We start from the raw sequence: 144179 nt of genomic DNA, 5'->3' as shown, positions 1-144179 counted from the left end.
CGGTTGCTCTCGCTGCGAGGGGCTCGGATCACCCGGGGCCTACGGCTGGGCAGAACGGCAAACAAGCTGGTAGATTTATGAGACGTGTGTACGTACTGATAGATGAGGTAAAAATGCAAGCTTCAGGGCAGCGGCGCAGCAAAACACAGAAGCGTGACGACAACAGAAACAAGCATTTCTATATCAAGGCGTTTTTGGAGCGAAAGCACAGGTGTGCTGAAGCTTAATGGACGCCGGGTCCTGTTTTTGCAACAGAATAGAGAACAAAGTGTAACTTTATGAAAAAGTAGAAATATGGGTAGTGTTAAACAAAAAGGATAGTTCACCCTAAACAAGTTATCATTTATCAACCTTGGTGTCATCCAAAAACTCTATATTACTTTTTCTTCTGTGTAACACAAAACATATTTCAGAAACATTTGCAGTGTTTCCATACAATGGGAGTCAATGGGGGACAGTGTTGTTTGGTTACCAAAAGTTCTTCTAAATATCTTCTTTTATGTTCTGCTGATGAAAGAATTTCATACAAGTTTGGAAAGACATGCGGTTGACTATATGGTGTTATTTATGGGTGAACTATCCCTTTAAAACCCAATGGGAATTTAAGCTACAGTTAGTTGTCTTATAAATGTATGCATTTAAGGTGTAGTGTAAGTATCTATACTTACTTTCTAGTTTTTGTAGCTCTGCTAGTACAGCTTGGCACTCACATCAAGGTCACAGTTATCTCGCAACAGACAATATGACACAATACCAGCTTCTGCCAAATGTAAAATGTTTTTATCACACAATGAGACTTAACCTTCTGAGGGTTTGCTTTTCACCAAACTTGGACAAGATAAAACAAAGTTCAATCTAAATGTTCTTGCTTCAATAAAAGGCAAACGTCAGAGGACCTTATCATCAATGTACAGAGACCTTGTAACAGACAGAATAAAAAAACTCTTTTAAATTACATTTCTGCAAATTTACGCCTTTATCCAAAGCAACTTTCATTGTATTCAAGCTGTATGTTTTTTGAGTATGTGTGTAACCAGGGATTCAAACCCCTGACCTTTGCACTGTTAAAGCACTGCACTACCAAACTACGCAGGGATGCTAAGTTTTATGTTAAAATTAAAAATAAATTAATTATGTAGAGACTGAAAACTTGACAGAGACACAAAAAAAAACAATTTTACAACGTATCCTGTACAGTTTAAACAGTCTGTAATTATAGCATCTGTATTATTAGTTCTGTTATAGTTTTACTAATATTTTAAATTAATTAAACATCATTAAAAACACAATGTTTCATTATGTAAGATACATAAAATATACACTGGAAAAAAACATGAAAAAACAAAATGATTGGACATAAGGATATATATTTAATAGTTTTCCCCCCTTTTCTTGTAAAAATAAACTGTAAAAAAAGAAAAAGCTGCAGCTGGGATGCCAGAAATAAACATTAAAATAACATGTTTTCCTTGTGAAATTACATCCCCCTGTTTTTCTTGTAAACATTTGCGGTCTTTTTGTTTCATTTTGCGTTTTTTGACCTGTAAAAAAAAGTAAAACAGAAAATGCTGTGAGATTACTTTCTTTACAGTGTAGTTAAATCAAATCGAATCAAATTACTTTATTTTCACGTCACTAACTGCACGTGTGCCGTGGAGAGTAAAAAGCTTGGGAGCGTGCACCAGACAGTACAGAATACAATTTACACATTTAACAAATAACATTATACACATTGAGACATTAAATAACATCATATTTTCATATACAGTATATACACTAAAATAATTTAATAACAATAATAAAAAAAAAATACAAAACATAGAACATAATACACATACAGTAATACACAATGCACAGAGTGGTTGTAGATGTAATGGTTGGTAAATGGTGTTGTCAGAGTATTATTGTGTTAAAGTTAAAGTACATGCTGAATGGTAGAGACAGAGAGGTGTGCTGTGTAAGTATCAGTTCTGAGTGTTCAGCAGCATGATGGTCTGAGGGAAAAACCTGTCACTCAGTCGGCTTGTGCGTATTCGGATACTGCGTCACCGTCTGCTGAGGGCAGCAGAGAGAACAGTCCATGGCTTGGGTGGCTGCAGTCCCTGATGATTTTATATTATCTATAATTTATTGCATTTTGGTCAATAGATCCTCCAAAACAATGAACGATTGTCCTTTACATTTTTCCAATCATTTCTAGGTCAATGTTTGATTTGATTTCAATAAACAGAAAAATATTCAAAGTTCCAATTTTAGTAAACTAACTCTACAAAATATAAAGACAGCTGAAATGTGATAAATACCAGGCTCATTTTCTTGTGCAACCACATGCAGGAGTTTGTTAGTGAGGCATCCCAGCATCCAAGGTCCAGTGGTTTTGGTAAAGTGCTGGGCTGAAGGCAGACACGAGAGGGTGGGGTATTGACAAGCCGAGCAGCAGGCAGACAGACATGATGTACAGCCCGGCATAATCAGTTCCCAGGCTCATTAATCTACAGCTACTGCTATTCTTGATGAGAGAGTGATGCATGGGGAAAACAGCTCGCTCCAATGTCACCCTGAACCGCTCGGAGCTCCCCGAGTGAAGCGTCTGGGTGTTTGACACATTATAATAAGTGCATCAGAACCAGAGAATCGAGGAATCGCTTTTGAGAACAAAAAGTGTACATTTCATTTAAACCAACTGTTGGGTCCATATTTATACTCAACACTTTGAAGTGTAGTGGAGCTCTTGGAAACAAAAGTGCATCAGTAAATTATTTTATGATACATCACAGTCTAAAACACAAAATCGGTCCGTTACAGCTTTCATACGTCTCGCTCGCTGACCTGACAAAAAAGCCCATTTATGATCATGAATCATAGTGAAAGGTCAGGTTTTCACGATAATAACATCTACATCGCCTCTAATCTGGAGGAAGAGAGCCATTAGCCTCTAGGGTGCTCCAGGAGCTTGAATCGGGGGCGGGGGGCGTCCCAGAGGAGATCAAGAATCTCGAGGGAAGGACAGGACAACATTCGGAGGCACACTCCATCCGGCCAAAGGTCACGCGGGAGCTTTTTTGGTGTAATTGTAACATCTCCCGGAGGACGGGCGACATGAACGACGGCCTGCTCCATCATACTTCTGCGTGTTTATTTTCAGCGACGGACGTGAGTTTCAATCAGAGCTCCCCCATTAGGTTTAACCAGCACGTTTTGGGTCAAGAGGGAAGCCACTTTTTCACCGGGAGTAGGATTCCATTTGGAACTCACTCCATTTCGGTCTCGGGGAAGCGATTGCATCTTCAACGAATGAGCCGTCAAATTACAAGAAAGTGAGAAAATTGCATGGCCACAGGGGTTCGGATCTTGGAGAGCGCAATTACAAAAATAATACGGGGCTTCAATGCAATATGGAATGGTGTCTGTCGAAGTGAAAGGTGCACATTAACTAGCAGCCACCTTGTTTTTCCAAGGTCATCAGAAAGAAGTATTATTGCCAACAGCTTCCGGATATTCTCTTTAAGCGAGCATACACTGCATTCATTTATATGGAAATGGAGATCATCAGCGTTTCTATTAAAGACGAACCATAAGAGTCGGCCGTGAGAGACGAGGCAAGGAGTCAATGGGCCTTGCAGCGTGATGCAGAGGTCCGCCGCCAAAAGCGACCGTGTGTGTTTGCAAGCACCCGTAACGTTTCATGAGCCGACCGAGTGACAAACGTGATATGAGAACGATATTTTCTGTCAGTGCTGTGCACATCAAGGACAACAAGGTCGTCGAAACGAGGGTGGACATCCTCAACGAGCGGTCCGAACGGCAGCTCGTAAAAGCGGCCATAAAGCCATCTGCGGTCGGGCTGGGTTATGATTCTCGCTGCGTTGCTGCCTTATGAAGTCTAGAAGACAGACAAGATCAGTTATACTTTGGTCCATATGTCACGGGGAATGTTAGCTTGAACACAGGCAATTTCAGGAGCTAAAATCAGAGGCGAACTTTGGAGTGAGATGAGACCATTTCATATTAAGCTTCAGCTTTTCTGAATTTAATATTTAGGTAAAGTGATCATTTTTGTTTCATTCTGTAAACTACAAACAATATTTATCCAAAATGTGGAAAGACCCGAAAGTGAAAACTGGAGGAAAAGGTCAAATTAACAACAAAAAAATAATATATTCGCTATTAAGCAATGCAACAGTATTTGGACATGCTTTTGAGAAAAGTTCAAAAATTGTTTTGTCAGTGATAACCTGGATTTGTATCGCAGTTTTCATGTGTCTTGTCATGCTGTGTGTTGAAATTCAACAGAAACTTGACTGGCATGGCTACAATAAATCTGGTAATAATAAACAGAATAAAATAAAATTTGGAGTGGTCTCTTAATTGTATCCGCAGCTGTAACACTATGAGGTATAGAAGAACAGTAGCAGTATAAATATATACACATTTATATGTAAATCCACTATTTATCCCACTATTTATGCTTTGGTTTTAACCCATGGACAAGAAAAGCATTGCTTCTTTGTTTTACTGTTGAAAACAGGACAACAGTACCACCTAGTGTTAAAGAGGAGTCACACACTTCAGGTTATTGTGTGTTGTTGCCTATTTAATAACTGAAAAGTATAGTTTTAATAATAATTATTATTATTTTAATACTGAAAAAAGAGAGAAATTAAATGTTAAGATGCCCACCCTCAACCTTTGTATACAAGTTAGTTTATAGCTTCTTATGCAACACCAGTCAAAGCTAATGAGAAAGATGTTAAAGCCATTAGAGTTCTCTTTCCCAAAATATTTAGATAAGTCATGGCCCCTGTTAACTTTCCATAGGGGGATGGTCAAGTAAATGGGGACCATATTCGGGTAAACTATTCCTTTCATATGCCGCAAATACGAGTTTTTCTGTGTCTTTGGTGTGTGATAAGTTGCCCATGCATGCATTAGACACCTAAAATTGCAAAAATTACGGAAAGTTTCGGAACAAAAGATGCATTCTAAAAAGTGAAGGCTACCCGTGCCTGAAACGTCTCGTGTAACAACACCCCCACAAATCTACGTCAGTTCGTGGTACGAACCAAGAGACCGCCCAAATGTATACAAATAAGGTGGGCGTATCTGTCAGTACAATTGCTTTTGAACCTGATGTTCCAAATATGGTAAGAGTCTTTACATTTCCGTCACACTCTTGCAGTATTCGACCAATCACCACGCGCTGGTTAACTGGCCAATCATAGCACTCTTCGCTTTTCAGAGACTTTATGTGGGAAATACAGCGTTTTTAAACCTTTACTCGTGTACACACATTGCGTTACATCTGAAACAACCGATAATATTCGTTTTATCCGTGTCATATGACTCCTTTAAGGTCCTAGTGGAGATCCAGATTGACTCATTGGATTCATTAATTTTCCTTCAGATAGTTATTTTGAGTAATGACGGAACTGCACTCATACAATAAGAGCTGGCATTAAACACATTTTAAAAGCTATGTAGGCTACAGAACAGCCCGTGTTATGGTTTAATGTGTGGGCAGCGTTACACCGACAGTATTCACACACAGATGGTCATCTCAAGATCTGCTCACCCTTGAATTTCATCGGTTAAAAACTAAGATGAAGAATTGATTGACATAGCTTTGGCATAAAAGGTCATTTCATTTCAGATTTCTGTGAATCATGAATTGCCACTAGAGGGCATCAGTTGCTTAAACTCGACACTCTCTTCCGGTCCTTAAAGTGAGCTTCATGAGCATTACATCCCTGAATATAACTATGTATATACTAAAACACATATACATGCATTAGCAAGGGAACTCACACTGCAAAATATACGTATTTGGTTTATTGAAGTTGCTTCAAATGAAAACTTGTCTTCTAAATGTACATAAATGTACATGCACAGCCGCCTTTAAAACTGGCTGCATTAATATAAGCACAGACTATATGAAGCATAATACAAAAAAGTATTGCTTATAAAAAGAATATGTTTTTTTTAGTTCCCAGTCCAAATAGTATGGGTTTGACACCCTGTGACCACACATCTTAATAAAAAGTGTATTATTTTGTATAAACAGATCATGCTTTAAATGAATTTGCTACACAGGTGTAAATGTACAGTATAAAGTACAAATATTATCCAATGTAAACGCTGAATGACACTCCAATGCCAACGGTTCTATTCTTCATCATTGTGTCTTCCAGCGGCCGTGTCCTGACACCTGCCCACTGAGTGTATGAGAAACACAGCAGCTAATCGAATCAATCTACACGGCAGTCCGTACTCTCTCACGCGGCCTAAAAACACAGCCTGCCCTTTGCCAAGATGTACTTGTTCTCTTGGTCCCTCCATCCATTTATTCGCAGTGATTATCTGAACACAAACACCATTAGTGTTGCAGCTGACCGCAGCGGAGACTCAAGACGTGACACATTCAATTAAACCGTGCTTATATTGATACAAGAATTTTAATTTCACACAACCTCGAATCTAGTGCTGTACACACTACCTTATATAAACCAAGCATATAATGGTGGGTTACAGCATGTGGGCCTGATCTCTATTCAACGGCTCATGTTCCAGCTACAGATGGCCAGTTATCATCTGAAAATCTCCTAGAGCTTCTCATGCCTTCAGTTAATATGACTCACGGCTCACTGAGCATGAAAGAGATGTGAGGAGAGACAACAACAAACAGGCATTTATGATGATAAACAAACATCCCTATTGCTCCTGTCCATCTATTGTGAGCAAAAGAGTTTTAAGTTGAGATGTACGGGCATTCAAAGCCATCAGTAAAACAGATTCATGGAAGCACGTCTGGCATTAATATCTCAAAAGCAGTACACTTTACAAATTGAGCAGTACGACAAACGTGCGTGGGGAGTTTTTCTGCTCCGGGTTTGTTTTGAATTGGTATTGCACAGCAGTTCCTCGCTATGAAATCCATCAGCCCTCCATTTGTCTCCGATTGATGGCACAGGTCGCGTCTAATGGCCGACCGTGAACCATTTTGGTGATGAATCCTCGAAATAATCTGGAGATGAGTAAAAGTCTTTATTGTGCTTTTGCTTTGTGGCAGAAAGGCATTTTTGACACATATCTTGAGCCAGGAATCAACAATATGCTGTGTGGCAGAAAAAATAATACTGTAGAAACGACTCCAATTACTTTCCTAAAGCAGGACTTTTAATGGTTTGTTCCTTTTTATTTTGAAGTGCACTTCAGGGAGAGTATATGAATGTAAAGCGTTTCACATAGCAAGTAAGTGGAGTATATTACGGCAAAGAACCCTCATAAGATAGTATTCACACTAACAAAATTATTCAATTTAGAAATTGATCTGTCACTTGGTAGAAACAAGGCACTTCAAGGAGAAATGTGACATTCTCAAGTTCAAAAAATTAACTGAACAATGAAGAACCAGACTATATTAAATATAGGTTCGGTTTGCATAAAAGTGGCAACCTAACTTAATGTCAACCTGGGTCTTTATATCTAACCAGCTGAAAACCACTATTTAAAAAATTATAATCTTTATTTTGTGCTGTGCACTTTCAATAAATCGCTTCTGTCCTTCTGAAACCTCATATCTCCATATTGTGATTTTTATTTTTTGCCATATTATTAGTCACACATTATGTTTGTCGCTTGGTTTTGTAAATATCTAGCCAATAAAAAGTATTAAAAAGTGCTTGTAACTTTGACAACACAGTATTTTATCATTTATAAAAGTACACTGTTTTTCTATTTCCTGAAAAACAGTGAACTTACAAGTATGTGGAAGGACAGCGACTTTGATGTGCATTGGGATTACACATCCTCACGTACGTGTACCATGACCTAAATTAATAATTACTTATTTTAAATTGAATTTAATATTTTAATATTTTATATGATGTTCAATTGTGCTTTTGTGTATTCTGTCAGTCAAACGTGGGTTACAAGTGGTTGGATTGCCAAGACTATTGAAGTTCTTCCTTCAATAAATTTAAACAAGACGGACGTAGAACACAGCTTCTAGACATGATGCACTTGCATGACTAACAAACGACAGTGTTTGGGGAAGGAGAGTAAAAATTTTCGTGGCAGTCCCAGCAAAACGTTGGCTGGGATCATTTCTACCGCGGTTAGGGACTCGGACTAGATCACATCTCGTATGTGTGATTCATAGTCGATTCCCTTTTTTACAAGCCAATAACTCATTCACTTTCAGACTTAAAACTTGGCAGACTGCTTACTTTCAAACACGGCAACATAACAGACTGCATGAAATGTAATTTCATGATCTAATGCTACTTACTCTTTAATATAATGTGGACTTTAGAATTATGAGACATCTCTTATGTCTAGAACTTTGATTTCATTGAATTGGAATTCATCTACTTCACCAACTCACTCCTTGCGTATTAGATATTTTTACATTCAATCATATTTTTTGATATTTTTCACATACAGTACATCAATCTAGAAAAAAATGCAGAGACAGCTTTGAGTGGCTTGTCTTAGAGCTAAAGGTTATCGTGTGAGGCACGCATCAGCCGACAGCTCACCTTGACGGGCAGTTGTATCACAGACGTGAGGGTCTGAGGTGAACCACAGGAGCTGATCAACAGATGGACCTGTGTCATATACACACAGGTGCCATCACCTCTACTGCTCCTCTGCATACGGCCAGAACTCATAACACTGAAGACATTTAAAGCACAGCCCAAACTGAGGCTTAAAACAGTGTTTCACAGTTATGTTGATATTCAGTCATATTAAACCTTATAAATGGTAAAAAACAGACTGACCAGATAGCTTTCTCTGCGATTTATGAGACACCCGAGCATGTTTGTCTTGTACTAGTTTTAATAGTTTTGGGGGCAACTATAACTTTCTAAAAACGAATGCATTTTTTAATGGAACCCAGATTGGACATTTAAGGGAACAGTTATACAAAAAATAGCATTGATAGTTCACCCAAAAAAAAAAATTATACACCCCAATGTCAAGAAGATATTAAGAAAAATGTCTCAGTGGTTTGTGTCCATACGGTGGAATTCAATAGGAGTTTGGTTACCAACATTCTTCAAAGGGAGCATGCAATGGTGTTTTTAATGCATTCTGAGTTATTTACAATGTTAAACGTGGCGTCTTCTCATACTTGACATGGTCATCTTGTCAAAAAACGAGTTGGACGTATATCGAAGTATTTCTGTGCTTAAAACAGTCCCCCACCATTCGTATAGGTTTCGGAAAGAATATTCGAACATAAAAATCTGTTTCGTAACAACTTTTCTTAGTCCATAATTGGGTATTTCTCGCGGAAAAGCAAGCAAGGCAAGAGAAATAGCCTGCTCACACATCAACCGACGAGCGAGACCCGCTAACCTTTAAGATTGGCTGCGCTGCGTCAAGATTGGCTGCACAGTGGTCCTGCAGCTGCAGCTTGTTACTCTTGCGATAGTGGGAGAAGTTGAGGTGTGTTTGTTTGTTCACGACATTTCAGTGATGGATGTTGTATAAATGGTGGATATAACACTGGATTTGGAGATAGTTAGAAACTGATAGATGGAGCGGTCCCAGCTCTAAAAGATGGCGGACATGAACTGCACTAGGTAAGTGAAACTGAGTCATATGTCTGTGTTTTGCTGGCAATTGGTGCGCACATGCTTTAGTTCAGTCCCTAATCCCCCCCGCATGCGTCATATGTTTTCGGAAATAATCGTACAGCTGTATTTGTCTTTTATAAATGTGTTTAAGCTAAAGACTCCACAGATATTTGAAGGGTGCGATACTATGCTGTAAGGACTCAAGATTATTGCTACTTAAAAATATCTTCTTCTGTGTTCTGCAAAAGAAAGAAGTCACACAGGTTTCAAATGAGATGAAAGTGAGAAAATGGTCACCAAATTTGACCGTTGAGGGACTGATGCAATCTTAAAGTTTTGTTATGTATATTTGAATTGAAATGTCCACAGTTCAAGTTTTACATGAACAAAAAACAACTGTTTTTGCAATACATTTCCCCAAAAGTCCCTTAGTCCTTTGGCAAGGTACATCTAGTCTGTAGGTAGCTGTGGGTAGATATCGCATTATTTATCTCTAACACAGTTGGCGGACAGCGGTGCCCTGATTCTGCTGGAGACCCTTCTCTCTGGACCACTAGCTCATCCAGGCAGTAAAAAAAGGCAGACAGGGATACAGATGGTCTTGTATATACACACAAACAACAACTGGCTTATCACGGCACTATAAATGCCAGGAGCAGCTGGCTAAAGTACTTGAGAACAGGGTAGCAATGAATACTGAGAGATAGAGAAAGAGTGAAATCGTGTGGCGTTTATGTGTGCTGGTCGTCGGCATACACGGGTGTTTGTGGAATGTCTGTACTTGTGCACGCGTGTGTCTCACACAGGGTCTGTGGGGAGAGGATGCATCTGGCTTGAAAGCTGTTTGTGGTGTTGCAGTCTACTGATAAATCACACTTTCTGCAGCATCACAAATTACCAACAAACCAGGTACTATCAAGATGTGTAAAATAATCAATGATGCTGTTTAAACAACACAGATACATCTACTCAAAGGTGTGTGACTTGACTTAGACGTATTTAACATACATTTGTCAATTAGGAAGCCAACACTTAGGTAAACAAATCAATTGTTATAAAATCTGAGTAAAACATTGACGCTTGCCAAGTTAACTTCTGGTTTGTGTTTATTGTTTGGTCTGACTAGTGGCTTATAATATAACTACATTTAATATAAATAAATATTTTATTGTATAATAAATGTAATGAATAAATAATTTGTTGCATTTGATGGTATATTAATTGTATTAAATAAAAAATTTGTTGAGTGGGTTGTGTAACTTTGTCGCAATTAAGTAGCGGTTCTTCTACTAGGAACCCAAAAAATAAAGGCTAAAGACATACTTTTAATTTGCTAGCTAATGCAATTTACTTGTTATTTCTTTTGATTATCAACAGCGACCTGTTAAAAGACTCCAAAATCCAGAAAAATCCAGAGCAATAAACTACAAATAATTTAAAAATCTCAGGAAAACATCTTAGTATGATGTTTGTTCACACTGTTCCCGAAGTACTTCCTGTTTTAGTTTTTAACACTTCAACCAAGTGAGCATTTATTACTGAATCCAAATGTTAAACGAATATACTTAAGATTTAATTTAGTACGTAGTATGTAAGATTAAAAAAATATTTAAATGAACCTGGAAGTGCTTAGACCAGTAAAGTGGTCTGTTGTTGAGTTTTGGTTGGACAAGCACATTTTATATTTTGGTTTCACAGTTATTATTACGATTTAAAACACACTGATTTAAGTTGGCAGTCAATAGTGACTCTTATAAAGAGGATTACAAGTTTGGCTCATGATTAGCTATGAGGATTAGCATGAGTTTTAAATGCCTCGGTCCAATTTAAACATCAAAGACAGCTTGATCGGTGGGGAAAACTGCTAAATTATCATGTTTGCTTAATGCTTTAGAAATAAATTAATACTTGTGCTCCTGTGTGCAGACACAGAAACACACATATTGCATTCACTTTAATTTTGCAAGTATTTGTCTTTATTTTAATTGTATTATGCTGAAAAAATATGCAACAGAGTACAGCAGAGATGACGTATTTTTGTATGCGAAACCCAGTCGGGAATTAGCATTTTTGCACGCTTGGTCCGGAACATAAATATTATCAGATTTAAAACACAACCGTTTTTTAAACGTGCATTTTTTTGTTGTGTCTTGAAGACGGCAGTTGCTAACAAGTTAATGAAAGCCACTTCATCCTTTGGCGGGGATAATAAAGGCCGTAACGCATAGAAATCTCCTAAACAATGCAACCTGAGCACAAATCTAAAAATATAGATTTGTATTCATTCACAGAGTAATAACGTAGCAGGGAATACTTTTTAATAAAGTTTGAAAAAGTTGTCGGAGGCTTGGTGGTAGTGAGGTTGACATAGAGCGACCGTCTGCTTGTGTTAGCTTTTGACTTCTGGCGATTGTGTACAGGCCTAAAAAATAGCAAATATTGTGTTTGATTTTAAAGATAATCTTGATAGACAGAACATGCTAACATCATGTTTCCTTTGTTGGAGCCTATTTTTGATATCTTCCAAAAGTCTATGATGTATAGAAGTGTAATGTAAAGAACTTTCCTCAAGGGAACCAGTGCGACGCAAAATTCCGGGTTGGCCTAAAAATGACGTAATCTCTGCATCAGTCTCTGTGTAGAGCAGACTCGGGGTGATGGGCCAGCCCTACTGGAAATCCATATACACTTCAAACTATGCAAAGCCTACAAAATTAATAATAACAATGAATAACAGAAATTGTGCGCTATTATACATTTTCACACAAGTAATTCTAAAATGTGCCTTCGCAAAAAAACTGACATTGAAATACATGGTTTGTTAACAAATAAACCGTACATGTGTCCACAATCTCTCCTATGCTATTTTATATTAATATAAATATATATATATATATATATATATATATATAATATCAATTAATATATTATTAACTATAGGGCTGCATAGCGATTCATCGCAACAAATCGTTTGCAGAATAAACGTTTTCGTTTTCGTTTACATTATATATGTTTATGTACTGTGTATAATAATTATATATATATTTTGTTTACATTATATATGTTTGTGTACTGTGTATAATAATTATTTATATATATATATATATATATATTTGCACACACATGCACGTATAATTTGAACGAGAAAATACATATTAAATATTAATATTTATAAATAATATAAATCATCTATAAATCTAAAATGTATAAAAACATCTAAATATTTTTTTTATATATACATGCATGTGTGTGTTTTTATATATACATAATTATTTTACAGTACACAGTACACCGACATATATTATGTAAACAAAAACGTTTATTCTGCAAGTCGCGATTAATCGTTATGCAGCTCTGTTATTAACTGTTTTTTTTTTCTAAATGTTTGCCGTCACATCACATGACACATGATAGCCTGTGGTTTATTTGTCAAATCCATGCAAAAAAATATACAAAAACTGTTTCTACACAGAATGGCTCAACTTTCTCTACTTCCACACGACAAAATCCCCAGGATGTTCCACACAATGATGGAAAGCATTTCCACCAGCACGAGCTCAGACGTGAGAGGCTTTCCATTCCCTCCTTCAGCTAAGAGCATCAACCTGACACAGAGCCACGGCGGAGCCAGAATGGCCAGGTAACGAAGATAGATTTCCTGTAATGCAGTTAGTCTGCGGTTACAGCGGATGAATGAATGCAGTCATGGCTGCACAAACGCAAGGCACAACACACCTACCCAGCCATTCCTAAACATATGGAGCTGAAACAAACTGACTTGACATTATTAAATGTTATAAACAACAGGGGACACATGGTTTTGGGGAATATAATAAGACGGTCATTTGATTTGTGTTTCACAAAAGCCACACAAATGTGGGAAAAATGATAGTGGTTAGAATGAAACTGCTGGATCATTGGTTACCAGGAGCAGGATTGAAAATCCCGGTCATAAAGGACGTTAGGGGATTCTGTCCGCACACAGCGAGACTCAAAGTTCCCAGTTGTCCCCCATACAACGACCTTGTCCAGTTACATTTAAGTTCTTTGTGAAGAACAAGCTTCAGTGGTGCTAAAGCAGAGCTCAGAGGTTGTAGGTTTGTCTCTTATATCCCTGAACTGTTATTGAAAGCTATTCATCTTTGCTTGTTTTGCAAAGAAAGGTATGAAAGTGAATAGTTCGCCCAAAAAATAAAGCATAATTTTCATGTGGTTCAAAACCTATGTGTTTTCAGTGGAACACAAAAGAAGATATTTTGAGAAATGTCCCAGGGGTTTTGTGTTAATGGGGTTACCAACATAGAAGAAAGAAAGGCAAACCGGTTTGGAATGACACGAGGGTGAATATATGAGTCGAATTAATTTCTGGTTGAATTTATGGTCTAGTGAGGCTTTCTCAAACCGTGAGGCTGAAAATCTCAATTTACTGTCATAACACAAGAAAAACTTTAGAGAAAAAATCATTACGCACCAGACAGGTTTTATTCCTACGACTCGCACCAAAAAATAAAGCATCAACCACGCATGGTAGGCTTCCGGAGCAACCTGAAGTCAGCTTTGTCAAATAATTCACTCCAGTTAAGCTTCACCACATCCCAAAGGTTTGTTCTTCTGCGTTACATTGGACTCGTTCGTCTCTATCGCCCGTTGCATATTTTACTTTGGCATATGCCACAGTTGAGTTCCATTAATCAACCCGTATGAGGTCTGAATGTTAAAGCCTCACGCCGTCCAACTCTTTGCCCGACTATAGAAAAAAACAAGCCGGTATTAACCTTGTAGACGGCAGCGGTTTGCGCGTCAGCGAAGCTTGGCAATGAAGCGAAAAGGATAACTTCTCAAATTATTTTTTCAGCCCGGGCTGCATGAGTGTATGAGTTTGTGTGTGTGAGCTCCCAGCTTCACTATAAATAAGCCGGACGGCTGGAGAGGTGGTAGTCTGCTGAGGCTCTGACAGCAGAGGGCAACGTGGCCTTGTCTCCCTGGGAGACGCCAATTACAACTGGACCCGAATCCAAAGTGTGCAACCGCACGGCAGCTACTTGTGAGAATGAGAAATGAGTTTGGTGTGAAGCACAATCTGTGCGGTAAAACGCTAAAAATGGTCATTTGAAGAGTTTTCTTTCAAGAAGCACTTTGAATATGGCAGATGTACAGTCAAACAGAGTTAAATCTATCATTTGGGTAAACAGTATTGTTGCTGATTATTTGATCAAACAGACGTTTAAGATAAGCGAAGACATGCTGTTTTGATGAGCTGAGGCTATTTCGTCAAACTGAAATAATAAATTCTTCTTCATATTATTCTTTTCAAGCATCTTATTAACCTTTTGAAACAAACCATTCCCGAACACAAGATTTAAAGGTGTAGTTCACCCAAAAATGAAAATTCTGTCATCATTTATTTAGACTCAAATGATGCAAACCAACTTGAGTCCTTCTTCTGTGAAAGACAAAAGAAGATATTTTGGAAATGTCTCAGTGTTTTTTTTGTCAACATGATGGAAGTTGGTTACTAACATTCCTTAAAATATCTTCTTTGCGCTCTTCAGGAGAAAGAAAGTCATACAGGTTTGGAATGACGTGAGGGGGGTTAAAAGATGAAAAAATATCCATTTTGGGGTGAACATCTCATCATCACGAAACAAACAATGTGACATAGCACCACACTAAGCCAACCAAAGAACACCTCCAAAATGTCAATTATTCCGACCTTTTGTTTTTGTGTGTGATAAACACAAAAATGATGTGAGACGCAATGGTGGCAACCATCAAATATCACCATTAAGGCCTGACATCACAACCACAACAAAAACAAAGGTCAGCTCCAACACGCATGTCAAATTCTGCCGTGAACTTAACAGATTCACAACGGGTGAGTTTTTTTGCAGAACAAATACCTTTGTAAGTCAAAGAATGCTGAAAACATCCATGCCTACCTTGACCTTGAGCGTCAATGGAGTCTATGCAAAGGATCCACATGAGAAAGATAATGAAGAGGAATGAAGGCCCTGCCAGAGCAGCAGAACGTCTCCCTCTCGCTGGGATGGAAGCCATGACACCATTGGTTCCTGGCAGAAAAAATATAAAATTCAGTTTTTCTGTTCTGTTCTTTAAACAGCGAACCCACAGTATTTGAACAGTGCATCCGCATAATGTCATTGGAAGCACTAAGTATGTCTTTGAGAAGTAGGCAAAGTTCACGCAGAAATAAACATTTTGTCCTCATTTATCCCCCCTCATGTCATACATAACCTGTATATGATTATTATTTTCTGCGGAACACACAAGAAGATATTTTGAGAAATGGGCTTTGTCAATGGAGGACAGTGTTGGTTACCAACATTCTTCAAAACATCTTATTTTATGTTCCGCAGAAGAAAGAAGGTCAAACAGGTCGGAATGAGTAAATGATGAAAGACTTAATTTTGTGTGAACTATCCCTTTGTTTTTAGAATCAACTCTCAGAATCAACTGGAAGAATTAACATTCACATTCAGTCATTTAGCAGACGGTTGTGTCCAAAACGACTTACAGATGAGGGAAACAATGGAAGCAATTGGAAAAACATAAGGACAAAAAGCATACGTGCAATAAAAGAGAACTAGTCTCATATAGCCTTCCACAATATACAGAGCTACGTTTTTTAATGTGTTTCATTTAAACATTTAAAACAACGTATTATTGCGGAGGAGTGTGTGGTTTTTCATATTTCAAACAATAAATAAATGAGAGTACAGTTCCTTCCCATGTTGTGGCAAAATTATGGCAGTAGCTCAAATTGAAAAGCCACAATGATAAAAAAACGTTACAGGGACCCATTACAAAATGCAATGTCATATTTCTCAGCATCTGAGGGAACATTAAAAATGCCTGAGGATGAAAACAAAACCATCCTGACACGGTTTGATACTTCAAAACAATATTTATTTAGTTAGACACAACCAATATGCGATTATTTCAAAATCCAAAGACTAATTCAGAAAGCCGAGTGCAATTCATCACAGGCGATGTTCTTCACGCAGCCAAGCTTTCTTTTTTAATTCACTCAGAGTAAGACGACCGCTATGAAATATCTCTCACGGCCCATTCATTAAACACAAAGCTTTTATGAAACAACAATTCATCAAATTTTAACGATATATTTGTAGAGACGCATTCAGCCTTAAAATTTATGAAGTTACCATTACACTTAATAAAGTATTATGACTCCATGATACCAACGGCTAACAAACGTCCAGCGGTTTAAGTGAAGAACTGGCAGGACTCGCAGCTGAGAGTTATTGCTCTGTAGTACAATATGAAATGGAGGTTACTGTACATAATGGATGAGACACTTCTGTGTCCACCGAGGCATTTCAAACCATAAACAATGCTTATGCTTCATAACATGGTAAAATTATTACGGTTAATGCAATGCAAATGAAACACGCGGAGTAGCACGCGTATCAAGCTACAGCACAGTTCCATTTGTTATGTTCTTAAAAGCAAATACATTTTATCTTATTGATTTGCTATCCATGCACTAGTTCTGTTTGGTGGGAACCGCTCCATCCTCCAGCTGTCTGATCTGAATGTCAGTTTGTGGATTGATCGAAAATTTCTTCATGGATATCCGGTCTGGGCCAAGCCAGATATCATTGATTCATGATGCCTTGCACTTACATTTCATAAACATCTTGCCTTTATTTTTTCACAACAACCCATTAGTTCTCTTACAGCTGTTTGGCTGAAAATAAATCAATGCAAACGGATTAGTTTAATAAAAAATAAAATGAAGAAATACAATAATAGCAGGAGTACTGTACATCTTTACCTATTCTTCTATTCTTAAAGGGTGCCCAAAAATGAAAATTCTGTCATCATTTATTTACCATGTAGTTGTTCCGAACCTGGGTTAGTTTCTTTGTTCTGTTGAACACAAAGAAAGATATTTGGAAGAATGTTAGCAACTTACAGTTCTGGGGGGAACCATTGACTACCATAGTAGAAAAAAATCCTACTATGGTAGTCAATGGTGCCCCACAACTGACGGTTGCTAACATTCTTCCAAATATCTGTCATTGTGTTCAACAATACAAAATATCGATACAGGTTGGGAACAACTTGAGGGTAAGTAAATTATGATGGAATTTTCATTTTTGGCGGAACTGTCCCTTTAAAGCTACAAACTATAACTTTTCCTTCTCTATTAAAAATAAATGTGGATGTTACCTTAAGAACTATAGCAAATACGTAATTGACATTTACAATGATATGTCAACTCGACAGCTCAATTGTTGGGCAATATTTTACGTTGCTTTTATTTTTTTATTTAAAAAATAAATCATTGTTTTATTTTTAATCCAAAATATCAAGGCTTACAGCTATAAATAGTGAAACGTGTCAGTGAAACCCAGTACAGTCAATCACCTTTAAACCATTTAATCAAACCTGCTTCTTCATTGATGAAGCAGGCGCCAGAAAGAAGCTTTATTCCCCTAATCAATATCTCTTTCCACTTTCGGCTTCAGTTCAGCGCGGATCACGGTGGTCAGTGACTCTCGCAGAATGGGCCGGGGCAGTGCTGGACACAAGCCCGGGAGAGACAGATTGGTGTAGACCGGGATGGCTACGACCAGGCGCCTGAATTCCTGTCACCCCCTCCCCTCGGCTTGATAAGCACGCACCGTGGCTCCCACACACAACAACCTGTTTGAGATTAGCCAGCGAATGGCCTGTTCTGCATAATGCCAGCCCTAAAAGTACATCGCTTTTATTACGGTGTCACATCATTGAGTAGGTGTCAGTAGGGAGCTGTCCGTGGTTCTGAATGCAGTACGAGCTCACGCTGTGAGAAGGTGGGGAGACGGCGGACACCCTGTCCATCGTGCTGTCAGAATGTAATTACGCAGGAGTCACTGAGTGCCAGGAGAGAAAAAACAACACAGTTGAGGTCTTGGAGGGCAAGTGGGACACTGTGGATTGCAAACGCTCTTGCATGGCAGGCCTCTGCCAAATCAGAGCATTACGAGCTAGGTGTCACCCCACGGAGACTAGATCTTAGATGGTGATGCTGACACACACCAATTATACTTTTCTCTGCTGTACGCTTGACATGCTGTGACCTTTTATTATCATTACAGAACAATTTTTGATTTACTTGCCTGAAAGCTGAACTAACTGAGTGTTAGTCTGTTGGGAAGTCAGGGATCGAACGCATCAACAAACAACATCAACAAATTGTCCTAAAATTTCTAGGAGAATTTACGTTTTTATTTAAGTCTTACATGCCGTCATTTTTTCCCAAGAGTTTTGAAGTAGCGACACTAGTTCAGATTTAAGGTCATACACCACTTTTATACTTTAATTTATTCACTTATATAAGTTAATTAAAAACTAACTAACTTCTGAGCAAATGTCTCAGTCTAACCATAGCGGTGTGATGCCCAACACTCCCTGTCCCTGACGCACTAAGACTGCCTGCCAAGATGATCCATATTTTCAAGATTTCAGAATCATTTAAAACTAGGTATATACGTATAAGTGGTATTTAATGGCACATAATATCCATTCTGGAGTGCACTCAGTAACGTAAGACTAATGCAGAAGCGTTTTCTGTCTGACTTCCATCTACACCATGTGACAAACCTGTCTCTACACACACACACACACACACATCCTCTCCCGCTTGTCTTACCTTTATCAGCATGCACCTTCAAAGCGCAGCTTGAAAACGCATTTGCAACGTATTTCCTGGGAAGCTGCTCCACTAAACACAGATGGAATTCCTGCTCTCTCTCACAAACAACTGGCAAAGCTCTCTGCCTTCCTCCCTGGCTCATCCCATCTGCAGAGAGAGAGAGAGAGAGAGAGAAAGAGAGAGAGACGGAGCATGAGAACACAAGAAACTCAGTGAGGGAGAGAGAGTTGAAGACTGTGAGAGAGAGAAAGAGAGAGAGAGAGAGAGAGAGAGAGAGATTAAAGACAGTGTAAAGGAGGAAGAGAGAGATTGTTTGGATAATGCAGATTGTCATAAGAGAACTGTATTCCTGGTAATGCAATATAAGTGAAGTAAAAGCTTCTGTCATTTCAACAGACTTAATGAAAGCAATTGGATTAGGTGGCCCTGCATCTGCACAGCTTCCTTCGCAGTCATTGTTTAGGATTTGTGCCGGCCCGTCTCACTCTCAAATTAACTTGCCTGTAATTTATTTATTGTGGACTTGAATACCTGCGTGGTTCTGACTTTGAACGGTTCAGCTGAGGATGTTCCTCAAGTCAAACTCAGTTCAACTGGTAGAGCACCGGACACACAAAGGCAAGGTCATGGGTTTGATTCCTATTGATTCCTGATAGCTTCGAAACATGTTAAATGTAAAAACAGAAATAGGTTAAATGAAGGGAGGTTCTTATAAAATCTCACACAATCTCTTCTGGCTTTTCTCTCTTAAACACTTTAAAAATCAGTAATTTGGTAATGCAATGGTAAAGTGAAAAAACACGGTACTGGAGCCAAAATCATTGACTTCTTATTTTGTATTGTCTATTTTTAATAAGGCTCTTATTAAGAGTATCATGGTCAGTGTTGGGTGTTACCAGTTACTAAGTCATTAGTTACAGTACTTAATTACATTTCCCTTGAAAAAGTTAAGTAAAGGATTGCTCTGATTATTTCTGTTATTTAACTACAGTTACTACTGATGAAATCAAACTAAAAACTTTGTGTAATATATGTGTGTGCAATAGTGGAATTGACATCAATATTCCAAGTCTAACTTTAAAATCTGTTAATGTATAATTCTCACATTTGTAATACTTTGGTCAGTTAATAATACTACTTTATATAGCTTATATATTATTTATTTGAATGAATTAAAAGAGCCGTTTCATGTCTATCCTTGAATTACTAAACCATTCAAGGTTGATATAGAATATAGAAAGTAATTAATAAACAATTTAATAGTTTTTGGAGAGAGTAATTTGTACAGTAATCTAATAACACTATTCAATATGTAATTAGTAACTAGTAATTAATTACTTCGTCAGAGTAAGTTACCCAACACTTACCATGATACAGGTATATGTCTAAGTAACATGCCTAAAATAAAGTCCTCTGTATCATTATCTCTCTGCAATTCTCTGCAGAAGTTGTTGAAATAACAAATCCCGCCTCCACCAAACTACTTTTTAATATGAACTATCAGTGTTGGGCAAGTTACTGTGAAAAAGTAATTAATTACTACTAATTAAATATTTAATAGTGTAATTAGATTACTGTACAAATTACTCTCTCCAAAAAGTATTTAGTTACTTATTACTAATTACTTTCTATATACTATATCAACCTTGATGAGTTCAGAAATAACTGTAATTAAATTACAGAAAAAATAGAGTAATCCATTACTTTAATTTTCCAAAGGAAGAGTATTTAGATTACAGTAACCATTTAATAAGTAACTAGTTACACCCAACACTTTTATCTACTATATCAACTATAATTATTTAAATAATATTTTAAGTAGGCTTAGCAAGTGTAACGTTAATGGACGACTACACTTGTAAAAATAAAGATGCAATGCCACTTGTTTTCCCAAAAAAACTTTTAGACAAAGATTCTTAAAAATAAAAAAGTAATATAGTAATTATTTTTACAATATCGTATAAAAGACTCACATATTGTAGTCAGCTAAAACTGGACATCATGATGTCAGTTTTGTTGCTATGTCACGTCATCCGTGCAACAGAAAGCGTCTCCACTTTGTCCTCTTTAGGTTGATACGTTAATCAAAATGAAAGCCATTATCCCCGATTTAACAACAGCGACAAGACTGGAAAATCAATTTCTCCGATAGACCCAACAGCGTAAAGTCATGCTTTAAACATGTCTCATAATGTTCATGCACGTGTGCAAGCTGTGGCATTTGTCATCATTACCTTAAAAACCAGACTGATGGTGCTACGATCCAAGTAAATGTTATCCAATTAATGAGAGCGCCAATTCAATTAAAACCACTGGCTGTAATAAAGTAGGTAAAATACTGAAGGCCTCTTGTAAAGTGAGTTGACTGAATTCCTTAAACCTCTTACCAGATGTAATGTATAGTAAAGTAATCATTGGCTTGCGTTTTGAAATGATCAGTATATTTGAGCATCGAGGGGATGGTATGCACGTCAGAAGCTGACGAATGGCCGCTCATTAGAATTGCCGAGGCAGAGCGGCCCGTCGCTGTGAAGCGTGTGCTCCCAGACGGAGTTTGACAGGGCCACCAGACTCCATTCAGGTAATTAATTTGCCACATTGAAAAGGACGTAGGGTGTACTTCTCGAAATTAGGCTGGTAAAAAAGTGCCAAGGGGTCATGATCGATGGAGTAAGGTGATGAGTGAGATGGAGACGGCTCAGGGCTTGTGCTAATGCAGTTGCGTCTCCGTTCCTGACATCCACAGAGTCACTCAATATTATGTAAAACAGTGATAAATACATTACATACTGTAAGTCTAAAGGGTGTATCCGCACATCGTGTCTAGTCGACTCAACTTTAATAAGTAGACACAGAATTTCATCTCCAGCTCGTGGGCAGGATTATTTGTAACCAACGTGTTATGTAATTAGATGTTTTTTTAAGTGTTTATAGAAACGCACTGCTGTTATGTGTTATCTCATCCACTGAATTATAATAGGCCTACAGTGTGTCATGCAAAGAACGAAATTAGGACTTAATTGTAATTATCTAAATGGCATGTACAGCGGTGTACACAAATGAGTGTTCTCCCGGAGGACCGTTTCTGTTATTGGTGCTGAGTGGGTGGTACAGGCTTATTCCCAGAGAACATGATGATACATTAGTAGAGAAAAACAAGGGTTGCACAAAGGACAAAATCATTAAACAGGTCTAGGAGGTGACAACAATATTGTTTCTCTTTGCTTTTGGGTGAACATATGATGTGAGAAGGGTCTTGATCTGAAGTGCTAGGAAGAATATGGATAACCTCACGGTGAGTCTGACTTTTTTATATCTGTGAAAACTTGTTGAAAATGTCAAATAGGGGTTTGGATATATATTTTTTAAAGTGTTGAAACATGTCAAGATTTTGACATGTTAAGTTTTCAAGTTTATGTGAGATCCGAAAGATCAAAAGATGTTTATTAGCTTGAAGAGTTGTATAAAAATGTTTAAGATTTACGGTGAATAAACTATTTATCTGTGTGTGAATTAGCAGGACTTTTAATTGATTTATTTTTTTATAAAAAGAAAATCAATTATGTTTTAATTAAAAAATAAATAAGAATAGACTTTAAAAAAGAGTGCTAAAAGTGAAAGGAAAATTGAAAAAGCTCACTGACACTTTAAAATAATAATGATATATAAAAGTGTCATTCCATCTTAAATACTGAATATAAACATCATGTATTGACCACACAAATTTCCTGGGAGCATTTTATCTTTCGATAATAGTTTCACTGATGTTTATCATGTCTTCTGTACCCGGTCTCTATGAGCAGAGAGACGACTGGAGGGAGATTGTGAACAAAAAGCTTCACTTTCCGCCCGAGTTGATCCTCGCCATCCAAGAGGGCAACGCTGCCTGGGTGGACAGTCTCCTCTCGCTTGGGGATGGGATCATTCGTCAGCTCGACGAGTCTGAAGATCGGTTATGGAGGGAAGCGCTGAACCTCTCCATCCGGCTGGGCAGAGAAGACATCATGTCATCCCTTCTGCTGGGCGTTAAATTAGACTTCCGTCAGATCCACGAAGCTCTGCTGGTGGCCGTAGACACCAACCAACCTCAAGTGGTCAAAAAGCTCCTGGACCGTCTGGACCAAGAGAAAGGCAACAAGATGGACGTCCGTTCCTTCAGCATGGCCATCTTCGACCACTCCATTGACGATTCGCAGTTCGCGCCCGGAGTGACGCCACTCACGCTGGCCTGCCAGAAAGACCTTTATGAGATAGTCATGATGTTGACCCAGAAAGGTCACGATATTCCTATCCCGCACACCATCTCCTGCACGTGCTTGGAGTGCCGGAATGCGCGTCAGTATGACTTGCTGAAGTTCTCGCTGTCCCGCATCAATACGTACAGAGGCATCGCAAGCCGCGCTTATCTGTCCATCACTTCAGAGGATGCCATGCTCAGCGCGTTCCGCCTCAGCCGAGAGCTGCGTAAACTCTCCAACAAAGAACCAGAGTTTAAGGTGAGCTCAGATTCAGACTAAAGAACTTAAACTCACAGGTTATTCATGTGTGCTTGGAAAAAAAAACGAATTTGATTCTGTTTGATAATCACATTAACCTTCACATGATCATCTTTGGCGTATTTGCATATCTAAGAAGTATATAAGTTATGAGAAAAGTACTTAATACTTAATAAAATAGTTAAATATTTGAATGTAAATTAAAAGAAAAGACAAATGTTAAATAATTTAATTTAATTTAATTTAATTTAATTTAATTTAATTTAATTTAATTTAATTTAATTTAATTTAATTTAATTTAATTTAATTTAATTTAATTTAATTTAATTTAATTTAATTTAATTTAACATGTAAATACTATTATTTATTTATATTTGATTACACTATTGTCAAAGAAATCGAATGAGATACGCAATTGATCATAATGAGAAATATCAAAATCTGTAACACCCAGATATCACAGAAATTTGTAATTATTTTACTTAGTGTGTGATATGTTTGTGTGAATTCTTATGATGGGACTTTTATTTCAATAATTGATCTAAACAATTATTTAAAAGAGCAATAAGGACACTCCACCCCAAACCTTACAGTCACTGGCTTTGTATGACATCATTTTTACATTTGAATTACATTTTTGAAATTGAAACAAAAATTGTGTTAAAATTTGCCATACGATTGTGTTGCAGCAATTTGTAATACATCATCGAGCACCACATTTTGCAGAACCATTACGAGTCTGTTGACTTCGATTTAGTGCCGTTTTGAGGTTCTCAGACATGAACTCACGAGTATGACTTCTGGTTTCTCAGCCTGAGTACCTCGCTTTAGAACAGCTGTGTCAAGAGTTCGCCGTGGAGCTTCTGGGAATGTGCCGGAACCAGAGCGAGGTCTCCACCATCCTAAACAGTGCCGAGGAGGACAGCGAAGATGAACTGAATGAACAGACGTTTGAGGAAGGCATTCCAAACCTCGCTCGATTTCGGCTCGCCGTCAACTACAATCAAAAACAAGTATGTCATTCTCCGTTGCAAGTGACCAACAAGTGTTCAAAATATGACATACCTGGATTTCAGGGTCTGTGTTGAAAAAGCAGTTACATTTATAGTTTCATTTATCTAGTTTCATCTGCATGAACAGAAAAGATGTTAAGCAGAATGTAATTGATAAGAAACCCATATTAATATTCATACAAATGCTTTTTGTTTCACTTGCTGTATATCTTAACATTATATTCTAGTTTAAAACCACACAGGGATAAATCTGCTATAAATAGTCAGTACAGAGTGATGGATAGATGATAGAAAAACACAGGGCACGTGAACATCATCCGCAGTCGCTTGACCCCCGCACTGTTGCCGTATGGGACGGCTGGTTGATTGACAGTTGGCCAGGAGACTTACTGTTTGCTTCTGCTCTTCTAGTTTGTGACTCATCCCATCTGTCAGCAAGTGCTCTCCTCCATTTGGTGTGGTAACCTGTCTGGATGGAGGGGGAGTCGGACGTCTTGGAAACTGCTGGTGTCTTTGGGGATCTTCATTACTATGCCAGTCTTGTGTCTGGTTTATTGGATAGCCCCCAAGTCGAAAGTAAGTTTGACTCACGTCACCTGTGTATATATATGTCCAATTTTTAATGTGTACATTTATTTGCAGTTGCCACTCGATGTGTTATTTGTTACTCAAGGCAAATAAATAATGCCAGACTTCATGTTTTTATTACAAAGTAATTTTCTATCAACCAGTGTCCAAATACTCTGTCTTGATTTATATACAGCAGTGACCATGTGATGTCCAACTTTATACAAATGTATGTCTTTACCCATATATTGAAATAAAGGGCATTGAACACTTTGTATGCATGTTGCATTGTTGTGTCGAAGCTGAACGCTTTTTAGAAGAATTTAAGGAGACTCTGCAAAAAAATGACAGATTACATGCAAGTTTACAGAGTAATGAAGGAATTGCTGCAAAATATAACAACAATACAGGATCAACATATATTATTAACATTAAAAGTATTAGTCGTACGCTGCCTGCTTTTTGTGTGCTATTCCATTATTGTACATTCAAACCAAACAAATATTCCCTGTAGCTTGCTTTTTTTTAAAATAATTTTGTAAACATTTTTATATAGTTTTGGATTTGATTCATCTAATCTGACCAAGCATTAAAAGCAAATATAGTGCCATCTGGACATCGCTTTTGCCCACTATTGCACACGCTTAAGTAGAACTTTTACCTTGTTTTGCCAGCTCGGCAAAATGTTGAAGATCCCGGTGATCAAATTTCTTCTGCACTCGGCATCGTACATGTGGTTCGTCATCACCCTCCTGGGCGAGTCGATTTTCATGGAGATCTACCGCACAGACTTCGCCTCCCGGAAGCAGAACCTTCTCCATAACTCTCTCCATATGATATGGGTTGTGGGTAGGTTACACTGCCAAAAAATAGTCATTCATATTCAGTAATTTAGTTCATTTATATTCGGCAAAATATAAAAATGTATGGTGTGGATTCTGCGTCTGAAGGTTTCTTCTGGTTTGAGTGCAAGGAGGTGTGGATCGAGGGTTTGAAGGGTTACTTTCTGGATTTATGGAACATTCTGGATATGATGGTGCTGAGCATGTATCTGGCATCTTTCACGTTACGAGTGCTCATCATGCTGAGGGGAGTTTTCCTGTGTGATGACCCCAGCACGCAGGAGCTGTGTGACTACTTCACCAACTCTAGTGAGATCAATATAAAGTTATTTATCCTCTCTGCAAATATTAGTCTTTTAGTTTGTGATGCGTTGAAAATGGGGAATGAAAAATGTGTATATTTGCTGTGCGTGTACAGTACGTGAAAACTGGAGACAGGAGGACCCTCAGCTCATTGCCGAGATCCTTTTTGCGGTGACGAGTATGTTGAGTTTCACGCGTCTCGCCTACATCCTCCCGGCTCATGAATCTCTGGGAACACTGCAGATATCTATGGGAAGAATGATAGATGACATGATGAGGTGTGAACGTCATCCGCTTTGAATTTAAGCTTTAAATGTTGTGTTCCAACATGTTTTTACCATAAACTAATATAAGCAAATGTTTTTCTTTCTCTACAGGTTCATGTTCATCCTCATGATTATTGGAACAGCATTTCTATGTGGAATAAACAACATATATGTCCCTTATGTGGTCTCCCCACACCTCGGCAGGTGAATAACAATTTGTTTTCCAATTGTTTTTATGTTTTTAATTCAAGATGCTTTCATTTGAGAACCAAAAAGACTTGTTTTAAGCAATTCAATTCAAGATTTAAAAAACAAACAAGATTTTTCTTATTTTTCTTACAGTTCTTTTTTTCTTGTTTTAAGGATAAACACTTTTAATTTTTATCATTTGTATCATTAGTTTTTCAGAAAACAAGACAATTTAATGTCGCAAACAAAAAACAAAAGAGTAAATGTTTCTTGATTTGTGACCCAGGACGAAAAGCACAGTCTAAGGGTCCATTTTTCAAAATTGAGATGTTTACATCATATTAAAGATGAAGAAATAAGCTTTCTATTGATATGTGGTTTGTTAGGATAGGACACTATCTGGCGGAACAGAAAGTATTTACAAAGCTGGAATCTGAGGGTGCAAAAATATTGAGAAAATCGCCTTTGAAGTTGTTAATCTGAGGCACTTTAGCAGGCCATCCACTCACAAATAAAACGTTTTTACACATACACATACACAAAATATAAAATATCTTCATGGAACATAATCTTTACTTAATATCCTAATGATTTTTGGCAAAAAGATTTTTATTTTTACCTATACCATGTATTTTTATACAGATTTCTAAAAATGTTCCCATGCTACTTAAGACTGGTTACGTTGTCCAGGGTCACATTTAAGAATGTCTCAATAATTGTAGAGAATAAAGAAAATTAATTAAAAATAAAGAGAAAGAAAGCTTTTGAGATATTAATTTTTTTGAGTGCCTAAATGTTTTACCTGATTGGTTGATATGTCATGTGACCAAAAAATGCCACTTCAATCTCTTGTGTCTATTTTAGATTGAACGAAACCTTTAACTTCCTCTTCTGGACCATGTTTGGAATGGCCAGCCAGGAATATGTGGACATGCCTGATTTTGTTTTGGCTGAGTTTGTTGGAAGGATCTTCTACGGGATCTTCACTCTGCTCATTGTCATAGTGCTGTTAAACATGCTTATCGCCATGATCTCCAATTCCTTTCAAAGGATCGAGGTGAGCAGAACAATGGGATTTAACACAGAAATAAATTGTGTTTAACCTTTAAATTTTATACTGTACTCATCTGATAACATTGTGTACTCATGGTTCATATCGGCCTATTTCTAACAGGATGATGCAGATGTCGAGTGGAAATTTGCTCGCTCTAAACTCTACCTCAGTTATTTCAGGGAGGGTCTCACCATGCCAGTTCCTTTTAACATCATTCCTACTCCCAAGTCTATGTTTTATGCCTTAAGGTATGAAACAATTCTCAGTCCTACCAAGATCTGCAAAGTGACCAGATAATTGACCAGATAATTGAGGATTAAATGCACCTTCCTGTTCCTCTGTTTAATGCAGAAGCATCTTCCAAAAGATATGCTGCTGCTGCAAGAAAAAAGGCCCAGAATATCCTCCCATCACATCTATGGTGAGTATCTGGCACTTTCTCTATTTCCATGTTTCCTGCCTAAATTTGGCTGATGATGTGCTTTTCATTGCTTATTAGTCTGGCAATATGCTGAAAGGTCAAGGGGAGGGCAGAGCGCCATACCGCCTGCAGGTGACTAATGCGCTGGTTCATCGCTATATCGAAGCTGCACGTAGAGAGTTTGAGGAGAGTAAACGTAAAGGTGGGTCATATCATCCAAAAACAATGTTGTACTATCTAAATATCATTTAAAAACGTATAAAAAACTCAATGGTTTAATATTACCTGTTCAAGCTGCTTTGTTTTCAGTTGGCAAGATACTTCACAATTTCTAACAGAAATAATGTCAGAAATAAAAATATATACAGTATATACTCTATATATATGTAGCATTGGAAGAAAGTGTATAATGTTCCTTACCTTATATATAACTTTTCAGGCTGGAAATGTTCATGCAAACATACATATAAGCTTTAACTCTGTTAAGCATTGACTTGTGTTTAGAAAATGTCTTTAAACGTGTCATTCCAAATGCCTAACTGCAATGTTGTGGTGTTCAGATGTGGGGAACAGAATTACCGAGCTCAACAAGGCTGTCGGACGAGTGCACGCAGAGATGCAGGACCACCATCAGAAGCTAAATTGGCAAAACAAGGGCGAGCCAGACCAGGCCAACATTCTGGGCAAATACATCTTGGGGGCAAAGAATAACTTCCGTGACTTTAATATAAATGAACCCGTCAAGTGTGAAAATACAGTTCTGCAAATCAGCATGCACCAAAAAAAGGAGGAGAAAGAAACAGATATTCATGCAGGAGGGGATGTCTCAGAGGAGAGAGAGGAGGAGACAGGGTTTGAGAGCCCCACGGAGACGCTCCCGGAGGAAGAGATGACTTTTGAGACCGTTAGCACTCATGATGAATCAGAAACAAACACCAACGACTAGAGTAACAGCATAATACAGCTTTAAAATGAAAACATCTCATTTGGATTTTTTTTCATAGAGGTCATAGCACTTCCAGTTTTTGGTAAATAATTCAACCAGAATGTCAAATGATTTTGAATTTTCAGCACTTCTGTTAAACCTCATAAAACTGATCGATTTATGAGATTTGGATTAAAGGGATATTTCATCAAAAAATGAAAATGGTGTCATTATTTATTCACCGTCTTGTCATTTCCAACCTGTATGACTTTCTTCTGCAGAACACAAAAGAAGATATTTTGAAGAATGTCGATGACCAAACAAAAGCTGTACCCATTCACTTAGCAAAACAATAGTGAATGTGTACCGCTGTTGTGCGATTATCAACATTTTTCAAAATATGTTTCTTCGTGTTCTGCACAAACAGGTTTGAAATGACAAGTGTGCGAGTAAATATTGACAGATTATTTTTATTTTATTTTAAACTAAGTGAGACTGTAGATGCATACAGATGATTCATCTTTCTCAATTTTCATGTACAGTAAACATTTGTGCGACTGCATTCATCACCCTTGATCATTTCATCTAGTTATCAAAGATTTAATGAATGTTGTGACGAAAATAACCAAAGAAACCTTAGCTTTAAACTAAGAGAAATAAAAATTCATCAAGAATTATAAACCAACATTTGGTACTAAACTGTCTGATATTCATGCACCCAAAAGATGGGTAACAACAGCATTTGCTAACTTAAAGGGGTCATATAGCGCGAATACCTGTTTTTCTGTGTCTTTGGTGTGATGCCCATGCATGTAATAGACATATAAAATTGCAAAAATAAAGTATCTGAACAAAAGATGAATTTCATATAAAAGCAAATGCTCACCCAGACCTGTGTGAAACGCCCCTACTCTACGTCAGTTCGTGGTATGACTAAGACCGCCCAAATGTATAGGTGGGCATACCTTTCAGTCCAATGCTTTGGAACCTGATGTTTCAAATATGATAAGAGGCGTTACATAACCGTCACAAGCTTACATTGTTTGACCAATCACTTCACACTGGTGAACTTGCCAATCATAGCACACCTCGCTTTTCAGAGCGATGAGCTTTGTAAAAAAGCAGCGCATTTCAGAGAGGCGGAGCAAAGAGGAGATACAAAAATAACAATAATATTCGATTTAGCCGTTTCATACGACCCCTTTAATACAAATGAAAAAGCTCGTAGTTTACTTTTCTGTACTCGAAGCATCCCCGTTTACAGACCTAAAAGAACAAAGCACTTTTTCTAAAAGCTGCAAATCATGTTCTCTACCTGATTCATGAAATACAAATCTCACACGACGGTTATAGCATGATGGATGGTTTAAAAAGTTTGACTAAAGGATGTGCAGAGATGAACACATTCACAGAACATTTATACAAATCTCTTTAATGAAACATTTACATTATGTACGCTATCAAAAACTAGCTTTCACTGTTAATGTCTCGCTGAGAGCTTCGCATTATTTTAATTTGAACGCTGTGAGATTCCCGTCCCCTTGACACTGTGTGGTGCAGTCCCTCTATCAGGGGATTACTCAACTTTTGGGTGTTGTTTTAATTAAACGTGTGTTCCCGGGGCCCTGGGCATATCACAGCTTGCTGAACACCTGCTGTTTGCATCACTCTACACACAAAACCGGGAGCGCTGCACACACTTTCATTAGAAGCAGCAAGAGTCGCCCCGCCGGGACCCTCTACCTCCAAGAGAGGGAAAAAATTTGTTTGTCTAGAGACACTGAAGTGATACTGCAAAAGCTCTATAAAGGAAAACCTAACAGAAGTTAAACAATTTAAAATGATCACATTAAAATCACAGCAAGAAAAATATGTTTTCTTATTAAAGCGTAAGTGAAAAGTCAGAAAATATCTTGGTAAACCTTATTTTTTAAAAAGCATTTAGTTAAAACCTTTGAGGAATGACATGTGTGGATGTGTTGTATGGTTTCAAAGTCTCGTTGCCTGATTATAAATGAAAGAATATGAATTGTAATACAATTCGAAATGTTACAAAACTTCACGATTGTTCATAAAGTGCTCTGTATGAAGAAACAATCATTAGGTCTAAAAAATAAATATCATCCAAGGTTTTCAGATTCCTCCTCTTGGTCTTGGGTAGATGATTGTGGGGGCTGGCGGTGGTCCGCTGTCCTCCGTTTAAAAAGTCCAAAAACAAGAGACAAAGTTCCAACAGCTGCCGAAACTGTGGCGATGAGCTACAGGAACAAATAAAGATTAAGAGTAAACATTTCATCCAAACCCTCATCATTTGTTCATCTAAACAGTCTGAGCGAATGATCATCACGATGTTAACACAGTAACCACAGAAGTTCCCCCATGAGGCCATTGTGCAATTAAACTAGCAACCAGGAGTTCATCCATGCGGCAACTTTTTTCTTTATTTGACTTTTACAATTACCAGCATTGTCTGTGATGTCTATTCGGACCATTCACACAAAGAAATAAATCATCTGAAGAGAAGATTCACACACACCTTAACTGCTGTATGTTTATCTACTTGGAAGGATGGAAGGTGTGCGTTGAGGAGCGCTAGCGTGCACGGCAGGTATGCCTCAACACTGTTTGTCTCTATACATCTACAGCAGACAAAAAAACAAGCCGATTCATCAGTACATTTCTTCAAAAAACACATTCTGATTGGATTTTATTGGAAGCCATTATAAAATGCATAGAAATATACACATAGATGCCTGAATCTGTATAGGCAAGTCGGCCTACGAACACTCCAGGAAATTGTGTGTTTATTTGCAACCATAATAAGTATCATTTATGTTTAGTCAGGGGCGGACTGGCAAGCAAATTCGTGTGCATTGCCTAACATGCATACGTGTCCGACTCGCTAATGCTTTCCGGTTGCGTCAATTCGCGTTTATAATACGTCCGCCAGTCCACCCATGGTCGCGGCCGTAGGCCATCGGTGGGATGGCTGTTCTGGACTTTTGACAGAATGTCCTACTGGTCAATCCACCCCTGTGTGAAGTCCAAATATAATGGCTTAAAGTAAACAAAACAACAAGACGAAGTTATAAGCTAGCTAGCAACAATAAAACGTATATATTGCTTTAATAAATATAAAAACACAACCCAACACATTCTCGTCTGTGGGATTTTCATGATTTAGAAATCTTTTTTTTAATGGCATCTACATACAAATGTTTATTGTAAAAATAAAGAGGGTTTGTTTAGTCTCACCTGTGAAACAGGTTGGTGAGGAGCTTCTGCTTGTCTGTCAAGTAAAGATGAAGCAAATTTAGTTCAGCAAGAAGACTGAACGGCAGAGACTCGCCTTCCTGGACGAGCAGGCCGAGGTTATACCAACCCTGAGGAGACCAAAGACAGATCATTGATACCGCAACAAAACATGCAGAACGTGCGTAAAACCGAAACAAAAATCATGACGCAAAATGTGTTTGTGTAACTTTGTTTTTTGCCAGTAGACGTGCTCTATGATTGAAAACGATTCATGTTTGGAAATTTCCAGGCGATGCCGAATCATATTTGAGTCTTGTGGATTTCACATGAACAGTACCTGTGGATTCCTCATAAGAGCTGCTTGTTTGTACATCTCAGCTGCGCCAGAAACCTCTCTTCTGCCGGAAGCTTGTCCACCGTACAACAAATCTCCCATTTTGATCAGCGCTGAGAAGAAAATAAACATCCATCACTGCGCGATCAGACAATGATGCTTCAACTGCAGGGGGCAGGAAAAGAATCTCATGTCCTGATGAAGCGACACGGGGTGTGGAGTCAAACCTCAGATGCCCATCAAGCTTTGAGCATTTCAGTTTACTTCAATGACTGACGTCCACACTGAATAACATTTAACTTAAAATATATGAATTTTAGAAAACCATGAAATCAACATTGGAGTTCTTTCTTTCGTGATCCTAGATTTTGTGTAGTTACCATAAGAAGCTGGATCTTGACCTTGTATGGACATGTTATAGTATCTCAACATACATTGAGTTACCAGGGCTGGGTTCAAAAAGGCCTGTAAAGAAAAAAACATCTGTCAAAGCCCAAAGAATAAAAATATTCATTTAAATTAATAAGCAAGTCTTCAGAAGAGACTCACAGAGTTGAGTTCACAGAGGTACGCCACATTAAACTGAGCGCCTTCAAAGCCACTCTCTGCCGCATTGAGATAATAAATCAAAGACATAATCCTGAAAAAACAAAAAAGTTATTAATATTTCAATTTTAGATAGGATTTATAGATTAATGTCCTAGTGCATGTAATTTAGCGGCATCTAGCGGTACAATTGCGAACTGCAACCAACGACTCGCTCCACCACTCACCCCTCCCTTTCAAATCACTATGCTGAATGTCACAGTACTAAGATTTCGTCATGTTTTTGCGTGTTTACGTATTTACGAAACGTGCTCTTTGGAGTAATTTTTCCGTTTAGGGCTACCTTAGAAACAATATGGCGAATAACATTGCAAGGGGACCCACGTGTATGTAGATAGAAATACCTCATTTTGGTAATAAAAACATTATGCTTACTTATGTAATGTCATCTGAAGACAATTATGTAGGCTAGATTATATTGCATTTCTGTCGATAGATCCTCCAAAAAATTACACACTGGACCTTTAACATTGATATGCATTGAAATATAAAGCATTACCAGTCTCCTTTGAGATGGGCATTCAAGCCTTTTCTCAAGACTGTTCCTAGATATCCGTTCTGTTCAGACGCCCATTTAGCCCACCTGAGGCAAAAAAAAGAAAAATCTATTCACATTTTTGTAGTAAATTTTACTTTGTCATAAAAATCTACTTGTATAAAATGAAGGATATCATAAGCGACTAGTGTACTATATGTAGGTAAAACTTGCATCCTCCTTACACCCATACACATCATATAAACTATTCTTTAAGTTGAATACAGACACAATATCTGTCATACATACAAAACAGCATCTTCTGGACGTCTGGCCACTTGACCAGGAATCCCATGAATCCAAACATCCGCCAGTGCGATGCCACCGTTCATATGACCTCTCTGAGCTGACCTCAGGTAGCACTGAAAGGCTTTAAACTGTTGTGAAAAGCAGGTTTATGTCGATTAGGACTGGGTTTTGAGACCATTTTGGTGATTCGATTCGATGCTATTCATACGTTCCAATTCGATTCAATTTCGATTCGATTCAATGTCTATAAATTATCAGTATTTCATTTAAAATATTAGTTTTGCGGACATGGAATCCATATTTTAATATATATGCTGGTAACTGAAGCCCCCTACTGAGCTAAATAAAGGAAATACACATTCACATTAATAGCAGATCCCACAACTGTCTTGAATTACTTTTTACTTTTACTTGGAGTATCCAAACAAATAAAAACATCGTAAATGTGCAACAGTGAAATCATAAACAACTTGAAATTCATCAACAACTTGAAGAAACTAAACAGATTACAAAATTCAACTTGAATAATGGCGCCATCCTCTGGATGAGAGGCGAAATACAGATAAAATTCATAGACGAACGTGCATTAAGAATCGGGGAATTTGTTTCTTTAAATTGAAGATCTAAAAATCTATATTTTTCAACCAGCCCTAATGTTTATAGAACTGGACAGCAGCATGCAGGGACTTGCCCTGTCTTGAGGATGTCCAGGGTAGAGACCCTGAGAGTAGAGAACTCCTAGATTCATAGCAGCATCAGGGTGACCTTTGCCATCAGCCTCCTTCCACAGAAGTGCGGCCTTCTCGTAATCTCTTTCAAACTGCTCGTAATACCATCCTAAAGCCGTGATGGCAGGAACAAAGCCCTGCGAGACACCAAACCAGAAACATCACATGCATACACTGGCTTAAAATGTACATTCGTGCTTTTAAAATAAGCTTCCACAAAAGAGCTATAAAGTGCATCCGGTTTTTTTATTTATTGTTTGCTGAAGAATAAATTGACAGTATTTGGTTTTTAATAATAAGATATGAAAATGAACAGCATTCCAGCTTTCATGGCTATTTTTATGCCAAGAAAATATTTGGTTCATATCATTTATTTATTCCAAAAACTTTTAAACTGTTTTTGATGTAAGGCTATTAAATCTATGCAAAGGACTTGATCAAAATATATCTCCTGTGAGATGTACCTGTTCTATTGCTTTATTCAGAAATGTCACAGCCTTTTGCACGTTTTGTTGAACTCCTTGTCCCTGTTTAAATAAACAATATTACAATCAACACATAATACAACCTTTCTCTGAAAGATCAACACTTCAAATTCTCTGCAAGATTGCCCTCTATTGGCCAGATGTGATATCACTGGGGATCACTTGGTGGCACTTTATTTTACAGTCCTGTTTCCCATGTACATACTGTGTTCTTATTACAGTAAATATAATAACGGGTAAATAACTAGGTACTTACCCTGAACCTAAACCTTAACGTATACCATGTAGTTACATTATACTACCCAGTTCTTTCTAGTAAGTACAACATGTGCTACATGTATAGTAAAATAAAGTGCAACAGATAAATGAACACACAAAGCATTACTTTTACTTTATAAACGTCAGAAAACAACGTGGTTAAATGTGTTCAGCTATATAATAAAAGAAAGCTTTTCAGTAAAAATATTTGAATTTTTTATGACGGAAACAGAAAGGATCCAAATCTTAGGCTACCGTGAGGAGCACGATGGCGTAGTCGTACGCGGAGACAGGGTCATGAAGTCTGGTGGCTCCTCTCTCATAGTGCTTCACGGCGGTCTGAATGTCTGGAGACACACCCTGCTGACCCCAGAACAACATACGGCCCATCGCTTGCTGAGGAGAACATCAAAACTCATCAACACATTACAAACCCTAAAAGACTGTCAAAGAGATATTCATCTTCAAAGGGGGAAATGTTTTATTTTGCGTTTTGCATCAGATGTGGATTTTAGTACCTCTGCTTCAGCCACTCCACTCCGTGCCTGAAGCTTTAGCCAATGAAACAGATCGTCGTTTTCACTGGTTTGGGCCTTCAAGGCCTCTTCATCGTTTAACCGTATTAACTCAACAAATGTCTGCGGAGAAAACGAGATTATTTATTGAACAGCTCGTAGCCAATAAAGAGGGAGGCCCTGATGCCTTTGTGGAAACACAATAAAACTACATTGCACATTATTATTTCATTCAAGCATTCATTTTAAAGAGCTTGTTAAGATACAGTTTCGGTTTTATAGACGATGTAGAACATTGATAATTTCGAGATTTTATTATAAACGTTTGCCGTGTAAATGTTCTTTCACCTGCTGTGGAGTGGGTTTTTTATGATCCGTGGTGGTCTGTCTTGCGATGTTGATGTAATACGCATAGGACAGTTCATGGTCAGGGGTCACGTCTAGGTCACCGACATGATGCATGTGTCCTAAACGCAGCAGGGCCAGTCTCCAGTCGTCCTGAGCTGCCAACAGGGACAGCAGCCAAGCCTGAGGTGCAATACATCCGTTTACGTCCAAAACTGGAAATTCTCATTAACTCTTTTTAAATATTTGTCTACAGAGAGTCTAACATCTCATATTTCCTTTCAGCGTTTCACCTGTTCTCCTCTCTTAGTTCCAACATGCGTGGACATATGTATATCTTTAATTCAAACAGTCCTAGTGTGTAGTGTGCAGTGTTTATTCATCACTCTTGGCTAGGTCTGAACCTCAAAACCTTTAGTTAGCAGCCTAGGCTTTTAAATACTAAACAGATGATTCAAGAATTGTTATTTACGTATTATTCTTCATTTGTCAGTTACTTTGGATGAATTGGTAAAAAGAACGGAAACCCACCTTGTATGGCTGCTTCTTAACTCCAAACCCACTGCTATAAAGCACAGAGGAGAGATGCAGTGCCCTGTTGTCCCCTAAACATCCAGACTGTAGCAGAAAAGGCATCAGTCTCTTTATTACCTCGAGGCCATCAGATGATTTCAGTTTACGCAAGACTAGAGAATACAGCACCCGGCCTAGCGTAGAGGACAACACGTAACCTACAAAAAGAGAATATATAAATAATACGAAATAAAACATTTTTTATAAAAAAACATCAAACTCTGCATTGAGCTCTTTGCCTACAGATGCCAGTGAGATGCCTCAACAGTGCCGCCATATTGGTAAGGGCAATACTGCCCTATACAACACAGATGAACAGGGACGATGTGTTGTTTTAAATAAAAACTATAATGCTATAACCTTTAATGATCGACAAAGGGAAGTTTTAACAATTCCTGGCTATAATGCCTCGATTACTTGTATGTGTTAATAGGGCAGTTTGCCCTCCGAAATATTGCAGAAACCTCGGATTTAGGATTTGACCCACCTCAACCCAGAAAACAATTTATGGAACTGCACTTTTGTTCCTCCAGACTGTTTTAAGGCCACTTTATACGTTTCATGTTCCTTAATCCAGACGTTATTTCCGGGGTTGAGTTAAGAAACATCCTAAATCAGAGATGTGTGGAACGCAGCATATGTACAGCGCTTCTGTATAATTGCTAATGTATAAACTAGCCTACATTGCGGCTCTATGGGAGTTTAAAGATATTAATATTGACAAGATGCGCCACCGCCATTACATTGAATGGGGAGGAATGTAACGCTCAATGGAGTGGCCCAGAGATGACGTATTTTTGTAGGCTAACCAGGAAGTAACGTCAAGCTGGTTCTCTTGACCGAAGCCTATGCATCTTCCCATTTTATTTGAAGTCGAAATACAATTGCGCCAGAAGTAAAAAGCTAACACAAGGTTATAAACAGACTATGGTCGCGCAAACTTTATTCAAAACTGATGAATGAATGAATCCCCAACAGTGATTTTAGAGATTTGTGCCCCATGTTGCATTATTTGTGAGATTTAGATGTGCGATGATGTCTAACATCTTGCTCAAAGGAAGTAGTCACTTTAAATAACTTGTTAGTAACCGCCATTTTAACACAATAAAGGTTTAAACCTGTGTGTTATAGAATGATATATGAAAATATTTAGAGGTTTTGTTCGCCACAGATCTTATTTCAGGCAACCAAAAACCCATTCATAAAACCCATAGACTTTGAGGCGGGGCTCTCGTGAGGCGCAGTAGATGAGGCAACCTTGAAAAAGGTGATTTTTGATGCAATTTAAGCGTTAAACCTAAGTTATGATACAGTTCATATCATGTCTAATTATTGATCATAAAAATGCTGTTTAATTGTGCTATGACGTAAAAAGCTGCACAGAGGCGTTGCAAACATGGCCGCCAAGTGCCACTACTTCCGTAAACAGACTTTGTGGAGGTTTTTTGCCGTTTAAATGCACATTTATCCCACTAATAAACAATTTGGCACAGACATATAAATGTCCTTATAAATGTTTCAGCTTCTGTATGTAATAACACTCATACCTTGTTTTTGTGACAGAATCTTAGTCAACCGTGCCACTTGATGCCTGTGACGATTGGTTGGTGATTCGAAGAAAGTGCATCGTTCAGTTGTGATCTCCGTACCGTGATTTAGTAAAAGATCTGTGTATGCGTCCAAACAGCTGCCTGGATTTAAAAAGTTAAAGAATTAAAATATGATTTTGCTCTTTTTTGTCATCTAATGGACAAACAGGGTACTTACCAGACAGCCTGTTGACAGTGGATTGTGCATTGAAGAAAAGATCAGCTTTAAACTTCTGACAAGATTGCAACCATCCAGTTATATTTACCTTCGCAATTATATCAGGAAGTTGAATTTCGGCCTATTTAGAAGAAAAATTATTGTATGTTTAATCCAGACTAATACAAAGATTACATGAACAATCTGGAATATACCCAGGTTGAATCACCAAAATGAATACTCTTATATAACCATTAGACAGAATATCCTACAGGGTCAGCTGGGAGCCCCTTTGTGCGGTAGAATTTAGTCGGTCCATAATATCCTTCAATGCCCGTTGTGAATTTGCCTCCACCAATAACAAAGTAGCCATGCGTGTCATCCAGCATGGGGTTAATGTCAAACCTGCCCAAGACATTAGAGCTTTTTTATGGAAACAAGCAACAGAGCTCTGAAATGTGCTATTTGCAGTCAAGTGTAAAACTTACACATGTTCAGCAGTCTTAATAAATTGCTGCTGTCCATCAGAGCATGCAATTGAAAGCTGTGTCTATTGAGAAATGAAATAAAATGACATTTATTTATTTGCTGACTTTGTAGTTTGGTCAAACGTGTCCATATTAAAATACCTCAATTCCTTTATAATATAAAAAAATATATGATTTCAAAGATTAAACCATGAGGCCACATACCTCTTATAAAAGCAAACCAAATCTTACAATACTACTCTGCAACACATTTTTTAATTCAACTTAAATATATTAGTCAACACAACAAGTTAAGTCAACTCACCCGGAAACTCATCAAGTTCACTAATATTTATAAGTAGACTTAACTTAAAATCTTAATGCAACCATTTAACCATTAAGTTGAACCAACAATTTTTTTTACTGAATGATTTGTACAATGAAAGATTTACACTATACAGTTTATGCATGCTTGTTCCTCACCGATCTTCCAAGAATCTCTAGGTGGATAAGACACCACTGACCAAGAGGAACCTTGAACGGAGAAAGAAACGCTGACGGTTGTCCAGAATCTCTGACCAACTGCACATGAATCTGACCTGAACAAATCCGACAAGATCAATGAGTGATCAGAAACCATTTTAATGAGTCAGGGTTCATCAAGACGGCTCACCGGTTTTAGTGAGGAACATGGATGGGGTGGCGTAATCATTTTCATCATTAATGTGGTGCAGAAGGCCACACAGATGGTTACTGCAGGGTTTAACCAGCAAAACCCAGAGTGAAAAGGCACACCTATAAGGAATCAGAATTATTCCACTTTGAGACACATTTGAACAGTCACATATTAAGTGATGCAGTTTAACTACAGTTGCAAAGTAAACAGATTGTATCACGACATTTTTAAGTCACAGGATTTTACCAGGGAGAGTAGATGGATTTTATTCTTAATCCTTCCAACAGTTTGTTTTTGAATGGTTTGAGGGCTTTGATGATCCCATAATTCTCCCCAGTAGATGCATACAATGTGGAAAGAAAAGTGGCCACCTCTTAGAGAGAGAGAGATTTAAATGTTTGTGTGATAGCCCAATTGAATGGAAAATGGTTAGTTGAGGAAACTTTAAATGATAAAAATAGAAAGTGTGAGTAAAGACCATTAAAAAACAGCGATAAGACATTTCTTATTCTTACCATTTTCTTTTGCGCACTGTGGCGCATCGTCTCCACCGACTCGCCTGAGCAATTCTGCGCCCCAGCTGGCACAAACCAGGTGATTCTTAACGGGTCGACTGAGTGGTGGCTGAACATCGAGGTGTACGGCCACACTAGCCAGTGAAAACCTGTCCGGTTCTGGGGAATCGTCAGAGCCGATCCAGGCGCGCAACAAACAGCTGAGCACCCAATCGGAACCGCGTATTATCCAATCGGGCCGGTAAACAAGCCAGTCGGGGAAACGCACCGTCACCACTCGGGATCTGGTTCGCCCTGCCTCGCACGTCCAGTATTTGTCAAAAAGGATTGCGGTGGATCCAGTATCGAAAGAAACCAGAACCTGTACGTGCACGACGGACGACTCAGCACAGGTGTAGAGAACGCGCGCAAGCCACAAGGAGACCGGCGCGTCAGGCGCGTTTAGAAAAGCCACATCACCTGTGATGGACTGGCTTAAACATCCAGGTGCAGACATCTGGTTATGAACAAAATAATTTATTAATGGTAACAAATAATATGAATTGTATTGGAAACAATAGTAGCCTACATGGTGGACAGTACTTACTAAAACAAATAGAGGAAAACACAACACGTGAAAGCATTTGGCCAAGTCTCCCATTTTCCTGCGCTTTCTTCTAAGTTAAAAGTGAACAGTTTGCTTATCTCATGGTACGCAACATGTACATTTGTTGCGTTATTGTTCTCGTTGCGCCATGTCCGCATCAGATAACTTCTCGTGTGTACGTGTTCTTATGGCTAAGCAGCAACTGAAACAATCCAACCTGTCCGGCATAACATCCTGTTCGAGCAGGTGTGAAAGCTTAAGTAAATAGCATCGACAATTCCACACTTTAATGCAAACCAAGCCCTTGCAAATGAACGATGCATTGCAGTATTTGTTGCTGGTCTCAGAGAAAAAAAGTGTGAATATAAGTGTGCAGTTGCAGTCTTACACTATGCATGTGTTTAATACATCTAGAATAAGCACGTATCACAACTTTCAAATCTCTTCATGACTTCCTCTGACGGTTTTATTTACGTAAGATGTGGGAACTGTCAATGCAGCAGATTCTGATCTGACCATGTCTATTACACAATGTACTGTACACAATCATTGTACAATGTTTAAAGGGGTCACATGACACGGCTAAAACGAATATTATCGTTTGTACTAGATGCAATGCAATGTGTATACACGAGGTTCAAAATGCTGTATTTTCCACATATCGCGCATCTTTCTATCTGATCTTTTCCCCGTCCCTCTGAAACCTGTTGATTTTTAACAAAGCCCATCGCTCTGAAAAGCGCTAGTGATTGGTCGAATACTGCAAACGTGTGGCGGAAATGTAACGCCTCTTACCATATTTGGAACATGTGGTTCCAAAGCAATCGTACTGATAGGTACGCCCACCTTACTTGCTTTAACATTTGGGCGGTCTTTGTTAAATCATACCACCAACTGACGTAGATTTGTGGAGGTGTGGCTACACGAGGAGTTTTTGTTTCGGGCAGGTCTGGGCGGGCATTCGCTTTTAGATAATGCATCTTTTGTTCCGATACTTTCATTTGTGCAATTGTACGTGTCTTATACTTGCATCGTCAACTTATAACACACCAAAGACACAGAAAAACACGTGTTCGCACCATATGAACCCTTTAATCGTGTAAATCTGTTTTGTCTGTTCAATGGACATGGGTTTGAGATCAGGGGATTGCACATAGTCAGAAACAAATGTATAGTACAATGCAATGCAAGTCACAAAATAACAGTGAGGAGAAACAAATTAAAAATTGAAATCTCAATAGTTTTATAACTTTTTTTATTGCTTTCATGCAGGAGTGCCATAAAACGTGAAGACTACAGTTTTGAACATTACAGAAGATGCAAAATATTTTTTTCTTTTCGCCTCTCTCTGTAGATTATAGTCATAAATAGCTCAGAGAAAGTTGACAGGGGGCCAGAGTCAAAACGGCTCGCGTCTCTGCCCCGTCCGTTTTTGAGAACATGCATCAACACAGCGAAGTGCGGTTTACTGGACCAGACCGATGCGCACGCACAGACACACTCACAGGTTTAACAGCGGCTTCGTGCAATAGGCACACAGATGAAACAAACACATCCGCACGGTTTATGCCCATCAAAACTGGTGGTTGATATTTCTATGCCATCTTTTACCATTTTTCATGAAAGAAACGATGGAACAGATCATGTATTGAATTGATGAATTAGAAGATGATGAATTTGGTTTGTCTCTGGGTTTGTGGAGACATTTTTACTTTAGAACCTGTGGGTAAAAAAAACGAATGCATAGTGACATCCCATAAGGTCTTTTACCCCCCTTTCCCTTGGAAAGTGTGCTTGTCATTTTCAGTGCTCTTTAAAGATAAGGATGATGCTTATCTTAGTAAACATCATGTAAACCGCAGGAAGAACAGAGAACATCTCTTATTCTTCTTAAAATGCACAGTGGTAAAACCCATATGTCTAAAGGCAAGTCGTTCGTAATAGCAACTGTCTGCAGCCTGCGTTCAAAAAATATAAAAGAGCACCAATAAAATGAAGGATGTGGGTTGAATGAATTGGTTTGTATGATCTAATTCAAAGCACCATCAACAAGAACAAAATACCAGTTCTTTCAAAGATGACGTAACAAGACGTAGGGTCTACCAGAATTTGGACAGTCGGCACCTTTTTAGAAAGTGTGTAGGTAAATAAAATAATTTTACGATACGCCAAAGCCTCAGAACTGGACAGTTTGTGATGAGCTTTGCTTTGGCACTTAGAAGACGGAAAGATATTCTTCAGTTCTCTTGAGATCTGTGTAATTTAAAGGGATCTATCACCCCAAAACGAAAACTCGGTCATCATTTACTCGCCCTCTTGACAACTCAAACCTGCGAGGCTTGCTTTCTTCTGCAGAACACAAAATAATATATTTTGAAGAATGTCGGTACGAGAAAACCGTTGGTCGCCACTGACTTGCATCTGCTTTGTGTTCACACAGTGGAAGTCAACTGGGACGAACAGTTTTCAAAATATCTTCTTTTGTGTTTTTCAAAATAAATAAAGTCAAAGGTTTAAAATAACAAGAAGGGGAGTAAACGTTGACAGAATTTTCACTTTGGGGTGAACTGTCCCTTTAAGTCAAAATTGTAGCATTTAGTTCTTTGAGCTCTTTTTGTTTTTACATTGAGACTATTTTTTATTTCATGAAATCACTGCAAGGGTTTTAATGAAAGAAAAAAAAGTGAAACAATCACATAGAAACATTCATGTGCATATTCACAAACCACCTTTGTATTATCAAAATGATTTGGAAAGATCTAAAATTTTCAAATCGATTTTTTTCCGTCACATCCCAGAAATCCCTGAAGCCGTGGAGATGCGTTCAGTGGCTTGACTTGTGTAAACGTTTTAGCACGTCTTCCAGCACGTTTTCTACATTTCCTTTTCACCAAACCAATGCATCGTCATTCAAAAATAGTGCAACACATTTAAGGGGGTTTCACACCGACAGTTCAGCCCTTTTACAGTTTTCACCATTGACGAACACTCACCGAGGAGTACCATAAAACGTTCAGACGATTTGTTTTAACCTCAAAGGAGAGAGTGTGCTGATAGAAACAAAAGAACCAGGTTATTGAGTTTAAGCAAAGGGGAACAAGAACCAAGCAAACATCTAGGAGCATTCAAAGTTCAATCAAACAAAGGCGAAGACATGCAAACTGATACAGATTTCACAAAGAAAGAAAAGTCCATCGGAGGGAAGAATCCTTTGGAAAGTCTGGCACTGACTCCTGCTGAATAAATAATGCAATGCAAGCCCTATCAAAAAAACAGTCCAACCTGTTTCCGCCCAAACAGATCATGCTATTCATCCTAAAGCTCCTCTGATAAACAATGTTTCTACGAAGACCTCGTAAAGGATTTTGTTGTGCCGTAACTTCTGACTGAAGGGAAGAAAAAAATCATCAAAACATTCATAGTAACAATACGACGAAAAGAAACAGGGAAAACGACACAGGTGTCCAGTTCTGTCCTTATTTCTTCTGTTTTTTGAAGATCTTGAAGGTGTGCAAATGTTTCTTGCGGCTGGAATCAGTGTCTTCACCTGTAGAACCAGTGTCCTCCTCTAGGGGGCTCTTTTTTGAAGATATCTGAGGGATGCGACTTCCTGCCTTCCCGCCAGTCTGTCCGGTGGGTGGCGGCGTGTCGGGTTCGGTGGAGTTCGGGCTCAGGGAGCGCGAGGATTCCGACATGGACATCGCCATCTGCGAGCCTTGGATCTCGCTCATGCTGGCGGATTTCTCAAAGCTGGATATCTTCTTCATTAATATGGGACTGTCAGGGACTCCGTCAGGAGAAGCGCCTCCGTCTTGGACGCGGTTGCCTCCATTGGGTGTTTGAGAGTGGGCGCCTTCCTCAGACCGCGACTGGGGGCCGTGCAGGAGGGAGGTGGGCTTCACGGGGAAGGATTTGTAACTGTAGGATAGACGTAGTTGTTCGCCGGTCTGGGATATACAGAGGGAGGAATCGGAGTCAGAGCGGTTGAGGTCCCTATGAAAGAAATGGTGAGATTAGCATCGAGAACATAACAAAAACAATCCAAAACGATGTACGACTCTTTCTTCTGCAGAACACAAAACAAGATATTTCAAAAAATGTACAAACATGGAAGTCAATACGGCTTAAGGTTGTTTGGCCTTTTGTGTTCTGCAGAGTAAAGAAAGTCAGGTTTGCAATGACACAAGGGTGAGTAAATGATAAAAAAATGGGTGAGTTATCCCTTTAAATGATGGTGAACAGATAAAATCAAAACTACCACAGCAAGAATGCAAGAATTAAAATGGTTAAAAAGTGCAAAAGATGCAAAGAAACATCGTGGCACAGTGCAACAGGAAAGTCCACAGCCAACCCGTAGTGTCATTATTACCAGTAAGTACAGCCAATCACAGCAACAAAGAGCAAACCCAGCAAGTAATAACTCTCAAAAGTGTGAAGCGTTGGAGATAAAAGTGTTGAGTGTTTTTGGACCCAGTCCCATGCACGTGCCAAGCGATACCCGAAGCTACCGGAACGGCGGGTGCGCTGAGGGCTGGTCTCGTACGGGAGGTCTGGGATGGTGTCCATGGGCTGGAAATGTGTGGAGTGATAGTGGGACGAATGAGAGGCGGCAGCGTGGAAGGAGGAGTGTGGAAGGTGCGATGATGAGGCGGAGAAGATGGCGGGATGAGATACAGCAGAAGAAAGCGGAGGCATTCCCAGAGCCTCGGACTGCCCGAACGAATGGCTGAGTGTCTGCCGCAGCGCCGCCCTAGATCTGTATGAGCTACCCTCCCCTTCCTGCCCGTGACAACTCTCTACCAACCTCTGAGAGCCCAGGGCCAGCTGCGGGTCGATGTGCCGTTGACGGAGTGACATCATACTGGGAGCTGTGGGGGCACAAAAAATAAGGTCAGTCGGAGCAGTAATATAAAGCATTTACACCAAAAAACGTGCTGGGTGACGGGTGGCAGGCTGGGGAGGATGCAGTGAAGAAGAAGGGTGACACTTAGGTGCTCGGAAAGATAGAAGGTACAGGTGTGTATAACTCAACAGCTTTTCAGGCGGTTGAGGACGAGATGTCACTTTAACAGATCCAATAGTGCATGTTTCTTTAAAAGTTGTTAAGATCCAAAAAAAAGACTACTGAGATATGCAATAAATAATATTCCATGCAGTCTGAATATTAAAGATTGAAAGGTGCTGACTTGTGTCAGTGTTTTCCATCCAATGCCCCCTTGTGGTAGGGTTTATGCACAGCATATTGCTTTAACAGACAGTGGTTTAAGAAGACAAGAGGACGAGAAGAGGATTCGGGAAGAGGGCATGGTAGTGTAGCCCACCAGAATACTTCCAAAACGTTTGGCAGTCGGAATTCAAAGACCACAGATCGCTCGCTCGGCGGCCCATTAGCCAGGTTGCATCTGGAAGGGGTAAGGGGCAAGGGCAGGGTGCGACCGTTAATAAGTTAAAACTTCACAGATGTCCACATGCGGACATGTTAAAACAACGCTTCTATTCGCCCAAACGTTCACCCTGAGGCAACTATTCTAAATAGGTTCTGTAGTTTTTAGCAAGAGCAAATATGAGCAATACAAAAATCTAATAACTTAAAGGTCCAGTGTATGAAATTTAGTGGCATCTAGCGATGAGTTTGTGAATTGCAACCAACTGCTCACTTCCTTTCGAAGCACTACGGTGGTTGACATAGAACGAAGATGTTGTCACGTTTCCACTTCTTTGCCGAAGGAGATAACGTATTAAGCAAAAATGCACTGTATAGAAGAAAAAGCTCATTCTAAGGTAACAAAAACATAACGCTTCATGATATGAGATATTTATACACCTATGAATACATAGTTATATATATGACATTGCATTACTGTTTGTAGATCCTCCAAAAATGACACATTGGACCTTTAAATACACACTACCCAATAAACACCACTTTTATTTCATGCTTTGCATTTGGCAAGACTTTTTATGGGTTCTTTAAACATAACATCACAAATTAATTTGATGAATTACAAAAGCCAGCTCCACTTCCAACCCAGAGTGTACCCTTCTCATCAGATTAAATACAATAAAACAGATCTGTACAAAAAGTGCTATCATGCATATATTTTGAAATGCTATTTCAAAATATGAACATGTGATAGCAATGCATAGTAAATATCTCCAACTTGATGTAAAGCAGACCTGTAGATGGTAAAAGTAAACAAGAGTGCATTCTCATACAGAAAACTTCGGTTATGGAAGCTGAAAAGACGGATCAAAGCGAGGGGTTTTTGGTTTTGGCCAAGACCCCTTTAGCATGTCTGTGCGTGCCCTTGGTGGGCGGGGCATTAGGCCCCTCTCTGTCCGGCGAGCCCTTACATTGCAGGGTTCCTGGTGCCACTATGTCCTCGTCCATGTCATCCATGTCATCAGACATAAAGTGCTGGGGTGTCCCGCGGCCGCCCATGAAGCTTGGGTCCAGGTTGAGGGCCGAGGCCAGAGAGGGTAAGCCTGGGTTATGGACCAGCGAGAAGCCCGTCAGCATCTCAACCTGCTGCCAGCGATGGAGTCTCTCTCTCAGGGCTGCAGTGACCTCACCCAGTGCCTGCCTTGAGGTGAAGAACAAATATGAGATAGGTGAAAGTTTAGAAATCATTTTAGATGGACCAAGATCTTTAACCCAGTGTTTCACACAGGATTTTGAGAGACTGTGGCACTGATGACGTCACATACTAATTAGCATATTTGTGACGTCATCTCGTGCGTTTGATCTAGTGTTGGCACTTGATATCCGTTTCGCTTCTACTCTATGATAGGTCACATTATATTGTATTTTTACCCAACTGAATGCTATTTTCACATATAATCTGTTCTGTTGTCAGACGATGTTATACAAAAGTATAAAAATGTAACTGAACACAACATAATTCGGTGCAAGATCAGAAATATGCGAGAATACAATGTTGCTGTTACACAGAGTTACAACTAAGGAACCATAGTACAGAATATACACACCGCAGCGAGAGCTCGCACACAGACTCACACCAAGCACATAGAGGAAGAGTGTGCGGACACTCTGTTTACCTTTCAACAATTAAGCCGTTTTAAATAGTAAAATGAAAATAGGAATCATGAAAAATCTATTCATGGCGGCTAGTGTTTTGGATAGTATAGCCGCAACAAATAAACCAATATGGGAAACAGACAACACAATGATATGTTGTTATGAGAAGTAGCCTAAAAAACAATTTGGGTTCGTTTTGAAACTATTGCGGCACAAATTTGACCCTGGCGGCCCCCGTAGTCTAATTAATGAACGGGAAACTTCTTTAATCGCAACACCAAATTGTCAAATCAAAAAGTGTTTCTTCATTCGATTGAATTATCAAAAGCAGTTTACAAGTTTGCTTAGAGTTTGTTTTCAATGTCTGCGGACTCACTTAGCTGCCAGTATTTTGTGATCGACATCATCCAGTGAAGAGCTGTGTGCCACATGAAACGTCCCGAACAAAGTGTTTCTTTTCTTCTTGATCTTTTCTGCCTAAAAAATGAAGAATACATATTTTATACATGAATTTTAAAGTAATGTTTTATTTTGTATTGTTAAATGCCGTCATAGTGAAAAAAATTATTATATTAAAATTAATTAAACTTTCATTTTATTCATTTAATAATTGTAAAAACTAACTCGTTGATTTTTTTCTTTTTTATTAAAATGTATTGTATTTATTCTTCTTTACATAGTATATATATAACTTATCGTCACTACTAATTATTAAGAAGTAAACTGTACATAATTATATTTCTTTTAATCATGCATCACCATATTATATGTGGCTGATATAATCTTGAAAACATTTTAAAAAATGCAGTGATCTAGTTTCTGGTAGAACAAAATTGCTTTATGCTTTTGGCCAGTGAATCCATCAGATGTTGCTCACCCCCTCTTTGGCCACCTGCAGCTGTCTCTCTGCGTTCTGTTTCTTGATGTTGTAATACTGCACCTCCACCTCGTGAGTGAGCTGTAACCACTTCTGCAGAGCTCCTGGAGGAGACCAACTGCTGCGAGACTCCAGCTCCTTTTCTGCTTTCTTCAGAGCCATACGTACCTGCAGGGGGCGCCACAGACAAAACAGAGCATTAAAACTTATTGTCTCATCACAAACGGTAGCAAGTTTTAGCATAAAAACTGCTGGGATCAGTCCCTCAGAAACATTAGGATGCAAGTAAGAAGGATCTTAAATAGGAACTCTAACATGGGCAAAAGCAGATTAATGTTGATGTTGACAAATAAAATGAAATCAAATGTAGCTTCAAATGTGACATTCAACCATGACAACTAGGAGTCAGAGATGTCACGATATCCAATTTTCACTATTTTGTGGCTAAATCGTTCACGGTAACGAAAAAAACCATACTCGATAATACATATAAAAATAAAAACACGACCCTGTCATGGAATACTGCCCACACAACACTATAGGATCTTAAAAAGCTAGACAATTACAGTACAATGGCCCAAACAGACCACCGAGCCTGAAATAAAACATTGCAGTACAGTCCTTCACCTTCAAACGCACTGATTTACATACGCAATTATGACAATTAGCTCATTTCTATGACTCACTTTCACAAGCTAATGAGAAAAAAACGGATCAATTACACAGCCTGAAAACACTTGGTTGCAACAATATGAAAATTATTCTGCCACAAATAAACCTAACAGCCCAATTCCACCTAACTACAATAAACACAATTAATCAAATCTTTCATTTTAACGGTAAATAAACAGAGCTCATCCAATAAAGCACAAGGAGGGTGGAGAGGGCATCAGGGAATGTGGTGAGGGGTCATAGAGCCAACAACTCTGTGTATGGACGGACGCTAATGAGAATCATACCCACAGGGGAATTTATACCTCCCCCTGACCCAGAAAACCCATTAAGCGGTAAGGATTTAATAAACCAACTTGGGGTGGCCGTTGTAAAAAACAATCTAATTCATGTCTGATGCTTGAGATGCCACTTGATGAAACAAACTGAAACCAAATACCACTGTAGGAGGATACCTGTTACAATTCTCTGATCTGGTTTGGAAACGGTTTATTGTATTAAAATCCCAGTGAAATAAAAAATTACACATCTTATTTTTTTCATGAAAGATTCCAGATTTACACAGCTCTATTGTAAACAGTTTTTCAATATGGGTCATTCCCGTTTTACAATTTGTGCGCCTTCATAATCTTCATATGAGATCATGAAAATTACATTATTATGCGTTGTGTAATGTTGCTGTGTTTGAAAGTAAGAAGTCTGCCAAGTTGTAAATCCAAAGGAGAATGAATAACAAAGTTATAGGCTTGGAAAAAAAGGGAGTCGACTCTGAATCACGCAAACGAGTCGTCCCTATTCCGATTAGCGAACCGCAGCGGATTTATGTCACTACATATAGTCCCCGCCTACTTTTTGCTAGGACATCCCGTGAAAACTTCATTCTTCTCCCCAAACACTGTAGCTCGCGAGCCTCATTTGATGTAGACCAATCACAGCAGACTAGACCATCTCACCAATCACATCAGACTAGGCTAGCGGAAAGGAGGTGATTAGACAGATGAATCGAAATAATAGTGTTTTTACACCTATGTAGATAACCTTGTTGTTGGACACTCCATAAACCAAAGTAGGACCTTAAAAACCCTAGTTATGTACTTCCTTCCTGTAATGACTGTCCATCTTAATTTATGCACGTTAGATGGCTTGGGCTGACCATCCGTTAACTCCTCCCCTTTAACTGTCAGTCTGCTCCCAGTTCCATTTCAAAATGCAATTCCAAAGAAAAAATCCTAACCTCAAAAAAGTCTTAAGTGCTGAGCAAAGATGAGGGAACAATTCTGAGCCTGACATGCAAAAACCGCATCACAGAGGAAACGTCACCATTTATCACGATCAAACTAGTTGGAGGTATTGACTCAGAAACAGTTTCAATATTGACTGTGCAGTGCGTCATCTCTAACTTCCATACACTCTTATGTTCTAACAAAATGTCATCTTTTCTTTCTGCTATACTCTTTTTTTGTATCACATCGGTACACTGTAAAAAGGATGTACGACATGTTCCCATTCACTTCCACTGTAGAAAAATGAAGCTAATAAGTCCGAAATATGGGTGTTGTAAATTCCCTATTACTCTTACCGTTTTATTGTGAAGGAGTGTTCAGTGTTCAGGCACCTCGTTGGGCAGCTAAGGGGTCCTTGAAAACATAATATTGAGCTGTGCATTTTTTACATTGATGCCTCTCTGAGTTTGTGATGAAGGTGGGTTATAACGATCCATTAACGATAACTTTGATATGTAAAGGAAGGGGTGGTTTTCGGCGCTAATATAAGCTAACGCTACTTGAGTAGCAGTGTTTTATTTGATGCTTAATGTGCTAACTCACTGGCAACTGTTGACTAAGTTGTAGCTAAGTTCAGGTTAAGATGTGGCCATTAAGTTAGCATACCTTCTCATATATATTTGTTCATTGCAGATACCAGTACAGTACAGAAGTCACTCAGATCAGTGTAAAGATTAAAGTGTAAGCAGTTAACACCGTGCTGTGTGTAATTTGGAGTGGTAATTCATATTAAAGCCACGTCAACGGTTCTACTGTGTCCGGTCTTGCTCTCTAATCGGAGTGTCCGTGTGGATGAGGTGTTCCAGCGAATACACCTGAAACAACATACAGTCCTAGCTATCCCCAATAATGGGCGCTGACAAACTAAAACCAAACTTATTAGAAAACGAACACTTGAACATATATCGGCGTGATATGACCGAACTAATATGATAGAAACCATCTTTGGGAAACGTATGTTTAAAGTGCAGATGGATTTTTTAGTTTGGCACGATTACCGTTCGTTTACGTGGAGAGGGCGGGGTTAATTACATACACCGTAGCCAGCCACCAGGGGTGATGAAATTTACTTTTCAAAATAAGGTTAAATCAAATAATTCGGCCACATAATTTTTTTTGCACAGTCTTACCTGGCACAAGTCACATGAGACTTGTCTTTAAAAGCAAAAAGGGCACATCCGTCATGGTTGTCACACTGGATCTACAACATGGGTTCTCTAATTTTCCATTTCTAAATGGTCTCACCTGGTCAAGTTCCTCCTCGGCATACTTCTGTCGGCTGAGCTCATTTTCGGTTCCCTCCCGGAGCCCCTTCAGCCTCTGCGCCTCCTGTTTGGCAGCATTGATCTCGTCTCTGAGCTTCTGCTCCAGGTTCACCTTCTCCACCTCCACCGAGCGATGCTCTTCCTGAGCGATCTGCAGCCTGAAGAGTGACAGCAGAGAAACGACATAAAAAATAAACCTAGAAACGGCACATCGGCAACAAACACAAACATTCGGATACACAGCACTGGAGAAATTAGAAAACTTTGTGTAATGATTTATAGTAAATTCGATGAACTACAAACATTGTTCCTGTGCCTGCAAACAACCAACATGTAATCCTCAAAGATTGGGTCTATTTTATATTGGTGTCTGAGTGCATATCGGTGTGGTCACGGTCAGATAAGCACTCCACATTGGAGCCAGAAACAACATCTACAGCAAACCTGGGTGGCTGCCAGGAGAAGGGGAGGAGCTAACAAACGCTGATGTCATAATGACGACAGAAAGGAAATGACATTAGGGACACAAGGCTTCCTAAATCACGACAGGGATTAACATTTTCCCTGGCGGCTGTGAGAGGATCCGAGGCCCTTGATTTACTCAGTCATGTTTATATAAATCCCAAGATCAAGCTTCCTTTAAGAGAAGAGACTGTGAGCTATACTCAAGACATGTCATATGACAAAGTTCAGAGGACACTGGACTGACTGAGAAGATATGAAGGCCTAGATACCACATGACTAAACCTACCCGGCAGCTGAATTACAGATCTGTGACCAATGAATTGAAAACGCACGCATATAAACATAAAACTACCATTAAAAAAAGTTAAGGTTCACATGACTGAGTTGCTTTTAATGATGTTAAAAACCTTAAGGCATACATGTCTTGAAATTAGTTACATAGAGAATGATTTAAGCCTAGATATGAGTTGGTTAATCCCATAAACACATTGTTGCAGATTTTATGCTTTTCTGTTTAGATAAACAGAATTTGTTTAGATTCATGAATTATTTTAGCAAATTCAAAGCCAAAGACGGCTACTTTTAAAGAAGCTTAAAAATCTGGATTCATCCAGAATTAAGTCTACATTTGATGTGGAATTCGTTCAGAATCCTACTGATAATCGTTTAACAAGATGAATAGTAACGGTTGTGTTCCCTGTAAAGTTTTCTTCCTAGCCAGCAGAGGGCAGACAGAACGCTTTGACAAGTGCATTACGGCAAAGCAAGTGGCCACTGAATGAAGGAGTGGTGTAAACCGATCTTGACCAAAAATTCAGAAAAACTATCAACCAAAACAATCAACTGCACCTCAGACTTTTAAGCAAGAGTAAACGTTTCACGTAAGAAGGCCCGGATGAAGAACTCAGGGGCCCCTGGGCACCAGCGACTTGTAGACCCCCCAATACACACGAGTGTTGTTTCATGTCTTTTTGCTGGATATGAATACAGAGAGAGGGATCCGTTAGTGTTTAATGTTATATAACTTTTGTTATATGAATGTTATATAAATTTAGGATGGTTTCTAGTATGTGTAAATTTGTGGGATTACTGTGGTGTTGAAGTTTCGACCCTGTGGTTAGGATTATATATTACCTTATTTTGAAAGTAAAGACTGTGCGCTTTTCAGGGAAGTCATTGTCTGTTCACTAAGTTCACTACTGGCTATGTTTTAAACTCTGAAACATGTATGTTGTAAATGGTTGTTTAACATACTAAATATATATTTCCATATATGTGTGTGTACTGTATATGGCATGAGTAAATATATTATGGTCAATACATTTTGCACATCCAGTACCATATCTTATCACATGTACATCGATATAATATAAAGTATATTACGGATTATAAAATTACATTTAGTGGGACATACAAGTAAATATATTGTCCTATATTTTTCAATATAAGAAAAGCGGCAATTCCTTACGTATTATTCAATATATTGTAATATATTAACACAATATATTATTCTGTATATTTTCTTGTATACAATTATGTCATTTAATATATTTTTAATTCATATATTAGGAAATATATTTTCTTTCCGTAAGGGTTTGCGCACCACATGATTACAACAATGCTTTCCTGGACCATCAACAACAATATCAATTTCCCTTTGTACATTTGTACAACTTTATTTGTAAAACAAGCACCTCACGTTCTTATGTAAGTGTGTAATGTGTTAAACAGCTTAGAGAAATATTATATAATATACCTATTATATAAGCTATACTTCTTTAGCCTATATGTTTACGAGTCTGTGCAAGAAAACATTTTGCATTGTATCAAAGCACTCTAATGGCGAAGGCTTAAAATCGGTAAGGCAGTTAGACCAGATCATCATTATATCAATATAAATTGCATTATTGACAAAGATACAACACCAAATATATGTAATTTTTTTTTTGAGATTTTACAGACAACCGTGTTTAAGACAATTCTAATTTAGCCTATAGATTATATTTACAACAATAAAGGCGTTAATAATTTCAGTTTCTATTGTCAGTTCTTACTTGTATCGCGACGTCTTCTAACAAATCACCTTATTGGCTATATTCGTTCACACAGCCTTGGTCTAGGTAACCATGTGCATATTTATGGACGAAATGTGTTCATGTTTATATATTCAGACAGTCGACGACAGGTTGTTGGAAACAGTGTTTTTTTTACTCATTTTATTCAAGAGTCACCTGTCGAATGTGCTGCTTCCCAGCGCTCACTGAGACGATCCGTGCGAGGGGAAAGAGGGACCTTGTGCTCGCGGGAAAGCACTGGCGACATATTACCACTAAATGAAAGCTAAGGTTTATCGGTAAGTCGCTAGATTTCTCACTTTTTGCTTTTCCTGAACAAAAGCTGCTAAAGGCCTTGTAAAACTTACTAAATAAAGAGACTGACTTTTTAGAAACACTGTTTTGTGTGTGCACTTGCGTGTGTGCGGGCCAGAGAGGCACAGGTCAGAATGAATACAGCGAAAACATTGTCATGTGAAATTTTTGTACCCCTTGCTTGTGCCCCAAGCGCGCATGGGCCACTGGGCCAGTGCCCATAATCCCCATTGGATAATCCGGCCCTGTCCGTAAATCATGTGATCTTTCAATTTCTGTTTAAGATGAAGGCCTAACAAGAACTGTAATAGGCTAGCCACCAACTAAATGAATAAAGCATAATCACAATGAATCCATTTACATTTTTTACTGTGTTCACTATTGGTTTTGTTCTGCCTTTTTGTAAATAAAAAAGATTCACAAACTTTGCAAAGAACTATTGTTCTCTGTTTACTATACTCATCCCTTTCAAATGACACGATTCTTTGTGCTGGATAAAATACCAACTACTGCACAAAGACAACAAAACACAAAAGGACCAACAAAAGACTAAACTAAGCATGCAATGATTAATTAAACCTTTGCTTTGATATTCTTCCTTTCACATATACGTGCTTTTGTGGTTCACGAACGCATACGTCAGGAAATTTCTGTCACAAATGGACTTTAAGGTTCATTTGAGTTGTTTCAGACATGAGAACTTGACATCAATACTTGGTAGTTTCTACTGCTTTTGCGTCTCTATCGCCATCTCTGTTTGTAACACAGAAGTGAAAGTTACTTTACATACTTGTCCTTACGTGGGTTAAAGACCAATTCTGTAAAATCAACAGCTTAATTTATTAATAATCCTAAATTTACTTTAGTGAATAAGGGGAAGGAAAGGACAGTTTCAAACACAGATTTTTATACTTGTATAAAGTACAAAATTCATTTTAGTTCTTAAATTTTGCAGCTTCGAACTGAGATTCTCAAGTCACACACCATTATACTGTCTAAGAAGTGCGTGATTTTATTTTTAAATAACTTGTTCTATGGTATATGAAAATGACCTATAGACCAAAGCAATATTCGGAAACCACAATATCAGAGACTTGAACGAGTAGTTCACCTTCAAAATGAAAATGTCAAACCTGTATGACTTTCATTCTTTCCAAAACACAGAAGAAGATGTTTTGAAGAACGTTGTTAAAAGCCCCCCCATTCACTTGGATTGGTTACAATAGAAGTGAATGGGGGGGCTGTGCTGTTACCAACATTCTTCAAAACATCTTCTTTTGTCTTCTGCAGAAGAAAGTCAAACAGGTTTGAAATGACAAGAGGGCGTGTGAACGATGACATCATTTTCATATAGCAACATGCTCAAAACATCTCTAACATTTTCTTAAATATAGTGCAGAACATGCCATTTAAACTAAATCAAAAGCGATCCCAAATTGCATTATAGAAGGGGCAGGCGACATTACATGTTATTTCTGATTCATACAGAACGGGCAGGGAACGGATCGCTCGTGTGGTAATTTGGCAGCGATTAAAGAGAAGTTTGTCTGGTGTGAAATGCATGAGCACACCTACACAGGAAACAGTTGGAAAGCCTGATTCAACGCCGTGGCCTTGATAAGCCTCACAATACGTTTAAAAAAACGAGCCTACATAAAACCACTGTTGAAAGTCTGTTGAATCCTACGCAAATTATAACATCAAAACACGTTTTTTTGTTTAAGGAGCGTGGTCCCACGAGAAGCCGCTTTTAAGAACGACATTGGTGTTTTAGAGATTTTAGTTTTGTCTACGATTTCGAGCAGAGATGATTCAAAATATCCGGGGTTAATAGTCTCCCTCAGGGGCGACCAGAAGACTGCAAACCTCTCACCCGCCAGTCACCAGAGATGTGACCCAGTGGTTGTCTTAGAACATAAAATACGGGATGTCCTCCACTGTAACACACACATGCCCTGTAAATAGTTTCCATTGCCCCGTCCTCTGAACGCAATCTCTCACTTCATTCACATGTTAAAGGGCCAAATGGGACACACACACACACACACCACCGTCTTTTAAAGGTGACAGACTGTGTGTCTGTACGAGGGCTTTGACAGGAACCTAGAGAAAGATTTGAAAGTTATCCGCATTTCAAAACATATGACCACACATGTAACGGAAAATAGTCCCACAAAGAGGAAACAACACTTACACGAACATATATTGTAAAACAGGTTCAGTTGGGCATCTTATCCCTGTCGCATTTATGAAGCCTGGTGAAATTAATTTAACATTCAAGAAATGACTGCATCAGCCTCGGTTATAAATTTAATCGACCCAGAAAGTGACTTCTGATGTCTCATCATCTAAAATTAAAAGGAAGTGGAAGGGCAGTTTCGAAAAAATCTATTTTTCTCTTCCTCATTTTCTGCATAATCTTTCCCTCGAACAGATTCTCGCAGCCTTTTCTCACGCATATCCGTTTTCATTAGTCATGACGTCAACAAAACACTATGTGTCCGTATCAATCTGCCTGATTTCAAAGGTCATAAGCACTCTATTCTGGCAGTGACAGGAAATACGTGTGATGCTCAACCAGTACATCGACAAATGGCCGTTTCACACAACTTTATCACACAACAGAAGTGCCAAGAACAATCTCACAGAAAACGAATGACTTCTGGTCGCTTTAACACTACAAATCACCAAATGCATTTTGATGCATTTCGAAAAAATTAGGGGACTCATTTCTATTAAACACAACTTAGTTTCCTGCGTGGTGTTGAAAATCAAACAAAGCAAACAAAACAGAGCATGCTCTCACTTCTGCTGGAGGTCGTCGAGGCTTTGCTCAGCCCTCTGGAGACTATCGAGGTCATTCATCATCTTCTTCATGTGGTCTTTAGAGTGTCGATTCTGGATGTACGCGAACCAGCAGCCTCCCATCCCAATGACGATAGACACGACCAGCATGAAGTCCTTCAGATGGTTGTGTCTGTTCACTGCGAGAGAAACATTGGTGTATATTAGTGCAGACAAAGTCATTTAAAGTGACCTCAAAAATGAAAATTCATACATTTACTCGCTCTCGTCATTTCAAACCTGTATGATTTAATTTAGTCTGCAAAACACGCATGAAGATATTTTGAAGAATGTGACGGCACCCAGTCATTGGTTTTAGGTTCATGCAACAGAACTGAACGGGTTCGGCCGCGGTTGGGTTACCAACCTTCAAAATATCTTCTTTTGTGTTCTGCGGAAGAAACACAATCATACAGGTTGACATGACATGAGGAAATGCTGACAGGATCTCCATATTGGGTGAACTATCCATATAAAGGTATTTTACAGAATAAAGGAATGCCGGAATAACCGGCTCAAGGACACAATGCGGAACACATGGTCGAACCACCAACCACTTGTTTGCCTTCCTTCCCATACCACAAGGCCACATTTCTGCAAACTTGTCTGGATAAAGAATCGATTTTAAAACGAATTCCAACGTGTCAGCAGTGTAGCTCGGAGATAACAGGAAGCTGAGAGTAAAACTAATTCCATTATTGACCAATTATATTGTAGAATTGGAGCAGACAAATTGCTGCAAGCATACGTCTGGCTACATATAGAAATAGCACCTGGTGGATTGTATGGTAAGGAAAACCCATCAAGTAAAACACTCTGGTGTACGGTTCCTCTCAATTAGAACAATTAATTCACAATCCAGACCTATAAAAAGCTCCAGTAATTAGATCACAACTCGCACCCAAGGAACCACAATCCTTAAAATGATAGTTCAGCCAAAAAAAAACAAAAAATCGGTCATCATTTTCTAACCCTCTTGTCATTTCAAACATCTATGACTTTATAACCTCCTGCAGAACACAGAGATATTTTGAAAAATGTCATAGACCAACTGCGATGGCAGCCTTTCACTTGTGTTAGACGTCAATGGGTGCCACCGCTGTTCGGTTGCCAACATTCTTCAAAATATCTTCTTTTGTGGTTTGCAGAAAAAAATGACAAGAGGGTGGGTAAATGATGACAGAATTTTAAATTTTGGTTGAACTATCCCTTCAACACTATTGCAAGGTGAACGGTGTCTCCAAACAAGACAAAGTCCAGCAAATATTTGTGTCAATTGACTAAATAAAAGGAATTGCCAACAGTAACGGTCAAAAAGAAAGGTTTCCAAAAACCATTGGTGACGCAAAAAGACAGTCAACCTTGTGCCACCGGTTGCCAAGTTGGGCTGTTTTGTGGCATAACAATAATATACTGGGATATATTGAGATATTGTACGTGTATTGTGGTAACAAATATAATTAAATAATCGTTATAAATTAAGTAATTATTTAATTCAATTGATTGTAATACTATCGTATAGTAATCTACTGCATTGTTTATCAAACTGGGGTGTGTGTATTGGTACGCTCCTATGAAACAAAACAGTTATGTTTTGAAAGGGACAAAGTAGTCCGAAACAAGCTAAAAAGGCTTCACAATTTTGCATATAAACCTTGGATGAGTGAAAGTTGGTAGTTCTAGAAATGTATATTATGGAAAACCAGTTCTTTTTGCATAATATACTGTAGTTCATCTTCAAATCCTTTAGATTAATTCGCAAACTAAACCAGGCTTTCGGTGGGATTCAGGGTTACCGAGACTTCTGCTAAAGAGTGTGGTCACAGTTCTGCAATACTTACCACTGCTGTGTAATTGGGTAAGATACGTAACCTAACAACTGCCCCGGGGACACCTCGCTGGTCTGAGCCTGGCTGACTCAATTTCTTATTCTTTTATGTCCATGTTTAAATACAAGTCTGTGTTGAGAAATGGAAAATTACACTTCTCATCCGTCTGCCTCAAGGGAGAACGCCAGGCAGTCATGCAGGAAACTAGTTGCTGTACATAAGCTTTAATGGTAACACTATTAGTTAACATTAGTAAATGCATTAGCTAACAATGAACAATTTAGTTTTTCAGGCTGCATTTATTAATCCTTGTTAATGTTAATTCATATCAATACAGTTATTTTCGTTAGTTCATGATGCATTAACTAATGTTAAGTGACATCATTCGATTTTTATATTGAATTAGTAAATGATGAAATGAACATGAATTAATATTAATAAAGGCTGTAGAAGTATTGTTCATCGTTGGTTTATGTTAACTATTGCATGAACTTATTATTAACAAATAGCACATTATTTAAAGTGTACCCACAAAAAAATGTACATACTTATTTGGTTGCCTTTAATTTAGACAAAAAGAGTGGAGTAAGGGCTGATTCACATTTCATGCAGCATTCTGATATTTCCATATCGAGGCGGTGCCGATGCACCTAGAAAAATCAGCACGATGGACATTTCCCCCTATTCGCGTGTGCCTGCCTCATTTGGTCCTACATTTAAAATAACATTTATGCGCGCGGAAAATATGCGAAATGTGAATTGGGCCCAACAGCACCACATGAGCCCCAAAGCTCATGTCAAGAACATGTGGGCTAACAGCTCCAACATGAATACACAAAATCTTTTTATCCTAAATGTCAAAAGCAAAAAGGCAAATTCTCATTTAAATGCAGTAGTAAACTCAAAGCAGAGGCTTTTAAAATCCATTGACTATGTCAGCTGTTCCACAAATACAAGACTGACACATGTTTCTGTCTGTGTACATTATGTGGTGTTGAACCGTCACAAGTAGCCGGCACCCTCTCCCTTGCTCCCTGCAGCTAGACCTCTTCACAGTCCACTAACATAATGAGATCTGACACACACAGACACGCTGAACTCTTTGTCTCTCTGTTAAGATCTCTGGAAATGATAGGTGACAGCAGCTTCCCTAATAGGAATTAAAGTGGAGAACGACAAACCGAAACCACAGAACCTTACAAGATTTAAAAAAGGATTAGGGCTGCACGACATTGAAGAAACTCAATATGCGGTAACTTAGTGAATAATGTGATATGCAATACTATAAAGTTCAATTTAAAGGGATAGTGTTTCATTAATCACATATGAAAATCAGAAGATGGGAAATTGCTACTTAAAAAGTGCCACGGCTTTATATTGCATTCAGAAAAAGTAGCCTCTTGTTTTAAGTACCACAATAGACCAGGTTCATAAATGTCATCCATTCAGCTTCCACGTGTACAGTAAACCACCAATTTACAGTACATCAGCGCGGCGTATTCCAGGGTATGATGTAAATCACATTACAGTGTACTGATGTGTCATTTGTACTGACCTGATCTATGGTCAGCGTGATAGGGGCATGTCGAGCCCAGCAAACACATGAATAACTACCCTTTATCTGCCTGCAGCCTGGCACACAATGATCCTGTTACCATGTCAAGACAGATTCTTTAGATAACATCCCCAAGAATGCAGCAGACTGTGAAATACACACAGAGCTCTTGACAAACTTGTGAACTCCGGCGACACTTGCTTTTGTGTTATGCTAGTATGCGAGAAATCTGACCTCATTAACTCTTTCACGACCGTCAATGGTCGGTTCATACTTTGTGAACGCAAAGCACTCAGGGTTTACATTATTTTTACTTTTGTACAATGTGCCGTTATGGGTTACTATAAAAATGGTCACGCAGGTACAATGGGACACAGTTTGTGCATAGAGGAATAGGTTGAACGGCCAACAAGTCGACTAGGGATGTTAAACGATTAATCGCATCCAGAATAAAAGTTTGAGTTTACATAATATATGCATGATGTATGTGTCCTGTGCATTTTTATTTTGTATTTATGAACATACTACACACATACACATACATGTATATATTTAGGAAACATTTGCATGTATATATTTATATAATAAAAATAGTATATTAACATTTATCATTTTTTATACTTTATTTTAGTAACCCTTTGTATAGGGACCAATTCTCACTATTTAATAGTTGCTTATTAGATAGCCTCTTTTTAGGACGTTGGCTGTTTATTTGTACTCATAAAACATGTTCTGGATGCCAATATTCCACATCCCTAATCTTACCTCATACCTAAACCTGACCACTACCTTACTAACTATGAATAAGGAAAATATTTGGAGTTCATTGAGGCAAAAGTCACATTTAATGGTTTGTTAACAGCAAGAATTGGACCTTTAAATAAAGTGTGAATATTAGGGGTGGTAATATTTTTAATCTCTCGATTCGATTCGTATTGATTCTTGGGGTCACGATTCGATAAAAAATCGATTCATGATATTTTCGATTCACGATTCAAAATCAATTCTCCAATTTGACTCAAATTTCGACTTCATATATATTATTTATAATTTATTCCAGTTTTTTGGTTAAGTGTTAATTTTTTTGTTCCTATTTGACTGTGCTGGACAGTCCTAAAGAAAGAAAAATACCACAACACCAAAAGACTGCAATTTATTTTGTTTCCTTCTCTTACGCAATTAAAAACTTAGTATATCAATTAAAATAAGACTAAATATTTTTCCAAATGCTTACCCTCGCGGAAAGTGGGGCTGGATGTATTATTTGTATACTCTATTGTCTTCTGCACTCTGTGCGCACTCTAATCTGTCCAGGTGGCGAACAAACTCTCACGGTTGGCTTCCGTCTTTTTAGTTCGACCACAGCATGTTATTTAAAAAAAAATAACGTTTAATAAAATATCGATTGATACATGAATAGATCTTTTCTCCCACCCCTAGTGAATATACACATGTACGTGTTTGTTTTATAAATGCAAAATTAGTATGCACAGTACATATAATATGTAAACCGAGTGTGATTAATCGCGATTAATCGCTCAACAGCCCCACAGTCGACTTCTTTAGGTGCTTCTGAATATGCCTCCTCATTTCATCCGTCTTCCATCCTATGACCCGGAAACCGATCGAGCTCAGCCATCTCAATTCTCCAATTGCATCGGGAGGAGGCGAGGAACACAGACAGAGGAGGCTTTCTGAGCAGTCATGAGCAAAGATACACAGCTGTTTCCTTTGAGGAAGTGTTTTATCGACTATCCCGACGCGCGCACATATTCTCTTCCCTCTGCAGATCAACACATCTCCAGATCATATTCAAATATTGTGAACGTAGACCTATTTCATAGGGTATAATTAATGTTAATATATTTATCAAATTTAATATAGTATTAATTTTATAGTATAATATATATGAATATAGTTAATATTTATGTATAGGATATTTGACACACCTTTTTTTGAGCACTTTTAAGCATGTTTTTAACGTCATTTGAATGTAGTGGGGATTATGAACTCTGCTTTAAGAATGTATGTATTAAACAAAACAAAAATTTCAATGCGCAATGTGTACTGTCATCATTGGTTGACAACGCTTTAAAGTGCACTATAGAGAGAGTCAGTATATGCCATTTCACAAATCCTCGGTCATCGCGTCATTTCCTTCCTCGCACCCTTTTCGTTGAGTATTTCATTGCACAGGAACTCCGTTCTTTCCAGGGAACGCAAATTCGCTAATACCCCTAACCCTGTTTAACCTGCCTACCAACATTCTGAAGCTAATGGTCTGAATGAGGGGTGAGCCACGGCTGTATCTTTTCAGTGCGCTAAAGACATGTGCTCGGAATACAGAGTAATGCTCAAAATTCTCCCTATCCAACCGAAAGCGCTGCCTCCCCTAGGCTACAAGAGAAGATTCTGAACATCACAGGGCGTGAGGACGTAACCGCTTTCAGTGACATTGTGAGGAGGAGACGGACCACTTGTGCAAAAACTACAGGGAGAAATCACAACAGTCGATACGGAGGTAAAGAGAGAAAGTCCTGCTCTTCAACTCAAGTAATTGATGGGCGTGAAGCAGGAAAAACACAATAGCAAAACAAAAGAAACGGAGAGATTTCCATCACAGTGCCAGTGCAAAACAGCTGGATGTTTTCTCAGACGGCAAGTCTAAATCAGAAACCCATTGTTTGCTTTTCAGAAGCTCCTCCCACATTTGTATAAGAGCACTACGGTTGTCCACTGTGGTACATGTGGAGACCGAGCAGATAAGCAAGTCCTTTAGAGTTCATTTATATATTTTGATGAGATAACTGATGTCATAGAAAGCTAAACATTGTTGTTGACTCCCGTTTGAAAGACATTTGTACTCACTTATGCACACCTAAACAACAGTTCACACCAAGAACGATAATTATAAACTTGTAGTTTTAGTCTTAAATGTAAAATCCCTTTCAGAAAGTGATATTGTGTTGTAGTCATAGTTGTGTCATAGGCTTTAAGGATACTGCGGTAAATTACGTCATACATTCTGTTACGAGATTACATCAGAGAAACGAACCACACCTCAGCCACATCTACTTTACGGTTTTAATGGCTAAATTATGACTAAGCAGTAATCCAGAAAACGTTAAACTATCCAGAATCTGTCAAGTTGGGAAAAAACTGTTTTACATTCTTAATGTCACTCACTCATAGGAGCTCCAAACAGAACCGTGTCCAACGCCTTCAGCTGCAGTTTCTGAGCGTGACTCCGGTCCAGAATCTTCAGGACTGTTTGTGTTAGAGTGACGTTCTTCAAAGCCAAACTAGAAAAAAGGTTGCAGTTTAAAGTGTTAAAACTTTATCTTTCAAAGGCCCTGCTTTAGAGGAAACCAGCACGTTACTCACCGGGGCATGGCGGTACCGTTTAAGTTCCATTTGCTGAAGGCCTCCGCATATTGCGACAGCTCGACGTAGTCGTTGAGCCAGTCCACAACTTCAGTTACAGTCCAGTTATACACTGAGGAACAGAAACAAAAACATCACTTAACCAAATCCATGAGTCATGCAAAATTAACAAGCTAATAAATGGAGCGGTAAAATTGGCTTGACCAAAGGTGGGTGGTTTTGCTTTAAACTGCGAGTGTCCTAATGGAGTTTCACATTTAATTTGATAAGAATCGTGACGCCTAAAACACATTTTGAAAACAAATTGTTTTCTTTTGGGAATAGCGTTGAGATTTTTACATAATCCGAAAGCTGAATAAATAAGCTTTCTACTGATGTATGATGGTTTTGCTTTAAACTGTGAGTTTCCTAATGGAGTTTAACATTTAATCGATAAGAATCGTGACGGCTAAAACACATTTTAAAAAACAAATCGTTTTTCTTTTGGGAATAGCGTTGAGTGACATAAATGCCGTGTTGACAGCATTAGTTTTCAAGCGATTTGACTCACAATTATTAACATGGGAAAACTGCGTCTTTATGTCATGTGCTTATTTGGACAACTGGGATCTTATTATGGGTCAGATTTACAAAACGGAGCAAAATAGCGTAAGAACGTAATAAATAAAAAAACGCAGATGGAAGTGGAAAGTTCTGCGGGTGATTTACTAATAAGGCGCAGGGTTGAAGACATGCTTTTCTAGGCATGAAATAAAGCCGCAAATACAAGGACGAGCGCAAACCTTAGTAAATCACTCTGCCCGATTCATCTAAATACTCTCCTTCATAAAGTTTGTATCCAAAGAGGAAACTCCTACAAATATGAAATATGGTCAAGTGCAAAAAAGACGTTTGCGCTGCTGCAAGCTGTTATTAAATCTGGCCCTATGTGTGATATAATGACGCATACAATTAAGGAAGGAATTGAGATTTAATAAGACTCTTATTAACTTATTTCCGCCGTCTGTACTTTAAAAATAAAACTAAATTACCCAGAAAGGTGGCAGAAAGGTTCAAACAAATATATGTAAAATAATGTGGACGTTCCCATCAAGACAGATTAGGTTTCCCAGAGGGGTCAGTTTAAAACAGCAGGTCATTTGTACTGAATCTGAATGAGGCTATATGAGAAAAATTATGATTCAGGAGGAATTAACAAATCACAAAACTTCTGTAAAACAAAATCGTTTCACCTGAACTGAAATTCAATATCTGAATATGAAGGCATGTCTCTTTCACAAAGAACTAATAGGAATTCAATAAATTGGATCAATCGGATTTAAAATTAAAAATAAAACAATGTGTCCAGATGAATGACATTTGGCGTAATAAAGATCCCCTGAATTGTAAATATTACATTGATATAAATAATAGAGAGCTATTCACTGACATACCAGCTTTGAAAAAAGCCAGAGACTGTCAACGCTCAATGAAAACAGAGTAGGGTAGAACGGTATCGCTTCACCAGACGCTGGCACACAGTACTGAACTATTCTGTGTGTGCATGTGTGTGTGTTAATGTGCTGCTAGGCAGGAACAGATCAGCTTTCATAGCTTTGGCTCTTCAGCTGTGCTTTGAGGAAGAGCTGCAATGCAGGATAAAGAGACAGGGAGAGATAGAGAATCCTTACTATTAAGGATGTGCAAAAATACAGTCTGTGGGTTGTCTGAATGACAAATTGCCTCCAAGGAAGTCCTGCATAAATCCATTACATGTAGACCACCCTCACCAACTAAACATTATATACTGTAGTTTTATTGAAGTTGGTGAGCATTTCCTTCTGAACGTGGGGCCTAGCTTTAGTCAGAGAGTTTAGATAAGACGGTTTAACTGTATGTTCACAAGCAAGTCGAGTGTTTTTTTTATCAGGATTTGAAGGACGTGTTGAAAGCAGTTGAGTTCGTAAGAGTTTTCTCTGGTATCACTTACAACAATTACTCTACTTAAAGTGGGTGCACCATGGCCCATTGATGGTAAGAGTGGTAATACCATGGTACTTGAACATATACTTTGATAAAAAAACATGCAATGATGCACAACTGGGTTACGAGTGGTCACACCTAATGGAGGGTCTACAGAATAACTTTTTCCTTTGTTTAACGGGACAGTTCTCCTTAAAATAAAGATTCTGTTATCATTTGCTCACCCTCGTCTCATTCAAAAGCTTTGTGAAACATAAAGAAGATATTTTAAGAAATGTCTCAGAGGTCCATTTAACGAAAGTCAATGGGGTCCAGTGTCGGTTTGTCACCAACATTCTTCAAAATACTTTTTTTAAGTCATACACGTTTGGGATGACATGAGGGCGAGTAATAATGAAAGAATTTTCATTTCTGGGTGAACTAACCCTTTAGTAAGTCAAACACTGAACACAAACACGTGATGTTGAATAGATGTCAAGTCAGCAAAAGCAACTTTGTAGAAACCCAAGTCTGCAATATCAAAGGTAAACCAATAAGCTGTCCTTTGTTATAAAGGTACAATATATGCCAAAACACACGACTGCACACCGGTTTCAGCATTAATAACTCATTATAAGAGATAGCCTCACCCTTTGAACTCTTCCAGGCGTTCCACAGGTCCTCAACGCTGATGAACTGATCGTCACCGTGAAAACTGTTGTGTTTGGCTTTGGGGTCATTGTAGTTAAGGTCCTCTCTTAAAAACTGTCGATTGAAAAAGAGGAAATTAACATCGTAGCTTCTAGCAGCTCAAGGATACATGGGCATTCAGAATGAAGTGAAGGAATGTTCTAGGTTTGATAGAAGTTAAACTCTATCGACAGCATTTGTGACACAATGGTAAAACATCATTTGAAAGAAAAGACATGCATACAGTATGTTTTAAGACGTTGAAAGAAGTCACAGCCTCAAAAGGAAAGAGATTTTTGTTTATAACGAGAAAATCAAGGCAATTCTTTTTCATTAGAAAAAAAACAAAATGTTTATAAAATTGTCGGGAATAAGTTCCGCTGAGAAAACACAAGTTTGTTTGACCTCCGTGACCCAAAGTCCTGAAGTTAAAAGAAAGACAATAAAATGTTTACTCTAGAGAGCATCCAAAAGACAGCAAGTCACTGCACAGAGTTTTTCGTATGCTTTGATGTAGCATTGTTTTGAGTGTTTCTGCATCTATTAATACCACTGTACATCAAGTGGACTATGACTGTTTGCTCAAACACAGCAAAACTGATTACACAACAAAACACAACTGAAGATTGGAGCATAGTTTAAACCATATTTAAAGAGCCCTAAAATGTGGTTAAATTGCAACCACTGTACAAGAAATGTGTAAATAAAAAGACAGAATCCACTCTTTCTAAAAAAATAAAATGCAAAATCATTCATATATGAGGTTGAATGATTCGGCGCACGGCATCATGTGAGAAGAGCAGATATTAAACGCACCTTTATCGTGATACAAAACATGAGTCATGCCATTCAGATATAGGCCAGATATAAGACATTCTTCAACATGCCCACTCAAAGACAAATATCGACAGAGTCAGTTCGTGCCGAGTGAAAACCAGACCTGCTCTGTGCGAATTCGGCACAATCACATCCTAATATATGTGCTTGTGAAACACATCTGATACGCTTTGCCTGTAAATCATCGTTTTAATATCTGGATCTATGACAGAATTTCAAAGGGCCTGAGCCAAACGATACGCCAAGACGACAATGATGAAGATGTGCTTGCCTTTCTGTCTGATTAGCAGAAAGGTTGCTAAGCGGAGGTTGGATACATGAGGACACCACTCCCACGCAACATATCGGCAAGAGGGAGGGACGCCAAGGGCCAGGTCTTCCCGTTCCAAAACGCTACCCAACGCACATACTAACTGGGTTTTCTTTGGGCGAATAAGCAGGGCTTTAGAAGGAGCATCGACGACTTGTGGATACGTCATTGTGGTGGTAACAAAGGCCCAGTGCCAAAATGTGGGATTCAGAGATGTTGCTGAAAGAATAAACACATGTTCCACTGGGAGTTTTTCTATTGAGATTTTGAGTTGGAGATACGGCGTCACTGTTGATGCTCAATGCAAGCGAGTGCGGTGACACACAGTAGCTGCTAGGCTAACTCAACGTGGGTGAAACAGAACGTATGTTGAGGGTAGAGGAATGAGGTAACTATAACAAATACAGAACGGAAAGTGAGAACACTGCGGGTTTGACTTTTATATTTTTAAACAACAAAAATCTGGAGCTAGGGCTGTGACGGTGGCCATGACAACCACACCACCGCGGTGGTAAAGTGAACTGACGGTGGTGAACTGCCACAGGCGGTAGTGGACCTCACTGTGTCAAATAGACTTGGATATGAATTGCTATTTGTAGCATTTCAGTTGTGGATGGTTTTATTTAAAGATTTTACATTAACACAGAATTATTGGCATACGTTTCCATTTATTCTACAGGTTCTTCAATTGATCTTGTTGAGAAATGAAAAGATACATAAAACCGGCTATGACTCGCTGGCTTTGTGTCGGAGTGCGCGCAGGTTTTGCCGTGGTTGCAGAGAAATCTATATGTTTATTGTATCAAGCAAAAGCCATTAATTTCTGTCATTTGTCCACCCTTCAAACAGTTTTTTTCTCTTTTGTTCTGCAGAACCCAAAAGAAGATATTTTGAGGAATGTAGAAAACAAAAAGTTCTGACTTCCATAGTAGTTTTATTTTCCTACTATTGAAGTCATCAGTGCCCCACAACTTCCAAATATCTTTGTGTCGACCCTTTAAAAAAAAATCCCAATACAAGGTAGATTAGATTACATCACCTCAGTCCATGAATTTTTCCAACAACCTTGTAAACTAACAGTTTTAAAAGAGAACGGCATGCAAAGGTTTAGAAGAGTCATCAGCGCAACCTTTGGAAAACCTTTTTGTTTCCCATTACATCGTAAGTCAAGTGGTGGATTTATTTAGAAACACATTGAGCTCATTAAAGCTTGACGATAGCTGATCCAGCACTGTTTCGATGAGATTCCCACACAAGGATCTAAACCAGCTTTTATGGCCTTAAAAGACCATCTAACTTAGAACAACACATCACAATGGCTTCAGGTCTCTTGCAAAAAGCTTCTCTTACAGCCCCCCAAAAAAACCAAGATAACACCAACATGACAAACATGTTTAGATGATGAAACAAGCATTAGACTTAACGGTTGTAGTGATAACATTTTAAATAAACAGAGAGCATCTGAACATAATTCTTGAACCCATACTTTTTGGATGCATTGAAAACCGACACTGGTATTAGCCTTATGGTTTAACATTCTGATTGTTTCGATGAACACATAGAAAGATATTTGGAATAACGCTTGTAACCAAACAGTTCTTGGCCATCATTGACTACCACAGTAGGAAAAATGTGCCTCAGCACTGTTTGCTTACCTACATTCTCTAAACTATGTTCTTTCGTGTTCAGCAGAACAAATAGAAAGCATTTTTTCCTACTATGGTAGTCAATGGTACCCATGAAGTATTTGGTTACAGCATTCTTCCAAATATCTTTCTGTGTTCATGAGAACAAAGAAATTTATACCGGTTTGGAACTTGAGGGTGAGTAAATCGAGACAGATTTTTCATTTTTTGGGTGAACAGTTCCTTTAACCAAAAGCTGAAAAAAAATAGAGCTTAAGCCACTAAGCACTAAACCACTGACCCCGTCAGTCTCCGAAACATCCACGTTTCCATTGGCATCATCATCCATTTGCTTGTGAATGCTGCAGATGGCCTCAAAGCTGAGGATGGCGTTCTCATCCTGGCACAGGGGTTCATCGATGCGGCAGAGCTCTGAGAGGAGAGACAGACACTGTTAGTTTGATACTGAAACCAAAGTAACCTGCACATTTCTAGGCTTTTCAGGGTCTAAATAATGACCGCTTATTTGGCTGCACTATGCAATAATACTAGTCTTCGTGCCATTAAATAAGGAACTAGCTGAATAAATTCAGGGATAGCATCAAACAGAATAAGCTATTAAAGTGTGCAGACTTCTGGAAAAAAAGCAAGACCGAGCAAATATAACCTGTTGTCTCAGTGATGGTTTCTATGTCGTGGGTCACATAGTGCTGTCTAATGAGAACATCACGTGCTAATGAAGCGATGAGAGGATCCAATTACAAATTTCAAAGGTCCTTCTGAAGACACTCCTTTAAGTCTTGCGTTGTCTGTGGAGGTTTCCAGCTCGAACTTTGAGGGACGCTAAATATAAACCAGGCTGTGGTATTAACAAAAACTAGCTAGCAACTATTTTTAGACCGCAAATCTGTACAGCTGTTGTGTTACCACGGTCGAGGTGATGAGGTTTGTGCCCTTTCTTTGGTTAATACAGACCACAGAGTGGTGGTTTGAAGTCTACTGTCCTATTTAACATTAATGCACTCGTTTAAAAAATCTCCAACAGGCTGCAAAACTAAACTTAAAGACCGACACAAAAGGCCATTGCACATTGTGTCCGAAACTGTATCCGAAATTTCCGCATGTTAAAAGTTATCGGCCGATAATAAACTTTTGTCCGATAAATAAGGAATCATTTTCTCTGGTCAAACCACGTCAGCTGCTTACAGTTCAAATCCAGTACTGTCTTTCTATCTTGATCATTCACTTACTGCTATTAGCAAAACATTGTTCATGTAGGTGCAGTATGTAGATATTTATGAATGTGTAAATAACATGAACAAAAGCATATTTTTTAAAGTCGGTTTCTGTCTGAAAGCTTGTTAGACATGTGGCTATTAAGAACACTTGTCTGGGATGCTCTGGAAGAACTTCTATAACTCGTGTAATAAATAAACATACCAGAAAAGTTAAAGTTAAATAATCTTTAACAACTGTAAGATTTTCAGGGGAAAAATTGTTTTCTGTAGTTAATGTTTTCAAACAAAAAGCAGTTGTCCACTTTCTGCCTTCTGTTTCAGTCTCAGAAAATGTAGTAGTAATATATGGTTACTGCATATCAGCCAATATATAGATTATCGGCTTCCAGTGTTAATTAATTATTTTTTTATCGTTATAAGCAAAAATGATCATATCGGTGCATCCCTGATTTAAAATCCAAAGGACGTATTTCTTAAATATACTATATATATAATGTATTTAACGAAATGCTGTGTCTGTACCCACTACCTCGCTCACTTCTTCACTATTCCCTATATAGCGACTGACATTTGAGTCCTCTATATTGGGTAGAAGTGAATGAAAGTAAGTGAACGATTGCCTTTACGGTTGTTTTACATAATTTATAAAAAAAAAAAATGGTAAAAATAATTTTCACCTTATTTGTCAAGTGAACAAAACAATGAGAACAAAAAAAGACAACAATTTTCCAACTATTATTTACTTTAATGTTTATAATGTTTAATACAATTATTTAATATATTTAAAATAAACCGCCTATACCACCACTGTCTACAACATTCATTTAACCTGTTTATTCTGAAAAACATAAAAATAACTGTCTACAAAGAACAAACACAAGCATAAAAACGTGCATTCGTGGCATTATCTGTCACTCTCATCCAGCTGATTCACGTGTTGTATCATGGGTAATAACGAGTGTACGTCGAATATAACCTCAAAACCAAAGTGTGTTGTGGGTAAAAAGAGTGAATGAATGTAGGTAATGAAGTAGTTCTCTCAGGTTTCGGAAACCACTGCAAAATAGCAGATCCCCAATATAGTGAGGTGCACTATATAGGAGATAGGGAGCGGTTTCAGACACAGCCAAAGTCACCCTGAAATCTTGAGATGCTGGCAGACAGAAATGAAGGGAATCATATCTGGTTTCTGAAATGTATCACTTACATTTCAGGAGAATGAACTACAACCTTTGAGACATGGGATATGCCCTTTCAAAAAGCAGCCTGACGTACCCAAGACACAATATGTAAACAGGTTGAAACTAGAGATGCACCGATTGCAATTTTCTGTGAATAACTAGTTAAATTGTCTATAGAGTGACTATCACAGAAAAGAAAAAAACTGAGATATGAGGATAATGTCATCTTGCTGTGTAAATGACGCAAATCTGGATTCACCTTAATAAAACTCGAACACAAAAAGTACAAATCTGATACAACTCAAATGATGAAGAAATGTCAGTGAGTGCAGATGTAAAATGCTGCAGATCACCCTTGTTGTCTAGGATTTACAATCATTGTGATTATGCATTTGCATACTTGTTTGAATAAGTTTCGGATACTGTGACGCGGAGCTGACCTGGGATCAGCGTCACCTGGGCATAAAGGTCGCGTGCGAAGATCACTCGAGGTCCTGGGTCGAGAGACAACACCGCTGTCACCATTCGCCCCGGAATGGAAAACGGAAGGACAGCGAGGGAAGCAGGGACGAGGACCTTCATACACGAGCACGGACTGGCCAATTATGATTTAAGAGCACCCAGGATGTTACCTTGTGGGACAGTATATTTTAAGTTGTTTAATAAATTCCCCGCTGGGGTTGCTTACACCGTTGCTCTGTGTCTGCCGTGTCTCTTACCCCGTCACAATTGGTGGAGAATGCAGGCGACTGAAGGAAGGAGACCGGTAGGGAAAGGCTATAATAATCCTCGTACTTCCTGGGTCTCGGACCGGACGGACACGCCCTCTAACTCGACCGCCCAAGAGGGAGGAACCCAGGGACGAAGAAGAGGAGAGAGGCCGAGAGATCGATGGCGCCGAACCAAGGGACGATCCCGAGGGCAGAAGGAGCGGACGAGCCGACAGGAAGCGCTACTTAGCTGCCCGACAGAGCTGCCCGGTTGCTTGCACCGTTGCTCTGTGTCTGCCGTGTCTCTTACCCCGTCACAGATACATGATCCCAACTGATAGAGACAAGTCAACATACATCTCAAATGTCATCTTTCTACTTTAGTCTCTAATGTAATTGAACAAATATAACACATTTTGCTTTTCAAAATAGAACAGTTTACGCTATTTTTCGGTCAATCTGCTGTTATATTACACCTAGGAGATGAGGGTGTTTTCTTTCCTGAGGCCCGGTGGGGGACCAGTGTACCAGCTGCTAATGGTCTCTCCTCTAGTGTTGTTCAAATGAAAACCAAGCCAATGCCATCGGTGTTGTGAACTCGGTGTAGCGTGACCTTCAGCCTCAAGAGACCCTGAGCCGGGGCTCTAGACTAACTTCTTTTACTATGAGCACTGTAGCACATGACTGATATTTTTAGTAGCGCAAGCAGAACATTTAGGGGCACACCTTAGGCTGCAATGCATATGACATTTTATCACAAATACCTGTATTACTGACACATTCTTTAATAATAAATAGCCTCAACTCACAGAAATTACAATGAGCAAATTTATCTTCATTTCAGAGGGATATGACATCTGTAGCCATTTTTTAATTCTGTACTAAACTTTTGGAGAAAAAAAATCCTCTAACAAGCACTAGTAAATAAAAATATCGATCGCGCTTAGTGAAATTCATTTGTATCATTAAAATACTTCTTACAAACACCAGTGAAAATCATTCACGTGTATTATTAAATAATAGAGGAGCTCCAATTGATCGGTCGCCGATCATAATCGGCCGATAATCACATTGGGAAGGATCAGATGACGCAATTCTACAAGGTGTGTGAAAGAGACAACACATAAGTCATCTGCAACGTGTGTACTAAGCAGTTTACACGAGGCAGGAAGCATCCAAAACATTTAAATACCACTGACATCATCAGACATTTGAAGGTTAGTCATGTAAAGGAATGGGTGTAGTTTTCTGAGTTAGCTAGCGCTAAGAAAGAGAAGGACAGTTCAGCAGTAAAGGCGCCACTCAGCTGCAGAGGCGATTTATTTTTTTATATATCTTATATCTTACCAGTGACAGAAAAATCTGAAGGCCATCTGTCATTTTGACGGATAATAATAAAGGCAATTTTTTCTTCCCCGTTTCTCATTTCCTTTTATCAGAACGTTATCATGAATGGACTGAAGGTGATTGTGAGTGGCAGGAGGTAGGCTATCGCGAAAGGATGCATACTTCACACCCCGCGTTCCGTGCACGCATACATTTAGGGACATATTAAAACACTCAACGCAGCTGAATCTGTACACTTACAAAGTGATTATATGGAGAAATTCACGACACAGCTTCTAAATAAAGAATATACTATGAGCAGATAATACCAGTATATGAGCGCAACGTGCAAGGTAACTGTCTCAGGTCAGTACATTAGTACCGAATTCATTTGAACCAACAGAAAACGTGCATGTCATGTTGTATGAAAAAGTGTATTTTTGTTTATAGTGTTAAAGCAAAACGAAAGGGCTCGACTTAACATGTTCTTATGGTGATGTGTTCTTATGAGCTGTGACCGACACAAAGACAGCGAGAAACCTCAACCACCCAACCGGCAGCTCCGGACTCTCCCTTTGTCACACACATAGGCCTACACTGGTGGGCTCGCGATTTACTCGTCTTTTCACATTAGATATAACAACTAGAAAAACTCCAAAATGGCAGCTCACACATGCGCGAGTACTTGTAAAAAAGCGCTAGTTTATCATTTTTATCGCTTGAAGACATGACTTTGAATCTGTAATTAAGAGAAAATACTTATGTTCCAAAGTCTTTATGTGGTCCAAAGCAGGATGGTAGCATTTGCTTCATCTGTAAAAATTGAGCTGCATTTAGGGATGGATATTCATCTTTCTTGGTGATTGATCACAATTGCAGACGATACAGGGTCCTGGATCAATTCGAGGTTAACAATTCTTTTCACACGCTCAAACCCTCTAACATCGTAACCAACAATTTCAGACTTAAAAACGAATGACTCCGTTCTTATTTAAATGACAGCAATTCCTGAAAGCCAAATTACCTTCTCCAGAAAATGACACAATGGTTATGAATGGGAAAGAAAGAACAGGAAATCTCATGAACCCTTAGGCTTGTCACTGAACTTAATGGAGACCAAAGTCTCCACATTTCCCACATGAGCATTCAACTAAGTGCTCGGAATGTCAGGAAAAACCCATTATCTCAGATTTAGAGTTATTAAGGATCATTAATATATCTGTTTAAAACGACAGTATAATAGCCATTTAACATCTTTTTAAAGGTCAAACAACTTGGCCTTAATTTTTCCAAAAAATTACGTTACAGATCAAGTGTGTAATTTTTTCGAGGATCTGTTGACAGAAATGCAATATAATTATGTCTTCAGAGATGTATAAAGACCTTACGTAATCAAGCGTTAGATTAGAATGAGCTATTTCTATCTACATACACAGCGAGTCCCCTGGCATGGAAGTCACCATGTTGTTTCTGCAGTAGCCCAAAACATACAAACTGCTCTACAGGGCGTGTGTCGTAAATATGTAATCTCCTTTGACAAAGAAGCAAAACCCAACAACATCATTGTCCGGTGAGAGCCGCCTTAGTGCTTCGAAAGGGAGGAGTGGAGTGAGCAATTGGTTGCAATTCGCAACCTCACCACTAAATGCTCATTTAAACAACTGAATTGAACAATTTCAAACAATATCTCAAGTCACTGTGTTTTTTGTTAGAAATACTGATGGATTTTTGAGCTTCAAAACATAATGTTTTATTTGAAACATTTATTTTAATTATAAATTAGCCAAACCTGGCCTGAAGGCAATATTCAGTATAAGAAAGCCCACTAAACAATATGTGAGCATTTACATTACATAACCCGCACCCATCGAATGTAATCAAATTGTTTTGTTTCAAATTTCAGTTCAGCTCACCCATGATGTGTGCGTTTTAGTGTTCATAACACTACAAACCACACTGCTGCTGACTAATGCATGGTAAATTGCTCTATAAAGAGAAAAACATTTTATTAGGCACATACATTTCAGATGAACTAGGGTTGCCTGAACATTTAGTTGACTAATTTGTGTCAAGAAAGTTCTGTGAACCAAACATCTCTGGCTACCGACAGTATATTAACTGAATACATATCATCTTATTTATGGAAATGTATTATTACTGCTAATTCAAATTAGTCTGTCATATCTCTCAGAGGTACTGCAGCCTTACGCTCCGTTGTGGGGACTTTGGTCCGCCGACCATTCATTGTTAATTGTCCCAGTGTAAGATTAAAGATTAGAGGTAACCGTCCGTTTGCAGTGGCGGGGCCTTAACTATGGAATAATCTGCCTTTACATGTTAGAAACGCCCAAACACTCATTCTTTTTAAATCCAGATTAAAAACTACTTTTAGAGTTTGGCGTTTAACTCAGTGTAAGATCTGCTATCTTGATTTCAGTTTAATTTATTTAATTTAACTTGTCTTTTTGTTATTCTGCTCTGTGATATTGCATTGCTTATGCTTGTACAGCACTTTGGCAAACAATAGTTTTGTGCTTTATTTATAAAGTTTGACTTGACTAAAATAAACAATCTGTCTGGAAGGCATATATACCCGTTTCTGTTGCTAGGTAATAAAGAAACTTTTTGCATCAATATGCAAAACCAGGTGTGCACATACAAAAAATTTGAACCAGGACCACATGTATTACAATATTCCAGAAGAGATCAATATACTTCATATTTATCAAAAATTCACTTCTAACCGTTATAAAAAATGTACACAAAGTCATTTCAGGTGAGCGCAACACCATCAAGATGACACACAGGTTTGTTTGTGAACTCCACAGATGCTTTTGATGTCACTGACCCTGAACTGAACCAGAGAACATTCAAGGCATTAATTTGGGGAAAGACCAGGGCAAAACCTTTTTAACACTACGTCATTCTTAACTAACACCTTAAGAGTGGTAGCAATGTTTTTTAAGAACGAAGTAGTGATACGAAGGTTACAGGAAACCCAGCCCAGGAGAATCTTGAACATCAACAATGGCTATGAGAAATCGGACATCCCGCCTTTAACGTCATCCACATTCAAATTAAATAACTATTTTATGGAAACAACAATTGGAGAAATCTGATCACTTAACATTAGTGTTGGGCAGTAGCGTCGCTACCAGACATTTGACAGAGGCGGGCGGCTGCCTCCAATTTCTCTATGCAGATGATGATCCCTTAAATTGACTTATTAACATATTTTATGTGCAGGTGAGGATATCTGTAGCTACATCCTGTCATTCCATGGCTATATTTTACTGCAGTAGAGAAATAGTGCGGTAGCCTATTAAAGTAATCGAATAATTGAACATTCATGTTTATGAAGATCGATTATGGAAATATGTGTAAATTGACATCCCTAGTTCCCACGCTTTCTGATAGGATAATCTGTAAGTGCCAAGGGCTGTATTTTAAAAATAATTATTATAGAAAATGCAAACAGTCTCGAGCTAATTTTCAACGTCAATACCACAATAATAATTCAAAGTAATATAGACTCAATTTACTTTACAAAATACAGACAAACCCTACATTTAACTAAAAGTTAAAAAACTAACTATTAGTTCAATAAGAAAAAAACTACATTAGAGAGACTAAATGGAGAGGCACAGTAGGATCTACCAGCAATAGTATCATGAATAATATTCAAACTAAACCAATAACCATCGTTTTTACTAAAATTGTATTATCATCCATTACTTTTGTAGTCTCAGAAATCCCAATTTTTCAGGACTCATTTGTTTAAGGGGATGTTACCAACTGTACTATACACAATAATTTAGCTAACATGTTCTAACATTGTAGGAACTGGAAACCAGGCAAGACACTCAACACATTCCAATAACCTAACAGTCAACTCGAATGAACTGCAAACTTCTTTTTTTGAAAGATTTAAAACATATTAAAGAAGCAACTGTGCACACTATGATGAGGACAGTGCTTAACAGAGAATGCATTCCCTGCCTATTCTCAGCCGGGCCACATTTAGACCCCCACACAACTTCTAAATAACGCTACAGCAGTCGCTCCAAAGTACAAAGCGTATAGAGCACACATTGCTCGCTGAAACTGACCGTCACCTTTGGTGTGTGATGACACAGCAACATTTCTTATTTAAAATAAAATTTCCAGGTCATACTCACCCGACACACCGTTGTCCAGTGGTGGCGGTTCTGTGCTCACTGAATTGAATTTGTCCGCCCGACATTTCCACAAGCAGCATAGACACACAATCCAGAAAGTCACCAGTCTGCTGAGCTCCATACTGGAAGAGCTGGTTTATGAGACAGAAAGAGATCTTGTCATTGCCAGATTTGCCACTAAGCAAATTCACGATGGCATACACCGCCACTGGGAAAGTCAGTTGTGACGCAATGAAGTTCTAATGATCAAAGTTATTGTGTATATGCTTAAAAGTTCTCTCTTTTCTAACAAAGACAACACAGATATAAGAGTGATGTTTGATTCACTGGTATTTTTCTTCTGGTATCGAAAGGTCTCTTTGAATTGAAACGTATCAACAGCACTTAACCCCTTGGGTCAGGTTAAAATGAATGACGGGGCAGCTGGTTGGAAGAAACTTTAACACTTGTTATAAATAACCCCCAAAAATAAATAAAAACAACAATAAACACTATTTCTGAGACTTTTGTGCAGGAGCTTTAAACGCATTCTTCCCAACACAGCTCAGATAATAATAATAAAAACACACATTTAAAGTAAAATAATACAGAACATAATAACTAAATTGATGTTAAATTATCACAAAAAATATATTTTTTCATCCTATATTATAATATATTGACATGCCTGTGTACCGAAAGATGTAATTTAGATATTTAAAATCATGTTAGGGGTAAATGCATTCATATTAAAAGTGAAAAATAAAGTGGATTATACAACCCTTACGAAACTATCATGACCACATGAAAGGTGTATAGCCAAGATATTTGCAGATGCATAAATATTTCACACGGTATTTATTCATAATCTTAGCAAAAACGCATCAACAAAATATACATTTAGATTATTCAAAAGCAGATCTCTTTAGTTTGAGTCCTCACATATGCTAATGAATACACACCACAAAATATACAAACATTAGTAAGTTATGTCACTCATGTAACAGCTTTATCCAACCAATCGCACCCTAACATCTGACATATTTCATGCAGTTAAATGCGCACCTGGCTTCGTAGAAACACGAGGCCACTGGCACTCACCTTTCCCTCTTCTAAACACCACAACACATCTATAACGGGTTCAAGCAGCAAGAACACGTTGTTTACAAATAATATAATCGATATACCTGTGAATTTCGTCTCACTGGTTGAGCTTAAACTCGAATGTTCGTCTTCAGCGGCTGCTCTCTCCTCCCACGAGACTCCATTGAGGCTTTTTATTAAAACACTCCAGAAAACACACGACCGCGATCCGGCGAGTGAAAGAAAACGTCAGGTGGACGGTAGTATCAGCGATCGAAGCAGCGACGGGCCGTGCGAGCTACGCTTCCTTGTCGATTCACGCCGGGGCTGGCGGGCTGCGGCGCGACGCATGCGCAGATACTCGCTTTGCCAACTCGGCAGCGCACACAAGCAAGTAGGTTCAACTTGACGCAGACATAATGTTCGATGAAATCAAAGTACCGCGAGATGGAAGCATAACGAGCCGTGCGATTTCTCACGCTCTCGCGGTACCGTGACGTCATACATTGATGGTTCTGCGCAGCGCCGCACGTAATCGAACTTGCCTAGTAATACTTATAAAACGCCAAGGCGTGATTTTAGCGAGGGTAGTATTTTGTTCCTCTTTTTATTTTATGACAACATGGATCATGATTTTCAATCTCAGCTTGATTCATGAGGATTTGTAGACAATATTAATCACTCAATTCAGCAATATTGAAACCATTTTTAGTTAAATTAACCATTAAATCATTTTATCCCCGTATAATTTGGACCATTTTTATCTTTTTTTGACATCACTCTCTCTAACCACCGACACACTATTTCATCATCTGTATATATAATTGTATCACTTGTGTGCGTGGTAGGATATGGGATTTAGTCGTGTGATTGGTAAAAATAAGACACGTATGATGTTTGTTGCGACTCTTACATCTGTTTAGTCTGTTTGAAAGCTTTTCTGTTTAATTGTATGCACACTCACCTCCCTTTTGTGAACGGACTGCAGATTCAGATATTCGTCCGTAGACATGTCCATGAATCCCAATAAAGCGTCTGTCTAATGACTACACTGCCGCCTAGTGGTTTGGCGATGACACCACGTTCATTTAAGTGACAGCAGGGATCTTTAACGCTGTAGCTGAAATACACAGAAAATGCATATGTTTCTTGTGAAAGTATAGGCAACAGTGCCCTCTTGAGGTGTACGCATTTATACTGGATTACCTGGAACAGATAAATTAGGTTTATTAGGACAAATTATGCTATCCTATCACGATCACAAAAAGTGTGTAATGTATGATGCTTCTGTATCGATAAATTGCTATATTTAATGTCAATATTGTGCATGGCTGGATGAATATGAGTCTTCTTGAGTCTTTAATACATTTGTGTTTTAATAGCTGTCGCCCATAGAAATGTGTATTACGTTGTGTTATCTGTACAAATCAAGACCTAGTAAAGAGGATCAAAATTGCGTTACCTTCAGACACATGGTGTATGCAAATAACACAAAAAGAATAAAAAAATATAAAAAAGATACAGATAAATAGAGATTATTATATACAGTATATGTAAAATACAACTATACAAGCAGGGATAATTAATAAAGAAGAAGATCAATCTGCTTCATCTTCTACACATTCAGATAGAGATTCTAGTCACTCCACCACCTGGCCACCCTTGCGGAAAAAAGTGCACTTTTTACGTGTACTTATTACGTAAATAATGTACTTTAAAACAGCATACTTAAGTGTGAATTAATTGTAATGTTTTCAACCATCTAAATACGTATTATCTGTAATTTATTTCAAATATATTACAGTTTTATTTTGCATTAAAGGCATTAAGCTGAACTTTTGAGGGATTTTTTTTAACAACTTAAGTGGCACTTTAATACATTTTTACGTGTAATTTCAAATTTGCTTATGATGTCTGAAAAATATGTTTAAAGTGTATTTACTTTATTCTACATATGCTTCAGAATTATTAATCAGTACAACACTATAAGTGTAGTTCTGTCAAGTACTACAAATTCAAACTCACTTAAATTAAAAGCACATGAAAACTTAATTGCACATTATTACAAAGCACATTTTTAAAAAGTGCACTTAAGTGTGTTTTAAAAAAATATCATGAAATGTACTCTCTTGAATGACAGTTAAGTTGACTTCAATGTCAGAAATATAATACTACCTAAAAGTACACTTTTAAAAAGTGTGCTTTGATTATTTAAAGCACACTAGAAGTGCACATTCAATACAATTAAATACACATATTTTTCACAAGGGCAGGTGGCTCACCTCGCTCCTGTATTTTGTCTTATCTTTGTTGCTAATGAGACCCACCACAGTCGTGTCGTCCTCAAACTTGTCGAAGAGGTTTCAGTTGTCGTGTGACGGCGTGCAATCGTGGGTCACCAGGGTGTAGAGGAGGGGGCTAAGCACACGTCCTTGGGGGGCCCCCGTGTTCAGTGTGATGGTACTGGATGTGTTATTGCCCAGTCGTACTGCCTGAGGTCTCCCACCAACAGCCAAGTATTAAGTCCCAGCTGAGCAATTTGTGAGTGAGCTGTTGAAGGATGATTGTGTTGAATGCTGAACTGAAGTCTATGAGGAGCATTCTGCTAGACAGGTCTTGAGTGAGAGCAGCTTGGAGGGCAATGGGGTTCATTGGACGAGACTTGATGTTGTGCATAACCTGCCGTTCAAAGCACTTCATGAGAATATAAGTAAGTGCAACTGGACGGTAGTCATTGAAGCAGGATGGAGATGACTTCTTTGGGACTGGAATGATGGGGTAGTTTTGAAGTATGCGGGGACAACAGTCTGACTAAGCAAGATGTTGAAAATGTCTGTGAAGACATCAGTGAGTTCAACTGAACAGTCTGTCAGCACGCGCTGTGACTAATTCACTGTGTTGTTTTATTAATAGGCTTCATTTCTGATACTCAGCTTTATGGCTCTTATAGTTTTTGAACTTCCCTACAAGCTCTTTGCCTTTTTGTGTCACTAACTTCCTCTCAGCGAATTAGTCGACAATCACTTCCTTCTGCAGTGCCCTGAGAATCTGTGTTCAGGGTTAGTTCACTACTGACACATTATCTGTACTGACCTTTTCATCAATGAATGGTAAGTTACATTTTTATATTTTCCCTTTTCAGGCATAGTCTTAAATGGCACCTGATTGTCTATTCCTAAATCACTGACCTGTAAGGTTTCATTGTTATAAGGCAGGATTTGATTTCACTGCTGCATAGCTTGAAAATGGAAAAATCGATAAAGAGTGGCGATGCACAAAGAGGCGATTATATCCTTTTTTGATCATTGTTGTTATTTGTTAGTAAAATGGAGGTCTAACTGGTTTTGTATACTGCAAGGAATTTTGTCGGAATCACATCATTTACTTTTACAGTAGATTAAACAAATATATAATATTCTTACTTTATTCTTCATCAAGTTAAAACGTAATATTCTACGATTAAAACACAAGAAAACCTTTATGCAATTCACACATTGCTTGGTTATAAGTTACATAGTACTTTGTACAGTAGTTCAAGGTACATGCAAATCAATATCAGCTTTACATATTACAAGATAACAAACAAAACTATTTTAAATTTTAAATAAATTATTATAATAATATTACACCAGAGGATTTTAGAAAAATATGCTAATAATGGGATCTGGTTAAATGTCGACATAAGGTACATATTCTAATGATAGTCCCCTTGACAATAAGCAGTACACCGTATTCTTACTTCCCTTTTAAATGCAACTCCTTTTCTAGTCATTTTGAAGAATAAACTCTGGTTCTATTTTCAAACTGTTTTATATTCATAAAACAGTTTAGCGTGTTACACATAAAATAAATAAAGAAAATAAACTGATATATTTCTTTCAGGCTGAGGAGAGCAAGCATAAGCTGTTCTTCAACCACTACCAAGAGATCTTTCATATCTCAATTGTTTATTACTAGACAGCAAAAAGATTACAAATGTAAATAGACGTTGATTAATGGCTGGAATAACCCCCCTACATTTTTAAACTAGACATACATTATTCACTTGTAGAAGTTTTGAAAGTTTCAGATAGAAACAGACTAACTGATGAAATCTGCAGACTGGCGCAGACTTTCTGCAACTAGTCCAGACCTCAAATCTTGGCAAAATCTGTGCGAAGGTCTTGCAGTGTATTTTAGTCTCTAGTCTTCACAGTTGTCTTGAGACACAGATGTTGGTAACCTTACAAGTGTCCTCTAAACTAAGTTTCAAAAGAGAACTCATACATGTCAGCATGATTCACATTTTATAGCTCTCTACTGTATGTCAACAATTGTCTCATTAATCTATATTTCTATTTCTTCTAAAGCAAATAAGGACAAATGTCACAATAGAACTCACTTATGTTCTCTGAGCTTTAAAATAGCTTTTGAGTATCTTCTGAACAATACATTTTCTATCAGGATACACGGACATTGCCTCAGATTATACAGACTGTATATGTTGTTTCTGAGGGAAAAACGCACCTCTGTCTGTGAGATGCGTGGTCTAAAGTATTTCCGCCAGCTCAGCTCCCCTACTTCTCAGAAGGATATAAATAAAGGACAACACTGCAATGTTTTGTGTGTGGAAATGCAGTCATTTTTAGCTGATACACACACGTGATAATGTGACATCAATGAGACTTGCGCAACTACATTAGCCTTGATGCTGCTTCTTTTGGTTGTAAGCATTTAGATACATATCATTATTGGCATTGCTATTTAAAACCAACATACTATTACAATGGCTTTATTTTGGTATAAAATGGGGGCACGAAGTTTAAAAGCACACGAGAAAATACTTCTGTTTGTTTTTCCCTTATATGCAAAATTTGCATGAAATTAACATGACAGCATGAATTCAACTGGCCTTGACTCTAAAAGTTTACTGTAACAACATGATTTGAGATTCTGAGAATTCCCCCTCAAATTCTGTTCAGATTTTTGGACCCCACACATTCATGTTAAACAAATGCACAATTTATTTTGTATTTTCAGTGATTTGGGTCTGACTAAGAGACGATAATGCAGAACATCAAGTGCGTCGTAGTTGGAGACGGTGCCGTTGGGAAAACCTGCCTCCTGATTTCCTTCACCACCAATGCTTTTCCTAAAGAATACGTCCCAACTGTCTTCGACAACTACAGCGCACAGCTTACAGTAGACACAAAACTCATCAGTCTGAACCTGTGGGACACGGCGGGTCAGGAGGAATACGACCGTCTGCGGACTCTCTCCTATCCGCAGACCAACGTGTTTGTCATTTGCTTCTGCATCACCAGCCCTGCATCCTATGAGAACGTCAAGCTAAAGTGGTACCCTGAGGTGTCCCAACACTGCCCTAATGTTCCCATTCTGCTGGTGGGGACTAAAAAGGATCTGAGAGAGGACCCAGAGGTTCTGAAGAAGCTGAAGGAGAACAACCAGTCACCTATCACCCAGCAACAGGGAGGAGCGCTGGCACGACAGATTCAGGCAAGCAAGTACATTGAGTGCTCAGCGCTCATCCAAGACGGGGTGAGTGAAGTGTTCACGGAAGCGGTTAGCATTTACCTCAACCCAACGCCATCAGCTTCCAAAAAAACTAAGTGTGTGATACTGTAAAAGTTCTGCGACTTAAAGATGATCTATTTTTTTTAAGGTTTTTTTCACATGTACTCTAAATTATAACATATATAGCAGTCATAACATTAACACTTAAATGTAAAGTATAAACACTTCAGCATGATGTAACAAAAGCATGTATTAAAAAAATACAGCACAGACACACTTTACAAGAATGCATTTTACTTGTGTCCCAAGCATTCAAAAGCAATCTTCTGGGGCCAATGTATGTTAATAGTAAAACATAAATTAATAAAAAATATACTTTTTTAGATTGTGGAGAAGGGCATATTGTAACAGTAATGTGGATTTAATAAAAAAAAGGAAACGTGTTTTTATATATGTATGCAGATATTTTATGTAAATGCAGAAGTTGAAATGTGTCACCTGTGTTATCTTTGTCTTTTTCTTTCCTTTTTTTGTCATTCAAAATAAGGTCAAGTAAACAAAAATGACGACAGAAGTTTTTGTGTGAACTATCCCTTTAAAATATTTTAATTTAAGCAAAATATCCACTAATGAGAATGTCAGATTTACTTTCCTTACATAAGAAAAAATGTGAGAACATCAAGAGTGCACAGCTGGACAGATCTAGAGATGTAAAGACAAATTATTAGACTTCATGGCTATACTATGTAACATACAGTACATGATGTCTCGCCAGATCTAAAAGGGTTTCTGAACTACTGTGTACACCATGTTCACATACATTGTCATGATATTAATAGCTGTGTCCATGAAATGCTGACTTTATACTTTTATGCACACTTAATAAAAAAGGAGAAACCATTCTTAAAATCTGGGTACTTACCTCATGATTACAAAACCCAACCTCCATTAGCTTCAGCTTCAGTTTGAGGCTGTTTATGAAGCAACTTTTATTATTTTTTCATTAATCTTTTGAGCTGTCAGTGAGAGTACTCTACTTGAAAGGAGAACATTCACTTCCCTCCCCTGAATTAGCTGCTGTCTTGGTTTTGCTGAAGCTTTTAACTTTGTTCAGAAACACAATAAAACCGGACAACAAAGAGTTGAGAACTTACAGAACAGTTACGTTCTATCTGCATGCGTTTTGCAATATTGTCAAATAATTGTATTTGTTTAGTGCTTTCTCGTTGAAAAAACAGCTGGGTAAGGTAGGCCTGTGTTTTGATGACCAGCTTAAACCAGCACATGACCAGCTAAGGAACATCTTAAACCAGCACATGACCCACTTAAATCAGCACATGACCAGCTTAAACCAGCAAAAACCAGTAAACCAGCATCAAAACCAGCAGATGCTGTTTTTTTCAACAGGGTTTTACTATAGACCCCTTTTGCTCCGATGTCACAGCATTAGCTGGGGGCGAAACAAAGGAAAAACTGGAGGCGGCCACTACAAATCAGTACAGATTTGGCTACACAAGGAGTCTACAATTTCATCTTGTTGAGTATTTTAGTTCCACAATTGACATACAGTCTCCAATTTGATTCATGGGGATCTTATTTCTGCCTCCACCTAAGCCCCGCCCACAAAAACAACAGCAACATTGTTTCAAAGTAGCATTAGAACATCATATTTACAAGGTGGATGTGAGGTTTTGTCATTGCCCGATCCTGCACCGCCCAATTAGAAATTACGAATACAAATCTCAAAGATGTGGTAATCCCGACATATTCATAAAGTCGCCATGAACGTGATCTTGTTTTCAAAGTGCATTGTGGGATTTTTGGAAGCTTCTGTGTAGCCCTTTGGAAGGGACTTCTAAACTCCTAAATTCTTGCTACGCAAAGTGATGTGAAGTGTATTTGCTTCCCAAAACGATATAAAAAATGTGCCAAAAGCGATTCATAACGCAAATACACGTTTCACGCACTTGGGTTAAGTTTATCTGGCCTTACTTTTTGTGTTTTCTCTGTCAGTGCTGGTCGCGATTCGCACACGGTTATCGGGGAAGACCATTGCTTCAGTATATATAGGTTCCGATTCATTAAATGGCAGATGTCATATGGTCTGTCAAAGTAGGCTAAAAGTGTGAGATGGTTGAACGGATCTGGTTTAAAGTATTGCAGGATGTTGCATTTGCTTCAGTATGCTTTGAAGGTAAAATGCAGTTGACTCAACATGAAACTGAGACAGTTTTATTCCCAGCCAAAACACTGCTCTTCGTTCACTTGGATACTGACCGCAAGCCAGTAAATTTGACAGTAAAATCATTGTCACACCTTCTGGCAAACAAACAGGAAACTCCACACACCGATCTGTATTGGAGATAACGCTGAGGCCTTCCTCATATTTTTCATACACAAATTGGATTTTTATTTTTGTGCGTGTCTTTGTGTATCGGTTGATCTAGTATTTTACTGTTACATCCTAGTAAGTCACTGTTACTGTTAAATAGTAAATACAAGGGCTATTTATATTTTACTCATGAAAATAAAGGTCTTAATGTACAATTGTATCTAATTTATAATTTTGTAAAGCCAAAGATTAGCAACTATAATTACAAATCACATAGTAGAACTTTGAGTGGTCTCTACAGTGAATATTGATAGTCTGGCATTATGGAATTCTTCCTCTACACGTGCAAATAATGCCACCATGTGGCTATTGTTTGTAACGACCTTATATGAAGAGGGTGAAATGTATTTTGCACTTTATCAACTTTATCTCAAGTATTAAAAATATAATAAACGTATTGATCTGATGTTGGATGAGCTTAAAGGTTTTGTGATGAATCAGTTTGCCAGTCATATAAAGTTTGCCAGTCATATTTTATAAAGTGTTTAACTAACACTAGGTGCCCCAATAGTAATGATTTTTTTCTGTTTTCGTATTATTTATATATTTTTTCCACTAAACCTGCCTGGGATTCAGTAGTAGTGTGTTTTACCTTCTTCAGTCATTTTAGAAAGTGTGAGGACGCAGCAGGCGGTATTACACATGTGCAGTAGAGGATTAAACCGTGTTGAGTTCATGACATTATACAACATCTGCCAACTGCAGCTGAGATATCCGGATATTGAAGGGATGGATCTCTTTTTGAGTGATTTCAAAAGTTTATTATCATCAGATTTTTTGCAAGTAATTGGCTACTGTGACAAACCCTATGTCCAATATACAGAACGCATTGCTGAATGTGATTTTTGGCAATTTGTTTGGTTATTTGTGTCGAGAGGATGGGGCATAACTGTGTTGTATAGCTTCAGATGGGTACAATATCAGAAATCCCCCCACCTTACTTGCGTTCACATTTGGGCGGTTTTAGACAGGTAATACCATAAACTGACATAGATTTGTGGGGGTGTGGTTACAAGAGGTGCTTCAGGCAGGTCTGGGTGAGTATTTGCTTTTAGATAGAATGCATCTTTAATTTGGGTAATTTTACATATCTTATACATACAGGAGCATCTTATAACACACCAAAGACACAGAAAAACATGATGACTACGATGGGCTTGATACCATCCGTATTCCTGGTAGTTCTGTATGGAGACCTGATATAGTCCTATATAACAGGTAGATCAGACTGGTGGCATGTTTGTCTTTTTGTTTTGCACTTTCCCTTTTCTCCACATGGTGGCATAAACCCAACACTTGTGAAACAATAAGGAAAAAAATCATATATTTATATTATGGTTGTAATGACCTTGTTAGTTTTTTTGGTGAATATTTCAAAATAAGGTCAAATCTATAACTTTTTTATTGCTTAAAAAGAAACAAAAATTAGTTATTTGACGAGTACATAAAATATCATTCTCATTACCCCACTTCACAATAATAGCAAGGAAAACAAACATTTTAACAGCTTAAATGCTCTTAACGGTCCTCAATTATGATTTTGAGGAAAAAACATAAAACACAGACACATATTTGGTCATCTTGTGCCTTCATCTTATTTTATGACAAGCAGGGGAAATGTACGGCCAGATCATGCGGGACGCACCAGCCATCACCAAAAGCTCCTGCAAGGCGGACGTTTCCTTCTTCCCCTTTGAGCTTTTTATAGGATGATAAAATGTAGGTCGCTTTGGATAAAAGCGTCTGCTAAATGCATAAATGTAAATGTAAATGACCTACTGAGCTATGGGTCATGGACCTACAACGGCAACCAGCTGGATATTCTGAACGCCATGGAGAGCGCAGATCTCGCAGACCTTGTCGACATTGTGGAGTGGGAAGTGCTGGGAATGCCGGCCAAGAGGAACATCGTTCTGTACGGCTGCTGCGCAGACCCGTATCCAGACATCACTTACACGCTGAAACTAAAGAGACGCGCTCCGTTTTACGTATTTAACTTGCTCATACCTTGCGTTACGATATCGCTCTTAGCCCAGCTGGGCTTTTATCTACCCGCAGACTCTGGGGAGAAGGTGAACGAAAAGTTCATCCTGTAGTATCTGGCCATGATTTGCTTCATCTACGAAGTCGGCAAAACTACATGACCGCACAACAAGAGACATCAGATCCTCAACCTCCAAAGCCTACCGACTCGAGTCACATGAACGGCTGTGCTGGAAAAGATGATGTTGTTTTCAAATTTGACCGAAGACAAGATGCCACATCTCCAAGGTTTCCAGAAGACCAATCTCAGATCATGAGCCCATGCTCGCTGGGAAAACAGCCCACCTGTCGGTACGGTCCAGGGACTGGAGGCGATGGAGATCGTGATGATGGGTCCAAACGTCCATGCCTGTGTGAACAACAGGTTCTCATGAGGAATATTGAGTATGTGGCAAACTGTTATCACGATCAGAGAGTTACAGCGAAACGAACAGGAGAAAGGAAGAAAGTGAAGAAGCTTTTGGACCGATTCTTCATGTGGCTGTTCTTCATTATGGTTTTCTTCATGAGTTTACTTATAATGGGGAAAGCTATATGACAGTGTTTAACTTTGCATAAAATACATATATAGTCTTTCTGAGCATGTGCGTGACAGTAGGCATCGAAGATTCTATTTTTAAAACTTCAGCTGTAGAATAAAGTGCTTGCATACAGTACATTCACACTTGTTGAAACATCACATATCTGCTAGATCAAAATGCAGAAGTCTTTGAATAACACATGGAGTTATTTATAAAGTTCTGCAAGCCTTGATGCTGTGCAAAAAATCTGTTTTTGTTTTCATTTTATGCATCTAAAATATCAAAATTACATTCGAAGAGTGACTTCCATCTATTGGCGTACTCTGAGAGCGTTATAGTTGTTACATGAGTGCAGACATTGAATGCTAGCAAAGCTCGTTCACACATTTATTTAGATGTCCATCCCTTGCATCACCTAAATGTGATGTTGGAATCAACCAGCATTTCTTCACCTTTCTGAGATTATGAAGCGAGCAAAAAGCATCTTTATCTTTAATTATTAGAACATGGTTTTTGAGTTCCTCATTTCATACACATTACATTCTGCAGCAGTGTTATCACACACACTCAACAAATCTGCACATATTGCTCGCACACTTACAACCCACCTATAAACTATATATTGTTGACTTTAAATCTTCAATGTTATGGTGAAACATTTGGTTTTATCACAGCTGTGTTTCTCTATTTCTTTATCTCTGTTTTTATTTTTGTCATACGCAACAACGGCCCTTCCATATATGTGCTGAACTTGAAGCTTTAGAAGGAAGTGACACCATACAGGAACTATAAACTCTCTACATCTGCACTTCTCAGAGCAACGTGAAGGAGTTCCCAGGAGAAACGGGTAAGAGAGTCCGTTTTTATTGATTTCATGTAATGTAATTTTAATAAATAGTTTGTTTAAAATGCTCAAGTAATGCATCTTTCTGTGCAGATCTGTGGAACACACATTAACAATGCAGATCATCTCTAGTTGTACAGTCTTCTGTATGCTGATCTTAACTGTTTTTACAGGTACTGTATGTGTTTCTAAATTGCAGTGTTCTTTCAGGTTTTAATGTTTTTAGTTGATTTTATATTGTTTGTATAAAATGATCATAAGTTTACTTTATACTTTATTTTTTTTATTTACGGTCAAGACAATGAACACCAGGCTATCAGCCTCTCTCCTGCAAACGTGACTGCAGTTACAGGAATATGTGCTCTCGTTTCATGTACCTCTACTTCTCCAGACAGTGCAAAGTCTATCAAGTTTTGTGAATGTAAAAGTAAAACTGAAAAACAACAATGCCAAAATGCTTATTTTGAAAAAGACAGGATTAAAATCTTTGAATCTGTTAAGAACACAAAGAACTGCAGCTTCATTATTAAAATTATAACAGCAGATGATGATGGAGATTATGAGTTAAAAGCGAGAGAAGCACAACAAAACACATGCAACCCCAAACTTAAAATCATAATTCAAGGTAATGCTGCTCGTGTTTACACATGTTAAAAAGTTCTCTTTATTGATTCTTCTCTTTCAGTTCTATTCTGTCAAAGTGATGCATAAGTCATTCTGCACAAGATTTCAAAGCATTAGCAGAGGAAAGCACATTATACAAATGTCATGGTTTCCTAAATAATGAATTTTAACTCGGGATATACCACACTGCTAATACTGTTGCTCTGTTGTGCCACATGACACAAGATTCATTTAAACAAGCTGATTCTGTAAATGACACAATTATTTCGACTACAGTAATCTAAAGACTTATTTACATTTAGATCTCCAGCTCTTCTATTCACAACAGTATGATTGACGGTTTACCTCTCTGTGTATTTCACCTCGCAGATGAACCTGTAATAGTGGTTCCTCCTCTCAGAGAACGTGAACAGGCCAATCTGAGCTGCTCAGCACCGTCTCCATGCCCTGAAACTCTTCCAAACATCACATGGTGGATCACGAAAAGAAATGGAGAGATCACTGAAGTTATGAATGACACCACATTGACCACCACTGAAGGCTTCTACAACTCAACTTTGACCTTAACACCAACCTCTGAACTACACAATGCTACTGTTGGATGTAATGTGAGCTATGGAGATAAAAAAACCATCACTACCAATAAGACTATTGAAGTCATGCGTGAGTTACAAGTCTATGTTTATGCAAACTACTAGAAAAGAATGAATCGATTATGCATTTATATTTACATTTTATTTTATACAGTATACATTGTGTTTAACCATCACATAACAAAAAACGAAACTGTGATTTATTAAAAATGAGAAGAGTCCTCTAACTACCATCTCATCTGTCTGTCTCATACTGAAGACTAAAACTAAAAGGATTGTTGGTATGTTGTTCAACCTAAAAGTTCTCGTATTAAATTATCTAGTGTTATTTTTCAGATGAACCAACTTTAAAAATTCTGGGTAATAACACGGTGAATGAGGGCGATACTCTCAGACTTAGCTGCACTGTAGACAGTCACCCGGCCTCCTCTAATCCTGTATGGACTCTGAATGTAACCACAGACAAACTGATGAACCTCACTTCAGATGGAAATCTCACTATTACCAATGTAAGCTCACAGCATGCTGGAGAATATGTCTGTTCGGTGAAGTATAGGGATATGCCCTGGAACACATCTATCAACATTAATGTGGTCCGTAAGTAAAAACTAAGTTTGATTATTGAATCCACTTACAAAATGTTTCAAAGAAGACTTTATGTTTAATTTAAATGTCAGTAAAGTTCATGTTTGAAGAAATAATGATTTTTCAAAGACCTGGGACGGGTTAGAGTGGATTTATAGTCTTAATACCATCTTTAACCAATTTTAAAATCAGACATTTTTCACGTCTTAGGTAATACAAATGAAACGAAAAAAACTGACAACGTCACCATAGGATTTAAAGGTATGAGCACCAAACCTAAAGTCACCGGTTAAGTTTGTCAAATCACAAAAGCCTCGTACCTCAATATACTAAATGGAACATATACTAAATGAGAACTATTTAGAATGACATTTTTTGTGAATGTATATTTTATTGATGGGATCTTTGTTCTTGAATTCTATCAAAGATTTTCTAGCCTTAATGGCAGACAAAAAAACACACATCTTTTTGATCGGAATGGGAACCTCAGCAATCATCTTTTCTGTGCTTTTGTGTTGTTGGGTGTCCTGCAAAAGGTAACATTTACTAACATGCCTAAGAAAAGCTGCAAAAATGAATCAACAATCAATCTTTATTCATCTTTATCCATTTGTTTCTATTTTCTCCACAGAGCCAAAAAAACTGAAGTGCAGAATGGACCCACAGACTCTGAAGTTAATTTAAAGGCAGGCTTAAAGCATGACAATAACAAGGAATAAAATAACAACAGTACTTGGACTTGTTTTGTTTGCCAAGTTAATGTGGTTCTTAAAACAAGAAGGGCATTTGGACATAATGAATGTCTAAGGACATCCAACATGTTTTTCAGTCTGGTTTGCGAAATATGTGATATGTTCTCTTCGTTTTAGATGGTTCAGACGAACATCGATCTGACTGTAACCAATGAACAGACGCCTCTTCATAACCAATCTGATGCAGAAATGTCATACACACTGGTGGAGCCGATAGGTGGAGAAGAAGAGAGTGAAGCAGGTGGAGCAGAAGACGGTGAAGCAAGCGAGGCAGCAGCAGGAGACCTCGACTATGCCGCAATCGACTACTCGCTTCTAAAGCAGAAATCACCTGAGGAGGAAGAAAGCAAGTCAATTGACACAGATTATGCAGAGATCAAGAGGGATGAGAAGGGACGGAAAGCACTTGACAGTAAACATGACCACTCTGAAGACCAGAAGCAGGATGAGGAAGAGGGGCTTTATTCTGATCCAGATGCACTGAAAGGTCAAGCATGAGGAACTACATAAAGGTTTTTGTGGTGGTTCTGTAAAAAGCATTTCACAAAAGGAGTCTTCTTTCTCAAAAGCTTCAAGAGTGCGTTTATGCATAGGTTAAGCAGTTACCAGAAACCGCTGAAAACAAGCATGCATTTAAAAAAGTTAGCAAATTTTGAATTTGTCATCTTGTGTTGTTTTTACTTGTGCTTTGAAAAAAAAACATAATATAAATGCTCAGTGTATTAACATAACGGCACATGATGTCCCGGACATTTTGTCATAGATATTTAGACATTAGGCTTTATTGTTTATGTTATTGTCTGTGTTGCTTTACGGATTGTATCATACAACAGTCATTTTTTTGTCACGTTGGTCCCATTTATTGCATTCTATTATAATAAAGAGAACAAATCCAATGACTTCTGATTACCATGTTTATTTGCTACATTTGATAAATATGGTTATTTTATAGAAATTAATAATACCACTTCAGACTTTTTAAAAGCCATTAGCCCCGCGAAGCAGCAGAGTGCCTAAAATACCCTTAGCTGTTAAAAAATGCACTTGTAACCCACTGCTTCGCAGGTCTTAGTGCTTTTATAAAACGGTAATTTCATATGAGTAGCAACGTTTCATAAAATAAAGTAAAATGGACTCCATTATTGACATCATGCTGTCGTTTACATTGTACCCTACACAGCTTCTATTAGATGACATGTTTTGGATTAGTCCTCGCATAATAGGATTAGAATGTTCCACACTCTCAAAGGAATCCTTAAATAGCTTGTGAGAGGTTCAGCATGTAAAGCTCACACCACCTAACCATATACCGTACTGGTATGGTTTCATATTTTCAGCGGTTTACCACTCCAGCCGTCATTATTTATGATCTGAAAGGTATGTGTTTCTATTGAGTAAAACAAACAAATCTATTGGCTGTTATTTTTGTACATAAATATTTGTATAATACAAAGATAGAAAAATAGATAGATAAATAGAAGTGCAACATTCACATTTATATAAATAACTTTGATATATGTTGTAAATTTAGAAAATACATATCTTACAACAATCAAAACACAATCTAAGATTCTATCTGTCTTGTGTATTTGTAGATTATTTGTCATTTGGCGAACATGGCTGATGTGCTAAGGAGTCTTAACCTTTTAGAAATGCTTAAGGAATCCATAGAGAAGAACAATATTTCAGACATAAAAGATGCCGTGGAGGACATGCTGATCAGCAGAATTAACATTGCAGTCGCTGGTGACAGAAGTGCTGAAAAAGCTGCTTTTATCAACTCTCTTCGAGGACTCGGTCAAGAAGATGAAGAAGCGGCTCGTGTTCCATCTTCTGCTGCCCCGGAGGAACTCGCTGTGTTTCTCAATCCCAAGCATCCGGATTTTCGGCTCTGGGATTTGCCATCCATCCCCAACGATTCTCATTTTGAAGCAGAGGATTATATACAGCGTTACAAAGTTATGCGTTACAATGCCATCGTTTTGACATTCACAGAGAGTCCAAGTGAGAACAGTGTTGCACTGTGGAGGGAACTTCGCTTCTTACAAAATTATAAGGTTTACTTTGTCTTATTAGCCTCCATAAAAGAAACTGAGAAAACACTGGAAACGAAGAAGAAAGCAAGTCTAGAAGGGCTAAAGGCTGAAGGGGTTCCACTGCCAAAAGTGTTCCTTGTTAACCCATCTGCTTTGGATGAACTGGACTTCCAAATGTTTTTAGAGGCGATGCGAGGCGACCTTCCGGAAATCAGGGCACATGCTCTTATTTTGGCGCTACCTGCTTTCTCCATCTCCTTGGTCAACCAGAAAAAAGATGCGTTTAAGGCGCTGGTGTGGGCAGCGGCATCTTTATCTGGTGGGGTTTCTGCCATTCCCGTGCCCTTTGTGGCCTCCATGTTGGACGCTACCGTGGCCGTGAGGATTTTGTCGAAGGCTCAGATTTCGCTTTGCCTGGATGATGATTCTCTGCTGCGAATGGCAAGGCAGCGGGGTCTTGACCCATCCAGGCTGAAGGCTCTGAGGTCATGTGCTCTTTCTATTGAGGTCAGCAAGAGTGAGGTTAAAAGACGTCTTGCAGAGGCCGAAAAGGAAACCAGTACCGCTAAAGGAAGACTTGTGGAGCTGGCCATGCCAAGACAAGCCAGGTCCGTTAGTCGATCTTTTACCGTTATGCTACAGGCGCTCAACGCTGCTATTGATGACATGGGTGCTGATGCTGAGAAAGTGATTGCCATGGTAACAGAAAGACAGTAGAACACATTTTGTCATTGTCGGGGTACAGATGATCATATTTGATTGAACTGCTTCTGCTATCTCGAAGCATTTAAAGATCAGTTCTTTATGGTCTAACACACATGGGCTTAAATCTCGGGGGGACAGAGGGGACATGTCCCCCTCTATCGGAGGGTTGCCCCCCCCTCGATCAACTAAACTCGCATTCGCTATTGTCATAAATATATTTGTGTACCTAAACTAGTTGTGTAATTAGAAGAAATACAAACGCCAAAATTTAATTTAAAGTTTAAAAACTGTTGAGTTCCCCCTCACCTGCCTCTCAGGCCCACTGCCTGCTCTCCACGATCATCTCACCTGCGGAACACATTCAAGTCAGGTATGCGGCTCAGTTCATCAGTGGCACTATATCTAGCGTCCACAAATGGTTCACAGCTTTCATTCAGTTGGAGAAGGTCTTTTTTCTGAGCATCTATTGTGTGCAGTATGTGCGCGGCGGATAAGCTAAACATTCCCTTTAATGAAACTCGGGCAATTCATCAACGAGTACAACACAGAATTTAAGCATCTGTCACCGTTACTGTTTGTTTGGCTACACTAACATGAACAAAGATTGTTGGCGGAGGCAGTGCACTACAGGGGAAAATAACAACCACTCATTACTATCGATGTACCGTGACTTTGTCAGACGATTTTGCCGTATAAATCAGGATAACATCTTAAAAGTGTTTAATAAGTGACTCATTGTCAATATGTAGTATCATGGGTAGTGTGTTTTTATATTTGTTTCCTGTCTTCACAACAAAGACAAAAAAATATATAAATGGAAAAAGCTTTATTGTTCACTTTTATTACAGTATGTGGCAGTTCAGTTATGTTTAGTTATAATATGACTTTAAGTCTGCATGATAAACCTATAAACCCAATGCATATTGTCGCTTAGTTGTACAATTTTGACTGTATTATTTGTGTCCCCTTCAGAAATTGCTCTTGAGAAATTGAAAATGTGTTGTCCCTCCTACTTTTAAATGAGATTTACGCCCATGCTAACACATAGTGAAAGAGAATTTTGTCTACAAGCTTTTTGCCTCATTTCCTTCTCATTTGTTCCTCCTTTGTGCAATGCCCAGCTTCATCTTAAGTAAGCATGCAGAAGGAGCTGCGAAAACACAGGCCAAACTACACAGTGTCAACTATGATTTAAACACTGATAAAGGAAGTGTGTTTCACACCCAGACTGGCAAAAAAATTAAAACCCTTGTTTCAAAACATCTCATGTTATCTCTGAGCACCATTTCTTAACCATTTCACATGAAATAAATAAAAAAAACATTGGAAATGCAACAGAATAAGGAAGTCATTTTTAAGGCATTGCATGTTAATAAAATAAATGTTTGTGTTTTTCAAGTCATTCAGGTTTGCAATGACTAGAGTGTGTGTAAATGACCACCAAATGTTTTATTTCTGAGTGAACTATAAGATCTGAACCACAAGCCTAAAACACATAACTATTTTCTAGCTGTAAGTTCAGTTGGAAACAAAACCATTTATGACTCAACACTCAAACGTGTGTGTTTAAAGAACCCAAATGTGTCTGAATAGACACTTCTCTCTATATAATGCACTGAAGTCATTCAATTGTGATTTAAATACTGAGATAATGCACCCATTGCACTACTAAAGTAATTCTGTACCAATTGGACAACAGCTCTCTCTAGATATCTACTCAAACTACATTTCAATATCACAGAGAACAAATTGTAATGGTGGCATTCGTTTTTAGAAGTTAAATGGAGACTACAACTAAAAGAGAAAGAGAAATATGTGTAACAACAATTAACCTCTAGTTCACGTGGGTGAAGTTTACCAGGCTTGTGCCAGTCTACCCAAATGACTAGCACAATATAATTGACAAAAAAGAGAGAATGATGCCCTCTAGGGGTTCTGATCATTGACTTGTTTGTTTACAATAAATCATTTTGAAAATGTTACGTCACCGTGTTCTCACTATGTATCTCTGCATAAGAACGTTATAGAGAAATGGGGGTTGGTGAGATTCATGGACCTATCTAGTTAAACATTTCATTTGAATTGTGCACGGTTTAATCCAATGAAATGTACAGTATAGTTGAAAAACATAATGCACAATAAAAAAACATAGTTTATGCAAAAAATAAAACTTGGTTATCTGTTTTTGCAAACTAACTCTTCATGCTCATGTCAAATTCTGTCAGCCGTAACCTTTACACATAAGTTACAGTAAATGGGCGTTCGTTTAAAAATAAGATTAGTTTCTATTCTATTTTTTAATAGTTTAGACACAGAAGTAACCACTGACACAGGAAGTCAACTTCACGCTCAAATAACAGAACTTAGCCCTGAATCTGTCATTTCTGCCTATTTCTTTTATGTCTGAATGTTGAAGTATGCAAAGGTAACGCATTAGATATACACAGGGGGATCAGAAATTCCCCTTTTGTTTCTTGCTGACATTTATAAGACATTTTAACTTTGCCGAGTTCCGCATTGAGAACAAAGGATTCATTTTGAAGGTAAAACTAAATTTTCATTTGTCTTTTTATCAGATCTTTTCGTAGTTGTGAAGTGAGGATGATGGATCTGGTGATTCATATTCTGTTTGTCTGTAAATCTTGTGTATTAAAGTGTATTTCTACAAACACAAAAGGACGTTTTAAGGGTGAATGTGCGAGGCCTGTTTTATTTATGTGGTGCTATGGTGAAAAATGGGAACAAATGTATTGTAATAATAGCAAAGATTAAAACCAAAGATGTAATTGCTCATTAAAAAGTTGATGATTAATAATAAAAATACATTATTGTCAAACATCTGCTCTACAAGACATCACAAGGTGGATTAATAAAAAAAAAAACACTGATGCTGTAAATGAATAATGAACATGTGTTTTATTCTATAGATGTTGAATAAACTTTACAGACAGATGATGTTTCCTGAATCAACTGCTTTCTTTTTGATTGGTGCGTATTATGTGGATTAAATACTGAACATATAAGTCTTTGTCTTAGTTTAAAATGTCAGTTATTTTGTTTTCCTGCAGTTCTTGTGTTCAGTTCCTCCACTGGTTCAACTGAAGAATTAATAAAAATCAGAGAAACAGAAGAAACAAAAGCAGAAGGGTCATGTGTCACCATCCCGTGTACCTACAAACATGGGAATGCTAAAAACATTAAACTTCTGTGGTATAAAGATCCAGAATATGATAAGGAACTAAAGTTATTTACTGGGACTATCTTATACAGTAACACAGTTGATCATCCTCAGTCACCAGGTTACTCCAGTAGAGTGGAATACATTACTGGTAAAGCAGAAAAAGACAAAGATCGGAGTAAATGTGATTTAAAAATCAATGATCTACAAAAGACAGACAGTGGAATCTACACCTTTAGATTCATTTATTCAGATAACAGCAAGTACATGATCAAAGCTTTGAATCTCACAGTCACAGGTGAGCACTGTTTGATTGCGATATATTAAATGTTTTTCTCAATAACAAACATCCACATTTGTTAAATTAAATTGAGTATTTAAATAAATTCTAAAACATCTTTATGCAGGTTTTTTCATACATTTAAAACATTAAATACAGCATCATAAAGCTGAATGATACTGGACGGAATGTGTTTTGTACATATGTTGTACAGATTGTTAAGAACTACGTACGATTTCAACAACACTTCCTGATCAATGCAGATTACGACCTTAATACACCAATACTGTTTGTTTTCCAAAACAAATCTGACTTTCAGGTTGTTTTTAATAACAGTTGCAGACATCCATCTTGCAATATATTTTTCTCCTCATTTCAGACAACCCTTGCAAACTGAACATTGAACCATCAGAGATGAAGAATTCAGTCAAAGAAAACGATGAATTTAGTGTTCACTGTTCAACATCTGATTCATGCCCATCTTATCCTGAGTGGTTTCTCCTAAAACCAGGACAAGAACCAGAAAGAGTGACATCAGCAAGATATAAAATCACACAAGAGAAAAATGAGGGCAAAAAAAACACCAAATTGAAGTTCAATGCATCATGGCAGGATGATAACATGATGTTGTCTTGCCGTTCAGCAGAGACTCAAGACAGCTGTCTCTTCAGAAATATCACTCTGTCTGTAGAATGTGAGTGTGTATGATAGACTTATAGGTAACACTTTATAATAACTGCAATCTATGAATCATTAGTTAAGCATCAGTACATAATTAATTAATCATTTATGAAGCATTGGCCCCACATTAATAGACATTTGTAAGCAGTTTATAAATACAGCTATAAATGCTTTGTTCTTGATTTATAAGCCTGTATATAATATGCTTAATAATAAAATGTTCATACTTTATTAAGGATGAATTCATCATTTCTAAATTAAGGATTACATTACTTACAAACCAGCTAGTTAGGAGTTGTCAGTGGTTCATGAGATAATTTAGAAAGTGTAAGTAAATGATTAATAAACTCTTTGAATGCACATTTATACATCTTATTATTCTGACAAATAGTAACAGTTACTTAATTTGTTAATAAATGATTTTTACCACACATTCCTGCTGTAATTCATGATTAATTAAGGTAGTTATTAAACATTTACTAGTTGTTAGATAACTATTTTTGTGAGCCCATCTAAAGTGAGGACTATGTAGACCTTGTAAAGCATTTACAAATGAGAGTTGCATGTCACTTCAAAGTTATATTTTTTTCTGGAGGTGTGCAGGAATTACATTTTTTTCAGAAGTTTATTTTTCATTTTATATCAATTCATTTAATGTTAATTTATATGTTCGGTTGTACAATTTTAATTTTGCAGAGGTTTATTATTTATTTTAAATTAAATCGTTTTATATTCATTAATATGAACAGTTCCATTCCATTCCATTTTCTACCGCTTATCTGAACTACCTCGGGTCACGGGGAGCCTGCGCCTATCTCAGGAGTCATCGGGCATCAAGGCAGGATACACCCTGGATGGAGTGCCAACCCATCGCAGGGCACACACACTCACTCATTCACTCACGCACTCACACTCTACGGACAATTTTTTCCAGAGATGCCAATCAACCTACCATGCATGTCTTTGGAGCAGGGGAGGAAACTGGAGTACCCGGAGGAAACCCCCGAGGCACGGGGAGAACATGCAAACTCCACACACACAAGTCGGAAGCGGGAATCGAACCCCCAACCCTGGAGGTGTGAGGCGAACGTGCTAACCAATATGAACAGTTGTACAGTTTAATTTCTTTTGCATCTTGAAATAAATATTTCTATGTTCTGTTCTGTGTTGTGTTTTTCCTATTTCTGTTTAGAAGATAACTGAGCCTTTAACTCTCATTTGTAAATGCTTTACAAGGCCTACATAGTCCTCACTTTAGATGAGCTCACAAAAATAGTTAACTGACAACTAGTAAATGTTTTATAACTACCTTAATTAATCATGAATTACAGCAGGAAAGTGTGGTAAAAATCATTTATTAACAAATTAAGTAACTGTTACTACATGTCAGAATAATAAGATGTATAAATGTGCATTCAAAGAGTTAATTAATCATTTACTTACACTTTCTAAATGATCTCATGAACCACTGACAACTCCTAACTAACTGGTTTGTAAGTAATGTAATCCTTAATTTAGAAATGATGAATTCATCCTTAATAAAGTATGAACATTTTATTAATAAGCATATTATATACATGCTTATAAATCAAGTACAAAGCATTTATAGCTGTATTTATAGACTGCTTACTAATCTCTATTAATGTGGGGCCAATGCTTCATAAATGATTAATTAACTATGTACTGATGCTTAACTAATGATTCATAGCGTGCAGTTATTATAAAGTGTTACCGACTTATAAATCCTGTGTTTATCTTATACAGTATAGTGTGATTTCATGACATGAATAATGTTGTATATGCTACAGTCATCAGATTTTGAAAAATCTCTCTTATAAAATAGTTTGCAACTAATATCTGATATTTTCTTCTAGATGAACCAAAGACGGCAGAAGCAACAGTAAGCCATGTGAATATCAAGGAAGGAGATTCTGTCACTCTCTCTTGTACCTCTAGAGGACGCCCTAATGTCAACATGTCATGGTTCAAAAATAGGACAAAGCAAACACAACAGGCTGTGTGGATACTATATGATGTTAAACCAGAAAACAGCGGAGAATACTTTTGTGAAGCTGAAAACAAGCATGGGAAAGTTAAATCGAATAGAATTTCCATCAACGTAAAATGCAAGTTTGTCTTTAGAGCTTCTTTTCATGTAATTTTACTTAAAAAGTCATTTTAAGGCCTTTCATGCCTAAACATTTTTGTTACCCTAATAATGTTGTCAATGTTACTTATCGCTGTCATTTATAAATAAGGGAAATAATGAAAAAAAAAACATCTAATAACATCTCTGATTTTGTGTCTGCACACTACTGTACATTTTCAGATGGTCCAAAAGATGTCATAGTGACTCCTGTTGTCAGCATCAGTAATCTCAGAGAAGGAGATGAGCTGAAACTGAAGTGTTCAGTAGGGGGCAGTAACCCAACAGTCCATCAGTTTAACTGGTACTTGAATGATTCTCTCTTACACCAACAAACCAGTCAGATATTATTTATCAGTGAAATTAGACCAGAAGATAAAGGCTCTTACCACTGCGAAGTCTCCAATGGAATAAAAACAGCACAATCTAACAGACTCCAGATATATGTAAAGTGTAAGTATGATGGTTTCATTGAGGCTGATTTGCTTGATTTTGACATTTGACAATATGATATATTATTTTCTGTACAGCTGCAGAACCAATTGAGGGACCACTCCAGTTTTGCATTTATCCACCTCAGTCTGTTGACTTCCCAAAAAAAACCAAGGACTAACAAATTTAAAGTCGGCATGAAACGGATGTAGCGATTGTCTTTTCTTCCGTATCGTGACGTATATTCGAGTGAAACAACTTCTGAAATGAGAACAAATGTAGGACGGGACTTGATTTCATTCATCGAGTACTGATTGGATTGTTGAAAGTTGGTCGTCGCTTACAAAATGGAGTCAGATTAGCGCCAATACATACGAATGACTATCTTTATAAGTTTGGTGTTTTTACAGGTCCAAATAGTAAGACTTCAAAAATGATTAACTAATTATATATATGCTAAAAATGACAAACTCCCTTATGTTTAATACAAAAACATACAGACTTTAACTTTAATCCAGTAGACACCAACTAGATTGATTTTAGTTTATTATAAAATGAAAAGTTCCACTTCTGAATGGTCATTGGTTAATAGCGGTGATTTAGGCTATTTACAATAAAGTGGACGTATGACTAGTGACTACTTCAAGTTGATATTGTTCAGAGCCATTGAGAAAGAGTTGTCTCAAAGTTAGTAAAACAACATTAAAAGATGTAAGTCATTCAATGAATAAAAAATGAAAGAATTTTATCATGTGCGGAGAAAATATAACTTCCTGGAACTATCTGAAGGCTCCATGAATCATGTCACACGCATTTTTTGAACTTCCGTTGTCACGACATATCTAGAGCATCTTGTAAGGTTTCTATTATTGGTGACAAGGTTATGTGTTTCATTACAGTGAATACACACACATGAATGTATAAGTGTAATGTCCTGTTGCTTTGAGTAAAAATTTCTCTCAAATGCATAAGTGTTACATCATAGCTGGTATTTATAATTGTTTTTCTGCATTAAGTAAGGCCAACTTGTCTTCCAGAACTGCTTCTTCTATCATTAATAAACTGCTTAAGAAATTTAAAGTGTCAGATTTGTATTTCTTTAAAAATGTTAGTGTGGTGAGGAAGGCGGGACGGGAGCTGTGAGGCGGGGCCGTTGGTGTGAGTGATATGGCTCCTGTCCTGCCTTCCTCACCACAGTAAGAACTAGCACAAATTACTCTTTTGATTTCATGGATGTTGAAAATGGTTTAACATCATGTGCGTACTTCATCTCATGCATTTTATTAGCGAGTGCAAAGTGTGCGCCACTGTCAGAATCAGGTAGAATGGTGTTGACCAGTACTGCGCTTAATCTTGAAGTCTTGGGTTTTAAACTTCTCAGTAGCCTGGTTTAGTTTAGTCGTTTTTCTTTGGTCAATTAAACTCAGGCCTTAAATAACTATGCAACACCATGCCAGATAAAATAAGAATAATAAAAATATAAATTATATCTGTCACAATTGCTGCATAACCTACGTGTTTAACAAGTTCTAAAGATGAATCACATTTTCAGAAACACTTTAACAATTGAAAAATACACATTACATTAGTAAATTTTTACAACAACAAAACAAATGCGTCATTTAGATCATTTATATTTTTCTATCTGTCAATGATGGCGATTTCAGCATTGACGTGACGCGAGTTAGACTTTTTATTTGATACTTTTTTAAACAACATTTTATTTGAATTGTACACGGTTTAATCCAATGACATGTAGAGTATAGTTCAAAAACAGAAGGCACTATAAAAAATACATGATTTGTGCAAATTAATAAACTGAGTTATCTGTTTTTGCAAATTAACTCTTCATGCTCATGTCAAATAAGGTCAACTATCAACTTTACACATAAGTAACAGTAAATGGGTGCGTCTTTACAAAGGCACCGCTGTTTAACCAAACTGAGAACATCTGACAGACAGTTGAAGGCATTTCTGCTTATGTGTTGGTAAATTAAAGGGCATGTTGAAAGTGAAAGCACAAAACACCCTCAAAGTGTTGTGATAAATTGATCTTTTGAAGAAACACAATTATAAATAGAATTTCTGCACCTGTTAAATTCACTACATTGTGAAGTTTAAAGCTTTTTTTTTCATGTCTAAGTGCATCTTAAAAACTTAATCTCAGTAAAGAGATGCTGAATTAAACAATTTCACAGATGGGCTCAAACATATTCTGAATAAAGTTATTCTCAGCAGCAGGTTTTATAATAGACAATATTTCTTCTTGATTTGAAACGCACTGTACAGCATATACGCACTGCAAAACAACATGAAAGACACATCAGATGAGTTTAAATATTTTAATAGTTTAGACACAGAAGTAACAACTGACACAGGAAGTCAACTTCACGCTCAAATAACAGAACGTATCTCAGAATCTGTCATTTCTGCCTATTTCTTTTATGTCTGAATGTTGAAGTATGCAAAGGTAACGCATTAGATATAAACAGGGGAGCAGAATTCCCCTTTGTTTCTTGCTGTCATTTATAAGTCATTTTACTTTGCCAAGTTCTGCGAGTACAAAGGATTCATTTTGAAGGTAAAACAAAAAAAATATTTTTGCTTTTTATCAGATCTTTTCATAGTTGTGAAGTGAGGATGATGGATCTGGTGATTCATATTCTGTTTGTCTGTAAATCTTGTGTTTAAAGTGTATTTCTACAAACACAAAAGGACGTTTTAAGGGTGAATGTGGGAGGCCTGTTTTATTTATGTGGTGCTATGGTGAAAAATGGGTCACAACAGATGTACTGTAATAATAGCAAAGATTAAAACCAAAAAATGTGTTTGCTTATTAAAAAGTTGATGATTAATAATAAAAAGACATTATTGTCAAACAGCTGCTCTATAAGACATCACAAGGTGGATCAATAAAAAGTAGAAATAAACAAATTAAGACGTTCGCGCTTGTGATCTTCAAAATACACGTTCATTCATCCACACATGCAACAACAAGCATCAAACCTCTCGAGATAAAACACTGATGCTGTAAATGAATAATGAACATGTGTTTTATTCTATAGATGTTGAATAAACTTTACAGACAGATGATGTTTCCTGAATCAACTGCTTTCTTTTTGATTGGTGCGTATTATGTGGATTAAATACTGAACATATAAGTCTTTAACTTAGTTTAAAATGTCAGTTATTTTGTTTTCCTGCAGCTCTTGTGTTCAGTTCCTCCACTGGTTCAACTGAAGAATTAATAAAAATCAGAGAAACAGAAGAAACTAAAGCAGAAGGGTCATGTGTCACCATCCCGTGTACCTACAAACATGGAAATAACGATAAACTTCTGTGGTTTAAAGATCCAATATATGATAAAATATTATATACTGGGACAATCTTATACAGTAACACAGCTGATCGTCCTCAGTCACCAGGTTACTCCAGTAGAGTGGAATATATTACAGGTAAAGACACAGACTATTGGAGAAATGTGATTTAAAAATCAATGATCTACAAAAGACAGAGACAGTGGAAACTACAACTTTAGACTCATTCGTTCAGACGTATACACAAAGTTCTTGAGCACAGCTATGAAACTCACAGTCACAGGTGAGAACTGGTTTATTTGATGGAGATATATTAAATGTTTTTCTGAATAACAAAATCCACATTTGTTAAATTAAATCTTTATGCAGCTTTTTTCATACATTAAAAACCGCATCATAAAGCTGAATGATACTGGATGGACTGTGTTTTCTGTGTTTAGTACATATGTTGTACAGATTGTGTAGAACTATGTAAGATTTCAACATCACTTCAGGACCAATGCAGAGTACGACCTTAATTCAGACCATACTTCATATGGTTTCCAAAACAAATCTGACTTCCAGGTTGTTTTTAATAACAGTTGCAGACATGCATCTTGCAATATATTTTTCTCCTCATTTCAGACAATCCTTGCAAACTGAACATTGAACCATCAGAGATGAAGAATTTAGTCAAACAAAAGGATGAATTTAGTGTTCACTGTTCAACATCTGATTCATGCCCATCTTATCCTGAGTGGTTTCTCCTAAAACCAGGAAAAGAACCAGAGTTTATTTATCAGTGAAATTAGACCAGAAGATAAAGGCTCTTACCACTGCAAGGCCAACAACGGAATAAAAACAGCAGACTCCAGATATCTGTAAACTGTAAGTATGATGGTTTCATTGAGGCTGATTTTCTTGATTTTGACAATATGATATATTATTTTCTGTACAGCTGCAGAACCAATTGAGGGACCACTCCAGTTTTGCATTTATCCACCTCAGTCTGTTGACTTCCAAAAAAACCCAAGGACTACTCAATTTAAAGTCGGCATGAAGCGGAAGTAGCGATTGTCTTTTCTTCCGTATCGTGACGTATATTCGAATGAAACAACTTCTGAAATGAGAACAAATGTAGGATGTGACTTGATTTCATTCATCAAGTACTGATTGGATTGTTGAAAGTTGGCCGTCGCCAATAAATGGAGTCAGATTAGCGCCAATACATACGTATGACTATCTTTATAAGTTTGGTGTTTTTTAGGTCCAAATAGTAAGACTTCAAAAATGATTAACTAATTACACTGAAAATGACAAACTCCCTTATGTTTAATACAAAAACATACAGACTTTAACTTTAATCCAGTAGACACCAACTAGATTGATTTTAGTTTATTATAAAATGAAAAGTTCCACTTCTGAATGGTCATTGGTTAATAGCGGTGATTTAGGCTATTTACAATAAAGTGGACGTATGACTAGTGACTACTTCAAGTTGATATTGTTCAGAGCCATTGAGAAAGAGTTCTCTCAAAGTTAGTAAAACAACATTTAAAGAAGTAAGACATTTAATTAATAAAAAAAATAAGAATTGAAGCATTAAAAGAGAAAATATAACTTCCTGGAACTATCTGAAGGCTCCATGAATCACATAAATTGTTTGAACTTCCGTTGTCACGACATAACTAGAGCATCATGTAAGGTTTCTATTATTCGTAACAAGGTTATGTGTTTCATTACAGTGAATACACACACATGAAAGTATAAGTATAATGTCCTGTTGCTTTGAGTATAAATGTCTGTCAAATGCATAAGTGTTACATCATAGCTTGTATTTATAATTGTTTGTCTGCATTAAGTAAGGCCAACTTTTCTTCCAGAACTGCTTTTACCATCATTAATAAACTGCTTAAGAAATTTAAATAAAAAATGTAAGAACTTACTCTCTTTGATTTTTTATGTCAATGATGGCGATTTCACTATTGATGTGATGCGATACACATGATCCTACAAGAGTAAAACTATTCATCTCATAAATTTTGTTCTGCAGAAAATCTTGAATTTATACAGTATGTGTTTTTTTAAACAACATTTTATTTGAATTGTACACGGTTTAATCCAACGACATTTACAGTATAGTTCAAAAACAGAATGCACTATAATAAAACATGATTTGTGCAAATGAATAAAACTGAGTTATCTGTTTTTGCCAATGAAATCTTCATGCTCATGTCAAATAAGGTCAACCATAAACTTTACACATACGTTACAGTAAATGTGTGTGTGCTTATGTCGTGGTTCTGCTTCATTTTGTCATATATTTCTTGGTCTCGGGGCAGAACCAGGACATGATCCCTTGTTTCCTGTTGAGAGAGAGGTTTTTGGGCCTCTTTGGTCACCTGCTCTCTCTCTGAGTCTCATCGTGTGTGTTCATACCCTGCACCTGTCCTGGTTAATTTTGACCCCTTTGAGTCCTCATGTTTTTTTTTCCTGTCTTTGGTCATTGTACATGTTTCCAGTGTGTGTATGCATACCTTGTACCTTCTCGTACATCGGTCTTTCTGTGCATTTTAGTTACATGTACCTTTGTGCTTGTCAGGCTCTTATGCTAGTTAGCATTTTATCTATCCTGTTGTTTTACCTGATCGTGTTCCTGTACCCTCCTGTTTGGATTACCTTTCCGGGTAAGGATTATATTTGGTTTCCTGTTGCTATCGTCCATGATGTTGTCAAGTTTAGTAAGTTTCAGTTTAGCTTAGTTTAGTTTTGTTTATGATAGTCCCTTGCTATCAGCCTAGTCTCGTTTTATCCTGTTCCTATTTCTATCGAGTGTTGTTTTACCCCCTTGTGCGTTTTTGTTTGGTGTTTTATTCGTGTCTAAATAAAAGTATTTGTTAAACAACTGCTGCCTGCATCTGGGTTCTACTGCCTATCGTTTTGTGACCGTTTACAAAGAAACCGCTGTTTAACCAAAGTGAGAATATCTGACGGACAGTTGAAGGCATTTCTGCTTATGTGTTGGTGAGTTAGTGGGCATGTTGAAAGGAAAAGCACAAAACACCCTCAAAGTGTTGTGATAAACTGATCTTTAGAAGGAACTCAATTAATAATAGAATTTCTGCACCTATCCAATTCACCACATTGTGAAGTTTAAAGCTTTTTTTTTGTGTCTAAGTGCATCTTAATAACAAAATGCCTAATTAAACTTTCACAGATGGGCCCAAACATATTCTGAATAAAGTTATTCTCAGCAGCAGTTTTATAATAGATTTTTTTCTTGATTTGAAACGCACTGTAGAGCATATACGCACTGCAAAACAACATGAAAGACACATCAGATGAGTTTCTATTTTCTGAATAGTTTAGACACAGAAGTAACCACTAACACAGGAAGTCAACTTCACGCTCAAATAACAGAACTTAGCCCTGAATCTGTCATTTCTGCCTATTTCTTTTATGTCTGAATGTTGAAGTATGCAAAGGTAACGCATTAGATATACACAGGGGGATCAGAAATTCCCCTTTTGTTTCTTGCTGACATTTATAAGTCATTTTATTTGCCGAGTTCCGCATTGAGAACAAAGGATTCATTTTGAAGGTAAAACTAAATTTTATTTGGCAGTTTATCAGATTTTTCATAGTTGTGAGGATGATTGATCTGGTGATTCATATTCTGTTTGTCTGTAAATCTTGTGTATTAAAGTGTATTTCTACAAACACAAAAGGACGTTTTAAGGGTGAATGTGCGAGGCCTGTTTTATTTATGTGGTGCTATGGTGAAAAATGGGTCACAACAGATGTACTGTAATAATAGCAAAGATTCAAACCCAAAAAATGTAATTGCTCATTAAAAAGTTGATGATTAATAATAAAAAGACATTACTGTCAAACAGCTGCTCTATAAGACATCACAAGGTGGATCAATAAAAAAGTAGAAATAAACAAATTAAGACGTTCATGCTTGTGATCTTCAAAATACACGTTCATTCATCCACACATGTAACAACAAGCATCAAACCTCTCGAGATAAAACACTGATGCTATAAATGAATAATGAACATGTGTTTTATTTTATAGATGTTGAATAAACTTTACAGACAGATGATGTTTCCTGAATCAACTGCTTTCTTTTTGATTGGTGCGTATTATGTGGATTAAATACTGAACATATAACTCTTTGTCTTAGTTTAAAATGTCAGTTATTTTGTTTTCCTGCAGCTCTTGTGTTCAGTTCCTCCACTGGTTCAACTGAAGAATTAATAAAAATCAGAGAAACAGAAAAAACAAAAGCAGAAGGGTCATGTGTCACTATCTCTTGTACCTACAAACATGGAAGATAAACGATAAACTTCTGTGGTTTAAAGATCCAATTTATGATAAAACATTATATACTGGGACAATCTTATACAGTAACATAGATGATCGTCCTCAGTCACCAGGTTACTCCAGTAGAGTGGAATATATTACAGGTAAAGACACAGACGATCGGAGTAAATGTGATTTAAAAATCAATGATCTACAAAAGACAGACAATGGAAACTACAGCTTTAGGTTCATTCGTTCAGACGCATCCACAAAGTTCTTGAGCACAGCTATGAAACTCACAGTCACAGGTGAGAACTGTTTTATTTGATGGCGATATATTAAATGTTTTTCTAAATAACAAACATCCACATTTGTTAAGTTAAGTATTTAGGGAGCTTTTTTCATACATTAAAAACCGCATCATAAAGCTGAATGATACTGGATGGACTGTGTTTTCTGTGTTTTGTACATATGTTGTACAGATTGTGTAGAACTATGTAGGATTTCAACATCACTTCAGGATCAATGCAGAGTGTGACCTTAATACAGCAATACTGTGTGGTTTCCAAAACAAATCTGACTTCAAGGTTCTTTAAAATAACAGTTGTAGACATCCATCTTGCAATATATTTTTCTCCTCATTTCAGACAATCCTTGCAAACTGGACATTGAACCATCAGAGATGAAGAATTCAGTCAAAGAAAACGATGAATTTAGTTTTCACTGTTCAACATCTGATTCATGCCCATCTTATCCTGAGTGGTTTCTCCTAAAACCAGGACAAACACCAGAAAGATTGACATCGTCAATAAATTACATCTCACAAGAGAAAAAAATCACCAAACTGAACTTCAATGCAACATGGCAGGATGATAACATGATATTGTCTTGCCGTTCATCAAAGAGTCAAGACAGCTGTCTCTTCAAAAATATCACTCTGTCTGTAGAATGTGAGTGTGTATGATAGACTCAGATCCTGTGTTTATCTGATACAGTATAGTGTGATTGCATGACATTAATTATGTTGTATATGCTACAGTCATCAGATTTTCAAAATAATAAAGTTCAACTTTATTTCTGCTTTTTTTCTAGATAAACCAAAGGAGACAAAAGCAACACTGAGCAGTGTGGATGTCAAGGAAGGAGATTCTGTCACTCTCTATTGTACCTCTAGAGGACACCCTAATGTCAACATGTCATGGTTCAAAAATGGGACAAAGCAAACACAACAGGCTGTGTGGATACTATATGATGTTAAACCAGAAAACAGCGGAGAATACTTTTGTGAAGCTGAAAACAAGCATGGGAAAGTTAAATCGAATATAATTCCCATCAATGTTAAATGCAAGTTTGTCTTTAGAGCTTTCTTCCCCAAGTAATTTTACTTAAAGGCCTTTTATTCCTAAACATGTTTGTACCCTAATAATGGTTTCAATGTTCATTATCGCTGTCATTTATAAATAAGGGAAATAATGAAAAAAATATTCATCTAATAACATCTCTGATTTCGTGTCTGTACACTACTGTACATTTTCCAGATGGTCCAAAAGATGTCAGAGTGACTCCTGCTGTCAGCATCAGTAATCTCAAAGAAGGAGATGAGCTGAAACTGAATTGTTCAGTAGGGGGCAGTAACCCAACAGTCCATCAGTTTAACTGGTACTTGAATGATTCCCTCTTACACCAACAAACCAGTCAGTTATTATTTATCAGTGAAATTACACCAGAAAATAAAGGCTCTTACCACTGCAAGGCCAACAACGGAATAAAAACTGCACAATCTAACAGACTCCAGATATATGTAAAGTGTAAGTATGGTGTTATTTTTTATTGATTTATTTTACAGAGAACCTCCATCATGTTACCATTAGGGTAACAATTGATTACAAGCGTAGTAATGAAATATCAGCTAACAAATTTATAATGCTCATTTATGAATCGCTTGTGTTATGTTGCTCATTTATCACTTTGGACATCATCTGATGAATGAATACATTTAAAGGTTTAGAGAGAACATGACAGGCTTTTGTCAACGTAATTCATAAAATTACAGTTGTAATTGTATTTTGTATGAAACTTAATGAGACGCATTGTGCTAATATCTAAATATATTTTTATATTGAAAAATAGTTTTTAGACAATGATGCCAGCAAAAGTTTTTTTCATTTTATTATTTATAGATTCACCACATCAGATTAAGATTGATGGCGGAACTTCTGTAAAAAATGGCTCCAAAGTAACCTTTATTTGCTCAGCTGATGCAAACCCTCCACCAAACTCATACAGCTGGAAACACACATCAACACCTGAATCACTACCTCTTTCATTCTCAAACACAACTGGAGTCTTAACCATTGACACAGTGACCATTCAACATGCAGGGACATACACATGTGCGGTTACCAATGATATTGGTACAAGTGAAACATCCATAAACGTTGCTGTTCTTTGTAAGTATTTATTTAGATATATCCAGACGTACAGTATAATTATATGGATCACAATACTGTCTGATCAGTATTCCTTCAAACTACAGCAAATTCTGCAGCCTCCTAAACATTGAACAATGTGTTATGGTTTAAGAAACGACATATCTTATACATTTTTGCTTGTTGTGAGATCGTAATTTATTGCTAAAAGAACACAATACATCTATTTAACATACAAGGATTTTGCAAACAACCTATTTATATACGTCCAATCTTCTCAAACTCTGTAGATGCCCCTTCCAAACCTATGTTGACCATGAAAAGTGAAGGAGAATATGGAGTAGTCTCTATTATCTGTACAGTTGAAAGCTCTCCCGCATCAAATCTTATAGTAACAGGACCCTCTGACTTCAAAAGCATGCCGGAGAATAAAAACAACATCAGTAAATCTGATAACAAGGTTACAATATACCTGAATGTAAGTGAGTCGGATGCAGGCGTGTATAAGTGTACAGCAGACAATTCAGAAGGAACAAATCACATTGAAGAAGAGCTGTTGTGTGAGTATTCATCAATTGAGTTGTATTTGTTATGACTGACAAAATATTTATAGTTTTGGGGGAACATGTATTAATTTGATAGCATTTTATTTATATTTATTTAATTTCAACAATAATTAAACGGTATAGTTCACACAAATGCTGTCACCATTTACTCATCCCCATGTCATTTCAAACCTGTTTGACTTTCTTTCTTCTACTGAAAATAAAAGACGATATTTTGAAGAATGTCAGTGAAGAAAAACCATTTGTCCCTATTGACTTCCATTGTATGGGGCACAAAACCAACCAAGGTCAATGGTGACCGACAGGTTTCGTTTACCAAAATTCTTCAAAACTCCTTCTTGTGTGTTCTGCAGATGAAGGAAAGTCATACAGGTGTAAAATGAAGAGAAGGTGAATAAATGATGACAGAATTTTTGACTATCCCTTTAATGGAATAATACAGCCGCAGAAAAATTATATGACCACTCCAAATTTGCGTTAATTTTTTTCCACGGCTGTATGTTGTATTTTAAAGGATCAACCTTTCCCTAAAAATTTGTTAAAAATTACCCAATACGTACACCACTCTTTGGATCTCACCCTGCCATGGTGTCTAAACAGTATTAGCTCCTAATTATTCTGGACTCCTACTGGCTTTTTTAAATTAATAAAAAAAAGGTTTATGTTTGTTTTGTAATAAGAGAAATTAATATGTTGGCACGAATATATATTTCTCCACATACTGTACCTCATTCAGACTTCAGATCCAAAGGTTTTTAAGATTCGATTTTAAGATCACCCAAGTGAGCCTAAACCTTTGAACATGCATAATTATACTTGATAAATGTAGGACACAAAGGAAATTTCATGTTTCCATGTCATTTGGCATGCGCTTGCAGATGCACCTAAGAATGCCCGTGTAAGATCTGAAGGGGAGCAGATAACAGGACACAAGTTGACTCTTGCATGTAACACTCAATCTAAACCACCATCCTCATATGAGTGGAAGAAAATCACCAATGGACCATTAGGGACAGAGGGGAAATCACAGATACTTCACTTACATTCCCTGCAGACCTCTGACTCTGGTGAATACGTCTGCATTGTTAAGAATATCGTTGGAAAAGCAGAATCTCAACCAATTGATGTCAAGGTGAAACGTAAGTGTAGACTTTAGTTCTGTAATTATTTTACACACAAATACATTCTGATCAATATTCTTCACTTTTTAGTTTAAATTGTAAATACAGATACTGTATATCCATTTGTGTTTCCCCATCTCATTCTCAATTCCTCTTAATGTACAGTTGACAGTCTTTCAGTGTTCTATCGGGCTATTTTTCCCATCATTCTACTGTTGATTCTCATCGCTCTGGCCATCTTTTTCTTACGCAGGTACATTCCTTAAAAGTTTGAAATTATGTGGGTTGCTAATGTTATATATTTAGTGATATGAACCCGGTTGGATAAAGCACCTTAAGTGTAATTTTCCCTTAAGTGTGGCATTTAAAAATAAATTACTTAAGTTATTGTCCTATTGTCTTTGGTAAAGGGAAATCACCCCTTAGGTGTCCCATTTAAGGGAAAAACTCAAGGTGCTTTATGCAACCTGGTCCAGTACCATAATAGCTAACCTGTATCATCTGTTAATTTAATATCACTTGGCACGCCTATTGCTGCTTTTAGGATATAGCTATAGTTGGTCTTTTTCTAATGATTGCTGTTTTATTTTGCAGGAAATTCATCAAGGCAAGAATACATCAACAAATCAGAGTAGATAATCACCTGCTTTTCCCCAAATATTCCTGTCACGTTTTTTCACACTTACAGACTTGCTTGCATTGCTATACAAGTTGAACTGACTAATACTGTATATAAAAAGCAGGGAAGACAATAAAGTATTTTTGTGTCTAATAAATCAAATCCCATTAAAATAGCTGTTTTGTTTGAAATGCACTCAGGAATCTCAAAACAATAGTCGAGAGAATCTGGCGATGGCAGAAGCTGCTGATCCAAGCCGTGGAAGAACCGATGACTTCTATACAACACTCCATTCTCCAGGTCCTGCGAGGGCACAGGTCTCTAGTGCGAGGTATTATCTGCTGACATGATGCTTGAGGGATCAATATGTGAATCTTTTAACTTAAAAAAGATCTTTGTCCTTTAAGGCCAGTGTCAAATACCCAACAAGTGTATTCTGAGATTACATTGCCACAAATGAAACAGGTAAGTGTGATTTTAATAAAAAAAGTGTGAAGGCTATATGCTAGCAAGATCTTCAGATTATTTTTTTAACTGGGATGCTCCAAACCACAGGAACGTGAAGACAATGGCTCAATAAACTACGTCACTTTGGATTTCAAGCGACAACAGGAGCTCGCAAAAAGGTAAAACAGATTTAAGCCAAATATTTATATCTAATTATAAACAAGATTTGAAATTTCCATGATTTGAACACTTAATAGAACACCAGAGCATAACAGAAAATGTTTGACATAATCCAATCATATACTAAGAATCTAAACAACTAAAGATGACAAAAATCACTTTAAATAATAAATCAAGAAAATTCAAGATAAAATCACACGGAATAAGAAGGTCATAGAACAACATTAAGTTGAGTAACATGTTTCATGTTTGTCATTCTTCTATGACTTCATACAACATTGATGCTCAAACATGTAATCTATTTTATCCTTTTTCTTGAGATTTACATACCCTGTAAAAAGATATTTGAGTCAGCTTAAAATAATAAGGCAACCTATCATAAGTATGTTTTTGAGAATTAAAAAAACAGAGGCTGAAGTTCACCCAATTTAAAAAAATATATATATATGTTTTAGTCATTAGTTGTCACAACATAGTCAAGTTCACCCAATGAACAACAGAACAACCAGTGTTGGGTGTAACTAGTTACTAAGTAATTAGTTACTGTAATTTAATTACTTTTCCCTTGAAAAAGTAAAGTAAGGGATTACTCATATGTTTTCTGTAATTTAATTACAGTTACTTTTGATGTAATTAAACTAAATACTTTGTGAAATATATGCGTGTGCAATAGTGTAATTGACATCAAAATTCAAAGTCTTACTTTAAAATTTGCTTTAATGTATGATTCTCACATTTGTAATACTTTGGTTAATAATATTATTTATTTGAATGAATTAAATAAGCAGTTTCATGTATATCCTTGAATCACTTAACTAATCAAGGTCGATGTAGGATATAGAATGTAATAAGTAATGAGTAACTAAATACTTTTTGGACAGAGTAATTTGGACAGTAATCTAATTACACTATTGAATATGTAATGAGTAACTAGTAATTAATTACTTTTTCAGAGTCACTTACCCAACACTGAGAACAACATATTTTTTTGTTGGCTGAACATTAATAGAGAAATATAGATGGTTATCTAAAAATAAACAAATGTATAAGTAACTCTAAACACAACAGATAACAACAGCCAGCAAGAACTAAAACACTAATCTTTAAAAGAAAAACAAACAAGAGACAACTGAATTGAATATGCTGCAATGTATCTTGGGAACTTTCAAACTCTTGCAATATTGTTTGTTCAGAATACACTGTTTATAAAGTTAGGCAAACTTTCTGAAGAATTATGAACAAAATCTAGAGTCCAGTCCAGTCACGAAAATAATCTTTATTAGAAACATGGGTAACACTTTCCTTGAAGCATGTATGTATAATGCAATATAAAAGTAGTTCTAAAGCTTTGTAATGCACTTTTTAATGCATTGTAATGTCTTATAAATAATTGTTATTACAGTAAATACATTATAACACCAAGCAATTCATTGTTACACAACACATTTTAAATTGGTTATAATTCTTTACAACTGCATACACAAAACACATTATGGAGAATTAAAATGCATTTTACTCTTTAATAACTCTTTATAATAAATTATACATACATTCGTCAAGGAAAGTGACGAATGTATAGGCTAATTTTGTTTTAGTATATGCAAATCAATAATTTTACTCAAAATAAATTGACTATCATTTCTATATTTATGTTACTTATTTATCTATGTAGGGAGAGCATTTTGCAAGACGGATTTTTTTACAGTGTAGACATATTTTTGGCAGCTTTTGACCATTTTCATTTCACATTGTTGTTTTTAGAGCATCTGATGATTCTAGCTCAGCGATCTACAGCAGAGTGTTCAAGAAAAAAAAGTCACAGGTAATGCTGTACCATTTATCAAAATCATCTCTGTGTCCAAATTCAACACTCATTGCATTCATGGTATTCATTAACATTTGATTCCCACAAATCTTTCTTTAAACGTATCACTCTAGCAGTAAACTGTAAATAACATAACACGCTGTAATCTAAATGCTACATTTTGAGCCTGTTTGATCCTTTCAGAATACCTCCGAGTCGGAGATTAACGATTATGAGAACGTTTCTTCTGCATGTGCTCGAAAACTTCCACTCACATACACAGGCTGGGAGTCTGATACCAGTGAGGAAGATGAAGTCAAGTACACAACTGTAACTTCTGCTGTAAAACCAGGTGTCAAAGAACCTAGGAAGAAGAGTTCGAGCTGTTCTAGCACTAGTTCTGAGGAAGAACGGACCGTATATTCAGACATAAAAACATAAACATCTATCTATATATCTGACAGAAATGTGATAGCATTATATGGCTTGTTAACTACTCAAAATTTCTTACATTTTTCAGAATGGGGTTTCATTAAAATAACATAATATCACATTTTTGTGAATGATATATCAGATGCTGTTGATTGTTTGGTGCTATAGGCTTGGTGTGATGAGTGTAATGTTTTGTGCATTAAAAAAACTGCTACAAGTGTTTCTTATAGACTGTATTGTAATATCACCAATAAACTATGTTACTTCTGAGTGAAGCTGTAAAACATTACTACTGAGCAGAATTAAACGTGTTGAATGTTAACAGATGATTATTCAAAGTCGGTTATTTTAGTTAGGGGAGGATAGCTTGGTTTCTATTGTGTTATGTATGTATGGATATTATAATCAAATTTGTCTTATTAATAAAGTATTGTTACAATTTCACTACTGCAATTAATGAACGCATTAAAAGCTTTTCATTTATATTTTTGTTATATGTGATCATGTATCAAGATAAGCCTTTTATGCAAAGATAACAACAAGCGCTAGACAAAGAGTTACTGTTATTTCAACCTAAAATCAGACAAAAGAATTAAACACAATGGTCTGGATTCACAGACAAGGCTCAGTTTAAGCTATACCTACATATATCTTAGATACATTAGGAAATTGAAGTTGCTTTAATAAAAATGCTTTAAAAACACGTCTGCTGTGCATCTTGAGACATGAAATTGTTTTTGCAATTGTCATTTGTACACATAAATGAAAAAGCCAAAGACAGATCCAAATGCCAAACTCATCTTTTTTTGGGTAAAAATTACTGAAGCACATTTTGGAGATTTGATGTGGAGCCTTTTTATCCGATGTTTCCATATATGTTGAGATCTGCCATATTTGTGCAGTAATTTTCATAATCCTTAATCTTACAGAGAACAGAGATACATAGGTCAGATCAATCTGTGCATACTTCAGTCTTTACTCATTGTTAAGTAATTGAAGTCATCAGATATACTGTACTTACAGATTTTTTTCGCTGACTGAGATGCACAGGAGAAAAAATGTAGAAATGTTGTTATTATGAAGTTCTTTAAACAATAATTGTATTTAAATACACTTAGATGGTATTATTTTTTATGATATTATATGATTATAAATATTAGATCTTATAATGAGACCCAATATAAACAAAACAAGATAAACACAAACATATGATTGTGCCCACACAACGTCATGATGCCTACCTGCGTCGCCTCTTGTACAAAATGTAGACAATGCAAAGGAGGAGAAAAACAAGTATGGGGACTATGATAGACGGCCCAAGAATCTCCACTCTAACACGCTGAAATCCTGATGATAATAATAATACATTCACTGATCACAGATCATCCAACATATAAAAACAAAAGTAAATATCCTGAAAAAATCTTGCATCTGAATCTAAACTTACTTTGAACACTCAGTTTAGTTGAACTATTAACCACCGTTTTATCCCCCCAAAACGATGCATTGCAAATTATTTGACTTTCCTCTTCGTATCCGGTTGGGATGAAGGTCACAGTCGAGACTGTTTCCCAAACTCCTTCACCCATGCTCTGATGTTTAACCGTTTCTCGGGCAGTTAGGACGCTCCAGGTGATGCTGGGGGGGTGAGAGGGGCACGTGTGTTTGACTGAGCATTCGATGGTGACGTTTGTCCCGGGCTCGATGTTGTCAGGGATTGGTGACATCACAGGTTTGTCTGGGGCTTTTTGGTTTTCACAAGAGACACAAAGACTGTTCAGTGCAAATACTTCACATATTTGTAATTAATAGGTGTTACTGCTTAAATGTCATAATCAAAAACATCATCGGTGTGAATACTTTTACCTCGCATTACAATGAACACACAGCTGTTGTTAAAAAGGTATTTCTTATTTTCTGTTTCTGCTCGAAAACAGAACGGTCCATTATCATCGTTCTGCACGTTATCAATCTCGACTGTACAGTCCTGATCAATTGAGTTTCCAAGGAGTTTTGTACGGCCTTTGAAGTTGTCCAAGACTTTGCTCTGTCCAGAGTGGAACATGTAAACTTTCTTCGAGACCCAACGAACCCAAAGATGCACGGCAAGTTCCTCATGCATCTGAAAACTGCAGGGTATCACCACACAGGAACGAGGTAATGCAGTGAGCCTGGGAACCACGTCTGCTTCATACACGCGATCAGCTAAAAATATACACCATTGATATTATTATGCATTTAGAAAAATAATTTTAGTATTTACACCATCAAGAATACAGTATATAAGGAGTGTGGTTCCAAACAGATAACTGTTTTTTTTTTTCAAAATTGTTTTATCGTGCATCTTATTAATATCAATCAAACTGAGATGTTTTGATTTGATTCAAGCCACAATATCAAAACAAATACAGCTTACTAACACAATAAAGACATGATAGCATTATAAAAAACAAGATTTTTGGAAAAATAATTAAACAGAGTTTCAAACTCTTCATATATAAATATTTGATAAAGCTGGGAGAAATATTAAGAAAAAAAAAATATACATACTGTCCTTGATTTCAGGATCCACCATTCTTGTTTCATAGTCTGAAAAAATAAGCAAAAGAAATCAAGATGAGTTTTGAGACAAATACACCTCTTTAAAATCTTCAGAATAAGTAGGGCTAGACATATTCTCTATGCATTAACTCACACGCTGAACTTTTGTTCTTTGTAGCTCTTGCTCTTATGCCTCCATAATGTGTTACAATACACTCAATGTCTGAGCTCTCAGCTTTCACAACACCTCTGCGTGTCAGAGTGATTTTCCAAAGACCATCTTCAATATGGTCAGTAGTTGTTTGATTAGATCGTTCTATACCATTGAGAATGATCTTTGGTTTGCTGTATGGACAGCTGTGGTAGGTGTGACATGCCATTATCATGTCGTCCCCGATTCTTTCGCCTCCATAAATATTGATGGTGGGCGGCTTCGGATAAGCTGCATGTTTAGAAAAGTTAGAACACGATCAGTTTTTATGGAAAATCATTCCTCTTTATTATGTATGTATTAAGTTTATTTGTGAAAACTTGATTTACAAGGAAAGAGTGTTTACATACTGTCCACAAGAATCGTTGAGGTGACATCAAAAAACCTGTAGGTGCTATTTCTAACACTTTCTGGGTCAATCCATGCATATAATTTCTCTCCATGATGGGACTGATCCAGGTTTATAATGAGAAGACTGCACTCTCTTTTTTTCGGGTCACCAAATAGAAACGTGTTTCCCTTGAACTTGTCAATGACGTCGGAAGGATGTTCGGGATCATAAACTAAAGGGTAGCCTTCAGAGACCCACTGATACCACACAACTCTGTTTGGGTTGGTGGGTGGATACGATGTGTAAGAGAAAGAACATGGTATAACCAGACAGGAACCTTTGAGACCATGAATTTCCTTTGGCATCCTCACTTCCCATGCAAACGTCTCATATAGGAGAAATCCTTTTAGAAAAAGTTAAGAGAATATTATTTTAGTTAAACCTGACACTTTTATATTTTGGTTTTATTAGTCATGCCAATTGCATAAACCCAATGTTTAATGTAACATTACTTTCTTCCTTCCAGTTTGCATAGTACAGTCAGGTCTCAAAAACTCCCCATATTCATTAGATTTGTTCAAGTTTTCAAGTGACTGCAGCAAACACATATACGGCTTCACAGCTTCAAACATGCGCGCACACACACACACACACACACACGCACACACGCACGCACACACGCACACACGCACACACGCACACACACGCGCACACACACACACACACATGCACACTCTTCCTTAAATTGTAATGGAGATAGTAAGCAGAATCTATTTTAATATAAATGTTTACTTAGTAGCCAAACCTGTTAAAACCAAACCTGTTTAGTAGCCTACATATTGTATGAGTACACACATGTAAACATTTTCAAAAACAAATAGAAACATGTATAAATCAAAAGGGATACTGTACCTTGGAAAATAAGATGAAGTAACAGCTTTACTTTCATTCCTGGATTACAATGTTTGCTCATATGTGAAAACGGGACTCAAATCCTACAAATACTCCAAATGTGTGCAGAACCGCAGCACATAATGTCCTGACTTAGACCATTTCATCAGTTTTCAATAAGTCTTCCCCTTTTCACTGGGCACTGCCCCTTGACCAATAGAAACTAAGAAGTGACAATGGCCAAGTTGAACAGTTAAATAAGTTTTATATATTTTCTTTATACAATAAGAAATAGGGAAACAACGATCAAAGATACAATTTATTATAGTTTATATTAAATGTTATATAATAAAATAAAAAACATTATTTCACCCTTCCCTTTTCAGCACCCTGAATAAAACAATATAGGTTTAGATGAGAACAGGAGATAACAAATACACAATACTGTCTATTTTAAAGTTAAAAAATATATATTTTCTCTGTCTTTTGTGGTTTCTCACTAATATAATTCACAACACATGAGTAATGAGCATTGTGGACCTGTTTTTGTGCTAGGGAGTGTGGTTGTTGGCTTATGGCCAGTCCCCATGAGCCTACACTGTAAAAAACGATTCTGGACGGTGTTAAATATAACCCATTAAAATCAGTTAAAATGTAGCTTAAAATATTGGTTAGAAAATAAAATATATATTAATAGGTACATTCTACCTACACTACCTAATTTTTATGAGTAATAATGGGAACTTAAAAAAACAAGGTAAAATTTACCCGAAAATGTTAGCTATGACACTGCGGAGGCCGCATGCATCAACGCCCCGGCGGGAAATCAGGAATCACGTGACGCATCCTCTTCAGATTCGATGACAGGATTTGTGGAGCCTCAAGTAAGTTTTTGTTCAACTTCTTTATATCATCATTTAAGCAAATTTTGTAATAACTTAAATGTTAGCTCGACCATTATTTTCTTCTTTGGGTTTAAAAAAGTTACGACTCTGTGTAATACCCCTATTTTCTCGGCGCCACAGGCTGACAGGGCCTAATTTAATTAATGTAACGTTATGTGTGGTGCTTAAGGAGAGTGACGTTAGGCGATTCGTACAGCGGAAAAAAAATTGTGCCGCCTCAGACTCTCGCCAAAATTATGTCGGGTGCATTCATCCGTGTCATTTATAAATGCAGTTGCGGCATAACGCCACAATGGCAGCACTGTTTTGTTATCAGCACCAGTTAGGCGCTGACGAGTTGCAGAACAAGACCTATTAAGAGCAATTCACGGCTGTTCATGTGAATCTTCTTACTTTCTTTTGCACCCAAGTGCGTTCAATTTCTTGAAAAGGTTTCTTACATTAAACTGCTGTACATCAATATAATGTTTAAAGCTGTGCCCTTAGCTTGTTGAAACTGCTTTTTTTTCTGATTGTCTAGCATTAGATAATATAGGTGGTGACTATTGTGGATTTGTAATGAAGACAGCACTCACAACATAAGAGGATATGTGAATAATGTTTATTCAACTAATGTGAAAATTGACATGCATTTTGTTTTTATTTTTAGTAGGTAGGAGAACTTCAGAAGCAGGACCCAGCAGATGTGTGTATAGTTATGGAAGGCAGCAAAGTTTTGAGCGGGTGTGTAATCAGAACCAGAGCATGCATACTGTTGATATATGCACTGAACATAAAGTATCCAAGTATCCAATATGTTCAAGAATTACAACGATGACTTGCTTGTATCTCAATTGAAATTGATGTTAAGAATAAGAATATTGCTATGAATGTATATTTTGACATCCAGTGAAAACTATTTATATTTTATTTAAATGAGTTTGCAATAGTTCTGTGTCACTTGAATTTGAATGTAGAAGGGCTCTTTTGTACTTGCATTAGTTAGCGTTTAATATTTAAAAAAATGAAATGCATCTTTGTGTCCTTATAACATGTCAATCCACAGAGGTAAATGTGATCTGCCTTTCATTACAGATCTTGTGTTGCAACCACTGCAGCACCACAATGCATTGGATAATAGTTGCTTATTGTTTAAAAGGACAAAATGTTATGGTTGTATGTATAGGAAATGTTGCTTCTAATGTATATTCTGAGATCCAGTAAAGACATTAGTTTGTTTTTAAATAGAACATTTTCATGAATTTGTAATGTGAACAATAGTTGTAAATCAACTTGAATGTAGAAGGGGTCTTTTGCACTTGCATTAGTGTTTAATGTTTAAAAGATGAAATGTTTGTGTCAGCAGTCCATGTTTATTTCGAAATGTAAGGAGTAATTTGTAAAAGTGAAGCAGTATGTTATTAGAAATTGAGTGTAAGAGGATTTCAGTGTTTACAAAATAAAGTGTTCAGTGAAATGTTTTTATTGCAATGACCTTTCACCGTTTTTAAGTAAATTCAACCATCTCTTAATGAGTAACATTTAATTATTTATATTGGCTATATATTACTAATAATAATTAGGTAGATGAGCAATACCTGCTGTCAAAGGGTAAACATTACCCAATTTTATTAAGTAATTACTTGTATAATATATTTAGGTAAAATTTATCCAATTTAATTTATTTTAATTATAACTTATAAATTTAGGTACTCTTTACTCAAAAATATGGGGTAGAATATACTCCTTTAAAGTGAGTGCAAATTGTTACCTCAATTTTATTGAGTAGATTTTATAGGTTGTTTTTTACAGTGTACTTTGTTCACTGAAAAAAATGTTATGTTGAATTTACTTAATTTTTTATGTCAAGGGGTTGCACGAAATAAATGTATCTAAACCCAGATATATTGAGTATATAAGTTGAGTGTAATTATATTTCATAAGTGTATAGTATTTATATTTTATAAGTGGATTGTACTTATATTTTATATATTGGTTTTACTAATCTAATTCAGTAATATCAGATTAATTTTATTCATCATTTTAGCTAAACTATTTTGAGTAGAATTTATTTATTTTATGTTCCCTAAACTAAAATTATACAATCACATCAATTTACATTTACAATTTAGGTATTTGGCAGACTACTTCCAATGCTTTATCCAAACCATTTTACAAGGGTATCCATTTACTCTCCTACCCTGGTATCGAACCCGCAACCTTTTCTAACGCAGCGCTCTTACCACCGAGCTACACGAATTGTTATGGTTTTGCTGTATACATATTTTTTTATATACAGGAGAACTATGGAGAAAAGCTTTTTGTCATCCATTTTTAAGAGTACAACATATACAAATAACAAAATACAACGGTACTATATTAACTAAATATAAACTACATTTATCAGGAGGGTGTAGTGGTTCTGAACTCTGGCCCGCGAGATCAATTTGCCTTCCCATTTTAGCCACAGGTATGATATGAAACACCTGAACAAGCTAATCAGCGTATTTAGGAATATATATGTTCATGCGGCGCTGCGCAAATCTATCAGCGTATGAGATAGCGTCTCCTTGGCGCCTTCAGAACAAAATGTGTCTGCACATGGAAATTGAATTAAACGTATTTTTTTCTAATTACTTTTAATTGAATTAAATTAACTTGTTTTAAACAAGGTAAGTGAATTTGAAAATTAATAATAAAAAATAAGTAGGATTAAATAACACATCAAAATCAGTGAAATTAACCAGATAAAAAACATGTTACATTTACAAGGGGTCAGAATCATTTTTTTCAGTGTTGGCGCGTCTCCTTCTGTGAATCAAAGGAGGGTGATTGAATTCAACTGAGGGAGAGGATCAGTTAAGTCATAAAAAGGGTAATTTTTGTCTGAAGTGAGCGTAAAAAAGTTGAGAAAGAAAACAAATGTCAATACATTAGTGACAGCACCCTAATATTCCTGGTATTCTTTGTGGTTGATATGAATCAAACAAATGAAACTCACATTGATGTTTCCTTGTTTAACTTTTTTTTGTTTTTATTTACTTTTAATTTATTGTAACTCTTTTCGAAATTGAATTGGAAGTTTGTACTTCTTTGTATTTTCCCTTGGCAATGAAAAAAAATGGGTAGAATGGACGACTTTCAGAATGTGAGTGTCAAATGGGAATTAGTTTGTATTAGTTCAACATTAAAAACATTTAACATTTTATTGGAAAGTTAATGTTTCTTTTTTAACTTAACTCTAGCACGACTGGCAAGCTTATGTTGATTTTGTGACTATGGGATGATTAATTCTAGGCCTAGACAGCACAATGAACTCCAACACTCTTCCAGTCAAACCTTGTCAATTACTCATTGTTTTTCCATTTTACGTCATTAAATTAATCTTAATGTTTAATGTCTGGAAACACATCTCTTCCGTCAACATCTGACATACCTCTGAACATGACGTACAAGGAACTAGCCAATCAGAGAGCTTGTAACATGTCTCTCTCCAAAGCTAAATTTTAGCAATACAGGGCCCCAGAGTATTTCTAGTTTAATTTGTAAATACAATTATTTATTCCTCTTTTTTAATCACATTTTCAAATAGATTTTGAAATTCCACTATTAATAAAGGAATTCATTAATGCGCTTTAAAATTATGTATTTATTTCGTTGTTTATGTTGTTTTTTAAGTACCTTTTAAATTTGAAGTATTTATTGATGGACTAATATTTCATTTATTAATATTTTTTTCAATCACGCTTTTTATTGCCCTTTAAAACAATAAATAATAAATGACTTTATCATTTTGCCTATTTATATTTGAATTAAAAAATGAAGTTAAAAACAAAATAATTAATGTCTATTTTTATTGTAGAGTTAGTTGTTAAACAATGAAATGCTTTATTACTTTACACAAGACTCTTGTAGTCCTCCATAGAAATGTGGTTGATCTAGTGACTGAAAAGGCTATGTTTCTTGTTTATAATTTTTTTTCCTTATTATATTAGTAAGTCACAATAATTACTTAACGTTCAGCTGTAAACAATAAGGTTTCATTGTATAAAATATAGTAATTAGAATTGCTGGAAATACTGTCTTAGTTGCACTTTTTCGTTACTCATTACGCTTCTCTCCTAACTCTGATTTGGTAGGTGGCGCAAAAACCATATAGGGTCCTAGAGGTGTGGGCCCAGAAGTACAGTCGAGTGCAGCCTCAGATATTGCAGTCAGATAAAAATAGGTCTGGGTTGAGCATTCACTTTTTGATAGAATGCATCTTTTCTTCCGATACTTAAATTTTAGCAATTTCATGTGTCTAATTCATGCATGGGCAACTTGTTACACACCAAAGACACAGAAAAAAAAAACGCATCCGCTCCATAAGACCCCTCCCCCAGATGACAGTTTGGGAACCACATACTGTGAGAGCTGGAGTAGAAAAGCGGAGCAGCCAAATATATATGAAAGTTATTATAGAAATAATTAATGAAAGTACTGTATATAATATCAGAAAGTGAGTGGTATACAGGATTAAATAGCCACAAAATCATACCAGCGTTCAGTCACAGTCCAGGCTAATCCATATGTTTCACTGAACTTGCTCAGCACGTCATAACGTGTCTAAGGGTCCATCAGTGTCTGAGCTGTCCGAGAGCCTGGTATGCTCGCAACCACACGACTAAGTTGCCAGCGCTACCAACATCCTCCAATTATCTGTCTAAACTCTAACAAGCCCAACTGTTTAGTTATCTTCATTTACATTTATGCATTTGGCAGACTTTTATTCAAAGCGACTTATATTGCATTGTATATTTGTTGATGACTATATGCAATCCCCTGGGATCAAACCCATGACCTTGGCGTTTCTAGTCCCGCGCTGAGTAACCACTGAGCCACAGGAAAGTTTTGTTGACAGACATTTGGCCTCGAGCAACCCCGACACTATTGGCCTCGATCAACACACAGCGTCCACACTGAGATCTTCCCCCTCAGGGGTCATCAGGTTCTTAAATATCCTCTCCCTCAGTTTAAATCAATCACCCTCATTTGATTCGCAGAAGGAAACGCACCAACAGAAAGGCTCATAGGGGGGCCAACAACCACACCCCCTAGCACAAAAACAGGTCCACAAGGTTCATTACTCATGTGTTGTGTATTAAATGAGTGAGAAACCACACAAGAAATATATATTTTTTAACTTTAATATACATATATTTTCTCTTCAATTCCCAGTTTTGTATATGTGTTATCTCCTGTTCTCATCCAAACATATTGTTTTATCCAGGATGCGGATTTTAGATTTTAGAATAAACAGCGAGTTAACACATGTGCAACTAAATACACACTTAAATGCACATTGAGCACAAATCACAGAGGTCACTTGAATCTTGTTTGATTGTTACAGGGACAGATAAGCACACTCGTTAAAATCATGAAGGTGTCGACGGTGGTCAGCTGAGAGATGGCAGTATAACGCCTGTAGATACAGAATCATTTGTTACAACAATAAATTGAAATACAGCTTTGATTTATGTGATGTTTACTTGTAGATCTATTAAGAATAATTATATTCATTTATTTTCTTGCATCAAATTAAAGTATTTTTATTAATGTTTATTCTATAGTTTTCTGTAAATAAACATTACACTGCTTCATGCATTATGTCATTGCTTTACTGAAAACGTATGCTGTCACGGAACACAAAAGGACTCAAAAGCAGGAAGCCGTTAAAGTGAGTTTATTATCACAAGGCGAGAAGGTTTCAAACCAAAAAATAGCCAGGTAACTCCAAGCACACGGTAGAAACAAAAATGATCAGTGAAAGCCATTGAAAATAACACTGCAAGGTTGTGGGCAGAGAGGAAAAATATCAAACAATGCAACGGTCCCAGAAGCTCACTCTCTGTAAAGCCACAACACAAACAGGAATCCAGAGAATCAGGAGTTAAGAGTTAGCTGGTGAATCAGGCATATAAAGGAAAAACCACATAAAGAAAACAATAAATCCACGAGGTCAGACAAATACAAAAAACATTGTTGCACTGAATGGACAAAAAAGAGAGGACGAAATAGAGCAAACCAAAAACGAGGATTTTTGTAGTCTGTATTATGGCAATACAATTACATTTAGTAACTTATTTTAATACAATACCATTTTCAGGAAAAAAAATAAGTATTGGTCAGCACTTTACTACATATAATATTGTGCAAAAGTGTAGGTGTGGGCTAGTAATACATTAGGGTACACTTAATGTCTAAGCAATAATACTTGTATTCCTTGACTATAAAATCAGCAGTGCTCTCGTCCAAAATAATGTTTTTTATTATGTTTTTTTATTTCAAGTTTTTAGAACAGTAGATGTCTTGGCTACACATATGCCCATCCAATATTGAAGATGGTAGGAGTGCATGTGTTTCAACATTGACTAATCATCACATGCATCCAAGGCTGTTAGTAGTATAATCATATACTGTGTGTCAAAAATGTTGATTGATTTATGTCCACCTGTCAAAGTTTCTATCAGCCAGTCACTCAAACAGAGACTTTTATGGCCTGTCAACCCTGATGACCGTTACATTTAAATTTAGGCATTTGGCAGACACTTTTATCCAAAGCGACTTACATTGGTTTATCCTATAGCTTTACATATGTATTTGCAATCGCCAGGGATCGAACCCACAACCTTGCGTTGTTAACACAATGCTCTTACCGCTGAGCTACAGGAAATACAGTTATATTTTATGACTGTTGTTGGAGTATCCTCACCTGGGGTATCCTTACCCCAACCCTTCCTTCAGTGGGTCTAAATACCTACACCCCCTCATCAATCCCTAATCAAAAAATGTGTGTATTCATCTTGTTTGCTTTTACTATATGCTATTTGTGAACTTATTTTGTGTGTTTTCAACTTTGTGAGATAATATAGATGTTGTATGTGGGATTTTCTTATAAGAGTGTTATTTCCTTGCTTTATGGCTTTTATCATGCAAACGAGCGAATTGAGGCTCAAGGTTTGCCATCTTCTCAAAGTGTGACTGTCCCCTCCTATCCCAAGCAAGTCGTTGACCAGTTAATCAAAGTAAGCTGTGTTTTTTAAGATCTTGTTTGACAGTTTATATTTAAGACTTGTTTGACAGTTTACATTTTACAACTTGTTTGACAGTATATATTTTAAGAGTTGTTTGACAAGTTTATATTTTATGAGTTTTGTTGTTGTAGGCCTATCCATCTAATAATATTTTCATACTGCTGGCATGTCACCCTGATGTTCTCACATTACAGTTTGAAACCTGACGGTTGAGTTCTTTAATTAGAGATTTAATGTTTATGTGTTGTTTCATCTTAGAGTTAGTTGGTTTCAGGTTTAACATTTTTTTCTGATAAATGATTCAAGTTTTTGGGTCACAATTTTATCATTGTGTCGTAAACTATATCTTTTTGGTTCGATGCCATTTCCTGACATGTTCTTCCTGGTCATGGAGGAATGGGGATTGTTTTTTTGCGATTGCAAACCAACCGAGCTGACCTCTAGACTAGCAATGATTCATACTGAAAGTCGGATAAGCATAGTAAGAATTCTGTAATCACCCTCTTTACTTTTCAAACCTGTATGACTGTATAGTGTCGTGACCCCGGAAACGGCGGTTCTTTGTCTGACACGGAGGTGTGTTTGTTTTGTGTCGAGCGCATGCGAATGTTTGTTTTGATAGCGCTCAGTGTCTACGTCATAACCCCGCCCTTGTGTCAGGCATTCCCCTCACCGGTTTCTCATCACACTTTCCACCTGTAGATCATCACTGGCCATTAGGTTAATCGCTTTCCCCAGTTGTCTCATCTGCTCTCCATTAGGTTTTCCTATTTTATCCCTCTTGTTCCCTCTTCTTGTGTCAGACCGTTGCTTTGTTCATAGCCTGCACTGACTGCCACAGACTAGCGCGTCTAGCGCGTTATTAGTCCTAGCATTAGTCCTAGCATTAGTCCTAGCATTAGTCCTAGCATTAGTCCTAGCATTAGTCCTAGCATTAGTCCTAGCATTAGTCCTAGCATTAGTCCTAGCATTAGTCCTAGCATTAGTCCTAGCATTAGTCCTAGCATTAGTCCTAGCATTAGTCCTAGCATTAGTCCTAGCATTAGTCCTAGCATTAGTCCTAGCATTAGTCCTAGCATTAGTCCTAGCATTAGTCCTAGCATTAGTCCTAGCATTAGTCCTAGCATTAGTCCTAGCATTTTGTCTTTGTCATAGCCATAGCCATAGCTTTTGGCATTTCTTGCCTATTATTATTATTAGTCCTAGTATTAGTCCTAGTATTAGTCCTAGTATTAGTCCTAGTATTAGTATTAGTCCTAGTATTAGTCCTAGTATTAGTATTAGTCCTAGTATTAGTAGTATTAGTCCTAGCATTAGTCCTAGCATTAGTCCTAGCATTAGTCCTAGTATTTTGTCTTTGTCTTTGTCTTTGTCTTTGTCTTTGTCTTTGTCTTTGTCTTAGCCATAGCCATAGCTTTTGGCAATTCTTGCCTTATCCTGTCTACACTCTCCCAGTATTAGGATTCCTGCTTGCCCTGTTCATCAGCTCTCTGCTCCCTGCAGTTCCCGCTGGCGCTCCTGATACATCACCACCTTCGAGCACTTGTCTCCTAGTGGACAACCACGGATTCTCTCTTCGTGAGCTCATCGGGTCGAGACGCCTCCCTGCACCGAGACTCCACAGCAAAGCCATCACCCCGAGGCTTTTCCGCACCTGCGGATTAGATTGGATTCTTCCGGGTCGAGCATCTCCCCGTGGATTGGATGCCAGCGTATCCCTGAACTCTTGTGATTACTTATCCAGTGTTTTGTCTCAATAAATACATATTCAATACACCTGCAATTGAGTCTCCATAGTCGTGTGTCATGACAGTGTAAATCGTATAAACACAAAAAAAGGTATTTGAAAGAAAGTTAGTCACAGAAAACCGTTCGGCTACATTGACTTTTCTTCATACAATAGAAGTCAATCGGGACCATTGGTAAATGATGACAGAAATTTCATTTTGGAGGGGGGAACTACGGTACCTCTAATCATGACTTGACTTAATTTGACATATTACACATTTTACAAATAGCTTCCTGGAACATACTGCATTAGCAGGGGTGCCGCCAGAAATTCTGGGCCCTATGGAAACCAAAATTTCTGGGCCCCCTACATTTTTTACAGATAAAATGTAACCCAATAAACATGCCCTGTATACTTGAAAAAAAGATACTTAGCACATTGCATAGTTAAAATGTCTAAAGATGAGTACAAAGCCTACAAAAACAAGAAAAAAATATAGAAATATGTACTTGTTTACATAAAAGGGAGAACATTTATTATCTCAATTGCAATATTATATGAAACATATAACTATACAACACAAGAAAAAATTTTGACAATCCAAAACATGATTAGTTTTTTACTACCTTGGTAGCTGACCCTGTTCACCTTACCTGACACTGAGAGGACTGGGTAGGAGGACGAGGTGCAGACAATAAAGCTGACTCTGCATCTGTATAAGTCACACACACACGCACGCACGCACGCACACACACACACACCATATTATTTGTATTGGCCTATTCAGTTTCTATCAGCTCCGCTTGCTGTCCAAAATCAAACATTTTCTCACACCTAAAACTCTAGAAATGGCTGTCCACGCTTTTGTTGCGTCTCGTTTAGATTACTGCAATTCAATATACTGCGGTATATCTAAGCGTCAAATTGCACGTCTTCAGTTAGTTCAAAATGCTGCGGCCAGACTCCTTTTAAAGTGTCGTAAACATGAACACATTAACCCAGTTCTCAAATCCCTACACAACATAGCCCCTGTCTACCTCTCTGAACTTCTTCATCTAAACATCCCATCCAGAAGCCTACGATCCTGTGACCGGACATTGTTGGTAGTCCCGCGAGTTAGGCTTAAACGTCGAGGTGAACGTGCTTTTGCAGTGGCAGGGCCTCGACTCTGGAATGCCCTCCTCTAGAGATTAGAACGGCCCCTTCTCTGTCTGTTTTTAAGTCTCGGCTAAAAACATATCTATTTTCCTTAGTGTATTGACTACTGGGATTTGGCCATTTAAAGTTTTTAATTCAGGTTGTTTTAAGCTGTTGACTACAATGATATAGCCAATGGGGTTGTGTTTAATTTGTGCATGGTCTGTTTTTGTATATGTATAATAAATGTTTTCTCCTGTAAAGCACTTTGGTCAGCCTGATGGCTGTTGTAAATGTGCTACACAAATAAAATGAACTTGAACTTAGTTTTCTTATTATGAAAAATGTAAATATCTATTTTGTAAACTCCGTATGGCCAATGGTTACTACAGACACGTTTTATTAAATTTTATATAATTTTTTTTCTGGGGCATTTTATTCATGTTAAGAACGTCAAGTTTGACAGCATCGATCGTAGCAGCAGCACTGCTACTTCACAGAACACGCGGCACGGCAAACTGATTTTGTAATTTTTGAAGCGTGTAGATTACTTTTTGTTTTGCAAAGTTATCATCATGTGGCTAAAACAGTAGATTAGACGTTTTTAGAGGCTTCAATCTTCGCGAAGTTTCGCGCTCAGGCTCACCGTGTTCGGCTGAGGGGATGGGGGACGTGGGTGTGCAGCAGCCGCTGAATCTGTGTCTACGAGACATGATAACGTCCCGGAGACAGCAGAGATGTTATTATTGTTGGATGCAATCATAAATCAGTAATTATTTTACTAAGCTAGGCTAGCTAGATAAAAGCAGGTCATGTAGCAACAAAAATACGTTTTGGAATACAGGAATAGGGCAAGCTACCTTTCTTTATGAAAAACTGTGTGACATACTGTCGACTTTGGCGTTCTCTGTCTTCTCTTTCCTTCTTTTCTTTCCGTTTTTGATGCCCTGACTTCTGATGTGACATGCTTGCGTGTGTCACTGTCTGCGCTGCATCATAGTAAGTCCAATAAGCAAGAGACTCTACACTAGCACCGATCGTAGCTCGGAAAGGGCAGGTGGAATGAACCATTGTGAGAGGGAGGGGTGTGACTGAAACAGTAAATACATTATTTGTTTTTTAAATATTAAATCTATGGTCAAAACGGACAAAATACACATTTAGTGCACGAGGGGCCCTAGCACATTTAATGTATGTATAAAAAAGAGAAAAGAAATAGGAAAATAAAAAGGGGGTCTGCTGTTCTGGGCCCTATATCTGCCTGGGCCCTTAGAATCGTCCTAACCTTCCACCCCTTTACGGCGCCCATGTGCATTAGTTATATAATTTTCTTTTCAGCTGGTTTTTCTTTAATTTCTTTCCATTTATTGTTTTTCCACAAGGTTAAGCTGGATATGGATTTGAGATGACACGTGCCTTGGACTTGCCGTAGAGCGCGCAAACCCAGAAGAGGAGGGGCTATGTATATTAGCTAATACGTTTGCATTTTGAGTAATAAGTAATAAAATATTCATAACAGTAATAAAACAGTAGCAAGTCGTTGACAGTGCAGTTGGAAGTTTTAAAGTTAGAGTGCTATCGTGGTTTATACGTGTAAAGTGTCTGAGTTCAGTACAGCTTCGATTTCTGCATTTATTTGGCATATTAAAATTCACAGAAATCTTGCAAACATCAGATTTCAGTGTGGGCATTCAGAATGTCCTGCTGCATTTCTGACAGGTTACTTGTCAGGATTAATTCAGAGTCCAGCAAATCTAGTGCCAAGGTTCAGAGAAGCCAGAAAACAGGAAAGTCAGTACACCAAAAGAGGTCATACATGAACCCAAGTGTCATTTCCTTCATCAGGGACTTCACAGAGTTTGACTGGTACAATAACTAGATTGAGGTCAATGTTTTTTTAATCATCTAAAATGTATATATTATTATTTACTATTTATTATTCATTTTTCAGAAATCTTCATGTGGAACAACATGTTCAGCTGTGAATTTTTTTTTTTTTTTTTTATTCTATTTGAGCATTTTGATGTTTGTTTAGGAAATGTGTTTTAAGTGAAAATAGAGACAATGTATTTGTCAAAAAGTGTGATCCATTTGTATAAGTCCAAGCATTAAGTGCTGGAACTCCATTGAATTTGTACCGTGTTTTTTTTCTTACAGAAAAAAAAAGATTCTTACACTCAGAAAGTGTCGTAAAGATACCACACCAGAATAAGTCATCTGTGATTCATTTCGGTTTTGGCTCTAGGTTCACTCTTAAGTTATTTTCAGTTACGACAGCTCAAACATTTAGTTTAGTCAGGGACTTTGATTTATTTATGATTGTCGGGTAAAACATTTAATTGTTTTTGCAATTGTCATTTGTACACATAAATGAAAAAGCCAAAGACAGATCCAAATGCCAAACATAATCTTTTTTTGGGAAAAAATTACTGAAGCACATTCTGGAGATTTGATGTGGAGCCTTTTTATCCGATGTTTCCATATATGTTGAGATCTGCCATATTGGTGCAGTAATTTTCATAATCTTTAATCTTAAATAAGATTTTAGGAGAGAACAGAGATACATAGGTCAGATCAATCTGTGACATACTTCAGTCTTTACTCATTGTGAAGTAATCGAAGTGATCAGATATACTGTACTTACAGATTTTTTTCGCTGACTGAGATGCACAGGAGAAAAAATGTTGAAATGTTGTTATTATGAAGTTCTTGAAACACATGTTTTATTTAAATACACTTAGATGGTATTATTTTTGATGATATTATATGATTATAAATATTAGATCTGCCAGATGCCAGGATGCAAGTGCCATAAAAACGCATATTAGTACATTCAGAAAAAATACATATTTTTATGTACTTAAATCACTTTTCATAAAACAGATGACAGGTTTTCAGATACTAGGTTCAAATTCTCAATACTGTACCTATTTGGTGAGGGCAAACGAGGTTTAGAAAAAGGCTTGTTTGCTGACACTGAAAACACATCTTTTGACCTGTGAACAGATTATTTTTATTAAAGTTACATTTAACATGCATACCACAACAAGAAAACAGAAGAGTGATGCTGAGATATAAAAAACAGACTTAATTGTTATTTCTTACATGATTATTTTATACTTAAGATGATGCATTTACATTGATCAGACAACAAAGAAATATCAAAAACAATATGGTTTTAAAATGAAGTCCACAGTGCGAACCAATGGACCAAGTGTATTTGTCTTGTTGGGCACTCAGAGAGAAAAATCGAATATATGAGGGGGGAACGGTGTGTAATGGCAAATAATCTTACTGTCACATACCGTTCCCCCTGTGTCCCACAATGTAAAAAAGTTAATATATGTCTCAAATTTACACTGCTGACTTTTTAGCCCACGACATACAAGTTTTGAGACGTTCAGCGTGACATTTTGCCATCAAAGAAGGGGTCAAATAATGCTGAAAGATGAGAATGTCAGATAAGGTTCCCAAATGTTCAGCAGTGGAAAATAGATGGGTTGGGTTCTGGTTGGGTTCAAACCAACCAACTCTAATCCATGCGTCTACATAGCTAACCAATGGACCACCATATTTGTCTGACTGGGCGCTTCGGGTTTGTATTCTTCAACTGCAAATGTTTTTCTATTGAAGGGGGGGGAACAATATGTGACGGCTGAGAATATTCCTTAGTTAAGGTAATAAGTTAATACTGTATATACAGCTAGGTGATTAGGTGATAAGGATGCTATGGTGAGTGGCAAAGCATATTTTTGTATTCTAACTTAGAAGCTATAATCCACACCTTAACAGAAAGAATACAAAATCAAACACATAAAAACATGTTCAGTCACATTACGAGTGACTATATTTTTAGACTTACAGTGTTGTATTGATTTTAAGTTTCATTTCATATTTAACATGTGTTGAAGCATATAGAGGTCCATAAAGGGTTAAAGGAGAAGTGAAACTAGTTAAGATAACAAAATATGTGTAAAAAGAAATGTTTCTGTAGAGATAAGGACACTGTGAGTGCTGATGTTTTTATATCTGCTAGATTTCGTTGCTTCCAAAAAAGACTGTTGTTTGCTTGCACTAAAAGAGGTTATGAGGATAAAGTTAAATAAAGACACATCTGTTTTAAAACTTCAGAAACAACAGATGTATCACAGTTTAGAAAATAAGCAGTATCAAAGAAACAAATAAACACATAACATGTAATCTATATAATTTGTATATAATGTATCCATCTGAAATAGTCTTGTTTAAAAAGATGAGTTTAAGAAAAGGATAAAAAATATGACACATACCTCTGTTCTGGTTTCGACCTTATACCAGATGTTTCGTTGTTGAACCTTGAATGAAAAATAAAATTCAAACAAACTCACAAATAAATTGCATTTTCTTATTTCTCATATTGTATTTGCCTGATGTCATTTTCGTGTCCACGGTTAGTCCAAACAGCTCCTCCTTCAGTCATTCTACAATGAAAAGGATTATGATGAGAACCAATACAAACAAAACAAGATAAACACAAACATATGATTGTGCCCACACAACGTCATGATGCCTACCTGCGTCGCCTCTTGTACACAATGTAGACAATGCAAAGGAGGAGAAAAACAAGTATGGGGACTATGATAGACGGCCCAAGAATCTCCACTCCAACACGCTGAAATCCTGATGATAATAATAATACATTCACTGATCAAAGATCATCCAACATATAAAAACAAAAGTAAATATCCTGAGAAAAATCTTCTGCATCTGAATCTAAACTTACTTTGAACACTCAGTTTAGTTGAACTATTAACCACCGTTCTATCTCCCCAAAACAATGCATTGCAAATGATTTGATCTTCCTCTTCGTATCCGGTTGGGATGAAGGTCACAGTCGAGACTGTTTCCCAAACTCCTTCACCCATGCTCTGATGTTTAACCGTTTCTCGGGCAGTTGGGACGCTCCAGGTGATGCTGGGGGGGTGAGAGGGGCACGTGTGTTTGACTGAGCATTCGATGGTGACGTTTGTCCCGGGCTGGATGTTGTCAGGGATTGGTGACATCACAAGTTTTTCTGGGGCTTTTTGGTTTGGCACAAGAGGCACAAAGACTGTTCAGAGCAAATACTTCACATATTTGTAATTAATAAGTGTTACTGCTTAAATGTCATAATCAAAAACATCATCGATGTGAATATTTTTACCTCGCATCACTATGAACACACAGCTGTTGTTAAAAAAGTATTCATTTTTTTCTGTTTCTCCTCGAAAACAGAACGGTCCATTGTCATGGTTCTGCACGTTATCAATCTCGACTGTACAGTCCTGATCAATTGAGTTTCCAAGGAGTTTTGTGCGGCCTTTGAAGTTGTCCAAGACTTTGCTCTGTCCAGAGTGGAACATGTAACCTTTCTTCCAGACCCAACGAACCCAAAGATGCACGGCAAGTTCCTCATGCATCTGAAAACTGCAGGGTATCACCACACAGGAACGAGGTAATGCAGTGAGCCTGGGAACCACGTCTGCTTCATACACGCGATCAGCTAAAAATATACACCATCGTTATTATTATGCATTTGGAAGAATTATTTCAGTATTTACACCATCAAGCATATCTTGTATATGAGGAGATTGGTTCCAAAGACAGATAACTGTATTTGTATTTAAATCATTTTTATTGTGCATTCCAATTGTTCCAGTTGGTTTGTTTTGATTCAAGCCATAATATCAAAACCAATACAGCTTACTAACACAATAAAAACATGAAAACATTATAAAAAACATAATTTTTGGAGAAAAAAAGTAAACAGAGTTCTCATTCATGTAAAAATATTGTATAAAAATGTATAAAAAAACACAGCGAAATATGAAGAAAAAAACATAAACATACTGTCCTTGATTTCGGGATCCACCAGTCTTGTTTCATAGTCTGAAATAATAAGCAAGAGAAAACAAGATGAGTTTTGAGACATGGAAAACCAGACCATGATTTCACTTTATCAAATGACTTACTTTGTACATGTAAGTCAACAGACGCTTGCACGTTCTTTCCAGAAAATGTCGCCGTGCATATCAATTTCTTCCCCTTGTCTTTCTTGTCGGCCAGAAAGGTTATGGTGGAAGAGGTGGCTGAAATGAACTGTGTAAGTTTATTATATCTGTTTGAGACCTGCATGTTCTCATAGTTCCATGAGATGCTTGGAGGATCCTTTAGACACGAATGGTTGATGGTACAATTGAAGTCCTTTGCAACGCCCTCTACAACATCTGCACGATCAGGCTCAATGGTTATTTTAGAATAGATACCTGAAATAATATGTAAGACGTTAGTAAAAACTGAATACACTTCTTTAAAATCTACAGAATAAGTAGGGTTAGACATATTCTCTATGCATTAACTCACACGCCGAATTTTTGTTCTTTGTAGCTCTTGCTGGTATGCCTCCATAATGCTTTACAATACACTCAATGTCTGAGCTCTCAGCTTTAACAACACCTTTGCGTGTCAGAGTGATTTTCCATAAACCACCTTCAATAGGGTCATTCTTTATTTGATCAGATCCTTCTAAACCCTTCAGAATGATGTTTGGTTTGCTGTATGGACAGCTGTGGTAGGTGTGACATGCCACTGTCATGTCGTCCCCGGTTCTTTCGCCTCCATAAATATTGATGGTGGGCGGCTTCGGATGAGCTGCATGGGTAGAAATGATAGAACACGACATCAGTGTTTATGGAAAATCATTCGTCTTTATTATGTATTAGGTTTATTTTTGAAAACTTGGTTTAGAAGGAAAGAGTGTTTACATACTGTCCACAAGAATCGTAGAGGTGACATCAAAAAACCTGTAGGTGCTTTTTCCAACAGTTTCTGGGTCAATCCACGCATATAATTTTTCTCCATGATGGGACTGATCAAGTCTTTTAATGAGAAGACTGCACTCTCTATTTGTCGGGTTACCATATAAATATGTTTTTTCTCTGAACTTGTCAATGACGTAGGAAGGATACCAGGGATCATAAACTAAAGGGTAGCCTTTAGAGACCCACTGATACCACACAACTCTATCTGGTCTATTGGGTGGGTATGACGTGTAGTAGAAAGAGCATGGTATGACCAGGCAGGAACCTTTGAGACCATGAATTTCATGTGGCATTCTCACTCCCCATGCAAACGTCTCATATAGGAGAAATCCTGTGAGAAAAAAGCATTATGGCTGCAATTTTCCACAGATGATTTGGTGTAAAATGTAACATGAAAGATCTTTGATTGGAATTAATTTATTTAACAGGCATAACAGCCACACTTAAAATCAGCCACTGGTGTGATGTTCACTGTCTCTCAGTTTATGCAAATGTGTGTATTTTTTCTCATTTTCGCAATATCCCTGTTCATGACAAAACATCAGAAACTCAATGACATGAATGACAAAGAGAAGAAAGTGAACACTTTACCTTCGAAAATTAAACAAAGTAACAAATTCATAGCTTCCGCTCAAAACGTTGTTCTTGTACATAAAAAAGAGAAATAATTTATGTTACTATCCTTTAAAAAAACAAGTACATGAAATGCAGTTTACAAATCACCTCTGAACATTTCTGCACTTTTTATAACTTTCTTGTATAAAAAGATTACATTTTTATTCATATTTTATTTTAAATCTTCCCTTCAGATTGTTTGTAAAAAGGAGGTTACGTAAAATATGAAATAGTTATAGTATAAATATACATTGATTAGGACACCAAAGATTTCTTCAACAAAAAAATCACAAAACTTACATCTTGTAAAAGAGAAAAACCTGAATTGCTGCGGCCCAGAAAGCTACTTCTATAGACAAAATTTCTCCAAAAAAATATGAAAATTGAACATGCATACCTTATTGCTTCTTTATTGTCACCTTCTGAGTTCATTTCTTGGCACAAGCAAACGGATTGAGAGTCGACTAGACAATTTTATTCTGCAAAATAAAAGAAGTGAGAGAACCTTTAACCTTCAGAATAAGGAAGTGAAGACCTCAAAATGCTTATTTTATTTTCTTGCTTTCTGTTGTGTTTCTTCAAGAAATCTAAATATTTCCATCACCGTGACGAGTGTGAGATGAATTAATCAACCATGCCTAACTTTAAAGATGTAAAATCATCTGAAAAGTTTGGCTTCCCAAATGCATGCCATGTAGGTTGACTGTACAGTATGTTTTATTTCAAATTGCAAGGGGAAAAATGTGATTTTCTCTCTATCAACTATGGTTTATTAATTTTTAAATGTCAGTTAAAAAGCACTAGATTATTTGTGTCATGAAACTCAGGGGAAGAACCCAATTTCAGGCAGGCACTGTGGTGAAGGGGATAAACAGATTTATTATATCAAAAAGGAACAAAACAAACGCCCACGAGGGGGGAAAACTAAACTGAGAATATCCACAAAAAAACAAACACTTCCACGAGGGGGACAAAACAGGTAGCAAATGAAACTATTAAATATATAAACCTCTCCCCCCGCGTCAGAGGTTGGTTGAGGCCGCCATTGAACAAGACCATCTGTTCCTGCTCATCATGGACCATCTCCCCTGCAGTTTCGAAAAACCGATCTGCAAAATCAACGAGGGGGACAAAACGTCTCGGGTTACGTCTGTAACCCTTGTTCCCTGAGAAGGGAACGAGACACTGCGTCGCCATGGCAACGCTTTGGGGAACGCCTCAGCGTGACCAGCTCTGAGCACGTGTGTCAACATCGTCCAGTAGTGGAACGCTACGTCATAGATGACGTATGGACCAGGAGGTATAAAACGACATCCGAAATAGTGAACTTCAGCTCGAAAAACTTCGAAGCAAAAGGCTTACAGGGATGTAGGGAGTATGGCAAGGTGACGCAGTGTCTCGTTCCCTTCTCAGGGAACAAGGGTTACAGACGTAACCCGAGACGTTCCCTTTCGAGGGAACTCGCACTGCATCGCCATGGCAACGCTTTGGGGAACGAAATACCCAAACCGCCATACGCCCAAATGCATGTCTGTGTGTACAAAAATGTCACGTGGAAGACACAAGCACCTGGGCTCCCGGGGTGAGATTCATGTCCAAACTATAGAATCTCACGAATGTGAGCGGAGAGGACCAGCCTGCCGCATCACACACGTCCCGCATAGACGCCCCCGACCTTAAGGCTACGGATGCCGCCATACCCCTAGTAGAATGAGCTCTGACATCCAAAGGCGATGGTCTGCCAGAGGCCTCATAGGCCAGAGAGATAGTCTCAACTATCCATCTGCTGATGGTTTGCTTGGTTGCCGACAGACCTTTCTTCGGTGAACCAAAACATACGAAGAGCTGCTGCGCTTTCCTCCAAGCCGCAGTTCTGTGTACATACGAGTCCAGTGCTCGCACTGGACACGACAAATTTAACCTTTCCTGGTCCTTGCTCCTGAAAGGTGGAGGACAGAATGCTTGCAAGGTAATGGGTCTCGGTACATCATCCATAACCTTAGGCACGTATCCTGCCCGGGGGAAAAGGAACGCCTTAACCAAACCAGGAGCAAATTCAAGGCACGTAGGGGAAACCGACAGGGCCTGAAGATCTCCCACTCTCTTGAGAGAAGTAATAGCCATCAGGAAGACTGTCTTAAGAGTAAGAAACTTAAGAGCGACTGAATGGATGAAAATTCCCGGACAAGCGCTTAGTCTTTGTGTAATTCCCTGTCTAACTTGTTCAAACATAGCTCTTTTAAAATTTGCTTTTAATTTAGCAGAGCTGTGATTGATATTTCTTTCTCTACCGTTCTCTTCCCAGGTAGGTACCCTAGTGTAGCTCACAGGCCTCAACCTGCGAGCACCATGAAGAAACTGTAGAACCAAGGGGTCTCTACCACAGGTATGCCCCCTAGCCCAACATGAAAGGCAGAAATGGCTGCCATATACACCTATAAAGTAGATGGGGATAAGTCCGCAGCAAAGGGATCTTGTAAGAACTCAAGCACTGTAGAAACTGGGCAGTTACAGGGTCCAAACGGTGAGCTGAACACCAAGAAGTGACGACTCCCCACTTCAAGGCATAAAGCTTCCTTGTAGAAGGAGCTCTGGAATTAAGTATGGTCTCCACAGCCTCAGCTGAGAGACCAGTGTCTAGAAGGCTAGCCCTCTCAGAGGCCAAACCCATAGTTTCCATAACTCCGGGCGTGGGTAATGTATCTGACCCTCCGCTTGAGAAAGGAGGTACCTCCTCAAAGGAATCTCCCATGGAGAGTTCTCCAACAGGTCTAAGATGTCTGAGAACCACACTCAGGCCGGTCAGAACGGGGCTACCAACAGTAGGTGAACTCCGTCTCTGCGCACCCTTTCCAGAACTCCCGGGAGTAGAGCGATCGGGGGAAAGGCGTACAGGTGAAACCTCGGCCACACCTGTGCCATACTTACCTGAGTCGCGAACAGATTTACCTCTGCCCAGCAAAACCTCATCCAAATCTGCTCCACCACCTTGGGTGGAGTCTCCATTCCCCCGGCCTCAGCCCCTGCCTCGACAGTTTGTCTGCTCCTCGGTTCAGGTGACAGGGGATATAGACTGCCCTCAAGGAAAGCAGCTCCCCCTGAGACCAAAGGAGGATCTGAGGTGCCAACTTGTATAGTTGCCGTGACCGCAGACCCCCCTGGTGATTTATGTATGAGACCACAGCTGTGTTGTCTGTCCTGACAAGCGCATGTTGGTCTCTGAGTTGTGGGAGAAAGTGTGTCAACGCCAGAGACACTGCCATCATCTCTAGGCAATTTATGTGCCAAGATCGAAATTGGCTCTCCTATCGGTTTTGGCCCCATTGGCCTTCCACAACAGCTCCCAAACCTGTGAGTGAAGCATCGGTTGTCAGTGCAACGCGCCGACAACTGCTTCCCAACACTGGTCCTTGGGAAACGAACCAAGGTTCTTTCCACATTCTCAACGTGTCCAGGCATCTGCGTGTCACTTTGATAATGCGAAACTGGTTGCCCCTCGGGGAAA

General features: G+C 37.5%; 11 protein-coding genes and 1 long non-coding RNA gene across 15 annotated transcripts in view; 7 read left to right on the top strand and 5 right to left on the bottom strand.

The window, feature by feature from the left end:
- The window catches only part of robo2 (roundabout, axon guidance receptor, homolog 2 (Drosophila)), a 359300-nt gene extending 339953 nt beyond the window's left edge, over nt 1-19347 (bottom strand). Inside the window, exons 1-2 of the mRNA XM_056756352.1 lie at nt 19261-19347; nt 15521-15652 (exon numbers count right to left, since the gene is read on the bottom strand). Coding sequence (XP_056612330.1) covers nt 15521-15638 — 118 coding nt within the window. The 5' untranslated portion in view covers nt 15639-15652; nt 19261-19347. The remainder of the gene's footprint in view (nt 1-15520; nt 15653-19260) is intronic.
- Nucleotides 19348-22543: 3196 nt separating this feature from the next.
- trpc2a (transient receptor potential cation channel subfamily C member 2a) lies at nt 22544-29360 on the top strand. Its single transcript, XM_056756064.1, has 13 exons — nt 22544-22558; nt 23067-23759; nt 24572-24772; nt 25184-25348; nt 26014-26188; nt 26290-26490; nt 26600-26762; nt 26862-26954; nt 27804-27996; nt 28114-28241; nt 28345-28414; nt 28493-28616; nt 28975-29360. Exons 1-13 carry the CDS (start codon nt 22544-22546, stop codon nt 29358-29360), a joined length of 2607 nt encoding a protein of 868 aa, XP_056612042.1.
- A 1263-nt stretch (nt 29361-30623) lies between these two features.
- On the bottom strand, nt 30624-41412 carry LOC130428762 (protein sel-1 homolog 3). Its single transcript, XM_056756991.1, has 23 exons — nt 41213-41412; nt 40627-41122; nt 40358-40484; nt 40109-40230; nt 39919-40034; nt 39457-39518; nt 39241-39373; nt 38990-39110; nt 38770-38913; nt 37181-37380; nt 36653-36832; nt 36308-36427; nt 36045-36185; nt 35511-35573; nt 35010-35183; nt 34319-34446; nt 34034-34117; nt 33478-33568; nt 33309-33393; nt 32932-33041; nt 32595-32722; nt 31876-31978; nt 30624-31597 (listed from the first exon to the last, which is right to left on the bottom strand). Exons 1-23 carry the CDS (start codon nt 41264-41266, stop codon nt 31460-31462), a joined length of 3120 nt encoding a protein of 1039 aa, XP_056612969.1. The 5' UTR covers nt 41267-41412; the 3' UTR covers nt 30624-31459.
- Nucleotides 41413-42450: 1038 nt separating this feature from the next.
- On the bottom strand, nt 42451-80217 carry stim1a (stromal interaction molecule 1a). Of its 2 annotated transcripts, none has more exons than XM_056756299.1 (13): nt 79997-80217; nt 78831-78961; nt 70499-70629; nt 67386-67500; nt 64795-64906; nt 64597-64712; nt 57989-58166; nt 52329-52506; nt 49129-49296; nt 48628-48728; nt 47567-47796; nt 45711-46080; nt 42451-45205 (listed from the first exon to the last, which is right to left on the bottom strand). In XM_056756299.1, exons 2-13 carry the CDS (start codon nt 78949-78951, stop codon nt 44689-44691), a joined length of 2337 nt encoding a protein of 778 aa, XP_056612277.1. In that variant the 5' UTR covers nt 78952-78961; nt 79997-80217; the 3' UTR covers nt 42451-44688. The 2 variants fall into 2 exon arrangements, with proteins under 2 accessions (XP_056612277.1, XP_056612278.1); XM_056756300.1 differs by having other exon boundaries at nt 46017-46080; nt 79997-80214.
- Nucleotides 80188-86309, top strand: rhoga (ras homolog family member Ga). Of its 2 annotated transcripts, none has more exons than XM_056756302.1 (2): nt 80188-80286; nt 84912-86309. In XM_056756302.1, exon 2 carries the CDS (start codon nt 84939-84941, stop codon nt 85515-85517), a length of 579 nt encoding a protein of 192 aa, XP_056612280.1. In that variant the 5' UTR covers nt 80188-80286; nt 84912-84938; the 3' UTR covers nt 85518-86309. The 2 variants fall into 2 exon arrangements, with proteins under 2 accessions (XP_056612280.1, XP_056612279.1); XM_056756301.1 differs by lacking the exon at nt 80188-80286 and adding an exon at nt 82907-83002.
- A 2397-nt stretch (nt 86310-88706) lies between these two features.
- On the top strand, nt 88707-90379 carry chrna10a (cholinergic receptor, nicotinic, alpha 10a). Its single transcript, XM_056756063.1, is given in 6 exon segments — nt 88707-88710; nt 88926-89016; nt 89155-89162; nt 89411-89495; nt 89582-89928; nt 89931-90379. Coding segments are annotated over 6 exon segments (984 nt in total).
- Nucleotides 90380-91097: 718 nt separating this feature from the next.
- si:dkey-24p1.7 (sialic acid-binding Ig-like lectin 13) lies at nt 91098-94656 on the top strand. Its single transcript, XM_056757126.1, has 9 exons — nt 91098-91209; nt 91300-91379; nt 91505-91831; nt 92200-92493; nt 92760-93020; nt 93219-93269; nt 93436-93544; nt 93640-93694; nt 93878-94656. Exons 2-9 carry the CDS (start codon nt 91322-91324, stop codon nt 94256-94258), a joined length of 1536 nt encoding a protein of 511 aa, XP_056613104.1. The 5' UTR covers nt 91098-91209; nt 91300-91321; the 3' UTR covers nt 94259-94656.
- Nucleotides 94657-95376: 720 nt separating this feature from the next.
- Nucleotides 95377-96513, top strand: irgq2 (immunity-related GTPase family, q2). Its single transcript, XM_056757747.1, has one exon. The coding sequence runs from the start codon at nt 95377-95379 to the stop codon at nt 96511-96513; it is 1137 nt and encodes a 378-aa protein (XP_056613725.1).
- Nucleotides 96514-98826: 2313 nt separating this feature from the next.
- Nucleotides 98827-118742, top strand: si:dkey-24p1.1 (uncharacterized protein LOC556718 homolog). Its single transcript, XM_056756061.1, has 16 exons — nt 98827-99044; nt 99429-99489; nt 99570-99977; nt 100339-100653; nt 102515-102766; nt 112361-112630; nt 113003-113272; nt 113542-113811; nt 114696-114956; nt 115104-115191; nt 115533-115569; nt 115758-115888; nt 115965-116022; nt 116113-116183; nt 117946-118006; nt 118193-118742. Exons 2-16 carry the CDS (start codon nt 99429-99431, stop codon nt 118427-118429), a joined length of 2790 nt encoding a protein of 929 aa, XP_056612039.1. The 5' UTR covers nt 98827-99044; the 3' UTR covers nt 118430-118742.
- On the top strand, nt 105669-108555 carry LOC130429094 (uncharacterized). The gene is made up of 4 exons (XR_008907536.1): nt 105669-105799; nt 106284-106344; nt 106425-106818; nt 107160-108555. It is a non-coding gene; the product is annotated as an uncharacterized LOC130429094 (long non-coding RNA).
- A 462-nt stretch (nt 118743-119204) lies between the features above and the next one.
- On the bottom strand, nt 119205-122560 carry LOC130429093 (uncharacterized). Its single transcript, XM_056757459.1, has 9 exons — nt 122416-122560; nt 121523-121906; nt 121116-121403; nt 120971-121009; nt 120287-120625; nt 119868-120164; nt 119662-119767; nt 119442-119457; nt 119205-119342 (listed from the first exon to the last, which is right to left on the bottom strand). The coding sequence occupies exons 1-9, from the start codon at nt 122474-122476 to the stop codon at nt 119277-119279; spliced, it is 1596 nt and encodes a 531-aa protein (XP_056613437.1). The 5' UTR covers nt 122477-122560; the 3' UTR covers nt 119205-119276.
- A 12994-nt stretch (nt 122561-135554) lies between these two features.
- LOC130428843 (uncharacterized) lies at nt 135555-141133 on the bottom strand. Of its 2 annotated transcripts, none has more exons than XM_056757123.1 (14): nt 141072-141133; nt 140651-140703; nt 140007-140390; nt 139602-139889; nt 139211-139504; nt 139089-139127; nt 138403-138741; nt 137983-138279; nt 137774-137879; nt 137627-137680; nt 137510-137554; nt 136148-136216; nt 135865-135880; nt 135555-135751 (listed from the first exon to the last, which is right to left on the bottom strand). In XM_056757123.1, exons 2-14 carry the CDS (start codon nt 140679-140681, stop codon nt 135686-135688), a joined length of 2028 nt encoding a protein of 675 aa, XP_056613101.1. In that variant the 5' UTR covers nt 140682-140703; nt 141072-141133; the 3' UTR covers nt 135555-135685. The 2 variants fall into 2 exon arrangements, with proteins under 2 accessions (XP_056613101.1, XP_056613102.1); XM_056757124.1 differs by having other exon boundaries at nt 137983-138273.
- Between the last annotated feature and the right edge of the window lie 3046 nt (nt 141134-144179).

This window comes from Triplophysa dalaica, chromosome 9 (genome assembly GCF_015846415.1).
Source record: "Triplophysa dalaica isolate WHDGS20190420 chromosome 9, ASM1584641v1, whole genome shotgun sequence".
In the NCBI taxonomy this organism is placed as follows: Eukaryota; Metazoa; Chordata; class Actinopteri; order Cypriniformes; family Nemacheilidae; genus Triplophysa; species Triplophysa dalaica.
The sequence above is the reverse complement of the archived record's forward strand: the minus strand, read 5'-3'. Positions and strand labels throughout refer to the sequence as shown.

Excerpts from the sequence above, each read along its gene's own strand:
- trpc2a (XM_056756064.1), top strand. Across the intron at positions 26,189-26,289 it reads CCATATGATATGGGTTGTGG|GTTTCTTCTGGTTTGAGTGC; the intron begins GTAGGTTACACT and ends CTGCGTCTGAAG. Across the intron at positions 28,242-28,344 it reads TCTATGTTTTATGCCTTAAG|AAGCATCTTCCAAAAGATAT; the intron begins GTATGAAACAAT and ends TGTTTAATGCAG.
- LOC130428762 (XM_056756991.1), bottom strand. The coding sequence starts at position 41,266 with ATGGGAGACTTGGCCAAATGCTTTCACGTGTTGTGTTTTCCTCTATTT. Across the intron at positions 35,574-36,044 it reads ACGCCATCGTGCTCCTCACG|GGACAAGGAGTTCAACAAAA; the intron begins GTAGCCTAAGAT and ends TTATTTAAACAG. Across the intron at positions 32,723-32,931 it reads CTCTTATGAGGAATCCACAG|GGTTGGTATAACCTCGGCCT; the intron begins GTACTGTTCATG and ends TGGTCTCCTCAG.
- stim1a (XM_056756299.1), bottom strand. The coding sequence starts at position 78,951 with ATGGAGCTCAGCAGACTGGTGACTTTCTGGATTGTGTGTCTATGCTGC. Across the intron at positions 67,501-70,498 it reads ATGTTTCGGAGACTGACGGG|TTTTTAAGAGAGGACCTTAA; the intron begins GTCAGTGGTTTA and ends TTCAATCGACAG. Across the intron at positions 64,713-64,794 it reads AACGGTACCGCCATGCCCCG|TTTGGCTTTGAAGAACGTCA; the intron begins GTGAGTAACGTG and ends CCTTTTTTCTAG.
- rhoga (XM_056756302.1), top strand. The coding sequence starts at position 84,939 with ATGCAGAACATCAAGTGCGTCGTAGTTGGAGACGGTGCCGTTGGGAAA.
- si:dkey-24p1.7 (XM_056757126.1), top strand. The coding sequence starts at position 91,322 with ATGCAGATCATCTCTAGTTGTACAGTCTTCTGTATGCTGATCTTAACT. Across the intron at positions 91,380-91,504 it reads GATCTTAACTGTTTTTACAG|ACAATGAACACCAGGCTATC; the intron begins GTACTGTATGTG and ends TTTACGGTCAAG. Across the intron at positions 91,832-92,199 it reads ACTTAAAATCATAATTCAAG|ATGAACCTGTAATAGTGGTT; the intron begins GTAATGCTGCTC and ends TTCACCTCGCAG.
- irgq2 (XM_056757747.1), top strand. The coding sequence starts at position 95,377 with ATGGCTGATGTGCTAAGGAGTCTTAACCTTTTAGAAATGCTTAAGGAA.
- si:dkey-24p1.1 (XM_056756061.1), top strand. The coding sequence starts at position 99,429 with ATGTTGAATAAACTTTACAGACAGATGATGTTTCCTGAATCAACTGCT. Across the intron at positions 99,978-100,338 it reads TTTGAATCTCACAGTCACAG|ACAACCCTTGCAAACTGAAC; the intron begins GTGAGCACTGTT and ends TCCTCATTTCAG. Across the intron at positions 115,192-115,532 it reads GCCATCTTTTTCTTACGCAG|GAAATTCATCAAGGCAAGAA; the intron begins GTACATTCCTTA and ends TTTATTTTGCAG.
- LOC130429093 (XM_056757459.1), bottom strand. The coding sequence starts at position 122,476 with ATGAGCAAACATTGTAATCCAGGAATGAAAGTAAAGCTGTTACTTCAT. Across the intron at positions 121,907-122,415 it reads ACTTCATCTTATTTTCCAAG|GATTTCTCCTATATGAGACG; the intron begins GTACAGTATCCC and ends TTTTTCTAAAAG. Across the intron at positions 120,165-120,286 it reads TGTGTTCATTGTAATGCGAG|CCCCAGACAAACCTGTGATG; the intron begins GTAAAAGTATTC and ends AAAACCAAAAAG.
- LOC130428843 (XM_056757123.1), bottom strand. The coding sequence starts at position 140,681 with ATGAATTTGTTACTTTGTTTAATTTTCGAAG. Across the intron at positions 139,505-139,601 it reads AAAGAACAAAAATTCGGCGT|GTATCTATTCTAAAATAACC; the intron begins GTGAGTTAATGC and ends ATATTATTTCAG. Across the intron at positions 136,217-137,509 it reads AGGTCGAAACCAGAACAGAG|GTCAAAAGATGTGTTTTCAG; the intron begins GTATGTGTCATA and ends ATCTGTTCACAG.